Source organism: Centroberyx affinis, unplaced genomic scaffold (assembly GCF_046629955.1).
Source record: "Centroberyx affinis isolate AG114_WGS23_722 - 3 ecotype Tasmania unplaced genomic scaffold, CSIRO-AGI_Caff_v1 ptg000548l_1, whole genome shotgun sequence".
Taxonomy (NCBI): Eukaryota; Metazoa; Chordata; class Actinopteri; order Beryciformes; family Berycidae; genus Centroberyx; species Centroberyx affinis.
The window spans coordinates 1-122,594 of record NW_027279193.1 but is presented as its reverse complement, the minus strand read 5'-3'; the positions used below and the strand labels follow the sequence as shown (position 1 = coordinate 122,594).

The 122,594-nt window shown below is 42.5% G+C and overlaps 7 protein-coding genes across 11 annotated transcripts; 5 read left to right on the top strand and 2 right to left on the bottom strand.

Moving 5' to 3' along the window:
* Positions 1 to 4,102: 4,102 nt before the first annotated feature.
* LOC139642939 (syndetin-like) lies at positions 4,103 to 14,422 on the bottom strand (the record flags this gene model as incomplete). The annotated part of the gene is made up of 4 exons (XM_071518002.1): positions 14,285 to 14,422; positions 13,624 to 13,692; positions 5,431 to 5,553; positions 4,103 to 4,174 (listed from the first exon to the last, which is right to left on the bottom strand). Coding segments are annotated over exons 1-4 (297 nt in total), but the record flags the coding sequence as incomplete, so codon positions are not given.
* A 2,387-nt stretch (positions 14,423 to 16,809) lies between these two features.
* Positions 16,810 to 26,155, bottom strand: hepacam2 (HEPACAM family member 2). Its single transcript, XM_071518003.1, has 9 exons — positions 26,003 to 26,155; positions 22,283 to 22,642; positions 21,807 to 22,094; positions 20,013 to 20,312; positions 18,955 to 19,080; positions 18,560 to 18,581; positions 18,417 to 18,451; positions 17,902 to 17,975; positions 16,810 to 17,790 (listed from the first exon to the last, which is right to left on the bottom strand). The coding sequence occupies exons 1-9, from the start codon at positions 26,058 to 26,060 to the stop codon at positions 17,680 to 17,682; spliced, it is 1,374 nt and encodes a 457-aa protein (XP_071374104.1). The 5' UTR covers positions 26,061 to 26,155; the 3' UTR covers positions 16,810 to 17,679.
* A 14,640-nt stretch (positions 26,156 to 40,795) lies between these two features.
* On the top strand, positions 40,796 to 74,439 carry cdk6 (cyclin dependent kinase 6). Its single transcript, XM_071517996.1, has 8 exons — positions 40,796 to 41,253; positions 42,101 to 42,448; positions 46,700 to 46,835; positions 51,834 to 52,001; positions 63,893 to 64,002; positions 70,969 to 71,019; positions 71,381 to 71,516; positions 71,760 to 74,439. The coding sequence occupies exons 2-8, from the start codon at positions 42,225 to 42,227 to the stop codon at positions 71,910 to 71,912; spliced, it is 978 nt and encodes a 325-aa protein (XP_071374097.1). The 5' UTR covers positions 40,796 to 41,253; positions 42,101 to 42,224; the 3' UTR covers positions 71,913 to 74,439.
* Positions 74,440 to 75,497: 1,058 nt separating this feature from the next.
* fam133b (family with sequence similarity 133 member B) lies at positions 75,498 to 83,371 on the top strand. Of its 3 annotated transcripts, none has more exons than XM_071518001.1 (11): positions 75,498 to 75,634; positions 76,328 to 76,425; positions 78,080 to 78,158; positions 78,466 to 78,612; positions 78,700 to 78,729; positions 78,915 to 78,986; positions 79,219 to 79,317; positions 79,501 to 79,542; positions 79,731 to 79,823; positions 81,770 to 81,820; positions 82,244 to 83,371. In XM_071518001.1, exons 1-11 carry the CDS (start codon positions 75,611 to 75,613, stop codon positions 82,337 to 82,339), a joined length of 831 nt encoding a protein of 276 aa, XP_071374102.1. In that variant the 5' UTR covers positions 75,498 to 75,610; the 3' UTR covers positions 82,340 to 83,371. The 3 variants fall into 3 exon arrangements, with proteins under 3 accessions (XP_071374102.1, XP_071374100.1, XP_071374101.1); XM_071517999.1 differs by having other exon boundaries at positions 78,697 to 78,729; XM_071518000.1 differs by having other exon boundaries at positions 78,697 to 78,729; positions 79,504 to 79,542; positions 82,244 to 83,370.
* A 3,660-nt stretch (positions 83,372 to 87,031) lies between these two features.
* LOC139642941 (progranulin-like) lies at positions 87,032 to 89,738 on the top strand. 2 transcript variants are annotated; one of them, XM_071518005.1, is made up of 7 exons: positions 87,046 to 87,106; positions 87,222 to 87,312; positions 87,467 to 87,616; positions 87,758 to 88,069; positions 88,457 to 88,630; positions 89,020 to 89,163; positions 89,504 to 89,738. In XM_071518005.1, exons 3-7 carry the CDS (start codon positions 87,467 to 87,469, stop codon positions 89,630 to 89,632), a joined length of 909 nt encoding a protein of 302 aa, XP_071374106.1. In that variant the 5' UTR covers positions 87,046 to 87,106; positions 87,222 to 87,312; the 3' UTR covers positions 89,633 to 89,738. The 2 variants fall into 2 exon arrangements, with proteins under 2 accessions (XP_071374107.1, XP_071374106.1); XM_071518006.1 differs by lacking the exon at positions 87,222 to 87,312 and having other exon boundaries at positions 87,032 to 87,106.
* An 8,911-nt stretch (positions 89,739 to 98,649) lies between these two features.
* LOC139642935 (saxitoxin and tetrodotoxin-binding protein 1-like) lies at positions 98,650 to 102,349 on the top strand. Its single transcript, XM_071517994.1, has 6 exons — positions 98,650 to 98,769; positions 99,855 to 100,000; positions 100,540 to 100,625; positions 101,112 to 101,249; positions 101,993 to 102,112; positions 102,303 to 102,349. Exons 1-6 carry the CDS (start codon positions 98,650 to 98,652, stop codon positions 102,347 to 102,349), a joined length of 657 nt encoding a protein of 218 aa, XP_071374095.1.
* A 4,175-nt stretch (positions 102,350 to 106,524) lies between these two features.
* On the top strand, positions 106,525 to 122,160 carry LOC139642937 (serine/threonine-protein phosphatase 6 regulatory ankyrin repeat subunit A-like). Of its 2 annotated transcripts, none has more exons than XM_071517998.1 (14): positions 106,525 to 106,663; positions 114,810 to 114,893; positions 116,646 to 116,724; positions 118,385 to 118,455; positions 118,746 to 118,946; positions 119,065 to 119,152; positions 119,284 to 119,426; positions 119,840 to 119,947; positions 120,039 to 120,143; positions 120,941 to 121,019; positions 121,154 to 121,268; positions 121,614 to 121,696; positions 121,781 to 121,844; positions 122,088 to 122,160. In XM_071517998.1, the coding sequence occupies exons 1-14, from the start codon at positions 106,637 to 106,639 to the stop codon at positions 122,158 to 122,160; spliced, it is 1,320 nt and encodes a 439-aa protein (XP_071374099.1). In that variant the 5' UTR covers positions 106,525 to 106,636. The 2 variants fall into 2 exon arrangements, with proteins under 2 accessions (XP_071374099.1, XP_071374098.1); XM_071517997.1 differs by lacking the exon at positions 106,525 to 106,663 and adding an exon at positions 112,154 to 112,309.
* Positions 122,161 to 122,594: the final 434 nt, after the last annotated feature.

Genomic DNA, 122,594 nt, shown 5'->3' with positions numbered 1-122,594 from the left:
GTTGGTCTACAGTAAGCTATATGGCTGTACTGAGCACCACCGTGCCTCCAATGCGCTTGTTGCCTTGATATGTTCCGGAACCTTTTCCCTCCACACCGACTCACAGGAACACCGACCACTTGGTGTTCCGGGACCTCATCATTTACAAATTAAGCACTGGGTATTAGTCAAAGGTTGCATAAGCATTACAGGAACTGAGGGAAGGGGGAAGAATCATTACCGCTGCAGGAAGTATAGCCATCTTTAGCTTTCAAGTTGTATTAAAAATTGATTATGTTCACCCTAGTTATTAACACTGCCTCCTCCAACATCTCCGGAGCCTACATTCTGGTGAAAAGTCGCTTTCAAATGCATGGGAACCGTGATGCCAAATGTTGAGATACTGTTAGCGGGTTCTCCCTAATGATGGCTCCACAGCTGTCAAACTCCAGTGTGTGTGTATGTGTTTTTGTATTTCTATACTTATGAGGACTACTTAAGAAAATCCTCGAAAGTGAGGATATTTTGGCTATTTTGGATTAAGCGTTAAAATTAGAATTAGGATTATGTTTAGGTTAGGGTTCAGATTAGGCATGGAGGGTTATGGTTGGGGTTAAGGGTTAGGGAATGATTGTAGTCAATGAAGGTTCTCAATATATTAATACAAGCATGCATATATGTGTGTGTATGTTAATTAGGGATTCCATGCATGCATGTGTATGCACAGGCATTGACACACACAACTAAACTCACAATCATGCACTAAAAATTCACATACACACACACACACACACACACGCACACACACACACACAAACCACGCCCCTGACATCTTTCGTATGGGTCACGGTCTCGTAGCAAGACAAGGCAATTAGCCGTGAGATGAGCCTGTGTCAGGCATGTGTCAGCGATGCCAATTAGGCTAGAACACTGTGGCAGGAGAGCGGAGCAGTCACTCTCTACTCCGATACCACAGCGAGTCTATGCTACCCCACAGTAGATGACTCAGGAAGGGGAAGGTGAGAAAAAGAAGGGGGGGGGGGTTATGCCATCAGACCAATTCACACACACACCTCTCGCTGCAGGAATAGTGAAGGAGAGTGAAAAACAGAAGTGTGAAAAACAGAAGAGTGAAAAACAGAGATACAAGCACATACCAAATGTCTCTCTCTCTTACACACATTCACAACCACAGAGCTACAGTTAGTTTCTTTCCCTCGCACCTTACACACGCATGTACCTGCGCATACAGGCGCACACATCTACATCAAGCTGCGTTAACAAATGGCGTCACAGATAAAGAGTGTGGGGATTCTTCACATCATTTGACAGAAGGAAAGACATTTACTACAGGACAGGACCCATGGTGAGAATATGAAAGCACTATTATCGCTTCCTCACAGAGGGCTATGCTCTATTTCACACACTGACAGCTGTGTGTTTGAGTGGCCAAGCGTGTGTGTACAGTATGTGTGCACACATAGGCTGCCCACCTGTTAAGATGGTGTTTCCATCAGTGGCAATGGGAGATCGGCGCTAGTTTGGTGACACACGTCACATACACGACCATCAACGTATATGATTTCACCATAAAACAAAAGGTATTCCAGATGAATTTCCATTACCTCACTGTGAGCCAGTATCACTCCTTTTAAGATTGTCCTGTGGAGGATTTTTCTCTCAGCACATTATTGTCAAATGAAATGTGATTAAAAAAACAAAAAAAACACTGATAATACATTCAATGGGCCCTGTAAACTGCCCTCTATTATTAGCATATTTCAATATTTCTCCTCCATCTCACTTTTGATGCATAATGTAACATGGATTCCACAATCCAGCCTCAGAACTCCCCATATTGAACCAGATCAAAGCATGAAACCAATCACAGGGGCTCATCTCTGTAATGGCGACAGTCTTGCTTTGTTGCTAGCATTCAAAGTGTGTAACCACATACAAAAACAACTTCCAACTCATGCGGCAGTAATTTTCCTGGAAAAACCTGCCATTTTTTTTTAATCACTCCCAAACTTACAGTGATCTATGTGATGGTAGGACTTTTATTCTGAGAGAAGTCTTCTCTATACAGAGAAGTTTCTGAGAGAAAGTGGATAAAATGGATAACTCATACATCTCAGTAAGGTTTTGTTTTTGTTTTTGTGGTCTCTCTTTCAAATGTATATATGTATGTATAGGTGCACGTGTGTGTGTGTGTTTATCAATGTGTATCTGTATGCAAGTCTATTATATATATTTATATTTTTCCTGAATTTATTGATGTACTTATTATACTTTGTCATTTCTTTAAACATTTTTATATCTTTTGAGTTTTATGTTGAATTATTAATTTACTTATTTGCTTATTTACTCATTTATTCTGGATGCATGCCATTGTATTTCACCTCTCTTTTGTACATGGACCTGTGGAATTTCAATTCAGCAGTAAGAGATTTTACAAATTTAGATACAAGATTTTGGCTAGCAACTTTGTCCGTCAGTTGTTCTTTGTGTTGGAAAAATAGGAAAATTGTATAGAAAAAAATCAATATAAACAAATCAAAGTACGCACATATATATATATATATATATATTCTATTTTTTTTTTAAGTGTCACAAGCCTCAGGGTACTGAGTTGGGTGAACAGGTAGGGGGGTAGGAGTTTGCTCATATACGATAAAGCGCACTGGACCAATTACCCTCGCTTTACCCACTAGGAGCCCCCAAGCTCAAAGCTAGCTAGAGAGAGAGAGAGAGAGAGAGAGAGAGAGAGAGAGAGAGAGAGAGAGAGAGAGAGAGAGAGAGAGAGAGAGAGAGAGAGAGAGAGAGAGAGAGACAGAGAGAGAGAGAGAGAGAGAGGAGGAAGAGAGAGTGTGCTCTTAGGCTTTACAAACCTGTAGGTCTCACCCTGCCACAGGCAACAGAGTCTAGACCATCCTCTCAACTAAACAGACAGTTGTGTGGGCGACTGCCAAAAATGTCAACAGGAGGGAGGTGGAGGAGGAGGGTGGGTGTATGAAAAACAAAGGATAAGAGGAGGAGGTATGGAGGTAAAAAAAAAAAAAGAAAGAAATGCTGAGAGAGCAAGAGAGAGAGGCAAGAGAGAGTAAAAAGCCAGTGAGAGGACGAGTGAGAGAAGGAAACTGAATGTCAAGAAAGACGGTAAGGGGGAGAAATCTGCGATGGACAGAGGGAATACAGCGGGCAGAGGGGACAAGAGCTGTTGTCTCCCACATGTGTCCATAAATAGCACCTGTTGACAGGCCAGCTCTCAGGTCTGGAACCTGCTAGCACCTGACTGCCCTCAGTATGACGCCCACTATGGAAATGTCCCTCCTCTAGCTCCGGGAGCCAAACAGAGGAGAGGTCATTGACGTCACTGGGGCCTGCCATCAGGGTTTCAGGCACCAAAAAAAAACACTGGCCTGGTTGTCACATATTCTCACGTTGCATGCCTGACCCCACCTTCCCTTCTCCTCCGAGCTTCATCTCTCTCTCCACTGGCCCTGCAGTTCACAATGACCGGAGCTTTTCACATCTGGCAATCTGGGTCTTTTAGTTATAAAATGCAGTACCCAAAGAAGAAGCACAAACAAAATTCCCATAATAGTTAACTCAACCTCACGATACAAATGTATAGTGGCTGGGAAAGTGGGTCCTCAGGGCCACAGGAGTCCCTGAGCATTCTCAGCAAAAAATAGAAAAGCTAGACAACTATTCGATTGGGATTAATGATATGAAAATATTCTTGACTACATTCTTGTTTTACAGACAGCCACTTGCGCCACATAGTTCCTGAACTGGCGCTCAAAGCCGGAGGAAGAGTTTCATCCAGTCAAAACGATAAAATTCCCAGTCATGCAAGAGTAATTTGCAGTAATGCTGAAAGTGCTCTTGTACAGTATATCATTACAGATGCTGTGTTCGCAGCACAGATGGATGCACGCAGCAATCGTAGGTATCAATTAGGCATGGCATGGGGTCGCCGGCATTTGTGGGGGCGTGTGTGTGTGTGTGTGTGTGTGTGTGTGTGTGTGTGTGACTGTGTGTCTGTGAGAGAGAGAGAGAGAGAGAGAGAGAGAGAGAGAGAGAGAGAGAGAGAGAGAGAGAGAGAGACTTAACTTACTGCTGCCTGTTGTCTCTTCAGCTTGTCTCTGTACTCCTCTAACTCCTGCAGGTTCAGCTCAGGTGGGAGTTTCTATAAACACACATACACACACGGAAACAGGACATACAAACTTATCACATGTATTATGAAACAATACATCCTCCTACACACATGACAGCATCTGAGGCTTGTCTAGAAACATCCACAAACAAAGCCTGTAAGCTCATCTTACTTCTACAGTATATACACACGTTACACTTCCAAGAACTCAGAACACAGAATAAAAGTTCCTGGTAGACATGTATGCCTGTGAGAAAACCAATCAAAGCAGAATTATGGTAGAAACCTTGCTCTAAAACTGTTGCTCAAAGCCATACGAGGGGTTTCTTTTGTCTCTAGGGAGCTAATCTTCACTCCTGCACATCTTTGGTCTCACAAATATCTCACTAGCCATTCCAAAGAGCTTAAGCTTGTTTAGCTGGCGACAGAAGATGGCTAGCTTCATTAAAAAAAAAAAAAAAAATAGAAGAATTAGCTCAATAAACACACTTCACCGCACCATAAGTCAAATTAGTAAACGAGGTGGAGGATGTTATCTAGTAAACAACAAACAAACTCTGCCAGGAAAAAAGAAGATATTACGAATCTGAGGCCCAAAGGATGATAGGTAATTACTTTCCCCTTGACTGAGAGTCTCATTTCAGATGGTGTAGCGATACCAAGCTAAATCTAATGAGATTTCACACCCTTCTTCTGTTGAGTGGATGCAATCCATCAATCCGGAAGTCGATGGTATGTGTGCGGTTCGGCAGAAGCGTGCGAGACCGCCGCTCAGGTGAGAGGGGGCTTTAACTATGCCAGTCAGACCGTGTTAAAATCACATCAACCATATTTATTCACATTAGAAATGCAATATTGTTGTTATCGGAATCGCTCAAACGTGGTGAGAATGTGGTGCAATTATTAGTTTACTTGGGGGGGGGGGGCACTTTGGAGTGAGTCTGTTGTAATAATTTTACAGGTGAGTGGTGCTCATTCAGTGATTTCATACATGCACTCGCTCACTCATTACCTCCGCCAAGGAGGTTATGTTTTCGGTGCCGTTTGTATGTTTGTTTGTTTGTCTGTCAGCAGGATTACGGAAAAACTACTGGCCCGATTTTCATGAAACTTTGTGGAAGGGTGTAGCATGGACCAAGGAAAAACCCATTCAATTTTGGAGCGGATCCGGATCAGACTCACGAACAAGCCTCACGAACAAGCAATCGGCCTTGGCGGATGTCTGCGCTCTCCGAGTGCCCTTCTAGTTAATTTATTTATTCATTCATTCATACAGAGCATCTGACCTCCAGTTCGTGCTGCACCATGTCAAAGGAGTCGTTGGAGAAGTAGAGATCCTCGATGCTGTTGATGATCTCCTGCTCTGCCTGGGGGTCAATGGGCTGCTCCCTTAGTTCCCGCAACTCCTCCTGAAAGAGGGAGACAGAGACCGAGAGAGAGAGAGAGAGAGAGAGAGAGAGAGAGAGAGAGAGAGAGAGAGAGAGAGAGAGAGAGAGAGAGAGAGAGAAAAAGAGAAAAAGACTGAGAATTTAAAAATGCCCTTGAACAAAGCACTTCAGAAAGATCCAGACTCATTGAGATGCATAGAGAAAACATCCAAAAGACAGAATTACATAATTTCCCTAACAACGAAAACAGCAAACAAAAACTTTTACAAAAACATTACGAAAAGTACATCAAAAGAACGAGAGAGAGAGAGAGAGAGAGAGAGAGAGAGAGAGAGAGAGAGAGAGAGAGAGGGAGGGAGGATGATAGTGGCAAGGAACGATACAGTGGGGGAAAAGAATAAAGAGTATCTAGAAACTTGCTTGTGTTGTATGCAAATCTCATGTGTAAGTCGCTTTGGATAAAAGCGTCTGCCAAATGTGAAATTGTAAATTGTAAATTGTAAAAAGGAGAAGAGATAGGAGTAAGGGGAAAAGAGGTGCAGCTAGGAGTTGAAGGAGAAGGGCAAGGGTGAAGGACAAGGTGCGGAGGGAGGAGAGAATAAGAATGAGGCAGAGAACAAGGGGCAAGGAGAGGGAAAGGGGAGGTGTGGAGTGGGAAAAAGTGGAAGAGAAAACACAAGGGGTTTAGCGGAAAATTGCAGCTTGTTTCGTTGGACGGCTGTCACGGGTAGAAGCAGGCAGCCTTGGGAGCAAAGGAGGGAATGAATGAGCCAAAAAAGAAAAAAACAACAACGGAGAAACCTGTCCAGCACATCTCTGGGAAACATCAGAGCCGTATTGATTAGTGCGCTGTGCATCCGTTGAGGCTTATTGCTGCGGTGAGTCCTTTAGATGAAGAGTTTTAAACCCACTTCCCCGGAAATCCCCTCGACTGCCTTAATGAGCAGAAATATAGGCACAAGTCAATAACTCTGATGTTGCACTATACAAAGGGGAAGGTTGATAAACAACAGATCAGAGTGGAAGTATCAGAAAAATACCTGTGCTGACGAAAAGGCCTGTGAAAATGTCACACTACAAAATAATCTTAATAAAAGGTATTATCTTGAGAATTATTAATAAGATGAAAACCTTAGGAGGAGGATTTGACCAGGATGGTGACGCTGATTTATCACTGTCAGCCATGACTGTTATATGTTTAACACACACACTTCCTCTGTAACGGCGTTCGCTTCCCAATGAGAGGGCTTCCCTTCTGGGGAAAATAAAACATCAATGATGACAGAGAGAGAGAGAGAGACCTGGGGCTGTTTGTTGTTCAGCCTCCCAACACATTGCCAGTTATCGCAGTGGTCACGGTAATAACAATTATGGGTGGTCATCATCATTATTGTTTTACCGCGATAGGCCTATATAGTAATAACAGGTATTGTCCCATCCATCCCTAGAGGCAAGAGCCATATCTCATGTTGTGTGTCGTTAATTTGCAGGCTTCCTGGTCAGAGATCCTTCATTTAAAGTGTTTGTCCTGAATTTAGCGGAGTCTAGCCATTCGCTCAAGTCTGGGATCAATACATCAAGGCATCAGCACATTAAGGCATAATATCGCAAAAAATAGAGCAAAAGCTTTAGAAGGAGGTGAGCTAGGATGGAGGCGGAATTATATTGGATAAATCCTATCCATACGTCCCTCATCCGTCCATATTCCATTAGATAAAATCTGGGCGCCTATGGAGGCTTGATCTCTCATAGAGATCTCCACGCATCACATATCAACCCATATTGACTTCACAAGATAGCCGACACTGATCATGAAAACCTTGTTACACACCTGTCTAGTCACAAATAGTTTCCCAGGCACCATCTGTAAGAGCCGTGCACCAAGGCAATGAAGCGTGCCACCCATGTAACTGACTCTGTGCACGCGCATTTGTGTGTGTGTGTGTGTGTGTGTCTGTGTGTGTGTTGCTAAGTGACTACTACGTGTGGCTATGTCCTTGTGAGCAATTTTAATTGACGTGGGCAGATAAATTATTTAATTATGTGTGTATGTGGCGTAATACAATTTAATTTAATTCGCTTCAGTTCAATTCAATAAACTTTATCCCTTTGTATAAACTTTATACAAGGTAATTGGAAGGATGTAAATAAAGCATTACAATTTGTTTGTGTATGTGTGTGTGTATGTGTGTGTGTGTGTGTGTGTGTGTTCGTTCAGGCAGGCGTGTGTTTGAGGCAGGTAAAGGAGCGAGCAGCAGCCCCTGGGGAATGTGTGGGTGAGTGTGTGAGAATGAGAAGGAGGAGTGGAGGTAGAAGATCATGCTCCCCCATGAGAGGGGTGGGTGGGAAATGAGCACGAGAAAGAGAGAGAGAGAGAGAGAGAGAGGGAGGGAGGGAGAGAGGGAGGGAGGGAGAGAGGGAGGGAGGGAGAGAGGGAGGGAAAGGGGGGAGAGAGATGAGGTGGATGACTCACTCGCAGAGAAAGTTACAGCAGAAAGAAAAAAGGCAGAGGAAGGAGCGGAACAAAAGAGAACGATGCGTCTCTCCCGTGAAGCCGCTCCATTATTGTTCAATTCACCTCTGCGTCTGTATCGGTCTCTCTTCCCTCTGCCTGCCTCAGCCACCCACCGCCATGACGTGCAAACACTTCTTTAAAAACGCTAACCATCTCTGAGTGAATGACTCATCCAAGTGTTACCTGAGGTTAAATAATTCCCTGCCGCTGCACAGGCACAAAACAAAATAACGCCCCTCTGCCTGTGAGAGCCCCACATGTGAAACCCAACATCAACCAGCACGAGGCTTTGATCAAAATTCACTTTGAAGGACAAGGGACAAACAAACCGCCCTCCCCTCCCCAAATAAATGAAAGTCTCATCTCGTAGCGGAAATTAGAAATCTATTTGCATCCAAAGTGTGGGGCGTTTAACAAGCCTTATCAAAGAATCAAAGTGGGTATTCAGCTCAAGTGCTGATTGAAGGTGGAAAATGAAGCACGGGACAAAAAGGTGCTCGACAACGCTGGGCCCTGATAAACAATAGTGACTGGATAAACAATGGGAGGTGACTGGAAAACCCAGGGAGACGCATGGAGAGAAAGGCAGTGGGGTGAAGAGACGGAGATGAGGGCCAATTATTTCCAATATGGAATCATTCATTAGTTCAACAGTACAAATCAAAGCCTCCTCATTGTAATCGGTGATGAATATTTATGGAGGCCTAACTGGGCATATATTCTCATCAGCTCCTAAACAAGGGTTTAACACAGTTGTCTTCTGGGATATTAGGACACAATCACAGCAACAGCAATATCACATCCAGGCTACAATACTGTTGTAGGCTGCTGTGTTAAAGGGTAATACCACTGAATTTCAGCTTTGAAATGTTATTCATAGTATTCTGTTCCATCACCACACGCCAGTGACACGGCCAGCCAATGAGCTGTGTATATGATAAAGCACCATATTGGTAGGAAATGCATGTGACATCATGGGGATACTATGAATAGAGGAAAATGATGATTTTCTGTTGGTATGGTTACATTTTCTGGCTTGGAACTGACCCACAGTAATATCAAGCTACTTTTAAAATGAAAAAATGGAAAAGTTGTATGCATTGTATCCTGTTCATTGTTAACAGAAGAGCTCCAGGCTGTACATTTGTATGGCATCACAGATTAGACTCTTGGATGTGTACTTTTTAGCTTTTGCCATAGGCCATTAACATATGTGAACTGTGAAAGTGAGCCGAGTTTCCCCCTCAAGATAGCCTGTGAACTGATCTGCTATATATGAAACTGCCCTAGTCTTCGCTTTAGGCTTTGCCCTTATCTTAAGAAAATGCGTATTTTAGACTGGGGTATTTGGTTAGTCACATTAGGCTCAACTCATGAGGTAATATCAACCAGCCTGTGCAGCCACCCGCTGCAAATGAATGCCTGTTGTATGATCAGAGTAATCATCCACCGACACAACAATGCAGACAAGAGAGGCGTGTGTGTGATGGGTAAAGTGAGGGTGACCCCTATTGGTGGAAGAGGGTAACTGCATGGGCTGCCAGTATTGACAGCAGGGCTAGACAAGACACATATCAAGTATCCAAGGCTCAAAGGAACTGAAGCCTCCAGGAGTCCTGCTGCTTACCTTAAGGGAGATATCGCCTACAAAGAAAGCCCTTAAAACCAACTGTCAAAGAGGGAAAAACAGTTTTGAACAGATGGGACTGGGAGGAAAAAAGGGTATCAAAGATATCAAAAGGTAATCTGTTTTTCTTTTTTTTTTTTTCCTTACTGTGAACCCTACAAAGCACCACATACTGTCTCAGGAACCCAGAGAGATTAACAAAGGGAACAAAATATCAAAGTTATCTGCAATAGCTTGTGGCATCAATTAAATAAAAAAAGGATTAAAAATTCTACCAAAGTTGTGAGTTATGAAAAAGTCTTGGTATCAAAATTAGCAGTTCATTTTGATTTTATTATATACTTCTGTGTGACATACCAAAGGATAAAACTAATTTCTATCATGGCCCAAGGTTTGAATGCTATAGATCTGTCTTTTTAATCACATTATTTGAAATTATCTCACAATGAAATCTTGGATAAAGGTTTATGTCCTGTCAGAAATGCGTCAATAGTGTATCACTATGGGGTTACCACTGCACTTCATGTCATACCGTTTAAAAGCCAACGGGGTTTCAATATGAACAGCCACAGGGCATCAGGTACAAGGAAGCAATTGAATGTGGGAGATGAGATTTTCTTCACAAGAATGGTTTCAGGTGGGGGTTAACAGCTGCTATAGCCAAGAGCTTGGCCTCTATAACATGCACACATACCCAGCACTGAGATATGTGAATGGGCCCAAGTCAAATGTTTCACTTCAGCAGCTATACTGAATGACACTAGATAAAAGAGAATTACGCATCAGCAATCTGCAATTCATTCAGTCTTGGACCCAACCAAACAGGGCAAGCAGGTAGACCTACGAGAGATTTAGGCTGCCTCTGTCACTTGTTTAGCCCTTGGTCTGCCAAAGATATGATAAATACAGCTCAAATTAGATGACTTAAAAGATGCACAGCCTCATCTATAAATGAAGGAAAGTTGCAGAAAATATCAGAGTGGCAACTTCCTTGGGATGACTGAGGAAAAACAAATATAAATATAGCATATAAATATAGCTAGCTAGCTAGCATAATGCATTGCATTATGGTCTACTGAGGCTACTATTGGTGGAGAAATTGGCTCTGCCTCTTCTACGATGGATTTCTCCCAGTATGATTGTTGAACCTCTGTGCAAAATAGTGAATCTAGAAAAATGTGACATTTATTGTTTGGGATCATATGTTTTAGATAGACCAAAATTTGAATACGCTCAAACTCTATTGTAGCTGCATCTGAAATATCTCAGTGTGACATCACATTATCTATGTTTGACCCAGCTGACCCAAAAATACACCAGAAATGCAAGGTGTTTTAGTGTGGATTTTTCCTTTAAAGACACACTGTACCTCCTCATTCTTGCTTTTTTCCCTCTGTCTTCTCTCCCACACACTCACAAACACTCACACACACCACTCTACTACACCAGGCTGACTGATTCATCTTTATCCTTCCCTGCTAATTATTCAAACACTGTCAAAACCCCTCAAGCCATACCAAATGTTTACCAGGGTTAGCATCATTTGTCAATCATCCCCGCAGCAGTTCCCCCCCCCTACAGTGAGCCAGATGTTAGTTTCAACTCCTGGGGGATGATAAATGGTTCGAGCCACAGCTAAAACAGTTGGAAACACATGGACGGTGTGATACATTATATTCAACACCCTTGCATATGTAATATCATCATGCATGCACACACACACAACCACCTTGGTTTGACCCTCTCACCCTGTCAAGTCGTGCAGTGCTCCTTAAAAAAAGGAGTGGCCATGGTATATAGAAAGGATTATTCCCCTTTTTTAATCAAGAGGGACCATAGCCTTCTTTATGGGTGTTTATAAAGCTAGACCTGTGGGTCCCATTTCATTTTCCTCAATACTGCACAGCCCAGCAACAAAGTAAATAAAGTCCACGTATAACATCATCAGATAATAAGCTCCATGTTTTGGTTGAACACACAATGGCAGGTGTTTGCAGTCCACACGCATTCATGGGTCTCTACTCGTGACAGTGAGGGTTTGAGTCCATTTGTCAAACTACGACATGTCACACCTTCATGACTGATTTACAGTAGATCTTGGGGCCATGATTCCAGCAAGCAGGAAGTTGAGCTTTACAGGCCTAAAACCAGGGTGTGTGATTACTGCACATCCAGTTTGGCCACATCAACTGATACTGATCAGAAAGATATCCCTCCTATGAAAGAGACTGATCTTTCTGGAGACACTCCCGTTGGCTTTCATACAGGCTCCTATTACAACTGGAGAATGACTGCTCTTATCTTATCTAGGCTAAGTCTGTGTCAATGGTTGGGGGTTTTCTGCAATAAGAGCATGGTCTGGCAATAGCCTTGAAATATCTTCTACAAAACATTAGGCCTAGGCTATATGATACTGAAATAAGTAGGTTATTATAAAATATCATTGTTGTCCCTCATAAACTCATACTTGCACCGCACTGTTTTCTGGGACAGTAACACCTAGCACCAGCCCTACTTCTGACAAAAAAAATAATTGTTACGCATGAGACTTTCACAAGAGCCAGCCTACATTCTGTGTTCACAAAGAGCTGCTCTCTTTTGATTATGTTTTTTCTTGTGACAACAGGGCTTTTGGAATAAATGGCAGATGGTCTGAAAAGATGAAATGACATACAAGCAGTTCCTCTAGGCTAATTATTTGCAGCCCAGGTTGAAATTATGTTTCAGCCTGGGCAGCACACACTCAAGTGACAAATCAGTCAAGTAAGCCTGCTTACCAAAATGAAAAAGAGAAACATGTAAGTGTTCAGACCAAACAGGTGACAGGGGTGACAACCCAAACAATGTCAGCCACAAAGGACCATTTACTTTCCCTGTGACCAGCACGTTTCAAGTGTAAACCACAACACATTGGAAACATAATGTGCGGCCATCAAATGCCAAGACTTTAGGAGGGGAGAAATTAAATGTCTAGTTGAATTGACCTGGCTGGGATCACTTTCCTGGCTGGGGTTGGTCACTTTCCAAATTCTATTTAGACGCATTAATAGAAGGTCATTCGTACAAGGCAAAGTCAAAGCAAAGCTAGCAACTGGCAATGTGCAGAGTGCCAAGTAAGTGACTTTGTACATTATATAGAGCTATTGCTGCTTCTTACTCTGAGCGCTCTTGATAAATTGAACCTGTACAACTGGCTAATGACAAATGCTTCTTGTGACTAACCAAGACTGATTGCATTTTCCAAAATGTTGAAATATCATTGCAGCACACAGCACACCATATTTCATGCTGATGGGGGTGGGACTGATGTAAAGCATGTCGTTTGCTGATAAAAATTAGTCACCTCAGTCTTTTTCCACTACTTTCTAGGAACAAAGGTGGAAGTATGATGTAATCTACTACAGAGCAGTATAAAATGTACAATAATGAATAGTGGGTACACCACTGACACATTAATAACATCCTGACTCATCCAACCTTACTATCTACCCTTTTGATAGAATTTTGATAGAATTGCTTTTGGACCTAAATAAATAGTTAAGTCAACAAAATAGTTACTTTATATAGAGCAAAAGTGGAGTGGATAACATGGCATGTCAAAAGTGTGTTTACAAAATATGCAGGTGCCATGTTGACTTACACTGTGTCTTTAATAGAAGAATAGCAGAAAAGTTGTCTTCTCTGTTTACCTGTCTTTCTCTCTCCACATCATACCTGACAGCAAAACTATTACATAGCTAGCATTTCACTATTCAGACCTGTCTACTTAATGAAAATGGTTAAGTATAGGATACATATATCAATTTTAACATTAGAGCTGGTCTATTCTATTCAAGCTCTATCATGGTGAAACAGATTGTTTCATAGAACATACAGCCCAGACCAATGCTTCATTCATTATTTAACACAGCAAGAGCGACAGCCGTTGCAGCCTTTTCATGAAGCTTACCTTGCTTGGGATCCTCAGATTCTCCACAGGACTGAGGTCTGCCATGCTCTCTTGGGGGCTTTTCAGGCCCTGTCAAAATAAAACCAACTTTTAGACTTTATAGCCTTCACAACAAAGATTTCACTTACGAATGAAAAAGCCCAGCGAGTGCCAAACAGACTTAGTGAAAGATGTCAGGTAAGGTTTTTCACTTGAAGTTTACTCCCAATGTCACACAGCTTACCATGTAACATCACACTACTGTGCTGCAGCGCACAAATACAGCAAAAACAGGAAAGATTTCTGAAAGCGATAGCCCGTTATTTGTAACAGGTTCGCCAAGCTGTCTAGCATTACTGCTTTGCAAGTTGAGCAGAACTTCCCTCACCGCCCACATTTTCTATTGTTGTGCCCTGTTGTTGTGGCTAATGATGATCTCTTACAAGAGAGACGTGCATGTAACGGGCCGTGCATATATCTTATTTTAATGTAGAGCAAAAGGGCTGTAAATAAACTGCAGCTGTTGAAGTATTATTGCTGTTAAACCTGTTGTTTGTGTCCTCTAATCTGTCAGAGAATGAGCTGTCAAACTAGCCAGTTAGCTTAGCTAGCTGGTATGCTAGCTGCAGCTGTCAGAGCCAACCGTTACACAGGTCAAACCCCGGAGACTCGCTTCACTCACCTGCCGGGCCATCAGCGACTTGATCTTCTGCATTGTAAATCCAAATCTGGTCCAGTGGCCGAATAACTGAATGAACACAGTTTTGTTTAAATGTCAACGGTTCGGCCCCTGCACTACGAGAGGGAAGCCATGGTTGCCCGTCACGTGATAGGCACAGGACCCGGAACAAATACAAAGCATCCTGGGAAATGTAGTTCATTGTATTGCGGCGTATGTGCGATTTATTAACCATTATCTTAATCTTATTATTTTTGAAAGCTGTGGAAAAAGGTTTGTTTAAATTAGAAATAGTTGGCCACGTTGCTCCGTCTACACAGAAAAAAAAAAAAAGGTGTAAACACTGCCAAAGCAGTATATTTGTGACATGTACTGCTATCACACACCACTGGATGGTAGTAATTTGCCCTAATAGAATAGAATACAATACAATACAATACAATACAATACAATACAATACAATACAATACAATACAATACAATACAATACAATAGAATAGATACTTGGGAAGGAACTTGGGTTATTTGACTTCACTGTTCTAAGTCTAGCAAATGTCACTTCCCAGTGTTAACTGCCTTGCTCATGGGCAGCAAATACAGCAGGTGGTATAATGAGTAACCCAACCCACTTCCCTTCAGATTAGATTGCAATTACCTAATGGATTCCCATTTCAAGAATTACATTTAAGTTGTATTTGTCTCTATCATATGGCAGCTTTTTGTTGCATGTTATGTTATTATACACATATTATCTCTCTACATATAAGACTTTGTACTTAATTATTTTAAGGTAGCACTACACAATTTACCAAGCCACTTTTCCTTCTGAGAACATGAGTGATCTCATCATCTCACGGCATGCATGCCACAGTGCCACATATAGCATCATCCCTACCAAGCAGTTTGAACTGGCTCCTCAATGGAAACTGTTCCAAATAATTATGAAAAGGTGCGTGCAAACCCATTGAGCCTGCTTTGTAATTGCCCCCTTGGGTGTTGTTTTGAGCAGCGCTTGGTTAAAAGCAGGCAGCATGCAGCAGACAGCAGGCACCATGAGCTCTAGTTCCTGCTTAATGATGCCTCAGGCTATTTCCCAGTCAAATGAAGGTGAGGTAGCTCTCCTTAGGTGAATTTACTCCACTGTTGTTTGTTATGCAGTCATCCACAGTGTGGAGCCTCCCTTAAAGCATACACTGAGACGGAACAGATGGCAAGCCCTACCAGGAGACAACACTGCAAAGACACAGCACACTCAATTGGTCAGTACATACAGCTATAATTAGAGCTAGATTCAATAAACTGCTTGGATGTGATTCAGAGGAGCATCATGTTGCACAATAATTTACTGCTCAGAATGAGGATCATTATTGCACATAACCTGGACCACACTGCACAATATAAATGCCTGTCTCAACAAATCATTGAGTCTAGTATTGATTCTTAAAACTTATTTCTTATTACAAAAGAGAGAAAAAAAATTCCAATGCAGTGGGGTAATTTCACTTTTTGGCAATGTATTTGAAAGCCTTGAAACACATTGATTTGCTTTGGAAACAAGTGGCATTATCTCACCTCAGTGGCTGTGTTTCAATTAAAATAAGATATTAAGACTCAATACTACAGTTAAGTTGGACATTGTTTGTGGTGTGGCGTTTGACATGACTTTCAATGGAAGTGCTCAGAATAGGGGTGACATATTGGGGACAATACAGTGCTTTTGGTAACAAGTCAGCAGAAAGCAGGTTGCTGCTTTTAAGTGATAGGTTGCTCAGAGTCTATATATGCTTAAACAAAACATCTTTGTGTCTGTGTCTCTCCCTGTCTGTCTCTGTTTCTTTCTCTCTCTCTCTCTCTCTCTCTCTCTCTCTCTCTCTCTCTCTCACACACACACACACACACACACACACAAAGAAACAAGCACACACGTTTACATCTATTCGTGACAAGGTGTCAGCAGGAGCAGGTGGAGGGCACTCTGCCACATGCTGAACCGTCCGTCTGTCGCTGCCTCTCTCCACACCATGCCAGGTACACAACACAGAACAGACCAGTACAACAAGACCGCATTCACTGGGAGAAACAAGGACTTTTACAACAGTCTTCAGACTACAAATACAATTCCTAGACTTGTGGTTAGATGGTCAGATGAATTGCCACCAGGGTATGAAACAAACTTTCTGTGGCTGGTGGATGCTGAATTTCACTATAGGCAATTTCATATCTTGTTTGCCAAAGTAGACAGATCAAATTCAGGTTGGCTGCCTTTTAAAGCAGCAATAGAACTGACATCCTTGCTATCCTCAATCAAAACCTATCCGCATTTGGCCGGTGGATCGTGTTCATTTCAAGCCTGATTGCTATTGGCATTCTATGAAAATGAGTTAAAATAATTCTAATACAGACGAGCATTACCAGCCAAATGCAGAATAATTGGCCTTTTCTGGTTGGAAGTGACAAACAACTAAAAATGACTCAGAATGGTAAACTGTTATAAATCTTTAATAAAATACAAAAAGAACATGTGTGAATGGAAACTGTACAATAATTTAAGAAATATTATTAATTTTCCTGATTTCAATATTTAATTATTCACGTTGAGTGGAGAAAAAAAATGCTACATTTCCGGAAAGAGAGTAAATTGTTTCTATAGAAATAAATAGCAAAAGGTTCAACCAAAACATAGAAATAGAACAATGCAATATGTATAAAGAATCTGCAGTATAAATCCTTGTACAATATTTACATTTGGGTATGATGTTCATCAATACCTTAACTTTATCTCATGCAATAAAAATGCATTCATAACACTAGTCTTCTTGCAAAATAGGCTATCTGTTGGGGAAGGCTCAAATTAGAGCGTGGAATACAAAATATTATTCAAATCCAACAGTATTGAGAGGACAAACAAAAGCTTAGTATTTTAAATTAAACACATATTTGAAATGGTAATTAGAGTACAGGACCTGTGCCACCTCGTAGGCAGCGTGTCAGACAACATGATAGGAGTAATATCTACTATCCATCTTCAACATGACGTCTAAACACCTGTTCACCTGCTTATTTCATGTCATTTTTGAATGGAACACCAGGATTTTACATTGCTTTTACCTTCAATATACTTAAAATATGTTCAAGCCATACAACAAAAGCATTCACCTCACAATGGTGTCAACAAAATACATTTTAACATTTGTCCAAACCTCTGGACGATAACAGTGCATGACCAGTTTGTATACTCACATAAGACTCCATCATCCCTTGTGCAAAAAAAACAAACAAAACAGTCCACCAAAACAAGTGCTTCAGGCTTTGGTAACAGACAATGCAGCAGGGTAAAGCTACATAGGAGTCTTAATGTGGAATAATTATGGGTTATATCTCAACTCTCTGACTGGAGGTCAGTTGAGCAAACTGTGGCTGGGGGTTTCAGGAACATGTCTGATTACATCATAGATGGTGGTGTGCATGTCCTGGACTGACTCTAGGCGAGCAAGAGATCTGCATGACGCCTGCAAGACAATATCACACGAAAAATGAAAACCACACCCAAACTATTTGACAGGACAAAAGCAATGTTGCTGCTGAATTTATGAAAAATGTGCATGGGACGTGAAAATTACCTGTGTGGATTCCATTTTCCCAGGTATGGAGACAAACTCGTAGATACCAAAGTCTTCTGTTGCATCCTCATGACCTGCTGATACAAAGGTTTTTATATTAACTATCATGTACTACAACCAAGTTACTCTTAACACTCAGGTTAGCACATTAGTATCTATTCTCTGTAAAACTCTACAACAACATCATGTATGTAATGAGGCCAAAACCAAGACCTTCTTTTCAGTTGGTATAAATGAGACATCCTTGTTTGCTTCCTGCTTTAGGTTCCTCCTATTCAAAGCCTATTTGATTAGGAATTACTTTCGGTTTCAGGAGAACCAAAGCCGCATTCAGCCAGCAAGTATTGCCTTAACACAATGACGCCTTACAAAATATGCTGTAGTCAAATTAAAACACACAAACAGACTAACACACAGTATAGAGATACTCTGTCATGAGGGGTATTGGAAAAGTCATTGATGACAGACTGGAGTGTATTCATGGTATGAGCAGCACCGGTAAACAGGTTAGTTACCTGAACGATGTGGTCGTTTCTGTTCTGTTAGCGGTCTGCAGAAGAGAGGCACATAAAGCAGTTAATTAAACCTTTTGTGTACTTAAAGTATCACAATTCATGTCTGTATTCATTGCATGGTCAGGTCTCAGTTGATATCTTACCTATTGTAGATGCTCATGAGCACTGTTGATAACAGAGAGAGAAAGATAGAGATTATTGTTCCCTGATATAAACATGTTGAAATTGCTTAATACTTTATGCATTTCAGTGTGACTTACTCAAAAACTAGACTGACTCAAAAAAGCTTTTTTGCTCTGGTTACCTTCAGTTTGACATTTGCAAGTGATTTACATTTATGATTAACTTCAACATCTAAGGCTGTAGTGGAGTCAGCCGTTAGTGTTATCCTAGGGCAATTATGATCTCTGTCACAGCCCTGATAGCCTCAAACAAAGGACATGTTAAACAAGCTTCAGAACTCACAGTGGCCTAGACTGGGCCATCTGATCTGCGGCTTGGCAAACCATGCCTCAAACACTGCTATGAAAGCACTAACCTCTCTTAGGATGGCAGGTTCTCCTGAGGAAGACCAGCAGCATACAGCCGATGATGAATAAAGAGCAGACGGTGATGGCTGCCAGCGGTGATACAGAGCTGCCCTCCTGAGTGTGCTTCTCTTTGCCTGCAAACACAGAGAGCAGAGAAACTGATATTTACACTCACACTACACTCACACATATTTTTAAGGTTAGCTACTGGAGGAGCCTTGGGTGGAGTTCAAAAGCAATTTTGATGTCAAGGGATGCTGCCTTGACCTTTTGATATATATTTTATTTTCATTTTTCAACAGTGTATGAACAAAGTTCCCCAAAATAAAAAATACATTAAATAAAAGTAAATAAATAAAAAAAAAAATGTTAAAAGTGGTGGCAGAGACATATTACTTTAGAGAGACAGTGCAGAATAGAGACATAACATTATGGACTAGTTTTTGTGTCATAGCTTAATGCCGTCTTGACTTTTGTTGACTTTTCTGTCTTCCAAATACTGGATTGACAGTATTTTACATTACAGCCAGTATCAACGGTAGCCATCAATGTGCCTTTCTCAATATCACCAAGACAACATATCAATGTCCCATTCGGCACACAGAAACTCCACATGCTATAAAACTTAGTCAACAAATAGAACAGCTGTCACCCACTGTTTACTTTCCCATAGAGCCGCTGGACTTTAACACAGACCACAGGCACTGGTACCTAGCAACTGAGTGAAAATGCAAGTTTCATATTAGCCGTGTTTATCTCATGTTGTATCCATAAGCTGATCCCACTTCTCGCCCTACAGTTTGAATTCCCAAGTGAACCTGTGTATGCCAAACAGTAAGGTGTATCCTCCACCCTGTGGTGCACAGACCGGCCCACCCACACTATTCTCACCTATCCATCTATCCAACTGTTCCCCAGCTGGCCAGTATTAATCACTGTCAAACTATTTCTCTCATACCTCATCAACCTCTTCTGCTTTTGGCGTTACAATATGTTTACCTCATATAGGATTCCCAAAATCTACCCACGCTCTCCTCCCTCTCGTCATGTTCCACCCTCCACCCACCTGTCCCCAAGCTGGCCACCACCAGGGTGAATTGGGCCTCGTCCTGCTTCTGGGTGACGTTGTTGAAGGCCCGGCACAGGTAGTCCTCGGCCTGGGCCAGCCGGTAGGAGCGCACCTCTAGCCGTGGGCCCTCGGTGATGACCTGGGTGGAGTTGCGGCTCTTGGAGATCCAGACGTAGCTGTTGGGCGGGTTGGAATCAGCCTGGCAGTCGAAGAAGACCAGCTCACCGGGGTTGATGGTGAACACCTCTCCTGTCCGCAGGCCCTGGCCCGAGTTCACCGCCAGGTTGTAGGGACCATCTGCAGAGGCCAGCAGTGGGTTAGGGTAACCATCATGACTGGCTGCTGATTTGGTGGTGTACCATACATGGTGACTTTCCTATGAATTATCTTAACAAGGGAATTCATATTCTCTGGTGGAAAATCAAAATGTGTGACTTCATTTATTACGAAATGAAAAAAATGAACACTACTTTTTCAGTACAAATTAGCCAAATGGTAATAATATTTTTGAAATATTCTATTTTGGTAATGATTCCTGTTTTCATAATTATTCTAGCAACAATCATTTGATCACCTCTGTCTCCCTACTGCAAAAGCAGGTGGTTAAATAAGGCCTCTGGGTTTTTACTCTCAAACTGTTAGGAGATACTTTATCGGAAGTGGCAACATAAACAATGCAGCTCTTATAAAATGTGCTGTTTCTAAACCCTCTGGGTGGCATCATCCAGTTCTTACATGTAGGTTCAGATAGGAGATATGAGAATAGGAACATGAAAAAGTGCCAGATTATTGTCAGTCACATGTTTACATTAATAAAGTTTCCTGCCAGCAAGTTAAAAGGTTGAGGTGGTGAGTTGAAGATGTTATTCTCACTTTGCAGTGGCTGGAAATGAGTGTCATGGCTCCAAATTTACTAATGATCCAGTTTGCAGTGCCAAGTTACTCACACACCCAATGTTTGAATGCTTTGAGTCAAGAGATGGTAATGAAAAAAGTTATGATGTCTAACCAGGAAGTTGTAAACTATACAGGCATCTTAATGTTCTACAAACTTTATGCCCCACAATTTGACAATGTGTGATTTATGAATGTCAGGAAACATTACAATGAATTAATGGCAAGATTAATTGTATGCACTGGGTGCAACCTGAAACGTACAAAACCAGGCTAAGTTATCAACCTATCATGGCGGTCTAGCTACAACCTTAACCGTAGAACAGAGGAACTCTGTCAGATATGCCTGCTCCCATGCAAATACTATCCCACACCAGCCACGTGTTTTCAGTTCTCAGTGAGTGTCTCATCTCACATGGATTTACATATAGCCAGGAGTCCAAGGATGAGTGCAAGAGGAGAAAATACAAAAATGGAAAATACAAAGATGGAACTTGACATTTTACCCAAGCTCTGGGAATCCAATGAATTTTTCAGATATATCCAATGTATTACATGATTGATACAGGGTTTTTTTGACAAATGAGATGTTACAAAAATGTATACAATAGTTAAATTTAGTTTGAAGAAAAAATAGAGTGATTGTGATTATCTGGTGATACCTAAGTTTGAATGGCACTGTTCTCACCTGGCCAAACAAACCGGACTAAAGGGGGAAACACTCCAGATTCCAAATAAACTGCTCCAAATTTGGTATGAACATGCCCTAAGTCCACATACTTCATATAGTTCTCGTAATTCAGCAAACTCCCTATCCCATCCTGTAAATGGGAGGAGGAGAATAGAAGAAGAGGAAGGCAGAGGAGGAGAAGAGGAAGACAGAACAAGTCGACTCACAGTAGACAGTGAGGTCCATGGCCTTGCTGTGTTGGCCCTGGCTGACCGGGTTTCTGGCCACACAGCGGTATGCTCCCATGTCCTCTTTCTTGACCGGACTGATGAACAATGTAGCGTTGTCTTTGGAGAAGCTGTATCTGTCACTGGGCGCCAGTCGCACATTGTTCCTCAGCCACTGGAACCCAACTCTGGTTCCTCTCTCAACAGAACAAGTCCAGGTGACGTTCCCTTTGTCCTCGACAACTGTGTACGACGGGCTCTTCTCAATGACCGGAGTGGACACAGGCACTGAGGAAAAAGCAATACATGTTGGTGAATTGAGGGTTTGACAGATGTGACAGGACATATGGTGTCCTGTCAGTAAACAACAGATCTGATAGAAGTGGATAGGTAGGGCATCTAACACAGGATCACCATGATGAAATTACCCTAATCTTGCATATACATGTCTAATGGCATTAGGTTCATCCACTCACCATCTACTGTAATGTGCACCGTCCTCCCCTCCTTGATAACAACACCTGTCTTACTATGAAATTCTATGTTGAGGTCCAGGTGGTAATCCCCCTCATCGGTCTGGTTTAATTTCTGGATTAGCAAAGACACATTGGGTTCTCTGAAGAGGAGGTGCTTGCGGTACATCATGTCGGTGATAGCAGCCTCTTTGGTAAAAGTCACCAGCGTGGTTCTGGTGCCACTCGGCCTGGTGTGAGACCAAGTCCCCTGCATCTCAGCCTCGTCCAGCTGGAAGTGAGTCTCCACGCTGAGGAGGAGGGACTGCCCTTCAACGCCATGGTGGACCAATGAAGGGATGTGGATGAACTCAGAGTGGACTTCTGATGTGGAGGGAGAGAGAGAGGGAGAGAGAGAGAGAGAGAGAGAGAGAGAGAGAGTTAATGCATAATCTCAGTAGGGGAACTTGTTGGATCTCCCAGGTAACAAATGAGGCTTGGTACACATTGCTCCTGATTAACAGCTTGTTTCGCAAAGTGGGTATATTCCTTTAGGACCAGATTCATTAGATCATATTAGGGGTAAACACTCAAGGTGCTAGGTGTCCAGACAGTGTCATTCAGTTGCTTTCCTAAGCGTCCAATGTTTCCCACTAAGGTTTGAAAGGATACAGGTTTTTGAAGGCTGATACCAAGACCAGTGTTTGTAGATTGATGTCACTGATATTCTGTGCTGATATTCAATCTGATAAATTTGACAATATTCCTGGCAAAAAATGACAAGTATTCAGTGTTTCCCCAGGAATTTAATTCTTATTTAACTAAAATTTAATTGCAGGGTTTGCAGACTGTTTCCATGTAGCTGTGATCAGGGAGGAACCTCCATCGTATGGGAGGTGGACAACATTGACGATCTAGCCCTAGGACACTTCTTGACCTAAATTGAAGAACTACTAAGACTTAGGTGCTATCAGCCGTCTGTGCATACAATAACAACCATAAATTATCAATGCTGCATAATGGCAGTATTAATACAAATAGGTGGGGTGGAGGGTGGGGGTACTCTGGTCTATTTTTGCTGTGTGATCTTGTAATCTATATCCTATTCCTTAAATTGTCCAGGTCCTGAAGCTGGAGTGAGTTAATATTGACTGAGCTCCCTACAGTGTGTCATTGTTGTCAGACAAGGACAAGGCACGTCTTTTTCATCCCAACTGGTCGCAAAACAAACACTTGGGCTGTCTGAAGTAACTAGATAACTGTCGATGTATTGTGCCTAGCTCTCTGTTCAAGCGCTGGCGGGCTGCCAGGACAGTTTGTGCGCTGATAACTGGTTGAAAGCTGACAACTTGGAATAGAAACACAAAGAATGGGAGGAGCTATCATTGTAGCTTTGGTGATTTCAGTTGAAGTGTTAATCTGATCATGTGGAGATGCTGTAAATTCATATGTATTCACAGTTTCAATCATCTTTTTTCTCAGTGTTCTAATTGTTGTAATTATCCAACATGTTATGTTTTATACCCTCAATTTACTCCATTTTTATTCTTTGTTCTTGCCAGCCGCAACTACCCAGTTTCCCCACGGGAATCATAATAATTCATCTGATTAACTCTGATGCCGAAGTGTCATTTGGCAGCCATTTTTAACAACTTTAATGGTATTCCATTTTGAGACAATGGAGGTGTCATTTTCCAGGTATTTTTGACAGCCTGAGGTCAGAGAAGGAGGTGGGTGAGTCGGGGTGGAGGGGGGAATCTGTTTGGTTGGCAGGTCGATTTAAGCAGCAGCAGGTGAGTAGGCACCGCTGCTGTGAAACAAACTCACTCATTCCTTTCACTTTTTATGCACAGCAATCTCTTAACTTCCCCTTTCTCTTATTCTGTATTCCCTTGTCTCATTTGCATGTCTGACTGTGCATGTTCTCTTCCTCTGTTTCAGCGTTACGTAAACAGATGCTCTGGAGGTGTAAAATACTAATGAAAGATCATACATTTATTATCTTTTTTTGGATAGCGTTATGATGCTTTTGTGAAATCACAGCGTTTCTCAAGACATTTCCAAATATCACCTCATGTCACCTCATGCACTTCAAACTCACTGTGCTGAATAAAATCTGAGTCATTTCAAGGCATTTTCACCCATTTTCACCTTAAGTTTCTTTTCTTGCCCCTGTAAGCTTATTTCCTCTCACTTTTCTCACACCATCTCTCACATCTCTCTCTACCTCCAATCTCTTTTTCTCCATTAGATCCCCCCTCTTCCTCTCTTCCCTCCACCCTGACCAGTCCTCATTTCGTCCCTGGGGACTTCCAGCCGGTGTCAGCCAGGTCCCTGGTGACTACTGCCCATGTTGTTCATCACAATAGATTTACTGTGCGTCTGCTGTTATGTCCTAAATAATACATGCTGCGCCAACACCCCCCACCCCGACACGTTCCACTCTGACAGGCCTGCAGGCCAGTTTCAGAGTGTGTGTGTGTGTGTGTTGTCAGAAGTGTGCCTGTGTTTACGCCAGCTGAGATATGGTGAATAGGCAGAATGAGGAGGAGTGTGCCGAGCCCGCTCCGCCGCTGTTGTCCCTAAACAACACAGGGATTGTTGTGGTGATAAGGAACTGGGGAGATTATTGTGACAATGGGCTTTGAGGTGAGAGGATGTCTACATTAGCACACACACACACACACATACACACACACACACACACACACACACACACACACACACACACACACACACACACACACTAGTTAACAAGTGCATGCACACATTCAAACAAGATAACTAGCCTACATGTATAGACCCACAAGCACCTGCCTCTTATCACCCTCACACACAACCAAGTTGTTTGGATGTTAAATAAAGTCAAGCAGTGCATGTCCACAGGCTGCTGGCCACCACCTTCTGTTCCCACTCCCCTTTAAGATAAGACAAATACTGTCCTTCCAGGAAGGTTGATGATACAAACATCAAAGTAGTAGCGAGTCCTTGTTTGAGGGACTTGTCTGTTAGGTTGATCTGGTCATGTGAGGGACGTTGGTAGAAGTCTGTTATCTCTGAGTCAGTGTGCTGTGGCTTGTATTCTTTCCACTGTCTCCTTCCCTATGTCCAATACTTTCAACCGACAATATTAGAAATGCTAATTCTGTAAAGTCACACTGTGATGACTATGGTAGGGAAGTGCAGTATACCAAAAATCAAATCAAATAAGACCCTAAGGACTCTATAATAACTCAACCTTAACAAACACTAAAGCTGTGGAGAGGGTAAGGAGACATTGCCATTAACTAACTAATGTATGGAAATGGCAACTTTTCCATGACGTTCGCAGACTGACAGACTGACAGACTTACACTTTCGGCCAAAAGGTCCCATTACTCAAGCATATCAAGTTCAACTTGTTAAAGAACAAAGATACAAATATTGTCTTGGAAATTTTAATTGAACAATCTACCATCACTGTTGCCATATGCCAACATTCAACCAAAACCCTTCACAAATGCCAACAAGGATAAAAAAAAATACAACTACACAGTTTGATCTCTACCTCTCTGACCCTTGAAAGTATTGTGAAACAAAAGATTTCACAAGTTTTGAGTGAACATTTTATTCCTGCGCACCACAAAAAAAACTTCCTCAATCAACCACCAACTTCCCACTGCCAACTGACCGACCCGACACCGCAACTGCTGTGACTGCTGCCCCAACACAACCCAACTGACAACCCAAGCACAACATCCTCACCTGTTAGAATGAACAGTGCAGTCCAGACGTAGAGCGCTGTTCCTCCCAAGGCCTCCATGACATCTTATCCTCTGGGGATCTGCGGCACTTCTGACAGGCAGGCAGGGAGTGAGGGATGTAGGAGGAGAGGAGTGGAAGAGAAGGAGGAGGGGAGAGAAGTGAGACTGGTTGCGGTGACAACATTTGCCAGGGAAATAAGAGGAGATAGCTTTAGCCTACATGCAGCCACCCAACACCCAGGCCCCTCCCATGTGACACCAGGAGGAAGAGGTCCACCTGGCAGAGGGAGAGAACAGTATGGTCCACACACACACACACACACCCCACACCCCCCCCCACACACACACATACACACACACTCTGTCGCCCTAGGGCTGAGGGTCACACTGAGACAGAGAGAAACTGAGACACATAAGGATATTTGAGAGCAGATGACTGTGTCTATACATTATAACACAGCAGCTGCCTTCCTCAGTCCCTTAGGCTGTGATACAGACAGACTGAAAGACTTCAATAGGTAAAGTCACATAGTTTGGTTCAGTTGCAAAACCTTCAGTGGCGTTTTACATAGCGGTTAGCTGTCACCCTAACTTATTTCTGTAATGGTTTTGTAGTAATCCCTTAAAATAACCTTCCATTTACATTTACATTCACCCCTTAATTCATGCAAGATCCCATTAAAATTAATGAAGGGAGTTCTTAATGGAGGAGACCCCATCAAAACCATCTTAAACACCCCTTAATTCTTTAGTCCTTAGTTTCTAATTTACTGTAAAATTCAGGGAGACAGGAACTTTCCATTAATAACGTATTAATAACCCTGTAAACCATGCACAAAAGGCATTAAAACAAATCCCTTAATTAGTAGTGTCTCCATGAATCAACCCATGAATAAATAAATGTAATGTAATGAGAAATTAAGGACATTTCAGGGATAAAACTAAGGGGTTTGGTAGCAATAGGAAGACATGAAGACAGAGAGATATACTGGGGCAAAACTAAGGAATGTGGTTCTGACACTGATACATGTATCAGTGGGGTTTCCCTCAAGCTAAGAGCTGGGTGGGTATAGACTCTTATCTGAGATCAGAGAGACACACATCGATGACATTTTCACATTGTTTTTCATCACTCGGGGGGACGTTTAGGAACAAAAGCGTTTCATGGCAGAAAATTGAAGAAAAAGCCAAGGCACCCGTGTAGTTAAGTCTTTATTGGCTCGTGCGTAGCCTGTAAACACCCTGAGGAAGACTTGTCTGTGCCATTATTTTTATCCTATTCTTAGGCATTAGTCTACAAAATAAACACTTTCACTATGAGAAGATTGCCTTGGATTTTTCTTGTTTTTTTTCTGCCATGTCATGCTGAAGCCAAGGCAGCATCAACCCCATTTGTTGTTGTATTTAATACTAGTAAGATTTGTGTTCAGGGAAATCAAGCAGAGTCAGGTCAAGTTCATTTACAGGACAGGTTTGTCTCTGAGTGCTTTACAGAAAACAATGGACACAAAAAGGTCACATGTTGGACGCTGACTTTTCCCCCTCAGTGACTTGTGCAGAAGGGTTTTTTCAGCCTGGTCATCTGCTGAAAGGATGTGGTGAACCTTGGGATTGAACTGCAGAGTTAATGAATTAGACCATTGTAGGCTCTATAAATGAGTGCCTGGTTTGGCGATGGCACTACTGAGATCGCACTATGTGATTATTCTGTCTGTTGTCAAGCACTCCATCATGGGATGTCCATTCATTGGGAAAACTAAAGACAACGATTATGGTTAAGACAGAGGTTTTTATATGAATTCAATGCAGTATTTGTTAGCTGGAACACAGCATGTGGCAAATTTGACAAGGAATCATCTATTTGTGTTCCGGGAAATATTATTTGGGATTTTTTTTTTCACAAATTTATGCTTGCGGAAAATTTATGCAGTCAAAAGACACTGAGTTGACTATACTTAACCAAAAACACATTTTCTGAGCTGCTTTAAGTAACTATCTTAAAATTGATAGAAATTGAAAAACTTTGCAACCATCTCTCATTCCTTCACCTCATTTTACCTGTATTTGGTGCCTCTAGATTGTCTTCATCGGGTGGAGAAGCAGGTTTTCTCTACAGAACCTGCAAGTGTCTTCTTCACCTCTAGGTGGGGCCAGTGCATCACCCACAACATCAAGCCTGCCAACAGGTTTACACTTTGCAACTTGCATTCTATGGGGAATATTTGTTATATCAGCGTGTTATAACTATGATCACTGACGTTTCTCGTGGTTGTCTGAATTGTCGGTGATTCAGGAATTTAAGATTATTCTCTCATTTAAGTCACTCCGGATAAGAGCGTCGGCTACAGTAAATCCCTTCCTAAAATCTAAATGTAAATCTCCATTGAGGGGGAAGGAACATATTGTCATGAGACAAAAAAGATATAAAAAAAAATACAAAAGGATCTTAGCTCATGGTCGGGTTATGATGGGTTTGATTACATCTTAAGTTTTTGACTGAACACTGTATGATGAGCGATGAGTTAGAAGAGTACCTGGCCTTGGCTAAGAGCTACACACTGAATAGGTCAAGATGACAACAAAACAGCCAAGATCAAAATATCAAACTTCCTTGACAGCAGTGTGGATGTTCAGTGATGAAACATCCATTAAGAAACAGCATCCTTTTTTTTTTTTTTTTTTACATTGAGACCAGAACAACAGTTGTTTATACAAAGTTGTTGAACAGAAAGAAAGCATGACGTGTGTGAAGTTAACTAATGTTCGACAGTCCTGGTCTCATGTCAGATCATGGAATGGTTTACATCTGCAAAACTTGGCTAAAGCTTGTAATCTAGCCATGGCAAAGCTCTTCCCTTGATGTTATTATGAATGAAACACTCACAGGAAGCTATCTGGTGGATTCTACATACCATCCACAACCATGAAGTAAGTCTGAAACTCAGGTTGTATGCATATAAAATCTAAGAATAGAAGTACTGATCTGGTCTGGCTTAGGCCTTCCTCCCAAAACCAGGACACCAGCCTGGTATACGCGCACACACACACACACACACACACACACACACACACAACCTCAAATGGGGGCCCTCTTGCTGTGCTGAAACATGTCACATTTTCCACTTTCAGCCTTGCAGCCTGTCTCTGTGACTGCTGCCACACTTCACCACATAACTCTACCCGTCTAGACTCCCCTCCTCCTCCTCCTCCTCCTCCTCCTCTTCCTCCTCATCCTCAGTGTATTATCTTGTCCTCCATGGTACAGACGCTAAATTGTTTTCTTAAAGTCAGGATTGATAAACTACGCCAACTGATCCTGAAGCTGCTAGCCCTCGTCCTGCTCACTCCTCCTCTCATCCCCTCTCTCCTTACTCTGTCCTCTTCACTTTTCCCTTCATCCGCCTCCTCTCTGATCTTTTCCTGCAGCGGCTCTCTGCTCCTCTCCTCTCCTCTCCTCCCCTCCCCCTATCTTCTTTCTCCTCACCTCCTCTCACTTAACCTTCCCTTTTTGATCCTTCTTCTCCTCTCCTCCTCCTCTTTCATTCCTCCTCTCTTCTCCCTCTCCTCCAGCAGCCTTGGCCTCCAGCTGCAGACACTCAGAGCAGACGCAGCACACCAGCCCACATCAAGGCCACGCTATTGGCACACGTGTGTGCATGTGTGTGTGTGTGTATGTGTGTGTCTGGAGCAGTCGTTACAGTGGGGCCGCATAGGGTGTCAGTGGCCAACTGTGATATAGGCGCCCATATTCCTCTCTCATTCCACTGAAATATGCCATGCAAAGATAACTGTAGCTGTGTCGCTGTGTGGAACCGCTGCAGACATGTGCACACATTGTAGCGGGACACTCAATCTTAAACACGCTCACACACACACACACACACACACACACAATCATCACAATATTACTTTTAGGATGTCTTTTAATGCGATTGCTGTGTGACCAAAAAGGGAAGTGAGTGCTCACACTTCATAAGAGGATGTCACAGTTTGGATGACATGCATGCCTTGACCCTACATATGTAGCTTGAGAAATGTCAACCCTATAGCTGAGAGATAGAGAGAGAGAGAGAGAGAGAGAGAGAGATAGAGAGAGAGAGAGAGTGAGAGAGAGAGGAAGTAGGACAGCGAAGCAGCACTTGGTTGTTTCTAGTGAAGAAAAAGGGGCGGGGATGTCTGCACGGCCTATGAGTGATTTGATTGGACAACAAACTTTCATTCACACACAAGTGATTTATAACAGTGGGAAACAGTAGAATGTTGGACAGAGGGCTGCGCACTGCGTGTGTGCATGTGTGTGGGTGTGTGGGTGTGCATGTTTTTCCCTTATGCTCGCATGTGAATGACACTTTTTACTGCTGCACCGTTGAACCCTTCTATCGCTCCCTGGATCTGACTGTTCTTGCCTAAGTGCCTAAGTGGCACCTTGACTTCATAAGCCGAATGTCTAAACCGTAGCGCGTGGGTCGAGTGAATGTTTGCAACTTCTTCAAAGAATGCCTCAGCATTCTCCACCCAGAACTGGCAGTGTCAGTCAAAACAGAGAGGGGGGGGGGGGGGGGGGGGGGGGGGGGGAGAGAGAGCATATGTGTCAGCGTGCGTGTGCGGTCCTCTGCACGCCTGACATCTGTCTATATGTGTGTGTCCACATGCAAACATGTACGTATGTTTCTACAAGTGTGTGTGGGTATATTTGTACGTGCCATTAGTACAGAGTGCAGCCAGCTGCAGCAGCAGTGCTGTGTTGTGTGTGTGTGTGTGTGCTTGTCTGTGTGTGAATGTGTTTGTGTGTCTGGGTTGGTGGCAAGAGCCTCACCCCTTTAACGCATTCCACTATCTCGCCCACGCACTCGCCATGTGACCCACAGTCAATGACAGGAAATAAGCCGATGTCAAATCCTGCTGCCTGCAACCCAGATCCTCTTCTGCTTCCAGTCAAACACTCAGCTTTGTGTGCTCGAAATGTAACACACCCAGAACACACAGTTAAATGTACATGTATATGAATGACAGTTGCATTTGCACATGTCCATATGTTTGCATGGAGCTGCGTTACTTCTTTGTACTGTGGAAGTCTCGGCCATGCCTCTCTTGAAAAACAGCTTTTTGACCTAAACAGGAATACCATGTAAATATGATGAGTAAATACATACTTAAATACTTAATAACATACTTTCAGTGCGGCACATGTGACATGGTATTTCTCAATGGCAGGTGTAACACTGATAAAAACTCTGCTCAACAGTTGTGTTGACATAGTTGACACCCACACACACAGACAGATTATCTGGTTTCCTGTTCTGCAGTCTAGAAGTTACTATGATAGATTGACAATCAAAGATTCTTACTCGGAACCCATGCTTCTCCATGTTGCCTTTTTAAGTAGACTGTCAAGATAGGGCACGATGAAAAATAGATGCATGGACTTTACTTGAAAAATGACTATGAAAAGGGTTTCTGCTCCAGACATGACTAAGTAAAATGTCCCCGCAAAGAGTGTGAAAGGTGTATATTTACTAGAGCAGAGAAATGAATGTGAACGTTTATTCCATTGCAGCGAATGACTGTTTAATTAATTTCCCAGCAGACCGAAAAATGCAAAACGTGCTTCGTCCAACACACACACACCTATGAAAAATACCTGTTTACATCGCACACGCCACAGAATGACTGGTGTGTGTGTGTTTTTGTGTGTGTTTGTGTGTGTGTGTGTGCGTGTGTGTGTGTGTGTGTGTGTGTGTGCGGGTGCACGTGCATGCATGCAGAGTTGAGTGGACAGAGCCACCTCTATGTTCCCTCCACTAGTAAACTGTTGGCTGTTGAGACAGACCGCGATCCCAGGCTGAAAGTCAGTACTCCCCTCGCTCGGGTCTGTGCCTGTTCACTTTGCTTGATGGATTCATAAAGCACAGGATAAGACACCAATCCAAGGTATGGGTATATATTAACCTTATTTGACCAGCCACATTGGCTAAGAGCTCGCCACCACCTCACCGAGACGAGAGGAAAAGGTGACATACTGCGACATAATGTCAGACACAAGCACCCTCTCTATTTTTCGTCTCCTAAAAATGGATTACCTTGAGTTTGGTTCATTTGGAACTGCTATGGGAAGCACTCTCCGTTAAGGAGTCAAAACACCCCCCCCACCTCGACCCCCTCCTCCTGTCACGGAAGGTGCTAATGTTTATCGTCACTCGACACCCCTCGGCCCATGCGAACGAGCGAGTGGCTGCTCATGTGTGTTAGTGTACGGGACCCCACCATTTATCAAAATACTCCACGTAATGGTTTCTGCTCCGCACCCCCACCGAGCTGCCCAACATCTGGTGGTCTCTCCCTCCCCCGAGGTGTCACGGTGAAAAGTTTCCCACCGGCACAAAGCTGAGGTATGAGATTACATAGTTCCTGTCAAAAGAGAGATGTATGGATAGGGGTAGTTGAACAGCTGCTCAGGGCCTATCTCACCCTGCTATCTTCAATCATAGAGGCATTCCATTGTTTTAAGGTATCTAACTTAGGTACCATAACCACCCACTGTGGTGATGTAATCAGCAAGAGGTGTGAAGCAAAACAAGCCATGTCAACAGAGTGCCAGTTGGTTGGTTTTCTTAGCTAAATGTGTTGTAATTAGTTATCAGTACAGCTATGCTGGAGTAGAGAGAGTATGCGATGTAGTGTACACCTGTGTCCACAGTGTAAGAGAAGAAGGTATAGACACACTGATGGAGACAAGTGAGCTCACAGGCATACACACACACACACACACTCACACACATACACAACTTGAACGCCAACGCACAAACAAACGCAGGCACGCAGCCACACACCTCCCTCTCACACACACACTCAAACAAACAGATTTTATCCCCCACCCAAACACATCACCACCCTCCACACCAAACCACCGCCCCTCTAAAACCATGGAAGTATTATATTGTCTAAAACACCCTCAGGTCCCTCTTACACACACACACACCCGTCAGTTTCCTCTTCAGACGTAACCCTGAACTAACAACAGAGTGTGGGTTGTTTTGAAACCAACACGGGGGTCCCAAGCCAGCTACTCCCACCAATGATGTCATGATGAGGAAAGTTTCCCAACTATGCAGAGGACAGAGAGGTTGGAGCACTTAACTCTGCCATTTACACTGGTTTTAAGGAAAGCCCTTACCAAGAAATATAATTTTGGTAGTACAAAAGAACATAATTTGTCTTTGAGCATATCTTGGGCCAGCTACAAACTTTGTCTGTTTAGACTACAAAAATGATGTACCGCTTCGGCTACAGCTCTCTTCTAAGTCAGAAAAACACATTTTTACTTGTCTAGATGTAACTCCTCTGTCACTAAGGTGTTGAGGAGGAGAAAAACATACATGGAAATATGATCGGATGTGTATGTCCAGGAACACACATACTAGAATGTAAAGTATGTGTTTGCTTGTACACAAACAGTTACTAAGACAGAAAGAGGTACTGTATGCGAGACACTCTAATTGAAAGCAATGTGGAAAACAACCATGTTACTTGTAATTAGATCCCACTTGTCTGCAGCGCTGTAGTGTTGGTGCAAACAGGACAGTGAGAGCATATGCCCCCGTAGACTACAGACAGAGTCTAGCCCAGCGCCTACAGCAGATACACATATCTGTGACCACTCAACTGATTACAGATGCGATGGCATAATCGCTCCCAGGTGAAACAATAACAAATCTTGTCAATATAAGAACCGCAGATGCCGGCGAAACACCAGCGGCTCCTTTCAAGGGTCAATTAAAGTCTGTCTCCCGGAAAGATGAAACAACCTTCATTTCTTTATCACAGATGCTATAAAACAATATGCCACCATTAAGGGATGATAAAAAAGATGGCTTGTTGATATGATTGTTCCCTTTTCAAAGGTTTCAGCGGATGATGACAAACCATCTGACACCACAGAAGGGTTTACAATCGAGACCTGACAACAAGCAGAAAGTCATAACAGCAACAGGTTGCCCTGGAGCATGTGCATCTCTTGCACTGTTGTATTTTGAGAAAGAAATGTCCTTTGATTTTCTTGTCAAATCAATTGCAAGTGCTTCTTGTCTATGATATAATGCAGTGGAGCACAGGTTGCTGCATTCAGTCTTGCTAATAATTTCTGATTAGACTCACTTACTTGTTCATCTTGAAATGCTAACATCGCCTGACTGTTAAAGAAATTCCATCTTAAGTTGGACATATATATGGCATTCCAAGAAAATTACAAATAATCAAGGGTGTGATCATTTTTAAAAGAATGCTGCTGGGCCCATTTGCCAAACATCCCTTGAATTACTAAGTGCCAACACAGCAACCATGAAGCTACTGTACGTATATCCCCATCTTCCGCTCCTGTAACTATTACCGCACAGGCTTGAAATAATCCTTCCGATCCACCCTTTAATCACCAATCCATCCTTTTAAAAAAAAACAAAAAGAAATCTGTCAAATATTATTCATTTGCTCTCAGCTTGTTTTTCCGGCGTCTGCAGTTAATTTTCTGCGGAATGTGAGGAGCAGCTGTCACTTTAGCACATGAATGGAGCCAGTTTAGTGGCCCAGAGGCATCGGAGTGGATCAACGGCGGAGGAGGGACAGCTGGGCCCGAGGGGACAATAGCACTCTCAGTTAATCATTAATACTCTTAATGAACAGCAGCCAGGCACCAGAGGTTCACTAGCCAGTCTCTCCAGAACATTCTGCCTGCAACAGGAGGACACAGGCGGCCTGGGCTTGCCGGCTGACCCCACACTGACACTTGTTGATTGGGGCCTTTAAAGGGGCTGTGGGAGCTTTAAAGTGCTGTCAGTTTGATGAGGTGGCGCCCGTTGGTTTTGAAAAATATGACAACCGAACGACACTGGCTCGATTCATCATAATGCGGAAACAAAGGATCTGGGCAAAACTGTGTCTTCTTGTCAAACTACATTGGGCATTGTGTTTCGTCGTCAAACTGACATGTGTTGTTGTCCAAAATGTTAATAAAATCATGTTGAAAATGTGCCTTTGTTGACTTAGACTATGGTCAATAATCAGGAGAGCAGATATAGTAGATCAATATGGCATTGGGATGGTGCCTATGTGGTTTAAAGCAACACTTCAAAAGGGAGACAGTGAATCACAAATAAAAAGAAATGGTATTTCATGTAACTTGAGCTCATCACACAGATTAGTTGTTAATACTGTCTAAGCAGATGGCATTCTGGCTTTGCTGTTTGTTACCTCACTTTCAGGTAATTGAACACATTAGGACGCCAATAACTTCTACGCTTAAGACTATTTTCCCTGTAATCAGGGAGTGTCTCAAGTGTAGGTGAGGTTAACTACATATTAATAAGCAATAATCATTCACATAAGGCTGTTACAACACAGTTGATGTTGCATGGATTAGTTGGATCAGCAGTGCAGGTAAACATGATAGTCCTTGAGGATTACAAGCAAAGCTTGAAATGTCATTACTTATGAAAAGTAATCTGTTTGGTGTAAAAAAAACAAAAACAAAACATTAACATACTAAAACTGGAATTAGAAATTAAAATAATGAACCATTTGTGCCTCAGTCTGAAAGCATAACTCCTATCAACAATGGATTCTTTATTTCCATAAAGTGCTTTCTGTCGATTGTGCCTGTACATCATGTGGAGAAAGCCACCAAACAACCAGAGATGTTATTGGAAGATAAATGAGTTTCTAAAGGGGAGCAGATGTTAGCTAGGGGTCTCATTTGAATGTTACACTGATCCTCTGTTTATGTGTGTGTGTGTGTGTGTGTGTGTGTGTGTGTTTGTGTGTGTGTGTGTGTGTGTGTGTGTGTGTGTGTGTGTGTGTGTGTGTGTGTGTGTGTGTGTGTGTGTGTGTGTCAGAGAAAGAGAGAGAGAGAGGGTGTGTATGTCCATGCATGCACATGTGTTTCTGTTTGTGCGGTTGTGTGTGAGCGTCTGTGTGTGTGTGTGTGTGTGACTGCATGAATCTGTATGTGAGTGTGTGCCTGCACGTGGCTGCGTGTCCAGCCCGGCCCTCCCCATCGGCGGAGGTGGCAGGTGTTCCTGTGTCCCTAAAAGAGCAGGTTTTTATGTCGCCTCCTCAAGTTAGTGGCTTGGTTGCCATGGCGATGGCCCAACAGAAAGAGGCTTGTGTCTGGGGGCCGGTGCTGGGGAGGAGAGGAGGACAAGGGAAGAGAAGAGAAGGGGCTTAAATTCAACACACACTCTGGACTTCACTCTGGCTTGACAAGAGAGAAGAAGAGAGGAAATCAAGTCAGCGACACAAAACAGGCCTGAACTGTCTTCTGGCATCCAGTCAGGCTCCTGTAATGATGAAAAATCCAGATTTGAGGGTTTTCACAGTACACAACATCACAACACAGTATAATGTACATTACACGCTCAAAATGTCGCTCAAACTGTAAGCTGTTGATGGGTGGATGAGATTCGATTCACCTGAAACACTGGGACTAAGTGATGGTTGTAAATCTTGACAATGGGATCAGGCACATAAATAGGAATCCAGTATCACACATCCTATCAGATTCCTTCCCAGGTGTGACAGCTGTCTGCCTGTCGACTCCAGCTTCTTATCACTGTACCTCATGGCTGGTGGCATGGACATCCCCTTCTCACACAATCAATCTGTGTCTGTGTGTGTGTGTGTGTGTGTGTGCGCGCGTGTGTGTGTGTGTATATGTGTGTGTGTGTGGGGGGGGGGGGGGGGGGGGGAGTGTAAGGGGATCTGGGAGTGACTGGGAGTCACCTGTCCCTTGTTGGCCTCTCTTGTCTCCCATGGGAGTGCTGTAATTCTCCCTTGGCAAGGCTGATCAGCAGCTGCCACACACACACACACACACACACACACACACACAAACATGCACACACACAAATACACACACATATAGTACATACACATAAACACAATGCAGTTTCATTCCCAACTGAGTCGAACTGAATCATTCACATGCCTTTTTTGAAATGAAATGTTTGAAACTTGCACATTATGAGTCAAGTGACTGGTGTTAGTAAACAATAGTCACAATGTGGTGCCATGAGTGTATTCATCTAAAATGAAGAGCATGTGACTGATTAATGCTAGGGGGTAAGAAAACCATGAAAGTGAGCAGAATTGTCCCTAGAATTATGCTGTTTGGTTTTCCCTCCATTCCCAGCTATTTGATTCCTTATCTGGTTTCACTTAATCCTTTCTTAGCACTTAGTTCAGCTTCAAACAGCTTGTATTGTCTTACTCACAGCAATATTCAAGCATGCACAAAGGGCTGCCAAGTCAGCTTATTACGTGACTTCTCCATAACTGACAAACTGTCTTGACAACCAACATCTGATAACACCGCCAGTGCAGTGACAATGTGTTGACTGAGAAAACAGTCGAATCACCGTTTTCAGTATCACTTCATGGTAAAATCAGAAGTGGCGCCTCTGTCAAGCAGCATTCCAACATGCGATGTGGTGGATCCCCAGGAACACCGAGCTGAAATGCCAGTTGAGGGCATTCGGCTTCGCTGCAACTTGTGTTGTGTTTCTCAACTGTCATGTGGGAGCGTTTAAATTTTTGATAAGGGGTGGCCACAAAACATGCTTTCATCTTCACTGGCTTGGAGCTAGATTCAGGGACTACAGTCACCTGCAATTTGTATATTTTAACAAACGAGTTAACACATTGTGTACCTGTAATAAAAAACAATTCTATTCTATTCTAAATTCTACTCCATTATTGGTGGCAGGAGTAGGCTATAAATAATACCCTGATGGAATAGTATTGTGGTAAATGTAAGTCACTGGCAGTTTCTGGCTGGCAGTATTGAAGCATTTGCGATCAAAGGCAAAAGTGCATATTCAAATAATGTCCTTTTATTACCTCCGCCAAGGAGGTTATGTTTTCAGTGCCGTTTGTCTGTTTGTCTGTCTGTTAGCAGGATTACGGAAAAACTACTGGCCCGATTTTCATGAAACTTCGTGGAAGGGTGTAGGGCCAAGGAAGAACCCATTAAATTTTTGGAGCAGATCCGGATCCGACTCACGAACAAGCAATAATAGCGCGAACCTTGGCGGAGGTCTGTGCTCTCCAAGTGCCCTTCTAGTTTGAGTCTTGTTTTGATGAAGGTTAAGCTAAAAGGGTTGGTGGTCCAGTCCTGTTCACTCTCACTGCTTCTCCTCAAAGTTGCCTCTCTCAAAGTCAAAACTGAATAATTTTTATGAACTGATTGCACCACTGATAAATAACAACAACAAGTGAGAAACAAGTAGGATATTTGCTACTTAAAGAAAAGAAAGTAAAGGACAAGTGTGAAGTCCACTAAAATGGTGCCAGTCAACTAAAGCACAAGAATATCAGGATTGTTACTTTCACTTCCTGTCCATGACTGCATGGCATTGGTCAGCACAAGAGCACAAACGTTCAAAATGCAACCACCACCAAAAAAGCAGACTCAAGAAAAGTATAAAGCATAAAATAACAATCCCATTCTGTTCCTGTAACATGTCCAGCATCTACAATATATGGGCTTCTGCTGCATAATCTCTATCAAGTACAACATAAATACAATAAAAGAACAAACACAGGTTATTAATTAATTAAGGATTGTTGCAGGAGATTATATGAGACAGTTACATTGTTTCAAAATGAGTGTGTGTGTGTGTGTGTGTGTGTGTGGGTGTGTGTGTGTGTGTGTGTGTGTTTGTGTTTGAGCAGGTATGTCTCTCTCTCTCATCTCTGTACCGCACACAACGGATCTAATTGGTTTGTTCTCCAGCCAAATAAGGAGTATGCATGCTAATGTATTCAATCTGGGCGATGGCTCTCAGCGCTCATTTCACATGAACAATGATGATGGAAAAATGTAAATGCCCAAGTTTACAGTAATTGGTCTGGGATACATTGTCTGCATTGTGTGTTTTGTGATGCAAATGATTGAAATTTGAAGTTGCCTATAGGGTTGGGCAGGGCAGATTGCCATACATACTTCCATGTCATTATCCCCCCAGCTTTACTTTTCCAATGGAAATCAGTGTATTCTACAAGCAGCATGCAGACAAGTTTGTATGTAAATCGTAGCACCGGGGGAATGCTCTTCCTCTGATCTTCTGTGCGTCTCTAATACACGCCTTCAAATAAAGTTATGATAATGGAGCTTGGTTACACGCCTGTAATTGGCCTTTCACTGGGATAATCTGACATCAAGTCTCGTCATGTCTCAACCGTGTCCACAATGAAAGGGAAAACTCTGTGAAATACAAAGTTTTTGAGTCAGAGTTTGAAGGACTTCAGACAGAAGAAATTGTTTTAAATATCTACACCTGATACAGTGTGTAACTTACAGTGGCAATAATCTTACATTTAAAAATATGGACCTATTAAGGTAAGATAAGATAAGATATCACTTTATCAATCCCCCTTGGGGAAATCCGGGTCCCACAGCAGCAACTGGGAGAACAGTTGATAAAAAAGATAAGAGGTAATAAGATAAAAAATAAAGGTAATGTACATAATATAAAACTATAGAGACAGTGCAGAAATGCAAATAAAGGCAAACAATAATAATAAATGCATAACCATATAATAAAATAATAAAATAGACAAAACAAAACTGAAATTAGAAAAAATATATATATTAAACAGAAAATAAATTGATTAAAGCCTAGAATTAAAGAAGATATTTACATTTAATTTCTCTAGGCTAGAAGATGTCATGAAGAAGTGTCATGTATTAATTTTATAAATTGGCACTGACCATTCATTAAATATTAGACAGTTATTGATAATTAATTAATATTCAACATATCAACCATTAGGCAATAAGATGTTTGTGCTTAGCAGTATAATCTGAGCCTCCATTGTAAATAAATTACATCATTTATAGTAATTTGTTAATGATTGTCTTATCAAACATATTTCACATTTTGAAAATGTTAAACAGTTGACATTCCTCATTCACTTTGCCACTCTGTTTTGTTATGTGCTCTATAAACAAAGGTTTTTTTTTTATTATGATGACAATTATTATCATTATTACTATTATTATTATTAGTAGTAGTAAGCCTAGTAATAGTACTACTTGTACTATTACTAGGCCTACTAATAATAATAATCTGTTAGCCTATTAGCATGTTTTGTGGATTGACTGCAGATTTCCCATATTTTGCTGTGTAATTTGTTTTCAAATGTGTAGCCTATAGCCTGTTAGGATGATGATGAGGAGGAGGAGGAGGAGGATGATGATTATTATTATTATAGAGAAAGCTGAATTTCCCATATTTTAAAGCTGAATCGGTGTATCATGTAGTGGAGCCCATAGCCTTAATGCCTGGTTGGTCATGGACCACCGGAGAAGCGGCAGCCGGCTCGCAGGAGAGGAATCCTCCCCGACACAGATCGAGCCACCGGGCCTTGAACCTGACCTCACGGACCATCTAGGCGAGCTTGTCACATTGCATCCCCGCTGCTGCATTGTGAACGCAGGAGTTTCTCAATGGTGTGGGGAGAGATAGATAGTGTGGCCGTCCATCCAATAGACCTCCCCTCTCCCCTCCCCACCCCTGCGGTGCTCCCGGTTTTGACACAAGAGACAAAACCCGCGGAGAGGACTATGAATGGTAAAGCACCGAGGAGGCAGAGGGAGAGCAAAAAGGAGGCGGTGAGCCTTTGTAGTCGGGGAGGAATGCGGAAATGTCCCCGCTCCGTGTCAAACCTCTCTGAAGGGGGTCAGGCCACATTCAGCCGGCGTGGGAAAGCCAGGCAGAGACGGAGCTCACACAGGCGAGCGGGCTGCAGTTGCATAGGCCTATCCGGGGATATATGGAAAAAAAGAGAAGAAGAAAGAAAGAAGAAAACCCAAAGAAGAGCGTGGTTTTGGAGGGGTATATCACGCGTTTGCCTTTGTCCTATGACCCCCTCTTCCATCTCCACCCCCAACAACCCCCCCTCAAAAAAAAGTTGCAGTGAGAGAGAGAGAGAGTGTGTGTCTGTGTGTGTGTGTGTGAGAGAGAGAAGTTTTTGTACGCCCCCCTGTTTGAGTGTCTCTGCCCGGGCTGGTGCAGTCTGAGGGATGGGGGGTTAGAGCCTGCACCGTCCAACTACCTGTGTGGCCCCCGCATGGAGGACAGTGGACAGGGATGTGTTTGATGCAGGAGTTTATTTTAACATTTTACCCAAGACACCAATGCCTCCTCAGCATTTTATCGGACATGCCGACGTTACGACATTTTATTGACAACATAAAACAAGGTAAACACTAAAAACGGGGGGATATTTTATGCTGAATTTGATAGTAAAAATGTTTTTACGATGCTAGCATGAATAGCTTAGCGTTGTTTTACAATTCCATTGCATCCTAAATAGTGAAATTAGCAATTCCCAGACTAGTTAGATTTTTTTATTATCATTTGAGTGCACGCACAATTAAATTAGAAAAAATTAAGGGAGGTTAACTAAACTCAAGAAAACGTCTTTATAACATTGCTACTGCATTGTTTTACACGTTATAGTGGTTTCAGGGTTGAAAAGTGAGCGTTAAAGTGGTTTAAATGGACTGTTGCTGTAGGAAGTTCAGACAATGCAATCAGTAGACAGCCACGTGCTCGGCAAGTTTGTGTCGCCTCAAACAGAAACTTTGATAAAAGAGGACAGAGAAAGTAGTTCTGCCATTTCATTTTGCTTACTGAAACAAAGTTGGAGTGAGTTTGTGTTCTGTTTTTGTATGTTCTCCTTAAATTCTCTTGTATAATTTCCTCAACTTTAGGGTAGGATAAGCCCGCATGAACATAAGTTGAATAACATTGTATGTGGAATGAATTCATGAATGCAGAGGACAATTTATGCACTGCAATGCTATCTTAAAAAGAGGTTAAATAGGATTATTTTGATTTATTTTGCATTATTGTGTGTTAGAGGTAGGAGGACGAGTTTCTATGCGTAATAGGAGGAGGAGTGGAAGTTGGGACGCAACGGGGCTCTTGTGTTGATAGTCGGAATAAAACATGATGACAGTCCTGTTATTGCATACCTGGAGCTCAGTTTGACCAAAACTGACAAAGATGGTGACTTCCTCCATCTCTGTCTCCCTGTTATCTAGGCATTGCATGTGCCAACTCTTTTCTGTGAATATGCCTTTGTGAGAAACTCTGGTTCGTCACCCTCGCCGGGATTCCCCGTAATATTTTCAACAAGAGAGGAAAAAAAACAACACATCTGCAAAAATGGACAAAGAAAGTATTGGTACTCAGTATGAACCTGTGGCCGAGATTGGAGAAGGCGCTTACGGGAAAGTGTACAAGGCGAGAGATTTGAACAACGGGGGACGCTTTGTAGCCCTAAAAAGAGTTCGGGTCCAGACGGAGGAAGAGGGGATGCCTCTCTCCACCATCCGGGAGGTGGCGGTACTGAGGCAGCTGGAAGCCTTCGAGCACCCCAATGTTGTCAGGTAAGTGAGGGGGAGAGGTGGGCAGCCTATTGTGTGTGTGTGTGTCTGTGTAAGGTTGTGTATTGTGTGTACGTTTGTGTATTATCTCTCTCTCTCTCTCTCTCATACACACACGCTGTAGGCTATTTTATGGCCTATTTCATTTTTGATGGCTTATGGTGGCCCACATGTTGCCTCATGTGACCTTTAGGGTGCGCTCATACTATTCCACTTTTTTTGTAGGTAAAGCCTGCTTCAACTGTCTTTTCTGCTGATAATTTGAAAAAGCGTGTCATGCATAACGACCATCTGCAGTAGTTGCCACTATATGTCCAGTACTACTAAGGTACAACCATGTGCACTTTACAGAAACTCCCACAACACAGCCAAACAGATCAGTGTCCAGCTCGAATCAGCTCAGCTCATTCCCGCAAAGTCTGCCAGAAACTTGGGTGTCATGATTGATGACCAACAGGAGCATGTGGCTTCTGTTGCTCGGTCATGCCGATTTGCCCTGTACAACATCAGGAAGATCAGACCCTACCTGTCTGAGCATGCAGCACAACTCTTAGTACAGGCGCTTATAATATCACGCCTTGACTACTGCAACTCCTTACTGGCAGGGCTCCCCGCATGAACGCTTAAACCTCTGCAGATGATCCAGAACGCGACGGCGCGTCTGGTCTTCAACCAGCCCAATAGAGCACATGTCACTCCGCTGTTCATATCCCTCCACTGGCTCCCAGTTGCTGCCCGCATCAAGTTCAAGTCCTTGATGCTCGCCTACAAAGCAGCAACCAAAATGGCTCCGACCTACCTGAACTCCCCCATTCAGGTGTACGCTCCCTCCCGCCCACTATGCTCTGCCAAGGAACGGCACCTGGTGCTGCCACCACAACAAGGCCCTAAGTCTCTAGCCAGACTTCTCTTCTGTGGTTCCTCTGTGGTGGAACGAGTTACCAAACTCCATTCAATCCGCAGAGTCCCTCTCAATCTTTAAGAAAAGGCTAAAGACAACCTCTTTATCTGCCTCTATGCACTCTATGCATTGCCTCTATGCACTGCGCTTTGGATAAAAACGTCTGCCAAATGGGAAATTGTAATTGCAATGTGCTCCATATTGACGCTTTATAATCAGAGTAACAACTACTACCAACCTTTACCTTTACTGGTACTTTATCCATTTTCATTCTGTCTGTTGCCGTAAATTGTAAGCTGCCCGTGTAAGGTGAAACCCCGCCTCTTCTTTACGATATTTACGATGCAGACTTATGTTTTACATTTTAGGCATTTAGCCGACTCTTATCCAGAACAACGTAGAATGAGTGAGCAGGCGGTCAGTGTCTTGCTCGGCTTTGACAGGACATATGACTATTGATGGAAACACATTGGCTGGGAATACATCAAACCTGTGACCTTTCTGTTAAAAGACTGTCTCTAATGATTAGGCCACCATGCTGCAAGATCTCTACATCTACATTAGTTTATCAATGGAATAATCATTATCATTTTGATATTGTGTTGACCATAGCTGTGCTCACCATGGACAACCAGCTTCAGAAATGTCCTGATGGAAAATTTTTGAAATTCACTATATACATATAGCCATTCTAAGTTTGTATAGTTGACCTCTCCCTGCAGAAATAATGAATACACACCCACATTCATGTGCGTGCGTGTGCGTGCACATGCGCACACACACACACACACACACACACACATACAGAGGGCATTTTCTTTCAGTTTTAGAATGAATTGTTCACTTTAAGAGGTCAGTTTAGTTGTCAGATACTGCGTCATGTCGGCACTACTCAAGGTCTGACCTTGGTACTTGTTTTATTATGGAATATTGAGTGCTTTGGGATTAAAGGGGAAGTTCTAAATGGATGTTTCAAAAGCATGGCTGGTGCCCTTGTGCCTCTAACAATAATTCCCCAATGTATCAATGAATAATAGAGGATAATGGTTATGGTTTTCTCTTAATGGGATCACAATGGTTTTTGTTCCCGTTGGAAGATGGAATATGTGAGCAGGCTTTCAAGTTGAAATAAGCTCATTTGGTGAATAAATACACTTTGTACACCACTGTGAAAACACTAGTTTAGGGTAGAATGCAGTAGCATTTATAGCAATGAAATTGTTTCATGAGCACAAACCATCAACCATCCTTACAACCTTACAACCATCACAGCAACCCCGCTACTCTCCAGTTAAGCCAAACGGCATGGCCAAGCAGCTCAGGCCAGGAAGGGTGCATTGTGGGCCTTCTGTGTTACTCCAGGCAACCCCTGGATGTTTGTAATGAGGCCCATTATTCATTCCATATGTTCAGTGTCTGCTGAGAGCCCCCATTGTAGCCCAACAATCAGGCCGTGAGGAGCGTTTAACCCCAGCGCTTCAAGAGGAGGGCGCCGTCTATTCTCTGACATCATACGCAGTAATAATACCTTGAAAGAATCTCCTCTCACTCGCTGCACTGACTCCAGGATTTCCAAGTCCACTGATTACAAGGGTGTTGGCGCTGATGCATGATGCTTCGTTGGAGAGGAATCAAATCGTTTCCTGAGGGATTAAGTCGTTTCTTTCCATGCTTTAATTTATAACAGTTTATGTAGATTAGCTAGTTTTGTTTGAGTTACAATGGCACATATGTATGCATTGAAAGTTGTTTCAAATGTTGATTTGGCATTGAGTACCATGCGCCATCAATAAAATATTTATAGCATTTATCATAAATTTAGCATCTTAGGTTTCATATCTCTTCTCAATCAATCTAAGCTTTGGAGGCTGAATTTACCAATGACAAGACATGGTGCCCTCCATCAATCTTGACTCATTAAAGCTCTGTAGGAAACGGACCTCATTGGCTCTCATTGTGCCACTGGAGCACGCCACAGTCATGTCTTTGATGGAAATCTATCCCGGCTCCTTTCGTATGCTCGGTTGCCGTGATGAGAGATGCTGCCTCTGCACCAGCGACAGACGAGCCCTGCTCTGGTTACCATGGAGCATCAGGAGTTGTCATGGTGCTGGTGGAGGAATGCTGGTTGTGGTCCCCAGCTCTTTGAAGGGGACATACTGGATAGCTTTTTTTTCAGCTTTTCACCAAAGCCTGCCTTGGCAGGTCTGCCGACATAATCTGGATTCCTGGCCTTAGTTTGTTGCCTAGTGAAACACAACCGTAAACGTTGGTGTTTGGGGCTTGATGGTCTTAAATCTGCAAGAGCTTTGCATGGAAGTAATGGAGTTTTTCTAACCAGTGTTATCAGGTTGTACTGCACATATGACAATTCTGGCCACCAAACATGTACAGTATCTTACAGTAAGCCTTCTGTAACATGAAAATACTGAGAGTCCAGACTCAAGTTCGAGTTCAGGTCCCATAATAATAAGGATAATCAGTTTCCAACCACCCATAAAGCAGAGGTGTTCAACTCTCAACTGTTTGGGTTTTGCGGGAGGATTCATTCCACTTATTTTTAACAGAGCTGATAGGCAACAGGAATATGGAGACTGTGTGTTGCCAAAATCTTGATCAGTCACAAACATGAAACATGAAAGCCCTTGTATTGAACCAAGAGAGCTCCACTACCCAAGGCATGGCAAACTGTCAGAAAACAGTTATCTGACACTGTGAATTCCTCTTCCCTAACTGAATCTAGATCCTTCTAAATAGATTAGGTAGGAAATGCAGGAGTTTCTGTTAACATAGTGGCCTTAAGACCTGGGTTAAGTTGTTTTTGCAAACACTTCTTGGCGTTTGTTTTAATCTGCTTGAAGTACCACATGCAGTAGATGGAGTTTGCCACATGCAACAATACAATGAGTGCCAGAAGGTTTAGATAATCACAGGAACATATTTGAAAATCAATTTAGAATAATTGTCTGGCCCTGTCTGAATTATCCTGATACTGTAAATCCCACCCACTGGGTACTCCATGCAGTTAAAACAAATACATTGAAATATTTGCAAGTCCTGTTTGACCCAGATCTGGTGGCTTCATGTAGTCTGGATATCTTGAAAGTCACACTCCACCCAAACTGTTTTTGTTTCTATTTTTGTACATAATGTAAATTATTAATCATTAATCAGCAATTAATATAATGTAGTCACTGTGAACCTAATTACTTTCTAGAGGTTGATAGTTGACTAGTTGGTTATCTAACTGATCACACTGTGCTCTAAGGGGCTGTGCTGAAGCTGTCTCATCATTTTGCCCATGGAATCAAACATATTGATCCCCTCTATATCCCCTATTCTTCTCATTCCAGGTTGTTCGATGTGTGTACAGTGTCTCGGACTGACCGTGAGACCAAACTCACCCTGGTCTTTGAGCACGTGGACCAGGACCTGACCACCTACCTGGAGAAGGCCCCTGACCCCGGAGTACCACCTGAAACCATCAAGGTAACTACTGTTGTTGTCCTCCGTGATGAAATCGGGGCAGGGACTATGGATCGGCCCGGTCCGGTCCGTCCGTCACGCATAATATCGACTACACCACTGATAAGGTTTTGGCCAAACTTGGGAGAATGACGCATCTCATTGCTCCATTCTGTTTTGGTTTTTTTATTGCACTGATCGACCCAAAGGGGGAGTTCATCATTCATGCGGGGTGACATCTTTACTGTTGCCTTGTTATCTAGAAGTGTTGGAGATGGAAAAGCACTTTCTGTTGTGAATGGGAGCCTTCAATAGTCAGTGCGAGTGGCTATGCCAGAGTTAGTGCTAGCTGCCAACTCTTTATACTGCAGATGTGTGTCTTGTTTACTTCACTTGTAGAGCATAAAGGAGCAGTATTCCAGTCCTTGACAAATTTCGACACATATCAGAGGTTAATTTGTAATATTACTTTTGAAATATGAAGAACGCTATTGGCTAGTCCTGTATGGATTGAATATTGTGTGACCAGGACCTTGTCCTATAGTACTGAGGGAGTATTCTTGGCCAGAGACAGAGGATGGAGTGCAGTTCCCTCCAACATCAGAGGTGCCGGGGCGTTTTTAAGGGCAGCACATGTGGCAGATGGGCTCCAAATTAGAGGCTCCCTGCCTTCTCTATTTTCACTCTGCCCTCTCTCTCCCAGTTTACACTGTATTGCTGATGAGAGACAGAGAAAGCATGTGTGTGTGCACATATGCTTGTGTGTGTGAAATTTTGAAACTACATTTTAAAAATCACTGGAGGATTTAAAAGCAAAAATATTTAATGGGATTGTAATTATTTGTACTTAGCAAGTGTATAGCAAATTGATAGAAGACATCCTTTCCACGCACCATTCTTTTTCTGTAATCTTGAATGTCCTTAAGGGTACAACACATTCAAAGTCCGCATAGTTCATCACCACTATCAATTTCTCCAATGCATTAAGCAAATCCAGCTTCGGGTTTCCACTTACACATTGCCTAAAAGGTCGGAAATTGACATGTCACCTGCTCCTTTCCTCTGTCACTCATTCTCTTTTTATTTCAATTTTTCCCACACACACCTCTGTTACAAATCTCTTTTATCATATTTCACCCCAGGGTCTGTGGATGTATCATGTCAAATATTACAGAAGTATATCTCTATTTTTGGAGGCGGGGCCCAGAGTTTAAAGTGTCAAATTGGAAACAGAGAAGTTATAGAAGCTAGTGTCACTGTTGTTTCTCACCTCAGGGCCGAGTTTATGTGTGAAAGTTTTGGTAGAGCTCTAATGTTGGTGGGATGCTGTGCAAGCATAGACGAGTCAGGTAGATCCCACCTGAGGCTTTCCCAGGGTTTAGTTTTTTTGCTGAGGCTGATAAGTAGTAATGTATAGTTTCTGTGGGTATCTCTATGCTGTGATGATTGTGTTATGTCATTGTCTGGCTTCAATAAGTGATTTATCCATTATTTCTTCTTAGACCACTGAAAATTGATACATAGCCATTAAGTAGCTGTTAGTTGTTTTCTCCATTTACAAGTACACTTGTTCATAAACCACTCAAATTTCAGCTCATTCATATTTCATTGATGCTCCATCCATTCCAACACAAGATCCCTAAAGAGTCCCCCACTTGTTGAGTTGGTGTAAGTCTCTGCACTCCTCCCTCCCTTGCTCTCTCCTATCATCCATACGGCTGGAGCCATGTGGGGACAAAGGGATAACGATGGGCCGACAAGATGACACAGGCACCATCCCCTTTTATTTCCAGGACAGTGGACACTGCACAGTAACCCACAAAGTGCCCCCTTGTAACCCCTTCTTGCCCCCACCCCCGCTCCAACAACTTCATTTACACTCGCCTAGACCAGATGACACCAGATTGTGGATCCCCACCCGGCCATCTACCCTTTAACCCCCCGAGCCCCACCCAACTACACCCCAACACAGTCCAGCCATTCCAAAATTAACACACCCATACCCACCTGATAAAACCCTTCCCCATGTGTCACCCTTTAATATGTGAAACTGTGTTTACCACAAACCAGGCCAAAACATTCAACCCCAGCCAAGCGGCCCCACCTTGCTCCAATCAAGCCCAGACCTACCACTCCCCAAACCCACCCCCCCAGACACCCCACCCTGAGCCAGCCTGTCCACTTCAGTCCCCCACCCGCCACCACCCACTCAGCCTTACTCAGACTCAAGACCCACCACATGGTCATTGATGAAAGAGGCCCTCCTCCAGGAATCAAATGAGCTGGAAGGACATCAAGCGGCTGGGCTGCCCCAGCCTCAGCGCTCCTCAGCCGGGCCAGCGCTTGGGTCTCACCCACCCTCCTCCACCGCCATCCTCCAAGCTTCCACAACTCCATTCTCTGGGCCCATAAAGGGGGAGGTTAATGAAGCATGGGGAGGGAATTACACTAACGCTAACCGGCAGATGTCCCACATTGTGCCTAGCTACAATAAACAATATGGCCGCCTCTGGTACATTTGCATTAGAAAAGGAGGCGCACTCGGAAAGCCATGTTTTGACTGCGTCTTGCAGTGGGCTGACTACTTTTTTCCCGGTCGTCCTGCTTTTTTGGGGTCAGATCAGTTGCTTTTTTGTGTGATTTTGTTTCCTCCCAGCCAAGTCGTTTCTGGGGTTTTTGGTTGAAGTGATGCCAGCTGAAGACAGTTGCGCGTTGAGCAACTCTTTTGGCTCTCGTTGTGCTGGTATCAAGTTTGTGTCAGACTCTTGCACTCTGTGCCACATGTGGTCTTGAATGCCATGTGGCAGTATTAGGTTGGCCATTTTCATTTCTCCATCTACGGTTCCCCTATAAAATGGATCATTGTGGAAATGGGCCAAGTTATGTTCTTTAACACAGTTGAAATATCCATCATTAGTCAGTCAGTTGTGAGGGTAATTGATACAGCAGAGAAGATTGTGCTCAGGCCAAGGGGGGCAAGATTGTTTGTGTGTTTGTCCAAGAGTCACACTTCTGAGATAATTAGTGTTTAGTAGGAAATGCTGCTGAAAGGAAGCACAGTGAAATGGCTATTTAAAGCAGAGAGGAACTGATGGGGGAGATGCTATTGTGTCAGCCCCCCCCAACCCCCCCCCCCCCCCTCCACACACACACACACACACACACACACACACAATAACCAACTGCCTGCTTCTCTCCTATCGCCCTGTCTGTCTGCTGGCCTGCTAGCTAGGTCATGGCTGGATGGAGATGTAGAAAGGAAGGTCTGTTTACGCACCCTGCCTGCCCTTGGTCGGAGGGCACACATACACACACACACACACACACACACAATCACACTAACACATTGACACAGCCATACACATGCTGAGGTGCGTCCACACAAATATTGATGTAGATACACACATATTGACATGAACATAGACCCAGGGGAACACAATGCACTCAATGCGTGGACACACACACACACACACACACACACACACACACACACCACTCCCCACCTCTGCAGTATTCTGCGGGGGCGCCCTGTCTCCTCCCCTATGGCCAGCACAGCGGCCAGGCCCGCGCCGTTTGCTAATGTTTTCTGCTTGAGTGTGCAGACCCCTTGTTTCAGCTCTTTGAATCACTCACCAGCTGGTAGGCCAGTGAATGGAGCTGCGGGCTCAGGTCCATGTCACTTGTGAGGTCTTGGCGGAGGGTTTTGGGGTGTGTGTAGGGGGGGAGTGTGTGTGTGTGTGTGTGTGTAGGGGGTATATGGGCTAGGATGCACCACACCACCCCAGCATCAGGGCAATTTATGTCTCAACTGTGAGGGTGCTCTATGTCTCTTTCAGTGTTTGTATGTCTTTCTCCCGAGTTTTCTCTCTTTGTGTGTCTCTGCCGCTCCCCAGCACACACACACACACACACACACACACACACACACACCCTTCCTCCCATGCTCTGTCTTCCCGGTCTCTCCTCTAATCTGTCCACATCTCTCTCCCTATCTCCATGTTGCCCCCACTACCACTATCACCACTGCCACCAGTTGAGTTCTTGGGTGGTTTTCTAACAGAGGAAATGATCGTTGAGACTTTCATTTAAGCGCACCCACCCCAACTCTCTATTTCTTTATCTCATCCATCGCAAGGCCTTAAGGTGAACTCGCTCTACCCTTTTATTCTTGTGCCAAGCCGAGTTGTCCTGAATCCCTTACAACGACTCGCTATTTGTTTACAGGTGCTGGACCTGCTTGAGAGTTAGTGAGTTTGAAAAGAACAAGTCTGAGCTGGGCTGGCATAGTTCATTCCAGTTCACTCCAGTTTACTATGGCTAGTGTGTCATGGATACAATGCCTATGCCCATTTCTGAGGTCAGCTCTTGGGCATAGAAAGAGTGGGAGCTCCAATTAGCTATAGCAAGACAGCTGCTGAGAAACAGAGAGCCATGCTTCTACAGAATGGGGCCTCTCTCCCCCTCTATCATTTCTCTCTCTGTCTGTCTCTCTCTCTCTCTCTCTCTCTCTCTCTCTCTCCGTCAGTTATCAAACATCTGCCACAGTCGACTAGAAAAGACACAGGCCTCCTCTAGTTAACTCCCTCCGTACCACAATGCCATTTCACTTCACTTTTCACTCCAGGGACTTGTCATTCAGCTTTCCGTTCGGGCCTGTTGTGGCTTGGTTTGACAGAGGAATGAATGCAAATGTTACTGTAGAGGTGGGAGGTCATGAAGCCTATCTGTATTTGAATATTTTACAAGGGCAACCTGTTTAATCATTTAGGAAACAAACACATTCAGTTCCACATAAAGCCTATCTGTATTTGAATATTTTACAAGGGCAACCTGTTTAACCATTTAGGAAACAAACACATTCAGTTCCACATATTAAAAATTAAATTTTTGGTTTAAAACTTGGTTTATATTCCTTTCCGTTTCATTGTGTTAATGTCACGTCCTTGATGTGTTTTTGAGCATCCACCTCTGTGTCTCTTACTGACACTAAGCTGCTGCCGCTGGCATTGTGTTTCCCTACAGGATATGATGTACCAGCTGCTCCAGGGGCTGGACTTCCTGCACTCGCACCGCGTGGTTCACCGTGACCTGAAGCCCCAGAATATCCTGGTCACCAGCGGAGGACAGATCAAACTGGCCGACTTCGGTCTGGCCCGCATCTACAGCTTCCAGATGGCGCTCACCTCTGTGGTGAGTAGCTGTTCACATTACTGAGCCCAGTAGGACTGATCCAAGGCCAGCTCACTGTAGAGAGACTGACTCAAAACGAGTGCTTCTCAACTGATGGGTGGGGACCCAAAAGTGGGTCACAAGACATTTTAACTGGGTTGTAGACAAAGATTGTCTTGGATAGGGGAATATCACATTATCTAATATATTGGTCTACCTTGATGAACATCAAGTGTGCCTTCTGCGTCCCTGTCACACTGTTGAAACATAATATTCCAAACCTGGCACCATGCCAGCATACTTCTGGCCTGGAAAGCCACTTCTTCAGATTTGGCTAAACAATGAAGTTCTATTCTATTCTGTTCTACTCTAACTTAGTCTGACTGCTCCTTTATACTAGCCATAGACACTAGCAGCAAATAGTGTAGCGATGTACTGAGGTTCTTCTTCAATGTAAAGAATCTTTTTATATGGCCTTATCACCCCTCAGTCTCCTCCAAATACAATAAATCCTTTCAGCAGGGACAAAAGGCTCGCTCCAGGCGCTTCCTCCACAATCCTGATCTCATCCTTTCGTTTTCTCTTGCTCTCTCTCTAGACCACACTTTCATTTTCAACTCCACTATCGATTGATGGTCTCTTGTTTCACACAAGTATGTATAACTGACCTAGAATGCGTACTCAGTAATGGATCCTGGGTAAAAGATCGCCAGATGAAGCAGTGTGCGTGACTGTGAGTGTGTATGTGTCTGTGTATGTACTTGCATGTGCATTTGCTTTGTGCGAGTGTATGCTTGTGAGCTAGTCCGGCTCGCACTCCGTCATTCTCATCAAGGGTTTGTGATGGACACACACACACAGACACGCCGCCCCACACCACCCTCCCGTCTCCAGAGACACAGATGAAAAGCTGCTAATGTGATGTAGCAGGCACTTACAGGGCAGCAGCGGGTAGCCTGGCAGCGCCGGGCCAAACGATAGGGCTTCTCTGTGTAAAGTGAGAGCCAAGGGCCCCCGTGGCCAGTCTCAGGAATCCCTCAGTGGCTGTCGCAGAAATGGACAGAAAGAGACAGACACCCCTCCCTTCCCGCTGTCGGCCCTTTGATGTCCAACTGTTGAGCTCTGGGCTCTGATGACCAGATAAAATAGAGAGAGAGAGACTGAAAGGAGTCTTTGGAAGAGCCTGAATTAGGGAGAGATGAGACTTTTAAGATTAAGGTAGCCAGCAACAGTAGCTCAGTACAAGCGTATGCATAGTAAAAAGGAGCACTGCCGACAGGTTTTAAAAAAAAAAACCCTTTATTTATCCAGAGAAAGTCGTCTGATCTGCTTCACATTGACACAGTTACACTCATTCATCCCTGGGAGCAGCTCAGTACAACAGTCTCCTACTGTTGGCCAATGAGCAGCTCCTCTGAAGCAGTTGGGGCATTACGTGCCTTGCTCAAAGGCAGCTCATGGTAGTTGCTGAGTGAGGGGAGAGCTCATCCACATTCCCTACCCACATGTCCCTTGTTGTTCCAGGAATTCAAACCAGCGAAGCCTGCTCATCTAACCTCTAGACTCTCGCTGGTCCAAACAGTTTTGACAATGTTTTGTATATATATCATAGGTTCTCAAATGTTTTCATGACAGTGACCCACAGATACATTATGCATTTGACTGGGGATCCCCATTTAGCATCGACTGGGCCTCGGGACCACTATATGAGACAGGACCCCAAGCAGCTGACATTTTGAATTTGATTTATTACAGATACTACGCTACTATTTAGAGCTATGGAGACATGTGATGTGAATGTTCTCCCGATACATTTTTCCCCATTTAGTGAATTCAGTGATCAAAGTGTTTTTCACTGTACCTGGGGTTTCCTGGGATCCTTATCAAGGACCTCTGGGGTTCCTGGACCAAACAGATGTATGACAGCTTCACTACATACTGTATACTACAAACAGCATCTCTGTATGCAGTTTTTGATTGGTACCCTAGACCCTAAACTTCCAATTCTCTCTACACCTGTTAAGAATGTCTTTTACGACTCAAATAAGTCAATATTTCAAAGTTTCCTTCTCATTTAATTTGTATATTTTATGATTATGATCGGCGATTACACAAAGAGTTAGCTAACTCTTAAGAGGAAGAGGTACCTAACCCATCCAATTTACATGGTGTTACACAATATTCAGTGTATATGTGTGTGTGTGTGTGTGTGTGTGTGGTTTCTTTGGAGTTGTTGTCTTAGAGTAAACAATGTTTCACTTCTTATATAACGAGGAGGGGACACTTCTTCTAGGAGACAGACTTCTTACCTGGGAATTCACCTTTAGGTCTGAGTGAGAGATATTGAATCCCCCTAACACACGCACATGCACACACACACACACATGCACACACACACATACAGGCACACACATGCACATGTTTGCACATACACACTCATTTCCTTCCTTGGTTATACTGATTGGGCCACAAGAAGAAGAGGTGTGTGTGCGTATGTGTGTCTGTGTGTGTGTGTGTGTGTGTGTGTGTGTGTGTGTGTGTGTGTGTGTGTGTTGGAGCGGAGTGCTGCAATGTGAGCACGAGATCTTCGGTTCCAGATGAATGTTCCTGTGTCTGGAATCCCCCTATCAGTCCCTCCAACACACACACAAACACACACACACACACACACACACTCCATTCATCCATTCAGTATTTCCTCTTGCTAATAAAAGCAAATATTCTCTTATATACTGTCTGCAACACACACACACACATGCACACCATTTGAGAGGATCTTCCCCTTTGCCCAACAGACCAGTAGTTACTTATTTAGTCACCTAGTGTCACCGTTACTGGCAGACAGATGGGCTTTAGAGAACTGCTGTTGCTTAAGCGAACAAGACACTTCTCTCTCACTTTCAATGTGATTCATTTAGCGCTTCTAGAATGACAAGATGGATGAGGAGAGCATTTGCATAAGTTGCCAAAAGAGTCCCCAGCTCCTCTCCTTTTTCAGTTTCACTAACTGAAACTAGTAGGCTTGTACATTCCGTTGATAATTTACCAGTATGGCGTGAACTTCTCTTTTTGTGATGAATTTGCTTTCTCACCTAGCAACATATTGGGTGGCTGTTAATATGTCATCCGCGGAAAATGTGTTCTGTGTGTGTATAAACATGTGTGAGTGAGTCCGGGTGCACGTGCACATGCATGCTCGCGTGTGACTGATGGCCCCATCGACAGCCCCACCACCCACCTACTATGTCCCGCATATTTCACCCTCCCTCCACCCCATCGCTGCATCGCCCCGCCTGCCCCCAGTGAAAGGACAAGGGGGGGAGAGAGAGAGAGAGACCACCCATTGGGCTGGTACAGGGGTCCAGATTAGGCTGCCCCTGGCGGTCCCTGGGGGTCCGTTGCTTTGTTGATGGTTTTATAATGACCCCAGTCTGGCTACAGCCTCATTGTACTGCCTTGAGTGACAGGCAGATGGGTAAAGCTGATGGGTTAAGCTGACATGCTAGAAAAGAGTGCAGAGAGGGAAGTCTTTTTTTCCTGTCCATCACATTGAAATCCCATTGCTGCTGAAGCACTTTTTGGAACGTTAATTCTTTTGATGTTGTTTGAAATTGGAATGAACGCTACAGAAACTTCTCTAAACAAAATCCTACCCTAGAGGGCCCAGTTTTGAAGAAATAATTTTGTGTAATGCAATATTTAATCACAAGTTATCCACATCTAATCATTGGAACAAATTCAGGTCACATAAATCTATGTTACTACACTGTTTGTAGTCTTGACAAGACTACAAACAGTTAACTCCAATCTCAGATCAGCAAAAGTCAGAAGAGGTTAGCCCAGATGTTGTTTTTGGGCTTGTTTTCCTATGGTAACCTCCAGTGACCTGACCATGGTGGTCTTTTCATCTTTTTCCATCCACACATTGGCAACCATTGTAATACAAGACTGACTGGATTGTCCCATGAAACCCATTAGGTTCCTTTCCCAAGCATGTCATGCGCATGTCGTTGCCTATCAAATTGGATTTAGAAACTTATGGAGAACGCCACTGGACTTTTATTTGAACGATTGTTGCTGAACGCTTGTGTTTTTCCAGTTTGAAACCAAATTAAACTGAGTGGTTGCTATAATCTACGGGAGATGGCAAGATAAACTTATTAGTGGCAGGTATATTTTTTGTCTTGCATCTGAGCTTATCTTAAGTGGGCCTGTTATTGAGTTATGGGTGAGCTGACTGGGATTTTATTACTTTTCAAGCCTCATCCTTTTATTTGACCCCTAAAGCGGAATGTATGGGAGTAAATGGCTTCTAAATTTGCTTTTATATGATCATACTGAACCAGTGACCCCCAAACTAGAACAATCAAGTCATAAAAGCCATGTGCAGCTGAGTATTAGATCAGGCACTAATGTTTATGATATAAAAAGCCTTAAGAGGGACACTGCAGTACAGTCTATAGTGCTGCGGTACAAAGCACATTGAATATGTTGATACACTTTCAAATGTTGATACATTTGCACTGTGTACATATCACAGACTTACATGTGAATGTAGCGGTATTAGAGCGCACAGCTGGTCCATGTGTCACAGATACTTCCTCCCTGCTAAACTGGTGTTTCCTGCTCTGATTGGTCATAAGCACAGGTTGCCATGGGAGTCCACTGGGTCCTTTCCCGTCCTTCCCCCTTGCACTCTCCAGCCCATGGAATGAATTCCTCACATTGGCAACGCCTAACAACCGAAGGACCATCTCTCTCATCAACCCCCATGATGATGACGTCTGCTGAACGGCTGAATGCCCCTAAACAGAAAATATCAGTTGAAGAATACTTATACACTACCAGTCTTAAGTTTGGACACACCACATTTTTCTTTATTTTTTTTATTTTCCACATTTTATAATAATAGTAAAGACATCAAAACTATGAAATAACACAAATGGAATTATGCAGTGACCAAAAAAGTGTTAAACAAATCAAAACTGTCCTATATTTTAGATTTTTTAAAGTAGCCGCCCTTTGCCTTGATGGAAAAACAAAGGCTTTGGAAAGAAATTCATACATAGGCATCAACTTCACTATTTATATTTGTCTAAGAAAGAAATTGCAAGCATTTACGCAAAAGCCTTTAGATCAAAATGGCTTTAAGATAATCCAAAACATCAGGTGTGTCCAAACGTGACTGGTAGTGTACGTGGAGTCGTGCAATTCTCTCATGACAGATAATTACTGTAAAATCACCTCCACTGGTCTATTCTCCTGTAACATTATTGAATGGGTTTTACCTTGTGAGACAGCGGTAGGACAGTAATTCTCATGTTCTGCATAGTTTCCTGTAAGCTCTTTGAGGTGGGTGACATGCAGAGGAGTGTAATTGTTACCTGATCAAAGGTATTTTCCCGTTTCTTCCCCCTGGTTCCCTCTGCTCACAGCCCTCCCACTATGCTTACCAGAACAAGACACCCATATCTCAGACAACATTAAACAAATTGAAACCAGATTTCCTGCCCGTGCTCAAACAGCGGACAGACTTTTACAATACAATGCTTTCAAGAGCAGTCAGACTCTATTCAGTCTGGATTTGTATATTCAGTCTGGAGTTGTGTTTCCCATTCTGGGCCCTTGTATCACTATGAATACGAGTTGAAATCTGTGGGTGTGGGTGTGGGTGGGGGGGAAGCGTAACTAGGTGTGCACTCATCCCTGGCTTGTTATGATAATCTTACAAGATAATGATGGCAATGCAGATGCTTTCTTCAAGAAGGGAAACCACATGCTCTCTAAGCTTTGTTTTCCCCTCTTTGGTGGCACTTGATATTTCTTAATTATTCTATGAGCACAGTTTCTAGACAATGAGGTCATCTCCATATTTAACCCTAATTAACATAACATGTGGTCTCAGTCAGCTTTGACTCCCACAACCTACAAACTTTACATGCTAGCATCAGCACCACATCATCACTAGTTGTGTGACGGAATTCGGCAATAGAGGGACCTTTGAAAATGAATTTCTCAGCGATGGCCAAGGATGAACTTGACTGCCGCGTTGCTGAATCTATCCTTTTGTGCCATGCCAGACAATGTGCTTCTACTCTGGAAGCATAGACAGACAGAGACAGAAAGGCAGGCAGGCAGCGGCAGGGAGAGGGAGGGGGAAAAACCCCTGTGCGGCACGCAGGAGAGCACGTGCAGCGCACTCTGGGAATGTTTAGATATCTCCTCAAACGGCTCCGCATGGGAAAAAAAAGGAAAAGTCCATCCTCTATGCTTTGACTGCAGCCGGCTGGAGAAAGGGGGCTGGCCCCAATTTGACATAAGCAAACACACATACAGTACAGTACAGACATACACACACACAGCTGCCTGCACACACACACACACACACACACACACGAATAGGGCATACACATGCAGACATTCAAACACACATCGACACACACACATGCATGTTCACACACACACACACATACAGATACAAACACTCACACACAATGCACAGTGCAGGTCTTATTTGGTATTTCCTGTGCAACCTCTACCACCGCCAGTGCGCCCGGCAGAGCGGAGCAGCCCCCCAACACACACACACACACACACAGCCCCCCCCACCTCCCCACCCCTTAACTCCAGCTCTGAACACCACTCACTTCACTGGTCCTCAGTCTGTATTAATTGTTGACGGCCTCTTGGCAACCCTCCAGGTGGGGAAAAGGGGGACTGATTGGTGTGTATGTATATGCGTATACGTGTGTGTGTATGGTGCGTGCGTGCACACACACACACACACACACACACACACACACACACACACACACAACGGCATCTGGATATTAAAGCCTTGTCTGTACCAGCAACGGCAAGAGGAAGAGGAGAAAAAAAGAGAAAAAATTACAGCATATATCAGGAATTTTCCAGCTAATGATGTGCGGATGTGGTAGCGCTGGGGAGAGAGAGCCACTGACTGTGCTGTCTTTGTTTCGCTCGCCGAGGGCCCCACGCTGCATTCCTGTACGCTGTGCATACTTTGGCAACAGTTGTGGTGCCCCTTTTTTCTCTTTTACTGTATACAGTTTGTGTGCTGCTCTTGCACTTTTCTCGCTAGCCCTGTCGCTAGCAGCTTCTCTCCCTCTCGCTCTCACTCTCTCTCTCTCTCTTTCTCTCTCTTTCTCTCTCTCTGTCTTACTCTGCTCCCCCCCCCCCCCCCCCCCTTCTCTCTCTTAAATCTTCTCTCTCCTTCCTTTCTTCCTTTCTTGGCCCGGCGCAGCAGTATTGTTTGGGACTGTAAATTGTCCTTTTTGGAAAAACAAGAGAAAGAAAGAAGGGAAAGTGAGGGAGGAGTGAAATAATGGTGTTTACAACATGGCTGACTGCTGGAGCTTCGAATGGGGCCTCTCTGGAGACACAACATCACGGCCTCGACTTGACTCTCCGAGTGCATAGTTTCGCACAAATTACTCCTAACATCCGCTATCTCTCCCATACGTCGCCTGCCTACACGCTCAGAAGCCATTTTCTGTTTTCCTTGGAGATTCACTTAGGAAGACTTTAATTTGTAGTGGAATTAGGTCCTCAGGAATGTAATCAAATTCTGGCTAAAGCCTCAGAAAGCATGGGACAGTCCGCCTGTGGCCATTTAAAATGCGGCCTTTGGAAAGAACTAACTGCACTGCGATTCCACTTAAAGATACATTAATTGCTGATTTAGCAAAAACTGGCAATGATACCGTCATTGATTCAGTTACGATAGCAGTTGGGTCAGGAGCAGTCCCTATTTTGTCAGACGAGGGGTCTCTCCTGCATCCCAAGTGCTCGTGGGTGTGCACGTGTATATATGTGTGTGTGTGTGTGCAGTGGGGCTCTTTCATCCTGGGCTTCCTCAGAGAGAGGGAATGTAAACACGGGCCCCCGGCCAAAGCTCCATCAGCCGCAGAGCCTCCGGCGCTGCAGCCCCTCAGCCTCGGCCTCAGTCATCCTCATCTCACCGGGTCGCTCTGAAGGTCCAACGTTGGAAATCCACGCAGAGAGAGGGACAGAGAAACGCCTCTGGCTTGGTGCTGGTGGTGGTTCGGTGGGGGGGAGTCAGGGAGGATAGGGGTGAGGGTCACATACATACACATATGAGGTGGGGTTGGAAAATGTGGTGCTCGACAACTGCGTAATTTAGCCATAATTTGACCATCAAGCATGTGCTGCAGATACTCACATGCACACACACAACACATTTACACAAGCACTTGGCACAGAAACAAACTGGTACAGGCAAAGACAGGTGCTTTATCAGTCACGTGCAGCCACACAGACACACACACACACACACACACATATATGCATGCACTCTATTGTCATACTCTGGTGGCATGGGTCCGGATGTTGCAGGTCAGACAGGCCTGGAGGTCCGGCCCAGGAGGTCTGGAGGTCCTCTGGGGCAGCAGCAGCCATTTCCTCCCTGGGCCCTGGTGAAGCGGAGCGGGGAGGAGAGCGCAGCGGAGAGGGCCGGAGGTGGAGGAGGAGGGTGGGGGGGTGGGGGGGAGATGCTCTCAGCAGAAAGGAATGCCCAGAATGTTGTCCTTTAATCTGGAGTCAGCCTCTCACTCGTTCTCTCTCTGTCTCTCTCTCTCTCTCTCTCTCTCTCTCTCTCTCTGCTTTATCGGAGTGACCTCCTCCTCCTGCTTCTCTGTTGCCAGGCGGAAGGGAAGAAGGGCGACAGACAGGCAGAGAGACAGATAGGGAGGCAGGCTTACTGACCTAAGAGCAATGCACAGACTTGCTGGTGTAGAGCTGGCTCACTTTCTGTCCGTCTGTCTGTCTGACTGTCCTATATTATGTGTTTGTGTTTCTGTCTGTCGCTCTGCTCAGCCTGTATAGACGAGGGAGAGCAGGAAAGGGGAAGGAGGGAGGGATAATGTGAAGCAGAACAGAGAACGAGAAGGGTGAGAAAGAGCGACTAAGGAAGAAGGAATGCGAACGTGGTCGGAAGAAGAGGAAGGGAAAGGAGAGAAAAAAGCGAATAGAGCAACATTTCAAATGGGGAATGTCCTTTTCTGTTTACAATAGTCCATGTGTTATTGTTGCAAACATCTGAGTCAATAGGGTTATTAAGTTGTGTGTTTAGGGCATGACTGTGTTCTTTTCTTGAGGTAACAGTGTTGGGATATTTAGTTTCACAGCCTTACTTATACAGAGACATTTGGAGTGTTTTATGGAGAGTGTGAAATGTGTGTGAGTGTGTGTGATGGAGACACAGCAATGGACAACACAGACTCTCTAACCGAGATGTGTAGGCTTTACTGCAACGCAGACGTGTGTTTTACAGGCCTGGGCTTACAGAAGGACGGACAGAGAAAGAGGGGTATTTTATAGAGAAGGAGCGAGAGATGGAAGGAGAGAGGGAGGAAGTAGATGGTCTGGGAAAGGTAGAGGAGGATTGCCGAGTGGAAAGCGACGCTGACAGTAGCCTGTTTGTGCCGGAATGAAAATAAGCATGCTGAAGCGCTGCATGAATGAGTGAAGTTTGGGATGAGCCATTTAACGAACATTCACCCACACTGTTTGACGATTTAAGAAAATCGTGCTTATTTAGGAAAATAAAGGATAGTATAGAAGTAGTAGAAGTAGAAGTAGAAGTAGTAGAAGTATATAGAAGTAGTCTGGGGGGGGGGATTTTTTGATGGCAGCAAGTATTAATGCATCTCTGTTTCCGGTGTGGGTATGCGTGTATGTGTGTGCGTGCATGCATGATGTATGTGCCTGTGTCTGCAGGCCAGGTTTTCGAATAACAGTGTATTGCACCGAGGCGGATATACCCTCAGCTGTAGGTCTGTGGTTCTTCCTAGAAGGCTGTGTGTGTGCATGCATACAAACCCAGAGCTTGGAGTCTGCAGGGCTGCAAGCTCCATGCAGCAGACTGGAGTCACATGCAGTTGGGCCCGCAGCCGCAAGACTGAGAATTACAGGAAGGGGTTTGATTGGGCCGTAGCTCACACATGCATTCATCCAACTTTTGAGGTTGAATCCTTTTCTATTCTGAATTGTTAGCTCTTTATGGGTAATAAAAATGAAAGCTTGCTTTAACCCAAATTTGAGCTGAGAAAATGAAGATATTGGCAGAGAAGATGAAGAGAATATCAACTTGTCACAAGGGAAATAAAATGAGAAAAAGAAAAAAAAGACAACACAATCTTTGAGTTTCCAACATGGAAAAAAAATCAATGACAGTATGTCACCCGGCTGAATGCGCACTGTGCAACGTTCATTCATGCTTTTTTTTTTTGAGGTCACCCACACTCCGACAGTTTCACTGCTCTAAAACTCTTCAATGGCCCACACAGTCTGCCTGTTCGTTTTCAGTACATGTCATGTGCGTCTCATTTCTGGTCACATGACTCGACCGACAACTCTCAGCCAATTAGCCGTAACTTCCTCCCTATTTCCACTAAAGCAGGAAGCGGGAGATGAGAAAGTATCACACATCTGCAAAATGCAGCCCCCAGACCTAAAAATAGTCTCATTCAGTTCAGAAGAAGAAATGTGACTGAACTTTTTATTCTCCTTATCATACTCTCTTGTTAACTGCCTCACTTAAGAATTTCAGCTCGGGGGAGGGAGGGGGGGCGTAGTATGATGGCTGGTCAGATAATGAGTCTGCCTCAGCTATGCAGGATTTCCCCTCTTGCTACAGTTCAAATAAGTCTATTAACCATAAAGAATTTGATTAAGCTGGTTGACTGTTGACCCGCAGAGCAAATTCCCAGGCAAAACAGTAGCATTTTAGCAAGGACTAACATTCACTGTTTCATAGTTAACAGTTTTCCTTTCCCTTGGATTCATGTCTCTCTTACCATCCATACCTGCATGTGAGGCACGTTGTAGGCAACATCCCAAAAGTTCAGGGTATCGTCTTTCCGCGCGCTCCAGCAAACACTCCAAACCGGCTAATAAAGATATTTAAGTGACACCGCTGTCTGTTTGCTTACAAACATTTGCCTCAGACTCTCAGGATGCCGATAAGCAGTCAGCAGCGCCTGAGGGGGGGACTGCGGCCAAAAGCTGTTGGAAAAATCTGGAGTTTAGGAAAGCACCTGGAACCATTCCACTCTCTTACTAGGGGTCACTGAGTTTTGTCTGGAGGCTTTCCCTACTGTAGCTGTTAACAATGCTGCTGCTTTCCTGCAGGCTAGAAGGCTACACACACACACGCACACACACACACACACAAAGCTCCCAATAGAGTTACAGGGACAAATTTGGAAACTGAGAACATGGTTAGTGTGAACTGGCACAAAATGGCTGCTGTTGTACCTCAGGTGGGTGCTGGGTTACTTGACGCGAGTCAGGAAGTGTGGTTGTTGTTTTTTTGTTGGTGGTTAATATCATTGAAAGTCAACCCATTATCACTTGTTTAGGGCTTTACATACACAAGACGTCTGCCAGGCTTAATCCAGAGTAAAACAGATATTCATTGTAATGGGTACCTGCGTGTGTGCTCACACACACACACACACACACACACACACAGTACTGTACGTCCCTGGTGGCTTGCTATGGAAAGACTGTGTGATGTGGCTATACCAAAACGGGAGCAGAGAGACCTGCCCTGCCAGATATGATTTCATGTCTTATGTAACCCCAAGATGGGGGCAGAGAAGCATTAGCCCAGTGTGCGTGTGTGTGAGTGTGTGTGAGTGTGTGAGTGAGCCAGAGCCCCCCCCCCAGATATAGGGCTGACTTTTTCATAGTGCTGCTCTCAGGTGAAACTCGTGTATAATGGGGTGTAATTAGGAATGTGATATCAGGTGACAGGTGTGTGTGTCTTTATATGTAAGCTTCTCTCCTTATTGCCGTATTGTTTATATGTTTGGTTCTTGTGTGTGTGTGTGTGTGTGTGTGTGTGTGTGTGTGTGTGCGTGTTGTAGGTGGTGACGCTGTGGTACCGAGCCCCAGAGGTCCTGCTCCAGTCCAGTTACGCCACACCGGTGGACCTGTGGAGCGTCGGCTGCATCTTCGCTGAGATGTTCAGGAGAAGGTGAGAGCCGGAGAGGAGATTTACTTCTGACTCCTTTGAAAGTTGGAGCTGGAGCGAGGAGCGATAACAGGGCAACAGGAGGGAAGAATTGCTTTAGGGAAGCGTAATTTCAGAGGAGAGAGGCCTTGCAAGGGACTCAAACCAGAAACCACCCGCATACTGGCACCAAGCCCTCACATCAGGGCCTCTAGCTGCATTTTGTCCAGCCACATACGTAACTCTCATCCTACAGCGCCGCCATTCACACGTCATTATGAGAATCCAAAATGCTTCCCTCCCTCACTTCCATTCTATCCTCACACTGTACTGCTTTCACACTAAAATCACACCAAACACTCGCACCTCAACAACTGCCAACTGACTCGTTAAAAAAACGTTCAATATTTTCTCAGTGTGTGTACCATGGTAATGCAGAAACAGTCACACAGTCGCCGACATGCATCAGCACAATGGGAGATACAAGTTGGCTCTGTACGCGCCATAATGGTCTTCCTCTCCTGGTCTGCACGATGTGTAGCTCGTTCTCATGTGTACATTAAAATGTTTTTGTTTTTCATCTCAGTATTAATGCGGAACAGTTAGACCTGGTATGAACCGACTTTGCTTCGTCACGCCGACCAAACTTAATTGAGGCCAAGGCCGTTAAAACCTAACCTAACTAAACCTAAACTCATTTTACCTACCTTTTTATTTTCAGAATAGAGCTTACCCACTTTTTCAGGCTGGTAGGATGTAAATTTGTAGTGTATATATAACAGTAAGTAGTATCAAATTGATGCGTTTTTGGTTATGTTTGAGTTATATAGGGTCTCTTAAGGAAATAAACATAAATGTTTTTCTGAAATTATTATTGCTTTTTGTTTATATTGATGGTTGTTTGCCTTATGATTGATCACCAACTGGAGGTCCTAGTTTACCCACCTTTTAACTTACCACCACATCACTGGTTAGTCTAGTATGGACTACAGTAGTGCTGTCTGAGGCCATGCAGTGGAAAACCACTTCTTATAAAAGAAAAAAAGATTGATTCATTTCAGACCTTGTGACTTGGTCTCCATGAGGAGCCACAGTATATTATTGAAAGTCAGCTGCCAGTGTTTCTTTCCCATGAAGTGCACATTTATTGTTTGCATGAATGTGCATGCAAAGTATTTGAACATGGAAAGGTATATGCTAGATCTGTGTAGAGAAAGTCTGGTGCAACTTCTTGGCCTGGTCTTTCTTCCTAATTTTGTCCACATATTCTCTGTGTCACATGGTCCAAGACTGGTAGAATTGTACTTTAATGTTAGAGTTAAAACCACAGCGGTGGAACAATCTCGATGTGAAAACTTTATCATTGACACCCCAGTGAATTTTGCAGAAAAGATAATATTTCCTCTGCTGCAAGTTAAAATACTGAAATGCCATGATGTGCACAGTATTTTCACTTGTGGTTAATTTCTGAGTTACATTCAACACAAAAATCAACTGCCATTGCTAAAGAATCAGTTATTAGGGTGTTTCTCAAACTTGTCATCTTTGCCTTAGATGACGCCTGCCAGATGCATTGTGAGCAAAGAACAATCGCATTTCGGTTGGCTTATCAAACTATTACAGTGATGACACGCTGCCTGCTGTGGTTGCAGCGCGCAAGTCAGGATTCGGCTTCTTGGTATAGGTGTTTGTCAGTTTGTGGTCTAACGAACTTCGCACACTGGAGAGCCGAGCTAATGACGGACCATTTTTCTGAAAACGTTGAAGTGCATGCGCATTGGGAACAAAATTAGATTATTCTAAGGGCGTCAAAACAAACCATCACAGTATTACCGATCCAAGTCAACTTGTTATGTGGCATTGTATGTGCAGCATTGTGTTTTGTCATCAGCAGTGAATGGGGGTCTAGCTAGCCTGCGGTGGTGTGCTCCAGACTAGATAAGCGCAGTCATTCTGAGGTAGGGCTGGGTGCCAATAGGAGCAGCCTGCCAGTAATTTATGTTTCCTTCCCCAACCGTCCCCGCTCCCCAGCATGCACACAGCCACACTGTGTAACGGCCCTTGCACCACAGGTGGGACTCAGTGGTAATGTATGTATGGGCTTTATGGTAGTGGTGAGGGGTGAGGAAGGGAGAGGGGATTGTGTGTTTGTATATAGTATTCATGTTATATTATTAATGTGTTTTGTGTGCATGTGTAGTGAGTTCCCTGGTCTACTGAACTCGACAATACAACCTTGTTTATCCAAACCCTTAAGAACGGAGGTTCTTTAGGACTAGTTCTATCTGTCAGTGACTCCGGTTCAGGAAGATGAAATGTTCAAAACACTATAATGTATTCAAATTGATGCCCAACGCATATTTTGTGCACGCTAATGTCTAATTTAGCAAACAGTTGAAAGGCTTTAAAATTTGAGTCAGTAAGGAAATTCTGTGGATACTGTGTCCCTTAAACTGTGTTCATGCCTGCATGTATGCTCCAGGTTATGCGTTTCAAATTGTGACGCATGACAATTCCTCATTGTGCTGGAGAGGATATGTTCATGTTTTCACATACATTAGGATGGCGTAAAAGAGGAGAGGGCGAAGGACAGCGGTTGTCTTTAGATTCTGGGTTTCCTGCTTTTAGAACAGGACCTTGAGGAATATTGCAAGACAGGATCCCGTTCAGTGTAGAGATCTATTAATGTAATGCATTGCTTAGTTATATAAAGAAAACGCTTCAACTGTCATTTTACCACATGGTATATCTCACATTAACCTCATGTAACCTCTGTCATAGATCAACCAGCATTTGATAACAAGGAAGTGATCATGATTTTTTTTCTTTCAATATAAACAGGCTATAGGCCGCAGTTCATCTAATCGAGTGTGTCGAGGATTAGTTTTGCGTGTTACCTTGACTATATTTAGCTTATCTGTCTCTTTCCAGTTCTTCAGTGAGCAGCTTCTCTCACACACTCTTTCTCTCTACTTCCTTTTTATTTATTTTCTTTCTGCATGTTTCAATGGAAAGAGATGTGATCATTGCCAGGATTGAGTTTGCCAGTGCTGCTCTAACAGCAAAGTGCAAACACCCCCTTCCTAACCTGACAAAATCTTCTGGTTCCAGATTTTGGTCCAAAGGCTTGTGAACGGATCACAAAAAGATATATGATCCATATTATGAACTAGAAATTTTTTTTTATTCAGATTGGCCGTTGTGAGTACAGCCCTCACGTAGATAAAATCTGGAGTCGGGCAGCATTTTGCTGTTTGTTTTCTGTTTGAACGATGGCAATGGAGTGCAGGTGATGTTTGGGAGCTAGTTTTAGAGTTGATGTATTCACAGTCAGGGTTGCGCATAATACCTCAGTCAACGCTTCGGTTCATTGGGTCGAATTGCAGTTGGATGCAATTTCAGAGCCGTACTTCTGGTGAGGTCAAGGCTGAAATTCTTAATGCCATACAGACCGCATACACTACTGTTGAGACATCATGAGCAGCACAAAGTTACTTTCTTAAAAAATATATATGTTTTCATAGGAGAACATGCACCAAAAGAAATTGTGGCAATTTTACATGCAGGTTACTATAAGCATGTTACAGCCAAATAACCAAGGAGCAACATTAGGCAACACTAAGATTCACACATATAATAATCTGCGCAGGAGGTCCTATCCCTGTTCCATATAGTATTCCTGTAAGCACCTTAGTTCAATCTGAAGTGAACAATCCTACCTTGTCTGGTAGCATCCTGGTGCGAGCGGTCTGTGTGTGTGTGTGTGTGTATGGTCTAGGTTGGGGTACCTCTTCTCTCACCCTGACACAATAAGCTGTAAAAAGCCTGAGTGTGTATGTGTGTGTGTGTTTTCACAACCTGGCGCCTGTCCAACTTCGCCTGGAGGCGGAAGGCAAGGCAGGACCCTTTGATGGCCATGAACAGAACCTCTCTCTCTCTCTTCCTCACCCTTTCTCTCTCTGTCTCTCTCTCCTCTGCAGGTGATTAAGATGGCTTTTTAAAAGGCCACCTGTTAGAGATTAAAGGGCACCTGGGAGAAGCAGTGGGAGAAAGCAAAAGAGAGTGATTGAAGGAGCAGTAGAGAACAAGAGAAGGGCAGAGAAAGCTGTTTAATGCTTTGAACCAAACTGCAAAACAATAAAGGTTTTAATCGGTCTTTGACAGCCAAACAAGACATCCCCACTCGTGGTTTAACTCTCTGGTAACAAATGGATTTACCCATATTTACATCAGCTTAGAAATCTCTTCTGCACACTATTAGTCATTGTGTCAGAGCCCCTCCGTGCAGCGACAGCCCCTATTCACCCGATGTCACCTTACTCTGCAGGTCAGAAAATTCCAACCATGGCCCCAAAACCATTTATCTCATGACTCATGAACACATCAAAGGTTTTCGCCTCAGAACACCTTCCTCTCAGCTCACCACTTTCATTACGAAACATGCCATTGTGAAAATCCTCCTCCTTTGACTATTTTCAATGACTGTCTACTGTAGCGAGTATGGCTGGGTACTTGTCGTCAAAGGAATTTGAACAAATATCATGCAAGTCTGCATCTGTATGGCTGGGATGGAGGCGAGATGAGTCACGGTTTGAGTGAATGAGGGAGCGAGCGCTTGTTGACATTCCTCCAATCGAAAAGGTCGAACGTGTTGTGTTAATGCTGCAGGAGAGGCCCCACATCCGTGTTGACTTTCTCACAGTATGGAGCTCAATTGATAAAGCCTCAAAGACACAACCTCACATGCACGTGTGCATGTACTTCACACAAACTCACACATACATACAAACTTAGTACACACATACTGTACATGATACATACACAATACTGTATGTATCATGTCCACTTGGCACACACAGACACAGGCTTAAACACATGGGCACACCACACACACACACACACACAGTTTCTTTCCCACCCACCCACAGACAGATAGACTGACACACTCATGTGCAAACACACACACACACATTCCAGAGGTTGTCTCAGTGGAATGTGGGACAGAGCGGTGTTGGCACTAAAGAAGCGTGACTCAGCTGCCTGTCCCAACCCAGTCTCAGTCCTCCCTTCACTGCCACCTCTGTGTGTGTTTGTGTGTGCATGTGCACGTGCACATACGTGCACGTGTAAATCTCTGGGTGGGAAACAAACCCTGTGTGCGCGTGCGTGTTTGCAGGCTGGTATGTGTACACTGTGTGTGTGTGTGTGTGTGTGTGTGTGTGTGTGTGTGTGTGCATATGTACGTTCGCGCTCGGCTGTTGACTGTGTGTGCATGCCAGTGGCCAGCCCTATGTGAATCCAGTTATCCTCTCCAACAAACCGACAAACCACTCCAGGTTTAAAAATGGACCTCTTGGAATTATCAGCCCTACTTGTTTTGGCACGATGACTTTGCTGTAGGTGAATTTTTTTCTTCCCTTGCGAGACTCAGAACTGGTTTGGTCTGATCTTAAAGGGCTTTAAAACCTCAGCTCAGTATTTCACCCTGAAAGACCTGTACATGTGGTCCTCTTTCACAGTCGAATGTATTAAGAAAAGATGCAACAGTCAAAGAAAAGGAAACATGTCCACTGGTTAAGGATGCCAGTTACGCCGAACTGATACAAACGGTCTATCTCAATTCTGAGTATACAGAGGCTTTTCTGGGAACTTCAGAACTGTAGCATGTGACAAAGTATTTGCTGTCACTGTAAAAATGTGCAAAATACCCCTGTGTGACTAATCTCCCAGTGTCTGAATCTGTAGGAAAGTGTGGGTGTTCAGCTATGCAAAGCTTCCAGCAAGTGGGAAAATGCACGGAGCACATGGGGCTAGCCAGTCTCTCTGTTGACTTCAGTTAAGTGGGGTGCACTTGAACTGTAAGTCTATCAGGCATGGATACAGAATGCATAAACTCAAGCACACATACACCGACATATCCTGCATTACATTGACATCTGCTGGCGATTGATCATCTTCAACAAGCAAAACATAACAGAAAAAGAAAGCGTACAACATCTCTGGCTGCGCCTCACCTCTTAACCTTGTGCGATACCATATTGTAATTCTATCATACAAAGTAACTCTTAACACACATAAAGTTTGAAGTTACGACATTGGAAAACTGAATTCAGGTAGAATTCTTACTAAGGCAGTAAAGCACTTTGTTAAGTAATCTTTTATAGACCGAAAGTCATGGCACTGTTTGTGCTTGAAGAAAGTCTCTTTGACAACACATCCTTATTTCCTGTCAGAGGAACTTCAACAGGAAGGTTTTAGTTTCCATACCTCTTTCTCTCTGTTAGAATAATCCAACTGTTCTTTCACATGCCTCTCCCTCCCACTTTCCTACACACACACACACACACACACACACACATACAGAGAGAGAGAGAGCGAAAGCAGACACATGAGGGATAAATAGGCTTTTTCTGCCCAGCACGGCGACCGGCAGGCTTGCTGATGATGACTGTTGGAATTTGTGCGGGTGCCAGTGGAAGCATGGCCGCCCACGGGCGTCCAAAGACGGCCCAAAGCCACAGGAACCACCAGCAGCCCTACTGCTGCTGCTGCTGCTGCTGCTCTCCTCCCTCCTTTCATCCCTCCCCCCCTCGCTCCCTCCCTCCCCTCCTCAGTGGTACTACCACCCCTGCTGCACAGTCCTGACTGCAAGTGCCTAGTTTCACACATTCACAGCAGAATAGCACATTCTTCTTTGCCTTAGAGCCAACAGCTCTTAAGGCTAGTCGTCCATACTGTCCTGTGGGATAGTGAACGTGAGGGCTCATAACTTATTCTATAGCATGTCTTTGAGTACAGCATCAATGCTCTACACTTAATGCTATTTGTTTTTATAGTCCTTAAACCAAAAGGCCTTACTAACCCTTATTGTTACACCCTAAAACAACATTGTTTCTGTGTTTAGTGCGGCACAATACATCATCAACTTGGCTTGTGCACGTGTTAAAGCAGCACCAGTTCAGCACTGAACTATGTCCATTTTCTCCCCAGACCTCTGTTTCGAGGAAGCTCAGATGTTGATCAGCTGGGAAAGATATTTGAGTGAGTATCATATATACTGTGTTTCCTGTTGCAGCCTCTCAGCTCCTATAGACTGTATTTCATTTTAGAAATCATGCTCAGCCTCCCAGCTTACACTATATTAGTCTGCTAAGGGTTGATATCACTCACACCATTTTGCATCCCTGGAATGCTTACCGAGAGGCAAAACTCCTGCTGTAAATGGTTTCAGGTTGGAGCTGTGACCTCAAGTGCAAAAAAGGATTGTTTCTATTTATAATTTGAACAGGTGTGCCAGTTAAAATCATGAATGCAACTATGATGATTATAGTGAAACAGCAATAACAGATGATGAGGACCATTTCTGATAGTGACAGCACTGATGACCGTCATTATCTTACAGTGTTGTTGGAGTACCTTCAGCAGAAGATTGGCCCCAGGAGGTGGCCCTACCACAGAGTGCCTTCACCCCCCGGCCCCCTAAGCCAATAGAAGACCTGGTTCCAGACATGGACGAGCAAGGAAAGTCCCTCCTATTGGTGGGTATTTTGAGCCTTTGTCCACCCTAATCCAAGCCCGTCACAGTAAATTCAGAACCTCTTTACAGAGTTTTAAATTTTTTTCAAAGCATAGCCAGGTATTACCATACACCCTTTTCTATCCTGCTTTGATCTTGATGTCATTGTATTGGTTTTTGAGTTTCTTTGGTTATTCTTACATCCATCGATCCATCCTCCTATCTATTTATCCATTCATGAATCCATTCTCCTCTCTCCCTACAGCAATTCCTAGCCTTCAACCCCTCCAGGAGGATATCGGCCTTTGCTGCGCTGAGCCACCCTTACTTCCACAGCGTGGACAGCCACAGTCGAAGTGTGTACGCAGCCCAGCCCATCCCCAGCAACAAGCCCACTATGGAGGAGAGGGCTGCCTGAGAGTCCCCCTCAACCCTTATCGCCCCATGCAAAGGTCTAGGAAAGGACTAAGAGAGAGAGGGTGAAAGAAAAAAGTGATTGAGATACCCCCGCCCCCCTCCAAAAAAAAAAATGCACAAAAGCTATCTTCCTTCCATGAACTAATGGATTGTAATTGCTGCTTTTAGGTTGTTAAATGTTGACAATTGATTGACTATGTAAACAATGCAAAGAGACACAGATCTCAGATTGACAGGTAGTGGTGGGTGGCTGGACTCTAAAGGCCATGGAGCAGAGGCCTCTTTGTGAGCAGTGTTTAGTCCAGCAAGAGCCTCCTTGATGGGGCAGGACCAGCCAGGAGCACTGGGTGGACTGCGTGGATCTCACCTGCATTTATGCTTACTGTGGGTGCGTGCACAAATACATGCGTGCACATATACAGTACAAGCACGAACACAGATATGTACACAACATTTAGTGCATGCACTAACATAAGCATACTCATCTCTACACACACACACACCTACCTATTGAAACAGCTTAAGGCATCACAAGCCAGCCACACACTGCCATGTCATGACTTATCATTCCAGCTCTACCCATATTATATTACTGCCACCCTCAGGATGTCCTGAGTAACTGCAGACCAGTAGCGGGATTCTAATGGTTCTGCAGCCCTGAAGACTTTGAACGGAGTCGAGCTCTCTACAAGAAAAGACTGCTTCATAATGGGCTGGCATCAGTGTTGAGACAATGATGAAAGATAACGGGCCTCATAGAATAGTTTTTATCACTCACTCGGTGCTTATCACTTGCTTTTAAGCGGCCATCATGTGCGTTTATCATGATAATATACAAATATTATTTAGTATTCTGATGATACAGTAATGCACAGGCTTGAGAGGTGGAGGAACAAGTCTCACCAGCACTATTCAACACGAGTACATTCGGCACAGAACTGTGTAGCCAATATTCTGTATTTAATTTTAAATTTTATTGACAGGTCTTATATGCTTGTTTTCATCAAGGTGTTACTTGATTTTAAAGATGCTGGGGCAAAAAATATTTTTACACCAATTACACCAAGTCTTTGGATGATTATAGAATCTGTGTAAGGGAAGTTTGACAGTGTAAGGAATGTACAAAGGATAGGCATTGGTACTATAACGTAAAAAAGTATATAGTGCAAGTACAAGAAGCTGTAATGATAGATAGCTTGGAGTTTGGTTCGTACATCGTCAGCTCATAGATATGTTGTAGTAACGGATAGAAAGTAGAGTAGTGATGGTCAGTGGAATGTTGTATGGGGAGAGGTATTGAGCATCGAATTTGCTTTATTTTGGATTGAGAATGACTCGGAAATTTACTGTGGTTTTGATAATGAAATGCACAAATATTGTGTGTATAGTGTTTTTTTTTTTGTTTTTTTTGTTTTTTTTACACTGACGTCCCTCGTATAGCCCATTCAAGTTTAATTTTGTCAGCAAGAAAAAAGCAAGCTAAGGGGAGTTGTATTTTTGTATGTAGTATTTCTTGCAGAACAGTAACATACTTAACACTGGTTTACTTTTTCTTAACAGGTAGTGCTGCTAGCACACACAAACACACACTCTCTCACTTTCTCAGGTTCTTGGTATGGATGTCCGAGACTTTCGGACACAGTTTGCACATCCATGGGTTACTAACTGACCACATCACAACTCCTTCAGGTTTTCTTTCAAGCTGTTCCACGGTCATGTCATTGATCATAGTCTACTGTCATAGCCTATTTATCAAATAAATGTTACTGAGAAGTCATTACTGTCTGAACATAACTGCCTGTATAATCTGTCTTTGCCATGTAAGCAACTTGTTGTCATTGCTAGGTGGCAAATACATCGTATATCCACATATGATTATCAGCTCGACTAAGCACTGTGTGAATTTTCTCTCTATTTGAAGGCAACTCGTATCTGTTGTCAATGGTGCATACAATGCAATGGAATCTCAAAGTACCATAGATGGGCTTAAGAGTTTGTACTGGGGAAAGAGGTTTATAGTCATAATCATGAACAGACTATTTTAGTCTCAATAGACTTGAAACAATCACTGTACACCAAGGTATGCTCTTCTTTTCATTACTTAACCAGTTTGTAATTTCATACATTTCAATCTCAGTACAAGAAATTAAAGTCCACTGTAGAGCTTTTAGACGTTTTACCTTTTTGAAACCAGCTAAGCTTGATCCACCATATATAATTCAAATTAAACATATGCTCCTGTGTCACATTTGTTTTTAGCCTAAATGTAGACGCAGTCTAGGAACAATACTGAAAACTAAACTGTACCTACCTTCTATAGTATATTTTGCATACTTTACACAAAGGATGAAAGTAAAGGCAATACACAAGAAGAAGAATCCATTCATTGATCTGCTGATGCAGGTTTTGTATTAGATGTCCACAATTTGTCTTGTGATTCAGTAATTTTATACACAATCATGGCATTATGCTTACGTATGAATGCAGGCATTGGTGGCTTGTTTTTGTGTTGCACCAGTTGAATAAAAAGCAGCTTTGTATGTGAGTGTTGTTTTGGATTCATTTAAAAGTTGGATTGACAAATGAATGAATTTTGCTTGTGAAAGTGTTGGTATTCATTTGTGGAATGAGTGAACATTGGATGCAGCACACTGATTGCGGTTTTAAGTTGTAATAATACTTAGAAAATAATACTAAGAAAATAGCAAAAGAGGATCATATAAACATACACAACTGACAATTTCAACACTAGAACATGTTAAGTAGAATGTTAAGTAGAATGATCACAGAATTAGGAGGGTGTGCAAAATAGAAATAGTAGGCTAGCAGTAGAACTGATTGAGATAAAGAAAAAATATAAAGAAAAAAATGAATGACAAACATTTACTATATGAGAACATGCCAAAAAATATAAAATGTGTGCACTATGAAATAAGTTCTAAAAATATCAATTTGTATGCAATATAACAAATAAGTGGAAAACTGAGACTATACAGTATAAAGAAAAACTGTATGAAAAAAGTGGTGTGGATGTGTGCATGTAGGAAACATATGCACCGAGAAGTGACAATGGGCAAGGCACGTGCATTATTGTCTGCTGTCATTATCACTTTCACAATGAGAACATATTCATGGAAGGAGGTAGCTATCTACAGATGATGTCTCCAGAGATGTGTATCGATTCATATGAATGTAGAGACATGTCCAGATCAGAAACTCTGCAAGTAAATGTCATATAGGTTACTCCAGAGCATAGCAATGAGAATAGTCCAGGATAGTTTGTATGGGCAATGCAGGCAATGCTTCTTTCTAGTTGGCTGAGACTGGGGCCATTTAGGAAGCGTTGTACTGCTGATGGCTGTCGGCACCAACGCATGTCTGAAGCACAGTCTGTTTACTGCCGGTTGGTGTTTTCTGCGTTAATGACCCCCTTTCATCTTGACTGTGGCAAACACGTTGTAAAACCTCCTTGGTTGTAGGCCTCTACCTCAACATGTTGACTGGTGCCTGCGGCTTGCAGGACGGACCGCTAGGTGGCAGTCGGGGACAGCTGTGTCTGCCTGCAGAAAGCGCTCTGGTGGCGGCGGAAGGCATGATGTACACAAACTGATGTGGCTAGGTTTATGTTAGCAAGGTAACACTAATGGTAAAAAGCTGTTTCTGGTGGGACGTTTTTCCCATTACGCCAAATAATTCGACATGGGGAAGAGAGACAATCGAGTGGTGAGTGGCATATATTTGTAAAAGTGAAAACTATTCACGAAATGTTACAGTTGGTAAAATAGCTAAGATAGTGTATAGTCTGTAACGCTACGCCGTGCAGCGTTTAGCTAGCCTAACGCAGCTATTAGCTTGCTAATGTTAGCAGTCCTAGGCCTTGATACCAGTTATGATCAATTTAGACACATGTTGACAAACTATATCTTTCGAATAGACAAAATTAACTGATTCTCAGTTGATGTGAATGTGTTCACGTTATAATGTGCTTGGTGCAACGTTTTATAGGCGAGGCGTTGGAGCTTAAAATCAAACGGCGCGGGTGTTGAACCAGCACCAGCAGGAGCTGCGCAGTGTTAAACCAGCAGAGCTAACGTGTTTTCTGTGTACATACTATACTGCAATGCTGTGCAGTGCTTTTCGTTGCTGCTCATGACTATTTATAGCCGATTAACGTTAGTGAATTGACAAACAAATGCAAAGGTTGTCAGTAATTGTCACTTTGTTTGGCATAGCCAGGTGTTTTGGGTAGCTGTTATTGAGCTATCCTTTTGGCTAACGCTAAACCATCGTCTATCTTTCTTTCTGTCTGTCTTCAGCCAGTTGACGTGGCCCATACTTACTGTAGACTTACTCATATTTGGTAATCTCTATAGAGATGTTCTAGATGCCTAAACATGCCTTCGTTTGGTGTTTCAGGCGTATGTCAACCCCATAGCTGCTGCTAGAGCCAGGGGGCCCGTGCAGAACGCTGGACCAACCATCCAGGATTATCTGAGCAGACCTCGACCAACATGGTGGGTACAGCACAAATTAACAAACTGGGCACCAGTGACATTTACATCCTAATAACAGAACATGTCTTGTCCTCACTTTACCCATCTTCCCTATTATTTCCTGCTTTTTAGTGTGACCTGGTTTCATACATGTCTTTCTACATCACATCTAGATGGAATAAACAGTATTAACTAGATGCAGCTCCTTGGTTTGAGTTGTACCTAAAAATCTCCTCAGTAAAAGGCAACAGAATAGCCTGCAAATTGCAGTGTGGGCTGTGTAGTGGTGGAGGTGTTTTGTTTTTGTTTTTTTAGGCTTTTTTTTTTTACAAACCTAAAATCTAACATAGTGTAGTCTGAGCTGAAGAAACTCAGTGCAAAATAGGTAGCAAGTCTCCAAAATGGCATGAGAAGCCAGAAACCCTGCACTGTTGCTTTGGTCTGCTTTACTGGAGCTTTGCAGCATCCCTGTTGTCTACAACAATGATGGGAGTTGTGGATAATGTGCTAACTGCGCAGGTATTGCAGTGTTTCTACAGTGTGTGTTATCCTTGTATTTAATGTAAATTCTGAAGAATGGGGTCTCACTCAGGAGCAAGGATATTTTTTAAGACAGACAGACAGAATGTTTTTGGTACCCCGGCCTTCATCAGTGTCTGTGGATTGGGAGTATACGTCTGCCTTATATGGAGTGTTTATAGGTCAGAGGTGAAACAAGTCAGTTCAGTCATAATATATTAATGCCAAGCGGGTTCACTTTGCATATGAGAAATTATGAATTCATTCAGTGTCTTCACCCACTTATTCCTATTCAGGGTTATGGGGGGCTGGGACAGTCTTAGCATGCATTGGGTGGAAGGCAGGGAAACACTCTGGACAGGTCACCACTCACAGGGCCATTCACACTCACATTCGTACCTATGGCCATTTTAGAGTCTTCAATCCACATAACTTACATGTCTTTGAAATGTGGGAGGAAACCCAGGCAAACGTGAGAAGAACATGCAGACTCTACACAGAAACAGTCTGTCTTGACCCATGAGAAATCATTCAAGTAAAAATAAAAATCACATCTTAAAAGACACCAAAGATCAATAAATTATGACTGACATGTTTACTGTAAGCCCCGGGTGATGAGCCGTGCATAAAACAGCAAAGTAGTCCAAATTTTTATTGTGGTCATACTTCAAAATGTAAACTAGTTTGCACCAGCTGTGAGTGTGCCTTTTTGTTTTTGTGTTTTCTGGGGTACCAAGCTGTGGGCCCCAAAACTGTGAAGGAATATACTTAGACTGGCACATTTTTCACTGAATGATAATTAATTAATTCAAATCTTGTGACAGAACTGAAGTTTAATGATGGGATTTTTTTCACCAATATGTACAGCATTGTGGTGGTGAATGAGAGGTTGTTGCTTTAGCTCTTATCTTAGAAGATGGCATTGGAAAAGCAGTTTAACTACAGTTAGGCACCATATTTAGTTGGCATCATGGGTTGGTAACATAATACTTTGAATCACTTTTGATCTGAAGCCTACATTTCAGTTTGAGTTCACCATGAGTGTGTAAATTCTGACTAGTTTCTCATAATTGTTTTATTGGAACTCAATTTCTGAAAAATGTGATAGCCTTAGATTACTGTATTGCAGATGATTTATTGTGTGTCTCCTTATCAGGGAAGAGGTGAAAGAGCAGTTGGAGAAGAAGAAGAAGGGCTCCAGAGCCCTTGCTGACTTTGAAGACAAAATGAATGAGGTATGTTTCCATCATTTGTGGACTGTTGACATTTTGACCCTTAATGATCACCAGCAATTTCTTCCCATCTCATTCACCAGCAGTTTCTTCCCATCTCATTCTATCCCAATTGAAAGTGTCAAGAGAGATGTGGCTGGGGATGATTATGTATAAGAGTCATACTGAACATGTTGTAACTGTCTTTTATCGTCACCCAAAACTCTGCTGCACATCTGGATGAAGGTGTAGTTGCAGACAATAAAGAATTGGGAATAAATTATGCTTGATGAGTACTTAAGCTTAACACATATTTACTGTTGTTTTTCAGAAATGGAAGAAAGAACTGGCAAAAAACAGAGAAAAGTTGTTAGGCGACAAGGAGAGGGAGAGAGAGAAAGAGAAAAAGATGACGGATAAAGACAAAAAGATAACCGAAAAGGAAAAAGACAAGGAGGAGAAGAAAGAGAAAAAAGAGGTATATCCCGCTTATCAAATATTTGAAATGCTTAACTTGTAAACCCGTCCTCTGTTCTCACTTTGGTTTTGTGTTTGTGTTCAGAAGAAGAGGAAAGAGAAGAAGAAATCCAATAGGGTGAGGAAAGCTCTCCAGTATTTTGATGGCCAGCTGCCATACACTGTCATAGCACTGCCTAATACACACTGCCTCCTCCTCTGAGTCGGTCTCATGTGGAATCCCATTGATATGTTATTACATTATTTCCAATCAGTGAATGACCTCAAGTCTAATGAGCTCTGCTTTCATTGTGTTTGGTCAAGCATTCTTCATCTTCCTCCTCTTCATCGAGTTCTGATTCCTCCAGCAGCTCCTCCTCAGATTCTGAAGACGAGGTAAGTCGTGCAGAAGTTGAAGGTGTGACACTACAGCATGGTGCACAACGCCAAAAACAATGCCTTTGTTGCACAGTTTGATGGGGAATTTAGTCAGCATTGAAGTGCTTTGGTCACTGTGTGAAGAAATTCACATGAGAAAAGTAATATAGCATGAACTAAAATGCATCACACTCTTAATGCTGCACTACATTACGTTTGACTTTGATTGCATCTGTGTTTGTGTTTACAGGATGAAAAGAAGAGTGTGAAAAAGAAGCGGAAAAGAAAGAAGTCGTCGGCCAGGAAAGCATCAGACGGCTCAGCAGCAGAATCAGACGCTGACAGCAAGGTTTGTTCATGTTTTTTAAAGAACCACAACTAACTTCCCTTGTTTCTGTACACCTCAATAGGAGGTAGCTCTGATAGTAGTCAAAACTCAGGGATTTGTGCCCATGCAGTTCTGTTCTGAGATGACTTCCAAGTTCTTTGAAATGGCAGCACTGATCTAAACGCTGTTGTTTTTCCTCACAAGAAGAAAAAGAGAAGAATCAAGGAGGAAGGAGACAAAGAAAAGGTAGTTTACTCTTTCAAGAACTCATCAGCGGCAACCTTTTCATTCCTTGTTGTCATTATTGTGATCTTGTTGGCAATACTTCCACAATTCTTTCCCACTTATTTTGCCTTGCAAGTTGAATCAAACGCAGATGAAGCTCAAATATTAGAGTTAAATCATAGATTTGCTGTGAACCTTGTGTCCCTCAGGATGAAAAGAGTCGTCGAAGAAAACGGAAGGCCGAGCGAATCCATAAGGACTCGTCCTCAGAGTCCTCCGCTGACTCCGAAGGGGAGGACGGAGTAAGTATATTGTTAGATTGTTATGGATAGGGATGAACTGCTCATAGGCCACTCTTGGGAAAATATGAACTTTTTCAGCTGTTAATTGACTCATCCTAAACATAAAACCAAAGAACTCATAAAACAAAAAACTCAAATGTGCTGCTAAAATGTAATTTGTGATATAGCAGTTAAAGGAAACGAGAGGAAAAGTCTGGCATAAGTCATGTTTGCGATATTTTAGATATTTTAACAACACCTTTAATTTCAGAATTCGTTTTTTTTTTTATCTGTCACAATTCAGTCATGTTGGCGTTATTTTTAAAAACACGTCTGCCCTTAATTTCATAACCATTTTTTTGATGTCTGTTTTTCAGATAGAAAATATACTAGGGATATTCCTTGCCAGTCGCGTAGAAACAAATGAGAAAAAATAAAGGCATGAATTCCCCAAAGAAAAACCACGGCATTCCGTCTGCAGGTACAAAAATGTAAAAAGCCTTTATTATAATGGCTACATATTTAAAACAGCGACTAACGCGTATCGACCAAGAACTGGCCTTCGTCAGAGTCAAAGTGCTAAGGAGCACACAAGAAACAGCCTACATATATAGACACAAGTAAAGTAAGTTTGTGTCTATATACACTCACCGAGCACTTTATTAGGAACACCTGTACTGCTTATTCATGCAATTATCCAATCAGACAATCATGTGGCAGCAGTGCAATGCATAAGATCATGCAAATACAGGTCAGCAGCTTCAGTTCATGTTCACATCAAGAATCAGAATGGGGAAAAAATGTGATATCAGTGACTTTGACTGTGGCATGGCTGTTGGTGCCTGATGGGCTGGTTTGAGTATTTCTGAAACTCCTGATCTCCTGGGATTTTCACGCACAACAGTCTCTAGAGTTTACACAAAGAATGGTGCAAAAACAAAAAAACATCCAGTGAGCGGCAGTTCTGCGGACGGAAACGCCTTGTTGATGAGAGAGGTCAGAGGAGAATGGCCAGACTGGTTGGAGCTGACAGAAATGCTTCAGTAATTCAGATAATCTCTTTACAACTGTGGTGAGCAGAAAAGCATCCCAGAATGCAACACAGCGAACCTTGACGCGGATGTCACTTTGGGAGCCGGTTGACACAGAGCTGAAAGCTGATACCTACCCAGTATTAGTAAGGTGTTCCTAATAAAGTGCTCGGTGAGTTTATGTAGTCTATATGTAGGCTGTTTCTTGTTGTGGTTTTCCTTTGGGAATTCATGCCTTTATTTTTTCCCATTTATTTCTACGTGACTGGCAAGGAATATCCCTAGTATATTTTCTAAGGTATTGTACCCGCCAACCACTGAGCACCTGTTTTTTGCCGTGTTCTACCTCAGATCCAAGAAGCGCTCTATCCTCATTCTTTTTTCAAGCTGTTTTTCACATATTTCTATCTTGGGTAATTGCATAATGTCACTCCTGCAAAGGTATATTGTTGTAGAAACTTATTTACACACAGATCAATTTTGCCAAACATTTTATCAGAAAATGAAGTCCAGATGACTTAAGATAGTCCATATCCACGTGTTTGGCACCTTAACTGGGTTTCTTATAATCAGAGGTTAGCTCTATGCACTCTATGTATTGCCTCATAGCAATGCCTTGTAGCACTGCCTCGTAGCACCTATGTCCTGTTGGACCAGAACTTAGCTTTATAGCACTTACTCTCGTTGTTTTCTCCTATCTAGAACCTTGCTTGTGTTGTATGAAAATCTCATGTGTAAGTCGCTTTGGATAAAAGCGTCTGCCAAATGTGAAATTGTAATTGTAACTGAGTTAGCCACGTACGTGAACGTACGTTTTTGTGTAAATGCTGTCATTATGCAACAAAATGATTTGTGAAATGGTCTTTACAGTGGTGGCTCTGTGGCTCAGGCTTCCCTCTCTTGCTATGGTCTCACTTCTACTTTTCCTTCCCCTAGGGTGAAGCCAAGAAGAAAAAGAGAAGTAGTGAGGAGAGGGAGAGAATTACAGTCAGTATCATCTGAATGACCTTTTAAAGGCGTTAACACATTTTCAGTTTGGCCTTATGCAGCTGGGTGTGCTCATCAGTATCAAATGTTTAAAATGGGGAAGAAGTTTGTGTAAGACTTAAGAAAGAAAGATGTATTTGCCAGATATAGAAGGTAGTGAACGGTTTTAAAAATCAGATTTGTGTAAGTTCTAATTGACCCCATTGAACCTATTTTATTTTGGTGTGAGTTTCTGGCAATTCACTATGTGCACATGGAGAGATTCATGGCTTATGCTTAAACACAATGTTTTGTTAGCTAGTATATGCAAACATAATTTATATGTAAATCTTAGATAAATGTGTGGTGCATGCTGACTTGTTGCACTGACATGTATGCAATACAACTTCTGTTGCCGTAATTTCAAGGTGTTTTGGTTTACAGGACAAATCCAAGAAGAAGAGGAAAAAGAAGCATAAGAAGCACGGGAGGAAGAAGAAGAAGAAGGCGGCATCTCAGTCGGGCTCAGAACTCGACTAAGAACCATAGCCTTGCGGTTCCCTCGTCCCGTCTGACAGTTCACTAGTAGAGTTTTTGCCTTTGACTACCAAAAACTTCTCCCATCCAACTTTGGTCATCACACTTTGAATGAGGCCTACAGACTTCTAACGCCGAGTTCCTGTTTTGCGAAAAGAAATAGAAATGAGGAGGGGGGGGGCATCCATCCCTCTAAGTGGCAACTACACTTCTCATTTTATCATCGTGATTTCTTTTTTTTTTTTTTTAGATGATAGTTATTTTATTCAAGGTCAGTGACGGGACAGATGTGAATTCCAAATCTGCCCTCAGGCTTTGTGTGACCTATCACTCGTAGACTTCATCGACTAAAATTTGAATAGATGAGCAGAAGCAAAATGGCAGATGTTTGGACTGGGTTTGAGATTGGTTCGCGTTTTAATTCTCCTGTGTGTAAGCAGGAAGTGGCTTTAGGGCCTCAGAGCAGATTTGGCAATTCATCAGGAGTCTTTCTCATCATGGAGATTCTAGTGTTAATGGGTCCTGTTCAGCAGCACTCATTTCCACCTTCAGTGTGCTGGCCCTCTCGAAGTTACTCTGCTTTACACCCGGACATCTTGCATTTCTAGTGCTGAAGTCACTAGACGAGGCTGTTTTGCTAGTGCCTGTGTCATGCATGTATACCTGATGACCTCTCTTTGTCTCGCCAGCCTCATATTGAAGTTGGACTTGTGATAAAAAAAAAAAAAATGTGAGCTACATAGTCAACATTTATACAAGGGATAATTGTTCCATTAGAAGAGGAGTTGAGTTCCACTGCAATGTAAATGTATAAACAATGGGAATTCATTAATAAAGTATTCTTGTTTTAGCCTTGACCAATGTTATTAATTTAGTTTAAACCTTAATCCCGGGAAGGGTTTTTCTGAGCGAGCTTTCTTTTTTGTTGGCAGCACCTCATTTGATAGAGCCAGAACAAGATCAGGTTCAGTGTAATGGCACAATCTGCAGACCCTGACCTGCTGCCCATCCTACCCTGGAGGGTGTGTGTGTGTGTGTGTCCTGGGTGAGAGGTATTATTGTGCTGTACCTAACTGACTTTGAGGTCATGTATACCAAAATATAACAGGTGGTTTGGAGTTCAAATTCTTTCCTGTATTGCCTGAAACTGATCCTGAATTCACGTTGCAGGTTGCTCATATGTGCTATGAGCTGGGGTTTTCTACTGTGGCTCAACTCCTGTGTTCAATTGCCACAGCAAGACGTGAACCAAATGTAACCTTTTTTTTTTTTTTAACAATCCTGACATCGCACCACTGTATTATTTACCTTTTTATTTTTCAAGAAATACAGAAATTCAATAACAGTAGCTACACCCTAACTACTGCTCTGAAATGGAGTTTGAGACAATTGAAGAATTTAAAACATTTAATTTTAAAACAGTTGAAGATTTAATATGTATAAGTCAGGAACATAAAGGTCAGTAAGGCTATAAATCTTGTACATTTTGATATTTTGATTTTGTTGTTGGGGAAAGAGAAGTTGAGCAAAAAGAAGTCGTTAAACAGTCCATCACAAATCAATAATCAGCATATCTTCATCCCCATTCTGAGAATGTTCCTCATAGTTACACACACGCATACACCATCACTGAAACTGCTGAGTTGGTGTACGTGTCAAAATATTTCTAGTTCCAATAATAAGTATGTGTTAACAAGTAATATGTAAGGGTTTCCGCTCTGTTGGTTCATGGCGGAAATGTGTGGCATTTTAATGACAAGTCTTTCTATGACATTAGTGATATCTGCAAGAAAATAATAATATGAACTGGTTTATCTCTTAAACAGCTTTTTAAAATCACTTGAAGTTACAATACATCCACTGTTTGTGGCTGTAAGCAGATTTAACGTCTCTACAAGGAAGCCAGCAACTACCATGCAAGATGATAATTGAATATTTACACACAGTAGTTTCACTTCATAGTACTCAATATGAAACATACAACAAGAGACGTTCAAAACCGTCCAGTCCATCATACTAACCAGGTCATTGATCAGCAGTCATCATGGTATGACCTGTTACAGTCACAGTGTTAAGCTGGTGAAACATTAACTTTCCAAGGCTTGGATAGTATCTTTTCCTCTCCATCAATGTGGAAGAGTGCTGCATTGTTGCTGATAACGTCCCAAAAGTGGCAAAGACTACTAATGTGTGGTGTGACAAGAAGAGCTAAAGTATGATGGTTATTCCTGCTACCAGGTGGTGCTGCCCTCTCTCCCCTGTACGCTGGCTGATGCTTTCATATGTGGAGTGCAACCATAAGCCTCTGGTGGTATGGACACACTCTTTGCAAGAAGTCTACGCAAATAACTTCTTACAAAGATGTTGCCAATGATAAGTTGTTTGTATGAGGCTTTGACCAATACAGGTTTGTATTTTTGGATTGAAGCTGCTGATGGCCAGTAATTTGTGCCAATATTCAATATTTTCAAATTTGACCATTTTCATGCCAAGAAATTCCCCAAAAATTCAAGTATTCGGTGTTTCCCGCGGAATTACTGTATATTCTTATCAGGGTGGAAAAGCATCTGAAACAGCATTAAGACCATAGGACACTAAAACTGCTCATTACAACATATGGTAGTAATAATACCATCAACAACAACAGCAATAATGCTAATAATAATAACACACATTGATGTATACTGAAATATATTTAATATATATTTTATAGTAATATGCATACTCATTTTTAAAGGGAAGCCAACTAAAAGCAGTTTCTCTTTTGAATGGCTATTTCTGTCATCCTGGGGTGTGAAAATCATCAGTAAACTGTAAGAATCGGAAGTCATGTGTACGCAGAGGGAAGCCTGTCTGATGATTTCCTTGACCACAGCAACCGCTTTTGTGGAGCGGAATCAAATGACTGTTCATCATACAAATAATGGTGGATGAAAGGTGGTACACATGAGTGATACTAAATAAAAAGGCCAGATTTTTAATATGGGTTGTCAATCCCTTTAATAAAAAGCCAATATCAGGCTGATATATTGGTTTAGTGTGTATCTCTTATTGTCAGAGTAAGTGTGCTCTGCTGTCCTCGTGGCTATGACTGTGACCGCACATACTGTATACCTGCTGTGTGAAGCAGGACCTGAGGTGACCTTTTACCCCCAGGCTGGCCTTGGCATCCATTCCAGCCATCCAGATCTCCAAATCAGAGGACCAAGCATATGGACTGGAAGTAACTCTAACAGAATATTACACACCAATTCACTATCAATTAAAAAAAATGTGAATTTGCAAGTGGTTGTTGATTAGGATTCATCCTCAGTGACTGTATTTAAGAGGCCTGTTGTGACCAAAGTTTCTGTTTCAGATCAATAGGTGTGTCACACCTGAAATGCAGTTTAACCTGATCCTGTACCTGTTCTGAAGGACACCGTTGTGTTCAACCAGTGTGCACGCGGATATCATGGGACTGTATGTCCTATGATGCACCGTGTTACACTTGGGATCACACAAAGCAAGACTGTAAGATTTCTTTTGATTCAACACCTTTTCCAACTTATAAAGACAATATCGCAAGACTTTCTACAGTATAAAACAGTCAATTTAATTTAACCTCCAATCCAATACATTTAATACAGAATTAAATCCCAATGCATGTAATTCAGGAGTTATCATTTTGTAATTTTGGAATGAGGAAACTGAGGGAACAAATCTACACAGTTGCACCAGCGGCTTCTCTAAAACTGTAAAGACTGTGGTCAGTTGGCCGGCTGACGCTGCACCTTCAGACGACCTTGTGTTGCAATTTGTTTTGATCTTGGTTTTGATTTTGTTTTAATTTTTTTTCCTTTTGTTTCAGAATTGTGCACATTACCATTCACAGTCCTCTTGTGTAGCCTATCTCACATAAAGGTTGTTTATGTGAGAAAACATGGAGGCTCTTATATGCGACCAAAAGCAAGGCTACAGTGTGAAAGATGAGCTGTGCCAACCTTATCTGTGCGTTAGAGCTGCAGTGCAGATGACCCCTCAGATGACCCCTCCTGCCAGAATATACAACCTACAATGACAGTATCACATGTCCAATGAGTTTCCCTGCCGACTGTTAAGTGTTTATATTTGAGCTGAGGGTGACTTTGTAAAAATGAATGACATCCATTTGTATTTTTAACTACCCAAAACATTAGTACACTTCTCTTAACTAAAAAAAAAATACTGTTTGTGTTCTCTATTCTTCAATTGGTTTTAAAAAATAACATCAGCACATCAGAATATTTTTTAAAGCATTCAGCCTAGTTATTACTTTGCAAGTTATCCATTCTTGGTGTGGTACCGTGGCACTTCTGAATGATGCTTTAAAAGAAGGTCTTGTGATCAAAACAACAATGTAAGTGAGAGACAGTGGGTGAGCGAGAAATAATGGTATCAAAGGTTAATGTCACCTAGTCAAGTCTTTCATGTTTTAACTGTGAGGTGAATGATTGCTATAGCGTATGTGTACAGCCTCACACAATAATTACCAAAATGCCTTTAAAAATCCAAGTATGGCCATGGGGCGTGGGTGTGAACTAGTTCCACAAACTTCACTGTCCTAAGTTGACGTTAAGCACTCATGTATACAAATGGGCATGAGACAAAGTTTTACTTCCTGATTATGTTGAGTGGGAGGGCTCAACCTGCCATATAAAGAGCAGAGCGTTGTATCAGAGTTACCCTGTGTGATGTGGAACATATGACAGGAAGCCATTGAGTCACTCCAAAACACCAACTGGATTCAAGGTACGTGACAAAATCAGATTTCTTATCAAATATTTTCCTATCATGTTGAGTCACCAGCGATATACAATGCTTTACAAATGCAATTCATATATTATTATGGGGTTGGATTATACAGGTTGGATTGAGAGGAAAAACAAGATTTCAGTGCAAGCTCAACTGAACATTCGAAACTGCAAGTTAACAGCAACACGTCCACAGAAGTGAAAGTAAAATTTTCAGATTTCATCTGGTTACCAAATCTGACTGCAGAACTGAAAAGAATGTGCAGCTATCTAGGGCATTGTTCTTTCTAACATAATACTTTCTGTGTCAGGTTTAGCTGGATCAAATGAGTGTTTTAATAACCAACTCTCTCCCTAGATGTCGAGGATCACTATGTGGCTGTTTGTGGGGGTGGTGGGGTGGGGTGTTGTGTCCTGCACCATCACATGTCCTGATGGGAGTCTCTGCTCTGATTCCTCTACCTGCTGTAAGACTCATGATGGCTACGCCTGCTGCAAGTACCCAAACGTGAGTCACAAAACTTATCCAACGTGATTTTGATCTGGAGTTGTGAAGATGCAGAAATAGGGAGGTCTTAGAGACAGGTGCCTATATTCCTCGTGGGCCCATGCGCCCTAACTCTGTGTGTGTGTGTGTGTGTGTCCCCAGGCAATGTGCTGTGCCGACTTGACCCACTGTTGCCCGTCAGGGTATCGTTGTAACCTGGCCACCCAGACGTGTGACAAGCGGGACCAGCCGTGGATGAACGTACCCATGCTGGATAAAGTGGCTGCGGAGGAACCGAGCGCTCCTGTCCTCCCCATCTCTCCCCTCCAGGAGGCGGACAGCAGCCTGGTCCCAGACCGAGCCCAGGAGACAGACAGCTCTGTGGTCTACTGTGACAACCTCCACTACTGTCCTGATGGCACTACTTGCTGCAGGCACCCACAAGGTGTCTGGTTCTGTTGCCCCTACACACTTGTGAGTTGACCTACATACTCCAGTGTGTTGAGACTTGTGACTCCATGCTGTAATTAACCCTATTATCTACTGTACTATTGTCATTGTTAGCTCAAAGCTAATTCAAAAATTACTGCAACATTGGTTACACTGAATATACAACAGAATCTCAAATATTCAAAGTACTATATTCAAATTGACAATTTTGGCCAACTAACTAAATGGAAAAAAAGATACAATGCAAATAATATTCTATTAATCTTTCTATTGCCATTGAAACAATTCAACTGCAAAACAGACCAGTCTTTTGTAATTATGTGCATCCATGTTTCATACTTTCATACTTTCATTACTTTTTGTGAATTGCTGCTCTATACTGATTGTTACCATGCTGTCTGTGCCTTGTAGGGCAGGTGTTGTCTGGATGGCTACCACTGCTGTCCACGTGGCTATGACTGTGACCTCACTTACACGCACTGTGTGAGGAGAGGCCTGCCGTATCCTTTCAGCCCGAGACAGGCTCTACCTTCAGTCCCTGCCTCCCACATCTCCACCCTGGAGGACAAAGGCAGAGTGCAGGAGGTAAGACATACAGGTCTGAGCTTATATGGCCATCTGCAGTAGCTATATACTATATGTACCTTTAAATCAAGTGGTAAGATCACTCCACTGTAGGTGCACTGGTTTTACTTGATCATTACATTTGTTAGAAGATATTATTTCATTCTCAAATTAGCTTACTAATACTTAAATAGAGACAAACATAGGGGAGTGAATCCTGGGTTTAAAATGTATTACCTTTTTATCATTTCTAAATATTGGAGCAAAATGAACCTGCATTTTGAGTTACACTGGGGTGGGATCTGACATCTATCTACCTATCTATCTATCTATGAAAGGTTTTACCTAATATTAACAAGTAGATAATAGCCGCAGAGTATGACACTCAGCTTGTATTTATTGTTTTGCAGACACCTATGACAGCTCTAACAGAGACCAGTGGCAGCGCCCCTGAGGCTGGAAACATTCGCTGTGATGCCAAGGTCTACTGCCCACCAGGGAAGACTTGCTGCAAGAGTCCCACAGGACAGTGGGGCTGCTGTCCCTACCCACTGGTAAGATCTGGAATATATAAGCCATTATGAAATACAGGAAATTATCAATGCAGTTTGAATCTGCATAAATCGTAAATTAGGTTGACAGTATATTTTGTATTGTATTTGACATTGTACTATAGATATGAATATAATAAGACAAGGATATCTTAAAGTAGAAAATTTGGTAAAGGTAATAAGAGAAAGATAGCCATATAGAGGGGTGTATGCACATAAACATTAGGCGACATTTAACCTTATTGTGTGTCCATACAACACATATTGGTGCAGAAAAGTGACTGCAGCAATGATAAACCAGGCAATGCTTTGTTCTAACACCAAGCTCTCTATTGGTTCTCAGGGCCAGTGTTGCTCAGATGGCCTGCACTGCTGTGAGTATGGCTATACCTGTGACCCATCCTCCATGGCCTGCAGGAATTTGTACTCTCAGATCCCGTCAGGAGAAAAGGAGCCCGCCAAACAAGACTGAGGACATCTTGTTAATATTTTTGCATCTTGACTGACTTGAATATCATGATCATCATCATTTTGATTCAGAATTGTTTTCTGTATTTCAAATAAAATCTAACAAAGCATCATGGTGTCCATGGAGAAAACTGCCAAAACCAACTAAAAATTAGAAGATACTTGCCTACAACCTTATTAGAGTGTCTCTCTTATCCAATGGGCATTCCATTTTAGATGGATGGTAGATATTTGGTTTCTCACAAGGCATAGGATATCCACCTATCCAGTCTGTGTTGCAGCATTAATAGCATTTCAACTGGCAGCAAGATATCTGCACTTCACTCCTCCACTTTCTCATTTACTCTCACTCATCTACATCTGACTTGCAGAATACTGGGCCTAGCAGTGCAGTGTTGTAGTCAAGGTTTATACAGCAAGGATGCTCACACATCTGAGCTGAAGGACACTTTTGGAAACAGCCAACAGACATGAGAATCAGCTGATGAAATTGTCTGTTTTCACTGTTGACATTAAAACATTTTCACAATCTTTTGTAGTGAAATAGCAAAATAGGGCATGTAACTTGAGGAGTGAGGGGGAAAAAATGATTTAATATAAGCATACCATCATGCTTTCTTTCCACTCTCATTAATGGTAATATAGGCCATTATATTCATTACTGCAAATATACAGTATATATACAGTATATCTGCCACTAAGATTCAGCTGAACTTGTGCTTTCTAAATTTTTATTTTTAACAAAAGGGAGCCATGGAAGAAATTTCTGTGCATCAACAATTGAACATTTATAAATCTCATATAGGAGTTTCAATGTATTTTAGGACGCCAAGGAAATATGTGGAAAGTGGGCCCACTTCTTCATCTAATAATTGGTGGTGGGGTAAAGGTGTAGGTTAGCTCCCCACCTCCTCAGCAGTCTATGCCCGCCTCATGAAGACACACATCATAGTGACTCATAGTACTTTCAGACTTTCACACAGCTGAGGTGAAAAGTCAGCCGGTTTCCTCCAGTCCAGAAGGTGGCAATAGAGTATTAATTTTGTAAACGAACTTTTTTTTAGGGTAAACACGCCGACCAACAGCTAGCTTCAAAATAAAAAGGTAAAATAAGGCACTTTTGCAAAGGTACTGGGGTGCACAGAACAATAAAATCATATCAAAATACCCAATCAAATAATTACATTAAACACTGAGTGAAACTCTAGCCCTAAAACGACATATTGGGCAGTGGGTACTTTGTATGACTTGCAACATGTCAATAAGGCTTTTATTTTGAAAGTTCTGATCGGACGTCCCGTTTTTTTCTGTTCCGTCAGGCTGGTAAATGTTGGTTCCCACGTATGTCGTTCCGGTCAGTGCAACAAAACAAACGGTTGTAGTACTGACGGTGCAAAGATGTATAAAATAGAAGAACTGAAAGTGTTCGTCAACGAGCGACTACACGTCGCTGCTGCTGAAATATTAGGTGTTATTGAAAAAACCATAACAAATTACGAAGAGCAGGCTTCCCGTTTGAAGCGAGAAAGTGACCGTCAACGTACACTTCTGAACATTGTCCTGAGACCCAAGTTACCACAGAGAGAAGGTTAGTCCATCGGTAAACGACTCTTCTGCACATGATGACAGCTGTATTAGTCGAGTCAGTCTTCGAAAACATCTCTGTCCCCTGCCGTTAACAGTTTATTTCCAAAGCTAGTTATTAGGCTTGAGTTTCCTCGAAGGTCTTTGGAGAATCTTCAGTTCCCACCTATCCTGTCCAACGTTAAATGCACACACACAACAAAATATAGCTAACGTTAGTAGTCGTTTTGCTATTTACTGGCATTACTGTACCAAATATCATTACCGTGTTTTCCTTTGTAAATGAATGAACCTCACCATGTTCTCAAATATCACTGTAGTCTAATTTACTTGATTTCGCAATCCAACAATGTAAGTATTCGTGGTGCTAATTTTTGTCATTTATGGTTTTAACCATATTCTAACCACGTCGTCAATGTAGTCACTGTTTTCCTGACAACAGCTACAATGAAATTCTTCAGTAGGTGTTTGTTGTAACATCAATGTAGTGACGACACCATAATGTTTTACTGTTTTGTAAAACAGAGTTTAGATGAGAAGGAAATAGTCACAGGCTATTAGGCTGCACAAGAATTACTGTTGTTAACATTTGGGAGACTAAAATTATATTCAAGGTTTGGAGTTGCATGATTTTCCAGTGTCTAAATTAATTATAAAAGTTAATGTTTTTGGAGAAGACCTTTATACATAAGACACAAGTTCAAATATGCATGGTGATCAAAGGCATATATTGATTACCTCATAATATCTGAAATACAAATCCTCATCCCCTAACACCTCAGAACAGTGGAAAAAAAGCACTCTAATCAAGTGATACCTGCCTCCCTGTTTGTGTGCAAATGAAATTAAAACTACATTTTGGCGCAGAGAAAACTGTAGCGTGCTACAAGCCAAACAGTATGTGTTTAGACTTTTATCTAACCGTAAAATGTCAAATAAACCATCTATTTCTCTCACTTCCTCTTGGCTTCTCATTGATATCATTCAGAATTTCTGTCTTTTGTCTGTTGGTGGCATCCTTCAACATTGCATAATATTCAAAATTCCTGCTATATTGTGGGTATAGGTTATATATTTCGCTTCACTGGAGAGTTTTTCTCTTGAGACTGAACAGGCCTTTTAGTGAAGGACAGACTGTACAGATCATGGTACTAAATCCATTCAGCTAGGTAACAGTTTTCTGGTGAATAGAAAAGGTCTAGACAGAATGACACATTCTTTCAATAATGTCTCAATGTAATGTAATCTCAATCTTTCTATCCTTTGGACAGCATATTGTGTGTGTGTGTGTGTAGGCTGTTCTTTTTGACTATGTGCTGCAAATCTCTGGTTGCCATACTGCTTATCATAGATTACAAAGAGCCCACCCTTGAATGGTAAATGTTAATACAGGTAGTTTTTCTTCTGTAGAAGATATAAATCATATTATGGATTGAAATTATTTGTAATTGTATTAAAATACATTTAAAGCAGAAATGCATGGCAAAACATTCTGGAGTACAACACATAGCAGCATAGTAGCATGACTGAAAAAGGCCAATTTTTATCGGTGTGAATCCAGGTATTCTGATAAGCTCCAAACATTGTCAGTATTGTCAAAAGTGGCTCTTTCTTCTCTCAGGCACCACGTTTTTTAACTCTCAATTCTTTGCAATTGCCACTGTGATTAGCACAGTTTTGAGCAATGCTACCACAGGGGGAAAATGGCTTAAATTTTGAATAAAGCCAAGGAGGGTCTGGAAGATGACGATTACATAACATTTGATTTATGACTGTTATATAATTTGAGTGAGGCAGAATCTCACAAATGCAGGAAAAAGGGTTGTTGCATCACTAAATGCTAAGGCTATGACATTACACCAATCTCCATCACTTCTATTATGCAGTTATCCTTATAATCAAGTATTTCTGTTGCTTATTCCTTTCTATCCTTCTTACCTGTTTTGTTCTTTGCTTCCCTCTGCAGCTGGTCCCACCATCACCACCAACACTAACCCCAACACCGCTGCTGCTGCCCCAGTTCCTTCAGGTTCAAGCCTTATCCGCAGGGCCAGTGGAAGCCCCTGCCATCCCAATGGTAAGGCTTTTGTCTCGGATTTGATCCCTCTTCTGTTTTTCCTCTAGGGCTAATTCCCTGACAGCTATATTGCTACCTCTGGTAAGTTAGCATTAACCACACTAGGTCAGATCCCCCATAGACATTACAACTAGGAGAGCTCTGCTTCAATACGAATCAAACCACATTGGCTGTCTTTGTTTAAAAATTTTGTAATTGTTTTGCAAAAAAGCACCATAGTTTAGAATGAGAGGTTCTCACAATTATTAAACATGCCATTTTCTGAAGTCACTAAATTCGACCTTTTTTTTTCAGAGTTGCAGTGTGTATTCACCTCACGTACAAACTTTCTGAAGTTTGCAGCTAATGGCAACTGTCCCTACTGCTTCAAGGGAACTGTGGCCACTGAGACGCATTTGATCAAAAAGCATTATTTATTTGCCATTCATTGTACTGAGAATGGCATTGGTAAGTTTCATTAGCATGCAAATCATCATGTGAACTGGGACTTGTAGGCGCTATTTGTGATTAAAATGCAGTAGCATAATAGTGTATTTTCAGCCACTTTCTCCTGTCTGATTTTACTATGGGAAGGTAATAATTAATGCTGTCGTTTGTTGCAATATAATTGTCTCGTACCATTTTGGATACTGTATTCTACTTTAAACAGCAGAACAACTTAAGCTCCCAGTCATGTGAAGTTTTTGCTACTATTTCAGGCTACTTTTTCCCTTTTCAGGAAAATTTATTGTACCATGTACATGCAAAGATAGGATCAAGGGCAGAAGTCATTGGCACTGCCCAAACTGCAGCAAGACAATTTATCGAAAAAGCAACTTTGAGGTGCACCTTTCTAAGCAACATGGTAGGTGTAACATCTTGGCACTCACATGACTTTGCTATTATTTGACCATTATTTTCCAATTTTTTAGGTCCTTTTTAATATATTTCATTATTCCTTGTTTTTTTTTTCAATTCTGCTTTTAGATGAATGCTATATACATATAAATTATTTACATTGATCATGAACTCGTTTGTCTTTTTCTTTATAGGTTATCTAATACAGCAGCAAAGCCAAGACACAGGTTAGTTTATGTCTTAACAAATCCATCCTTAGACTGGATTCTGGATTGAAAAGGATAAATAAATAGCTTTACATGGAATATAGCCTACAGTATATAACTTTATTTATAAAGCATGTCAGCAATCTCCTTTTTCTCCAACCCCAAATTTATTTGGCAGTTTCTCTATACCTGTCTACTCAGATACATAACTTTGCTCTTCCCTTTAGAATTCCATCAGCCCTCTGTGTGTGAGCAGGAGGCTCCCCATGAGCTGTGGTATAAGGAGGAGTTCAGCAGTATGGACCAGGAGGAGCAGCAGACCTCACCGCCGCTTCCCATTAAAGAAGAACAGGAAGAACTGTGGATTAACCAGGAGGAAAAGCGTTCTCCAGGTCTGGTGGAGGAGCATGTTTTCCAAGACTTCAATGTCACTGCAAACTGTCAATGAAACCCATGTGAAAAGTTGTCATGCAACCAGTTCTATATTTTCTCTATCCTCAGTGATGCATCCTGAGTGGCAGTACCCAGAGCACCTGCAGGTCAAAGACGAGCAGAAAGAGGCTTGTAACGGTCAGTTGGGAGAGCAGCTTCAAGGTCTGGAAGAGGACCATGCCGAAAACTCTATATTCACCATTGCCTGTGTGGAAAGTCTTATTCAAGATTCAATTCTGCAAAGGCATCTCAGCCACATGAACAGCTTGGAAAGCAGTGAGCGACTTCCTCTTCCTACCTCTTCAACTGAACCCATGGAAGCTCAGCCTGATAGAGGGGTGTGTCGAGTATGGGAGCCAGCCGCTGAATCTTGGCATCCTACTGAAGACTGTGCTGCAGCTGAGAATGGAAACAGCAGCAGGAATGAGGACTGGAAGACGAGCGGTGGACCTGGGTCAAGTTTAAAGACACTAAAATCAAAGAAGGCAAAGCCTGTGAAAAGACCTCGCTCCCACATCAGTATAAAAAGGAAGAAATCTGCGCAGTTGTCTGCCAGTCGACGTCCCACTGGTCCTCATTGTTGTAAAGCATGCGGAAAGGCTTTTCACTATATGTACACACTAAGGACACACGCTCAAACACACACAGTGGATAAATCCTGCATTTGTGGGGTGTGTGGAAAACATTTAGAGTCTACAGAGAGTTTAGTCCAACACCTACAAACTCACATAGAGAGGAACAAATGTCATATTTGTGGCAAATGCTTCTCTAGTAATTCTTTCCTGAAACTGCATAGGAGATTTCATAGCCCAAAGAATGTAGGCGTCATGTCATCGGGTCGTAAGAAGAGATTTTAATAACCACAGATGGGAGAAACCCTGCAGTTGTCATGAACGCTTCAAAGCCTGTTGTCAGTATTGAAACCTGGTCAACCACATCAGAATCCTTTCGGAAGAGAAACCAGTCCAGTGCAGTACTTATGGGAGGAATTACTCAGTCTAATAATATAAAAAGACATAAGACGACTACTGTGCCTGTATTGGGTAAGGCTGAAATTACACTGGGGGAACTATACAGGTGCAGTGCTTAAAAACATACATTCACTATGTTTTTAAGTAAACGTGAAGACTCATTAGAATCCATTAGTTAAGAGTTGTTCAGACAAACCGTTAAATAGCCAAACACTTAAATAGCCAAGTCTTGAAATCCATGCCGGCTGGTGCAATATGTAGAATTTGCATAGGCAGCTTCTAAGCTCTGCAGAGCAACCAATAAACAGCTGGCATGACATTTATAAACTGTGACTGTGTAAAACCAAATCTGTTCAATGTTGCAGTAAAAATAGGCCGACTCATATGCATCCGTTCTTATCATTACTCTAACTCAGGTTTATGACTAGGAGTTGCAAAGTGAAGCACATAGAAAAATATTATTTTCACTGGTGAGATGAATATGTGAGAAGCCTGTCTGAGCTGATTCTTTGTGAATACAATTTTTATTTTATCAGTACTGATAACAAACTTAAACCTGGTAAAATAAAACCAATACAAAATCTTTTTAGGCTATTAACATTCTACTACCTAATTATGTAATTAATGACCATGGCAGCTATCACTGTGTGCCACTGTGCTGCTTTTTTTTTTTTTTCTTCTTCTTTCTTCATTAGGTCCACAACAAATAGGCAAGTGGGCTGACCTCATGGGGGGAAAAAAGTTCTGGTGGTTAGGTATACTCTGCCCAAGTTAGCTTGTGACCTGTGAACATGTGGGAAGTAATTTTAGGCTATTGACTTACCCAAACTTCTTGTTTATTTGGATATTACAGTTGATAATTGCTGTCTATTAAGGCGCCCAGTATGCAGACTGCTGTTGTTAAATCATTAAAGATGGGATTGAAAAGAAATAAATTCATCATGCCGCCTCCAAAGTGTCCACCTGGTTTTCAGAAGAGGTTTCAGTGTTCCAGAATCAGTGTTTCCGAATTCCAGAACCAGGTTACAATGCTTCAGAACCAGGGTCCACTGTCCCAGAGTTCCAGAGCCAGGTTTCAGAGTTCTCAAACCAGGTTCCAGTGTTCCAGAACCAGGTTATAGTGTTTCAGAACCAGGTCTCACTGTCCCTGAGTTCCAGAACCAGGTTCCAATGTTCCTTAACCAGGTGCTGGTGTTCCAGAGTTCCAGAGCCAGTGTTTCAGAGTTCCAGAACCAGGTTCCAGTGTTCTAGAATCGGTGTTGAGAGTTCCAGAACCAGGTTATAGTGTTTCAGAAACAAGTTCCACTGTCCCAGAGTTCCAAAACCAGGTTCCAGTGTGCCAGACTTCCAGTGCCAGGTTCCAGTGTTCCAGAATGTGTGTTTTGTTGGGAGTGGTCCTGGTGGTCCTGCTGGAGCTGGAACGGAGCTCTGCACCAAGCCGCGACCTGCCAGAGAAGATACTGAAAGAGGAGCTGCACAAGGTGGCTACACACACACACACGCACACACAGTTCTATTCTAAAATGCTATATCTCTATTTTGGGGAATGGATGGATGGAACGGGGCCAATCCATAGTCCCTCCCTGGATTGCACTGTGGGGGACAAAGAATGTGTGACAAAAAACATACTGGTGATGTTACATGTATTGCTTTTGATTTTTACAGTTTAGATGAAATAATGTACTGTAGTTTATAGATGAGGCCTGCTGATCAGAGGTGTTATGTGAAGCCCGTCTGACTCTGTCTGAACTCTGGGAGTTCATGTTAGTTTGTTTGGCCAGTCGACCGCACAGAGGTCAACGACTTTTGTTTTGAGTAGTGGAAATAACAAAAATTAAATGATAGAAATGGATGTGATGAAAAAACGACAAATTCTGGTGATAAATGATCAAAATAGCTATTTTAACCAAATCGTCTTTGAACTTATCAAATCACTTGGTAATTTATCACTCAATTTTGTAATTCACAAGCATTTTCATCACATCTATTTTTATCATTTCATTTTTGTTACTTCCGCTCCTTATATCCTGTTTCCAGCTGGAATATTTAAATGATGTATTGTTTTCCCTTTTATTTAGGAGAACGTTTTTCAATGTCTTTGTCCCTGTAACATCTTCCTTTCTTTTATTTTATTTGTATTTTTTTCTGGTTTTTTTTTGTTTTTGTTTCAGTTTCTTCAGCTTATTTCCTGTCCTTTCCTTCTTTCCTTTTTTTTTTTCTTTTTTGTGTTTTGCTTTTGGTGTTGTGCTACCATATGATGTATTGTGTTTGCAGTTTTGGTATTCTATTTGCTATTTGCTGTTTTAGTACTGTACTAGTGCAGTGCAGAGTGCTGTTCGCTTTTTTATTCAAAGTTTATTAATATTGAACGTGTCGCGTGTCCGAATTGCACCAAATCCGACACTGCACTTCCTTGGGTCCCCAGCAATACACCCGCCAAATGTGAAGTCGATCGGACGAACGGTTCTCGAAATATATAGGCTACGACAGACAGACAGACAGACAGACAGACAGACAGACAGAGATTCCTTGCTTTATAGTATGATGATGATGATATCCTTTAATGTACCAAGGTATGTTTTCAGTATTGTAGGCTGTAGCCTATACTTTGCATTGTTATGTGGTCAAATTTGCTGTGCACTTTCAACACACCGAAACCCAATGGAAGCATCTCTGTTCTCTCTTCTTTGAACCGTTTCTTATATACAAATAAAGGAAAGCTGAGCTGCCCCCTCAAATTGTCAATCAGAGTTCAGTCACACACGGAGCAAACATACACTTTGGACTTTGAACAGACACAGCGGCCTGTCCGGGATTCAGGCCAATATAAGATGACCAGGTTCACACTGGCCACTTCCATCCTCTGGGTCCCACTGCCTGGAACCGAACAGGTCTGCGGTTCTAGAGTTCCAGGATGTGTGTTCTGTACAGAGCGGTTCTGCTGGCTCTGCTGGTGCTGGGCTCCAACGCAGAACTGGCAGCTGAAGAATGTGAAAATCTGACCACGACCCTTCAGCCAAGTGATCTGGACAAGGTTGGTCTGTCTTCAGGGTGCTGTGAACTCTGACTCCTGACCTCCTTTACTTTTGGTGGTGGTTTACTTTAGTTTTGGTGCCATGCTCATTCCTGCTTTAATTCCCGCTGCTCTGCTGCAGGTTACAATGCTGAAACTGCTCTTATTGTAACAGTGAATCACAATCAAAGTTTTAATTCTTGACATTGTTTTGGTGGAAAATCAAGGTTTTATATTTCAAATGTTCTCTAGTGGTGGCATCTTATTTTATCCCAGTACTGGTGAATGATAAAACAGTTTAAAGTATAGTTTATTGCCATGAATTTTAATTGTACTCAAGCAACATTTGCACAACCTTACTGTACTCCAATGTTTCCACTTTATGGCACTTTAAGCCTCAGAAATTATTCCCATGCTCTCATAATGCTTGTGACTGATTTCATGCATCTCATCCTGCATGAGTAACTTGCTGGATTCTACAGCAGCCATAGTACATGCCAAGATGCCTAAATGCTTATAATAGTAGAATGGTGAATATATATTTGTAGACTGATATGTGTAATCTTCTGTTAGACTGATATATCAGTTTGCTGATATTGGATTTTCAATAAAAATCTGTCAATTTTGCATAACGCTGATATGATGGAGGTGAGGATTTGATTTTACTTGTCGTCTGTAAAACCTGCAATGACAGAATGTAATTATCCTGAGTTTTAGTGGAGAGTTTTAGTGTCCCATGATGGTCTAAATGCTGTTTCACAGGCTTTTCCACTCTGACAGGAATAAACGTCTGGGGGAAACACTGAGTCCTTTTTTTTGGAAATTCTTTGGCATGAATATGGTCAAACTTGATAATTTTTGTAAACTTCAAAATATCAGGTATCAACAGCTTTTGTCGAACCCTGCTGTCTATATGTTGAGTGATATGTATAGTCCATATTGTGTCTTTAACTGTCCTCTTGCATTATATCTGAGGTCCTGTCCTGTTCTATATGTGGCAGTAGTGTACTACTATACTAGTTGTCAATAAGACTCTGCACCAGTGTCACCAAGACAAACTCCTGGACGCTTACTGAATCTGACTGCGATGTGTTTTCCCCCTGCAGATCTTTGGGAACTGGGTTCTGGTCGGGGCAGTTGCTACTTTTCCTTCTGGCAATGAACTGGTGATGAACGTCTCCAGCTCCCACGTTGAGCTGCAGCTCAACCCAGACAACAAAACCGTCATCTACAACGAGAGGAACATGTATCTGTGAGCAAGATTCTTCTGTTCAGTTCTTCATCATACTGACTGAGGAAGTGAATTATTTTCCAAATCGAAACAGCAAAGAGCCTTTGGCAGGAACGGGTTGTCATTCAAAGAACAAAAAACTGAGAATCAACATGCTATCTTGAGCAAATCAATTTAGTCTTTTAGATAGGTCTTAGAAAGCTTTATTAGAAGTCTTATAGATAGTCCTAGTAGCCTTGTAAGTAGGACTAGTAGCCTTGCAAATAGGTCAAGTAGCCTACTTGGATAAGTTTACTCTTGTACATAGGTTTAATAGACTTATAGATAGGTTTAGTAGACTTGTAGATAGGTTTAGTAGACTTGTAGATAGGTTTAGTAAACTTATAGATTGATTTAGAAGACTTATAGATAGGTTTAGTAGACTTGTAGATAGGTTTAGTAAACTTATAGATTGATTTAGAAGACTTATAGATAGGTTTAGTAGACCTGTAGATAGGTTTAGTAGTCTTATAGATTTGCCTGTAGGCACATGTATCTAACAGGTTTGTGTTGTTTTGCAGTGATAAGTCGTGTGTTACGTACTACAGCAACAACACTGTGGTGGATTCAGCCGGCTCCAGCCTCAGGCTGCTAATAGACTCCTTCTGTAAGTCCAGTCTGACACACTCACACACACACATTTAGATTTTGCTTGTGCATGTTGTTGTTGTGGTGGTGCTTTTTTCTGTAACTTTTATGTCTGTCATTGATTCTTCCTTGGCGAGGGCTCTCTCCACAAAAAGACAATTTTAGCCACTTTGAGACCACTTTTATTAAAATAAATATACTCAGTCTTTTTAACCAGTCTTCTACTGTCGGCCAGTGAGCAGCTCCACTGGATGCCTTGCTCAGTAGCCGTTGAGGGAAGATACAGCATTTCTCATTTTCTTAGCTGGTCCAGGGATTTGAGCTTGCAGCCTTCTCATTACAAGATCACTTCTCCAACCACCACCATCTTCTTCTCCTCCTCCTCCTTCCTCTTTTGCTTTAGTAGTAATAGCAGTAGGAAGAGTAGTAATAGTAATGGCAGTAGTAGAATTGGTGTTGTCGTCGTCATCATCATCATTATTCATTACTGTAATGTTGTTTGTAGTCAAGGAGAAGGACGGAGCAGTGAGTGTGTACAACGACTCCGGCAGAGTGGAATTCTATCAGACCTGTCCCGACTGCCTGCTCATGGTCTACAGTGGAGATTATGAAGGAACACCAGGCAGATACCTGCTCACCTACAGTCAGTACTAAGCACACACACACACACACACACACACACAAACTTTCTCTCTACACAACCTCCATCCATGCCCAGGTTGGTCTCATCAACATTCTGCCCATCAACCCTCTACTGTTTTGTAAAGGTCAGTGAAAATAATTGTCATCATCAATAAAGGACCAATTGTGCCACATTGTTGTAAACCTACAATATTCATACTTCTACATTCTCTAACTGGATTAACTGGTAGTGAATTAAATTATAGTGAAATAAAACTATTCCCAACCTTGCTTTGGACCCCCTGGAAATCCCTCAAGGATCCTCAGGTGTCCTCAGACCCCACTTTGGGAACCATGGCTCTGACCAATATTTTGTGACAAATGTTTTTTTTTTTTACATTAATAAAGCTTGTTTAACATGGCAATCCTCTCAGTATTTGAATTTTGTAGAAGTAATCTAAATCCTGAGTTGAGTGAGAATTGAAAGCAGCCTTCAGATCAGATCAGATTAGATTAGATCAGATTAGATTAGAAAAATCAGATGATTAGATGATGTCCTCAATGAGGCAATATAATGTGGGGCATCAAAAACAATTACACAATTACATTCAACAGTCAAGACAACCTGTCGACTCTCATTTTGGCAATCAGTCCACAATTCTTATGATACAGATTCTACTTAATAAGATACAGTGCCATTGTATAATATCAGTAAAGTGTCTATTTGTGTGTAATGTGTCTTTATTTTGCCTGTCTCTGTACCAGAGAGGGAGGGGAAGCATCAGGATGCTGAGGAGCTGAAAGTCGCTCTCGGCACCCATAAGAAACATGCAGAGTGTCTCAAATTTGCAGGCGATGGACACTTCAACTATGACGGTGTTGCAGGTCAGTCGTTTTTCCACCAATAGAGGCTTTTCACTTATGTCACAAATCTCCTAGCAACCATCATGGAGTAATACTGGAGAATTGTCTGTTTAGTTAATAATATCTAAATATACAACAACCAGGCTAGAAAAAGAGAGCTAGCTGAAAAAACGTGTTGTGGTGTGGAGGACACACAATCAGCTGTTCACAGAGCTGAGGACCTCCAATATGGACGCCAGAGAGGAGGACATCACCTGAAAACCTTCTATATTTGACCATGACAAGGTTGCCTGTCTCTATGTGCTATACTCCACTGTAGCCTACAGACACAAAGACACATTCATATCTGCAGCAGTAGTTTTAGGCTGGGGACACATGAGAAGACAAAATGTGTGTTTACAATCGGTTAGGATTTTAAAAGGCTGAGCGAAATCCATTTCCAAAAACATTTCCCATCAAATTTCCAAATGATTGATTTTAGCATATAGACTCATCTGTGTGTAGCATCTACCGTCTTCTTTTCCATTTTTATTCCATATTTCATTTATGAATGTTGTTGGGTAGAAACCTTGTATCTCCAAAATGTCAACTTTTTCAGGAACTTGTTTTTAGCTTGGTTTTAAAAAGGTTTTATCAGCCCAAGGGTTGTAGGATTTTTTCAACGCATAGAGGAGCATGGAATCATTCAAATAAAAGAAAAAAGAAAAATAAAACTTGGGGGTTCAAGGTTATCACCCAATAGTGATGATATGGATTTAGGCTGTATGTAATCAATCACCTTATTTTCCCTTTCCTCCTTCTCTTCTCCTCTCCTCCTCCTCCTCTCCTCTCCTCTCCTCTCCTCTCTTCTTTCCTCTCCTCTTCCTGCAGAGTTCTGTCCTAAGAAAAGCTTTATTTAACGATTTGTCCTCGCCTCGCGTCTCCTCCTCGACTCCTCGGTGAAAGGTCACGGGGGAAACGAGGAGAAGAAGCGAGAAATTGAGGCTGCAAGGACGGAGGAGAAGACGCCTTTTGGCCAAATGGAATGCGTCCCTGAGCAATCCTGAGGAAGGAGGTTGGGGAAAAAACTACATCCTGTATTCTGGACTGCAGAAATCACATGACCCCATTCATAAAATAAAATAAAATGAATACCAAACATTGAATATGTGTTTAATTTATGATTATGCTGCGTTCATGTCAAGTCAGATTTACCGTAAATACAAGCTGCCGACTGGGAAAAAAAAGTTAGGACATGTGGACACAATTAGGACATGTGGGATTTTATTTGTCACTTCCGATATCGGTGTCACAAGTTACGGAAGTGTGTCTACTCAAGAGCCAAATATGGCAAATGCATGGAAATCCAGAAATCAAAATGATCAGTATTATTCTCACTAATACGATCAATTCTACTTGTGAGAAGCGAGCAATATCTGTTGTAGTTTATGGTTATGTTTATGGTTGATAATAATAATAATAATAATGATAGAAACATATAATACCAATTCACAAATAATTTCAGAAACTTTTGTGGCCACAATCTGATGAGCCTGGAGACGTTGCATTTATAGGAGGCATGGTGTTTGTTTGCTGACGAAAGCTGGCACCACCGATCAGCCAATAGCAAATTGCAATTGCATTAGCAGGACTTCGATTAGAGGGCAGTCGCCATACATATTTATAATACAATGTGTAGGATACAAAAACTTTGCACTAAAATGTCAAGATTTGGATCTGAATCCATCAATAACACTACTAAACACAACACTACTATCAAATGCATCGGTTTTCAGCAGAAAAAAGGGTTTTGGGGGTTTAGTTACTCTTTAAGCATTTGTTCACTATTTGGAGAAAATGTATGTAGAGAGAAAGGCTACACTAGTGTTTCTATTGTTGGCAACTTCATAACAAAAAAGTCATGAACCCACAAGTGAGCCATTCACTTGCAGCTACTACTGTTATTTTTGCTTCTAGCTTCTAATTTAGATCAGGGGTTGGATGTTACATTAGTCAAAATGACTCTTCACTAAGCAGAGGATTGGTAGTCTGAAAGCATCGAAGCAGGAGCTTGAAAATCACTTAGAAAATGGCATAGAGAGGTCACAACACCAAATGGGTTCTAGCTCACCAGTGGAGTCATCAGCTCCAGGGGTTAATGTACTGTATTTGGTGTACAAAAGTGCACCAGACGATTTTTATGGAAGTTCATGAAAGCAGCATGTTAGAAGCAAATAATATGCATCTAACCCAAGTGTAATAAGTCGTATTCAATACTGTGAATTGGAACAGGTCCTTAAACTTTAACTTCCCTTCATTGTTTGAGTACCAGTGTTGAGGTTTAAAAGAAGACTCTGACACTCAAATGAAGATTTTAAATTTATTGGAAAAGATTCTTATCAATAAGTCAAGTCAAGTCAAGTCAAATTTATTTATACAGCACATTTCATACACAGGGCAACACAATGTGCTTTACATAAAAAGACAATACAGTATGCATATGCAATATGCATCAACAAGTGTTAGTGCGAGGGACGGTTAAAAGACCACTGCCTGTGGACCTGAGAGTTCTTGCTGGTTTGTATCTAATTAGCATGTCTATTGACATCATATACTGAGGTGCAAGGCCATTTAGAGCTTTGTAAACAAGTAGTAGAATTTTAAAATTGATTCTAGTTTTGACAGGGAGCCAATGCAGGGATCTAAGAACCGGTGTAATGTGTTCAGATTTTTTAGTTCCGGTGAGAACGCGTGCAGCTGCATTTTGAATTAACTGTAGTCGCTGCACAGCTGATTTTGAGAGGCCTGTGAAAAGACCATTATAGTAGTCTAGTCTACTTGTTATAAATGCATGAATTAATTTCTCAGAGTCTGATTTTGATAGAAAGCCCCTCAGTTTTGAAATGTTTTTTAGATGGTAGAAGGCTGATCTTCTCAATAAAGTTACGATAAACCAATTTGTAAATTCCTTTTTCTGTGTCAGTACTAAATTGTTGTGCAATATATTGTTTGTTTCATCATTCAGTTCTTTACCTATAACAGACTGAATTAATAACTTAGAGATTGAAGAAGGTGGCCAAGTGTTTGCTTTCAACTTTAAATTCTGGAATAAAGCTGCCCATGGAAATTCATAGACTGTATAATTATCTTTTTTTTTTCATCTTATTCTCCTTTTTCTTCCTCTCATAGAGTATATTCCTAACTTTGTTATGGAATGTCAGTGCTATAACAAAGTCATTATTAGGGTCCAATATGCAAAGCTTTATGAACCCTATTGTGTTTGTTCAGTTTGTGGATTTGTTTGTTTATTTTTCCATGCTAAAAGTGTTCACAGCTCAGAAACCGTAAGTCCCAGAACAACCAAACTTGGCAGGTGGGTTCCTGTGGTGACCCACTCAGGCAAGGCCAGTCACCCATGTTGGCCAGATGGTGGTGCTATATTAAACATCAAACATTTTCAGCTTTAAAAGGACATCATTTCCACACTGGAGGTGATTATCAAATCCAAGAATTCCAAGTCGATACTTATGTTCTTGTGGAGAGTGTTCTGCCTGGGAGAGAACAAACTGAACAGTGTGAGCACAGAAGCAGCCTTACACTTTGAGATAGGCTGTGTGCTTGATGTTGCACAATCTGATTATTCTCAACCTGGACCTTATTTTCCTAGTGTTGTTTTCCCATCATGCCGATTGATTCTGATAATTAGCTATGTATTAGTTAGAAGGGTGACTTGATTATAGGTTTCACTGCCTCCACTGTTGTCATCACCCCACCTATAATAATAACAGTTATACAATTCTATACTAATTATAGCTGGAAATCTTCTGAGATGGGGACAAAATCTTATCTAACGTTTACCTTCCACTGAAGTAATCCTATAATAAATATTTTATAGGACACCATACAGCAAAATAGTAACTCCTGTAAAGTCCCCATAACAACTTTATGAAAACTGTAGGAATATTATAGAAATATGAAAGTGATAACATAGAATTTAATTGTATAACTGTCTACTCTGTATGCAGGGAGATAATCGTGGTGAGAGTGAAATTTATTATTAGAATAGTAGTTCTTACACATCCTCTAATTGAGATAACTTTAAGTGAATTAACTATTCTTCATGGTGCTGGGGACCCCCTGCAACCCCCTCAAGAGCCCCTGGACCGCACTTTGAGAATCTCTGCCATAGGGGTAAAAGAAATATCATAAAGTACCACAGACACACCATAAGCCCCCATTGGAGTATGTGTGTTTTCCAGGCGCATCTATTTGGGGATGTTTGACATGAAAAAGTTTAGGAACCCCTGGTCATGGTGATGATGATGATGATGATGATGATGATGATGACGATGATGTGTGCATTTTGTTGACTGCCGTGTTTGGGCCCAACAAGTCTGCTTTGTCACTTCTGTCCCATGTTATGGTGGGTTTGTTCATGGCAGGAAGGAAAAGGGGGAAGTTGCACCGTTTGACTTCGCTCCGGTCAGTAGAGCCTTTGCTCATTCAGTGATCCCCGTCATTTACAGTAACTCATAGGCGAGTTGCTGCCTCCGGTACACGGGGAATATGATGGTTTTGAAGATACAGGACCAGGTAACGTTATCTAAAATTTAACTTTATAGTTAACGGTCAGTGTTAGCTAAGCTGACTAGCTAACAGTTCGTAGCTAGAGTATTTTTGTAATCAACACCGAGTAACGTTAACCGTTTAGTTTAGCGATAAGTTGACTTCAGCTAAGTTGAAGCATGGTGACCTAATTAAACTATCTTATCAGTTTGCCAAATGAAAAGTTAAAAACGGTACAGCTTAACCGATAGCTACTTGTTAGCTTCGTACCGTTAACTAATGACATCTGATATGGCAGCTAACAGTTAACAGAAAACGAGATAAAGAACTCTGTTTGAGCTTGCTAACGTTAAGTTGCATCACCTGTTAACTACACTAACATTATCGTTTCCAGGTAAGGTTAAGGCACTTCAGTTGTCAATTTTCTTTGACATGTTTAGCTACTGTTGTTTGTTGTTGTTGCTGCTGCTGCTGGTGATGGACTGGTGACCACAGCTGGATTGCTAGCTAGCTAACTCGCTTGCTCTGGTTAACTCTAGCATTTCCACTCCATTAGTTAGCTATAACTTCGACTCTTGTGTGACAAGCAGACGTGACTTTATTATCTACCACCGCTTTGTAATGTCACTAACATAAAGTTAGTTAAACATGTCGGCTATAACTTGAATTGCATCGTGGGTTTCTGAATTAGTTAGCTAACTGAGTGCTGGCTAATTTTTTACCCGGAGAGTTTTGCTTCGCCAGCTGTCTATTTTAGCTCGCTGCACATTTTCTCAGTTGGAACTTTGACCAGTCACCTGTTGCTGAAGAGAAGGAAGCCTGTCAGACTAAAATAACAGGTGCTACTGGTGCCAAAGTCTCCAGCTGAGTTGAGTTCATGTATTAGCTAGCCACTATCCATGTGCTCAAATCAGCTGCTGTTAATACTAACAACTACAGGCAGTGATACACAGGGCATCTTGGTAGGCAGCTGACTGGCATCAGTACCTACACAGTGGGTTCAGCATTGTTGTTTTAATCACATAGGCCATTTTGTGTCCTGGGGAACCATTTGAAAATATTTTCCATTCTGTGGCTCCCTTTTCCCCCTTTTCCACTGGTATATCACCACTCTAATGGCAAGGCTTTGTGTCATTTTGTTTGTTCTTCATAATGTTCTTGGCATTTTCAAGGATCAACATTTCCTGGGCAACTGAGATATTTTTTATAGCTAGGTGGATTGATTGTGTGTGTTTGTGTGCAAATTTGAGAGAGAGAGAGAGAGAGAGAGAGAGAGGAAAGAATGAAGATTGCTTAGACCTTTTTGAAAATGTTTAGAACTGGCCTAAATGGGGACAGTGAGACACTGTCGCGAAGCTCTGTGGCTTCAATCAAACTGGGTCAGTGATGGTGCAGGGCTGTGGCCTGTCCTGCTCTGACCACTCTTCCGGGCAGCCGGCAGGCACGCAGCAAGCGGAAGAGTGTTTGTGATTAGATCCCCCTCTCCATTTTCTATTGTTCTCTATTGCTTGCTGACAGAGAACTAGACAAAGAGACCAAAATAGCTGGACACTGATGCAGCCTGAGAGAGCCAGAGAGGGCAGGACTAGAGAGACAGGACAGAATATCACTGCTGGCAAATGATCCTAGGACAGCCGCCTGTCTGTCCTCTAGAGGGCGTCCTGTCAGTGTCCTGGCTGAGGAGAGAGAGGGTTGGGGCATTTGAGAGAGAGAGACACACACACACACACACACACACACGCACACGCATACGCATACGCACATGCACACACACACTACGACAATGCCCTGTCTTGTGTGCTTGTCTGACCTTCTGCTTACCTTTGTGTGTGCGTGTGTGTGTGTGTGTCAGGGGTTTGCAGATACAGTATATCCATAATGCAACATCAGCAATACCAGAGGTGTCAAGTGGCTGAAAGCCAGAGTGCCTCAGGGTGCCATGTAACATCTTGTGTGTGTTTGTGTGGGAATGAGACTTGTGTTGCCTCCGACCCAAACATCCAGGGTGCCTATATACCTCTCCTACAGATGACCTTCATGAGGAGCACAAGGTAGGGCTGGGCGATATGGTTGAAATCAATATCATGATAATCATAAGGATTTTTCTCGATATCAATATATATCACGATATGGTTCATGTACGCAAAATCACGTTAAATAATCAAATTAATGTTCATCTCATTGAACCGAATGGTAATGTTAGGTGTGATGTCAAACAAAACAGAAATATTCAAATAATATTCCTACCATACCTCATTTTATGAGAGTTTTTAAGTAAAATTTGCTTGTCATCATCAATTTAGACAGCAGAAATGTGTGTCAGGATATCAAAATATCTTCATATCATCATGATATGATTCCACTGAAAGACGATAAATGATAATATTGAATTATTGCCCAGCTCTAGCACAAGGTAAAAACAATGAGCTTCATAATACAGAATAATACAGAACCTTTTGGTCCCCTAAAACTGAATACAATGTCAAACCTGACAGTAAACACACATTTCTCTTGGCACACACCTTCCTGGACCCATTTCTTATTGGCTCAGCCCATATAAAATTGTCAGCATGTTGCCCATCAGCTGAATCATCCACCAAAGTTGACAGTTTCAGTTTGCAAGGTCAGGATACATTGCCAGGAAGGAAATGAAGGATTGCTTACTTGTGTTACTAGTCTTTTGTGGTGGTTGTGTGGCATGACTATTCCGCCAATCCCATATTAGCGGGTATTTTTCTCAATTTAAGTTTTACTTAACAAAGAATGAATTCAAATTTACACACAGTATTAACTGCTTATATGCAGTTTGCCATTCTGTTGGAGCAGTCGATGGATAGCATGTCTTGGTGATCCACTGTGCTGAGGTGCACGCCAGACATATAATGTCTTGGGTGCAAACCTTTGCTGCAGGTCAACCACTCTTGAATCTTTCTTTTTACCCGCTATAGGCCAATTCTATGTAATGAAGCAGAAATTTCATAAAAGCAACCTCAACCTTTAAACTCTTTATTCGTGCTGTTCATGCCTGTGTGTGTGTGTGTGTGTGTTTGCGTGCACACGTGTGAAGGCGTGTTTGTTTCTAGACGAGGATTGTATTGCACACAGTATATCCTGTGCACAGGGTCGGAGCAAAGGTCAGAGCAAGCCTGCATACTTTCACTCACACACACGCACACTGTCACACTATTCCTTCCTCATGCATTTAGGCCCATCTTGTTTTGGAATTTTGTGTGTGTGTGTGTGTGAGGGGGAGAGAGAGGGAAAGGGTGAAAGAAAGAGAGAGCACTGTTCACATATCCCCTTGATTTGATGGAAGCCATGCTGAGGTGTGGTGAAGCTGTTTTTCTCAGAGAAAAGCACCGCCTCAGCAACACAGGAGGTATTTTAAACTCTGTCTGCCTCATGAAAACACACATACATGCATGTCACTAATAGTAGTTTTCAGGTTCTGCATATTTCCCATTTTATTCTTTTTTAGTATCCTGATTACTTCTTTAAACACACAGTGCACAGAAATGCTCATTCCTATTTGGGTAACGTCAACAAATCTGCTCTACAAATTTCTTTGGGCTATGTTCCAGAGTTTATCCTCAGTGCTAGAAGCTCTCAATGGGATAGACACATAGGCTGTTTGTTTACGTGCTTTGCTTCACAAACATTATTCTGAATTTGTACTTATGAAGCAAGTCTATATTGTCAGGTCAGTTGCCGAAAGGGCAGGAAGGTTGTCGGCTGTCTTTCATATTAAGTTTATGAATGGTAAGCCCATTAGACTCCGAATTTAGGCCTGCAGACAGTCTCCATCCAACAGCATCTCTCTCTCATGCTCTCTCCCTTGCTCTGTCCCTCCCTCTGAGTTAATGGGGTTGTGTGGCTTGGCAAGATTGCTCTTTTTAGGATCTGTCTTGAATATGAAGGGGGACTGACACACATACACACACATTTACACACACACACACACACACACACACACACGCACACTGGTCTTGTTAGCTAGCCTCGCATTCTCTGGCAAAGCCAGTTTGTTCCAGTTTTATAATGAGGAGATGGGGACGTTTTGAAGCTATGCCACCAATACACCAAAGGGGATACTAGCACACACACAGACACAGATCTGGCATCCATTTCCTTTTCTTCTCATGCGTTTTGAGAGGAGTAAACACCTCCTCTATTTCAGCACCAACTTTATGTTGCAGACCGCGAAAATCTTTTTTTACTAATTCTAAATGTATCATAACAGAGTAGTACACATGGTTTGGTTTGTGTCAAGCTCTGCGGGTTACAGCATTTTAGATTGTCTCAGGTTTGGCCAGTGTCTACAGGCCTTCGAGGCTTTAAAAAAAAACAACTCAAATCGCACACCATTACATTAATGCAGAGCAACAAAGCTCAGGCATCTCAGAGCTTGACTTCCCAGAGTGGATTAGCATTGGGGCAATACAACAAGGATCGGTAAATGAGAACACATGCATGCACATTCCATTCAGACCACTATACAGGATCTCACGCTCTCCCATTCTGACACATGGCATTGTGGTAGCAGAAGGTAGGCGCTACTCGGCAAGCGACCTTCTGATCTCAGAGGACGGCTAGGAACAGCAGAGCCCACTGTCTCCTTCAGCCCTCCTTTCCACGCCTCCCTGTCTTTCCCTTTCCGTTTCTGTTTCTGTCTGAAGTTGGACATTCTCACTCAGCTTTTTGGAGTCATCTTGTGTTTCAGTCAACTTTCCCAAATCAGCTTGCTCCCATTGCTGTCATCTGCCCCCTCTTTCACCTTTTCTCCATTCATCTTCAGGTTTCTATTTCTTTCCTGTGGAGGGGGCTGATTTGTGTGTTGCAGAGCTCTAGGTACCTACCTGCAATTATTCTCTCTTTTTCTTCTTTTCACTCTATCCCCTGTTCCCCTCCCTTCTCCTTTCACTCTCTCTCTCTCTCCCCTCCCCCTCCTATCCTCTCCCTCTCTCCCTCTGAAAGAGCTGGTTTCAGCAGTCTGTCTGAAAAGAGCGACACACACCCACACAGACATGGGGTGCTACAGCTCCCAGTATTGTCCACACTAATCACAGGGCCTCTGTGTGTGTTAGCATCTGATGTGTGTGCGCATGTGTGTGTGTGCCTGGCTGCAGCGCGGCAGTGAGGATATGTAGCTTCCTGTGTGGTGCTAGGCAGCCCGGCTCGTTCTGCCGCATGCCGCTTACCGCCACCATTACGCAAAGGAATTCCCTGCTGTCTCCGCTACTGCTGCTCAGAGTGAGTGAGCGTGTGTTAGAGAGAGGAGAGAAGAGACAGAGGAGACATGCAGCCCAGCAACACTGAAGGATAGAGGACAGAGCTGGTTTTCACATCGGATTTTACCTGAAGACGTGCAGTATGTGTTTGCGAGGAAAACACTGTGTTTGTGGGATTTACTGCTGACGCTTGTGCTCCAGATTTGCGCACGTATGTGAGAGGGAACAGTGTGTGTGTGTGAGTGTGTGAGTGATTGCCTTGGTGTGTGTGTGTGTGTGTTTGTTCCTGATGCGGTCGGAGCGGGCGAGCCGTGTGTGTATCGTGGTGCTGGAGGAGGTGGAGGAGGATGAGCCCTCATCTTCATCCCCACCTCCTCGCCCCAAATCCTCCCCAGACCGCAGATCCCATCATGCCTCTCGAAGGGCTGGCGCTCAGGAGGACAAGGTGAGAGGGGCCCGTCTGTTTGGTTCATTCCATTGATTTGAATTAGAGTTTGCTAAATTTTAGACTAGGCATTTTTAGCTACAACCCATTCATTTGGCTTGTTTTGGCAATAGTTAGACAGAAATATAGTCTGAGTTTTTTGTGATAGCTGAGGTTTTACCAGGCATTAGGTTTATGTGGTTGATTATGTGGGTGATGGCATTCAGCCAGGGTTTGGAGACAGAGCATTGCATTGGTAATACAGCTACTGAAGTACATAGTTACACAGCCTGCTGCATAAAAATACAAAGCTGTGCCAACACATGACAAACGGTTCTGAATATAGCACCATATGAGATGACCTCTGGGTTTGTATAGATTTTCACCAAAGCCTAGGCCTTTGCAGCCTCCAGTGTTGTCTAAGGCTAAGCCTACCATAGAAACATGATAATAAGCCTTTTCATCCTGTGAAAACTGCTGTTTGAAGTGTACACTAAGGAGGGGGAAGTCCAATAATAGAGAGAAGATGTGCCGGCTCTGATGACAGGATTAGTGTTGTTAGTTCATGTCTACCTTCTCCGCTCTCGGCCATAGTTCCAACAGTCATTAATGTAATAGGCAGGAGACAGATACTGACATGCCTGACAGCCCTACTTATTTTTAGGAGGGAAGAGAAATGAGAGAGGGATGGGAAAAAGAGAGAGAGGCTAAGAGGTAGGTGGAGGTCTACATATTACTTGCGTAGTAGTGAATGGCATAACTTCAGTCTCACTTTACCCTGGCAGCCCTCGCTGGGTGAAAGTGTGTATGACAAGAAGAGTGTGTACAGTGCTTCCACGGATATTAAGTGCTTGATAGCAAATGAGTGAAATGCAATAAAACTTGAACAGAATGGGTGAAGGGCTTTGAAGTTGCTTGAACATATAGGAAAGTATTGCACTTAAAATCATAACTACGCACGCAGTTGAGCTGTCCAGATTGTAGCAAAAAGTGCTTACTTGTGTTTCACATTAACGCAATGTTTCTGCTATCAGCTATATTGTTGGGCTACACAATTATGTATTATCATTATTATTATCCACTGTTAATAATCCTAGACTATTGGTAATATTTAAACATTTCACTCCATTTAGAATAGCCTATTCATTGTAGTTCACATTAATCAACAAGATGCTAAAGGTGAAGTAAAATAATTTCTCCCTCAAATCATCAAAAGCAATAATTGTGATTAATGAGTGTGATCACCATAACTAGCCTAATAATCATGAGTATTATTTTAGCCATTATAGTGCAGCCTCACTATGTTGTCAGTCATAATCATCAGAATTTCATGCTAAAATAGCAAAGTAGTACTCATCTATTCAATGGCATGGATGAAAGAAGAAACACATAACTTAGGCCAATATTGTTCTATTACAGACAAATTTGTGTTAATTTTACTTTAATTTGTAATATCATGAAAGTGATAGTGAGGCATGAAAGTGCCTGTCATCATCTTGCCAGGGCAGAAAAGAAACACGATGGGCCAGGATAAGTCCAGGACTTTTTTGTGCTATCCTTGAGCATTTCTTCATATGTTTTTTATAAATGTAACTCAATTGTTGAATAAACTAAAGTATGGTATTTTGGGCCTAGTATCACAAAGTGAATTGTTTTGTGAGCTGAGCATATTGTTACTCCCTTTAAGCAGTTGTGTTCAGTATTAGAGTGAATGATTGAGGCTCATGCAGAACAAAATGTTCTGACAACGAAGACAGACACACAGAAAATCAATTCTGTGAATGTGATGTATAAGCAAGAATAGGAGTTCTGGTTATTGCGTTGCCCACCCTAAACTCCTGAAGATAGGCTATATGTATGCGTGTTGTTCAGCACATGCAGTCAGTATCAGGCGGCACCATGCTCTCATGCTCACACCAGTTGTTTACATTCACACACGCGAACACAGAGGAAATGAGGTGAGAGAAGAGCGCTGAGGATGATTTTATTTCTCTCATTCATTAGCACCTTCCTTCCAGGCAAATTCATCAACTCTCCCCAAGACCCTTCACTTTTATCTTCTTTGTCCTTTCTTCCTTTGCCCTCACTCTGGTACCCGATGAAAGGTTTTGGAGCAGAGGAGATATTTTAGTATGGATACATAGGTAGCCTAGTCATTGTGTCCACATACCTCTTGTCTTTTACAACGCTATTTACATTCTTACCAGCTGGTCTCACACCAGGTGGCAACAGAGCGCACAGCTTTAACCCCTCACAGACTCAGACATTTGTGTGTGTTTCTGTGTGTGTGTGTGTGTGTGTGTGTGTGTGTGTGTGTGTAAGTGTGTGTGCATGCTGCAGCTGCTACGCTGTCATAAACAAACTGGCGGTACACAGCCATTTGCGGCCTATGGCCATGTCCCCAGCCTTGGATTATGGTGGCTGTGTGAGAGTATTTCAATGCAGATAATTGCTGCATTGCAAATCTAGGAAGTTAAACACATACATCAGCACTAAGTTGTGTTTTTGTTTGTTTCTGCAGCCGTCTCTGTTGAGAGCCATCTTCAACGTCGACCCCGATGAAGTTCGCTCCCTCATATTCAAGAAAGAGGATGTCAACGTGCAGGTACAATCTCACTTGTTTTATTTAGCTTGTATCAGGTTGGAGATTTTTCAGGCCTTTTACAAGAATTCAGTTATGTTGGATACACACCAGAATTTTCCCCTGCTTTTCTTCCATTATCTTCCACTATTTTGTGTTGTCCTGATCACACCCCTGTGTATTTGTGTCTGATATCTTCACACACGCTCACTGCCAAATAAACAACGGCAAGGAGAGAAGCAGTCAGCCGGCAGGCTACTATTGATTTGGGCTCCTATCGACTGATTGACTGAATGAGAGTGCCTTTTGGCAGCTTCCTACCTTCCCCCTCTCATATAACTGTCAACTAGGGCAGCAAGCATGGACTGTTAATAATGTTCAACCACATCCTAAGGTTTAAGGGCACAACCTTCTCCCCCTGTTTTTGTATACTCGTACATCCCTAGTCTTTTTCTCAATTTTACTGCACATGTTTCTGTCTTAGTCTGACTCTCTCTCTCTCTTTCTGAGCGTCTGTAATGCTGGGGTCATCACACTTGAGTCTTCCTAGAGTCAGCAACACTGGCTCAAGCCTATTGGGGTCACGTGACATTGTTTATAGCCCCACTCTGCTGATTGCCCTCTGCTGCACCGGAAGAGAGAAGGAGAGGGAGGGACGGAGGGTAGACAAAGGATGGATGGATAAAGGGATAGATGCAGAGGGAGAAAGGGATGGACTGCTCTCTCCGGTCCGACGGAGGCAATTGCATGGTTGGTTAGTCACACAGACAGGAAGAGACAGATGAGACGGTGAAAAATGAATAGAAAGTCAACCAAGAAACTCTTTAGCCCGCTGTAGAGACGGCAATTGTAAAACACTGACAATAAAATGATAGAAGAGACTGAAAGTGGGATGGGAGGGAGGACAGCAGGGCGGATTGGAGTGATGGAGGGAATTAAGGAATAAGAGTGAAAAGATGACAGAAGGTTGTCCCCTAGTTGCTCTGGTCTCATGTTTCTTTTGGTCTCCCACGGTGTGCGGCCTATTGATCGTGTGGTTGGATATGTGATGTATGCTTCACACAGCCATGATTTGTGTATGTGTGTGTGCATGCATGTGTAGCAGGGCCTAGGTTTGCGTGAGAAAGAGGGAGAACTAATGTCCAATTTTGTGTGTGTGTGTGTGATAGGTATGGGACGATATGAAAATTTCATGTCACGATTATCCTGGCCAAAATAATTGCAATTTACGATATCCCGTTAATCATCAAAATATGCTTAAAACTCTTAAAATGGCACTAAAACATACTAGAATCACTTAACCTTACATTTTGTTGAGAAAAAAATATTTTTATTACGTCATAGGACACATATCTTTTTAGTGAAAAACAAACAAGGACAGATTCAGACTCTCGCCGACACCCAGCAGGTAATCACAATGAGAGAAAAACATCCATTAATAAAAAGAATCTACCTATCAACCTGATATCCATGAATAACTGTATGAATGAATACCTGTTATAAATGAATAACTTGTTTTGTTTTCAGATCACACAGACAGAGGTACAGCAAGGACAGAATAACAAAATAAATCAGGAAATCAACAGGACTGTACGTTAGTGAGCTAGACAGCTTTTTCAAGTCACTCGTGAGGATATTCACGCTCGTGAGGATATTCATGATTATCCCGATAATGGAAATTCACCAAGATAAAATTATCTTGAGTGTTTTTATCGCGATAAAAGATAAAATCTTATATCCTCCCATCCCTAGTGTGTAATATGTATCCCCTATCAGGACAATGAGAAGCGGACGCCCCTGCATGCTGCAGCCTACCTGGGAGATGCTGAGATCATTGAGCTGCTCATCCTCTCAGGTAAAACTATATCCATCTGTCTATTCGATCTGTTTCGCCTAATATCCATCCACCTACCAGTTCTATTGGGAAGCTTACTCATCCATCCAGCCATCCATCCACACTGGCTATTAGCAACCATTCCTCTATGCACCTATGTAGCCTTTCTCTTCATCAATATATCCATCCTGTCTCTCCTAACCTTGCTCGTTTTATTCAATCCATTACATAGCTTAGTCATCAATCTATGCATGTTATTCACACTGCAAAATGTATTCTAATATTAAGATAAGATAATACTTTATTGTCCGTTCTCACAGAAATTTGTCTTGCCTGACATGCTCCAACATTCATCAAGAGTACATGATACAACATTGGAAAAACAACATCAAACACACAAACAAAAAAGAAACACCTCACCAAAAGGACATCACCACGACATGACACAGCATTGAGCAAACACCCCATCAGAATGACACAACACAATAGAGAAAAAAGAAACAACAAGAAGAAGAAACAACAGTCCTGCACCTACAAGCATCAACATGCCATAGTCCATACCCAACCCAACAGTCTATGTGGAGGTCGTATGCACAGTTGTAAGTGTGTGCCTGCGGGTGGGTGAGAGGGGGGTAGTCCTAAAATCGTACTTTTCTTAAAACAAGTGAAAAATCTGCCATTGGGGGGTGAGATAATTTCAATTGTTTCTATTGAAGTTTCACCCGTTTTGAGAGTTTTCTCTCAAAACAAGTGGCAATATCTTAAAATATGTTTACACTTGTTTCCAATGCAAATCAGCTTGTTTCAAGAATTTATTTGAATGAAATGACTTTATCTTGATACCAGTAGATTGATTTGCTTTATTTCAAGATATTGTCACTTTTGAGAAAACGAGTGAAACTGCATTTTAAACTGAGTTATCTCTCCCTATTGGTAGTTTTTTTTCACTTGTTTTAAGGAATACAAGATTTTAAAACTCAATACTAGGCTTAAATGAATTGTTAAGGTGGACATATTTTTGCAGTGCAGTTTGTTGAGCTAGTCATTTGATATGTTACCCTCTCCAGCCTATCTTGTCTCCTATCAGTTTACCTTGTAATCCCCTGTCCGTCCAGCCCTCTGCTTTCCCTAAACTCTTCGAAGCCCCTCCATGTGTGTTCTGCTCACTGCTATGTGGCTGTCCGTCTTCTCTTGGTGACATCGCTCATGATTTATCATTCATCTGATCGGATCTACGGCTTGGCTTTCTGTGAAGTCAGCTGAGCAGGTCACGAGGTGGGGCCAACATTGACGTAAAACACTCGAGAGCAGGGGGGAAAGTGTGTGTGTGTGTGTGTTGACTGTTGTTCAGTGACGTGAAGGGGCAGCAACAGGTGCAATTTCTGGGCTATTTTAACCCCCCTTCCCCAACAGTCCCAAAAAGGGTCATGGGAGTTTTTACACCCTCCAGGCACCAGTGGCTCATAGGATCCCCCCTCCCACAAGACATTTAACCTTTACTTTAAGCTTTCTTCTCTCGCACGTGCTCTCTGTTTTCAATGATCAGATGTTTTTCAGGCTTTCAACATGTTTCCCTTCACTCTGTCTGTCATTGTTGACATTTCTCTGACATTTCTCTGTTCTCTCTCTCTCTCTCTTTCTCTCTCTCTAATGCTTTCACTCTCTCCTGCCCTCCCCCAAGGAGCCAGAGTTAATGCCAAAGATAACAAGTGGTTGACTCCTCTTCACCGAGCTGTCGCCTCTTGCAGTGAGGTAACGCATTACACATTACACACATACACACACACTAACACACGCCATGTGTACTCCTGTGACTCTACTGCAGGTTTTCCTTTGTCACAAGTAATGAAATACACTGAATCTCATCAACTCAGTTATTAAATCTGTAAAGACTTGTCCTACCTTGGTCAAGCTCCAGTTTGATAGGACCAATTCACACCAACCGTACTGAGAATAGCAAGCACACATACTAACACACACACCTGCACACACTGGCATGTGCCTTATTATAACACTGAACTATATTGGCTCTCTCTGTCCAGGACGCAGTGTCGGTGTTGTTGAAGCACAGTGCTGATGTTAACGCCCGGGACAAGAACTGGCAGACACCGCTCCATGTTGCAGCTAGCAACAAGGCGGTGCGCTGTGCTGAGGCCCTGGTCCCGCTGCTTAGCAACGTCAACGTGTCTGACCGGGCAGGGCGCACTGCTCTGCACCATGCTGCCTTCAGCGGACATGTAGAGGTTGGTCTCACACACACACACACACACACACACACACACACACACACACACACACACGCAGACACACACACATAAACATGTCGGCACCTATTAAAGTTTATGTGTGTGTGTGTGTCAGATGGTGAAGCTGCTGCTGTCCAGAGGAGCCAACATTAATGCATTTGATAAGAAGGACAGGAGAGCCATCCACTGGGCAGCCTACATGGGTAAGACTGTTGTTGTGCAAATGGACCCCCCCCCCCCCTCCCACACACACACACACACACACACACACACTAATCTAATTTTGGTTAAAGTTCCACCCAGCTCTTTCTCTCCCGCACCCCCTCTGTTTCAGGTCATCTGGAGGTGGTGAGGCTCCTGGTGGCCAGTGGAGCCGAGGTTGACTGTAAGGACAAGAAGGCCTACACCCCGCTCCACGCAGCCGCCTCCAGCGGCATGAGCAGCACAGTGCACTACCTGCTGGGTCTGGGGGTCCAGGTCAGAATACACACACACACACACACACAGACCCGGATGCACACAGAGCGATGTTGTTATGCTCTCAGTATCTTCAGTGCTAATCATAGAGACACTATATTCACACATACAGTACATATTATCAGTAGACCACAAAATTGAAAATTGAAAAAAAAACACTGACATTAACTGACAAACAACTGACATTAACCTCAACATGCATAATGTGCCATGACCCTTGGACCAAGCCAAAGTATTAACTGTAAAAAATACATGCTATTTGAATGGTATTTATGGTATTCTTTATTCAATAAAAATGCAAAAATTAACCTCTTTTTCTCAGTGCCTGAAAGGTCAGACTGTCTCTGACAATAGGTTATATAAGTATGCACAGCAAGACATACATTCATACTCTTCTCTGGCTGCCTGTGTAGATCAACGAAGTAAACGCCTATGGCAACACCCCGCTCCATGTTGCCTGTTATAACGGACAGGATGTGGTGGTGAATGAGCTCATCGAGGCAGGGGCCAACGTCAACCAGGTATGTGTGTGTCTCCATGTGACATAGTGTGAGCCTGCAGTCTGACGATGGCTGTGTGTGTTTAATTGTGTTATTTACCATCCTATCTCAGGTGAATGAGAGGGGTTTCTCTGCCCTCCATTTTGCCTCTTCCTCCCGCCAGGGGGCGCTGTGCCAGGAGCTGCTGCTGGCCCACGGTGCTCATGTCAACATGAGGGTGAGTACTCAGTGTGTCCATACATACACATGCACATTCAAGCACACACAGATACATCTCAGCATATAGTGTTTCCTTTACATTAAGAGCCATGCTTAAATTGCAGCACCTGCTATAACGGATCCTGTAATGGACCCAGATGTGAACCTGTGTTTCAGAATAAAAATACTCCTAACCCCACCATCTATTGCAAACACTGCTCAGCAGAAAGCTCTTAACAAGTGTTAAGGAATGATTGCTGCTCAGTAGCTACTAGAAAGAAACGACCAAAGAAATTACAGTGTTGTAAACACTTTGTTAGCACTGATGGAAACTGATATTGGCTCCACACAGCCTCAAGATGCAAGGCCATATGGAAGATGGGGGGAGCTGACTCCCTCAGGCTGCAAGCTGCTCAAAGAATGTGTGTGTGTGTGTGTGTGTGTGTGTGTGTGTGTGTGTGTGTGTGTGTGTGTGTGTGTGTGTGTGTGTGTGTGTGTGTGTGTGTGTGTGTGTGTGTGTGTGTGTGTGTGTGTGTGTGTGTGTGTGTGTGTGTGTGTGTGTGTGTGTGTGTGTGTGTGTGTGTGTGTGTGTGTGTGTGTGTGCGCGCGCGCACAAGTCGGTGTAAGATAGCTTCCATTCTTTCTAAGCTCTTAAACCCCAGGCTGGTTACCTCACTAAGAGTTCACAGTGCAGTCAACTGCCCACACTCACATGATATCTCTTGATGTACTGTAGTACTGATATGTCGTCTTCCTATAGACAATGTAATAACAGGATCCTCTTTTCTCCCAATCGCTGTCTCTCTCTCCATCTAGAGTAAGGATGGTAAGACTCCCCTCCACATGGCAGCTGCCCATGGCAGGTTCTCTCGCTCTCAGGCCCTCATTCAAAATGGTGAGAGCCCCCCCATAGTGTGCTGTCTTGCCATGTGGCATGACTTCACAAATTATCTGCATACATCTTTTTTGTGGATGTCCTTATGTTGTATTAATGGGAATGCATAAATGTGTGTCTATAAATGTGTGCAGGAGCGGAGATTGACTGCGAGGACAAGAGCAAAAACTCTGCCCTTCACATCGCTGCTCGCTATGGCCACGAGCTCATCATCACCGCACTCATCAACCACGGGGCCGACACCGCCAAGTTAGTCACAACGCACATTAAACACACTCTGTCTCTGTCTCTCTCTATCTTTCTACTGAATGCAGTGTCTAGTTCATTTGTAAGAAGCGCTGGGTCCATACAATGTTAACTATAGAACAGTAACATTCAAATAAAAACAGATTAGCAATCCACAATGTTATTCTTCATTCATTATTGTTGCTAATTTCCTTTAATGTGTGAACATTTTGAGGACCGGTGAGATTGTTAAAATCTGGGTATATCGTTCTCTCTCTCTCATCAAGAATGCACACATGCTCACACGCCATGACCTCTATGTCCTGTGAAGGCTTGTAACTGTGTCTCGTGTGCCTTTTATCTTTGCAGGAGAGGTATTCATGGGATGTTCCCCCTCCACCTGGCAGCTCTCAGCGGCTTCTCAGATTGCTGCAGGAAGCTGCTGTCCTCAGGTACACTCACCATGCTGGCACCATTTTTGCCACTGGCATCACCTAGTTGACATCTAAATTGATGCTGATTGCATATTTACTCAGGCTTCGACATCGACACCCCTGACGACTTTGGAAGGACCTGTCTACATGCTGCTGCAGCTGGAGGGTGAGTCAGTGTTTCTACTCAATGTTCCATCATTGTTTCTTCTCTGGCACTCTTTCCACGATCCTCTCATTTTCCCTCTCCTCTTCATTCTTAATCTCCTTTTTACCTTTCTCTTTCTGTGTTAAATTACACATATTTAATTGAATTTGAAGTATTTTGGTATAAAGAGCAGAGACAACACTTGGCCCTGCAGTCTCTTGGATTTGTATGTCAATGAAATGGTGACTCTTTCTCTCCAACCAGGAACCTGGAGTGTCTGAACTTGCTGTTAAATACAGGAGCTGACTTTAACCGGAAAGACAACTTTGGAAGGTGAGCTCTTTGTCTATTCTGACTGTGAGATTTAATTGGACTTGTCGTTGCTATAATAGTTATATTATTTTTTAAATTTATGTCACAGCTGCTTTCTACAGCTATTTTGCGGAGGCTGTTTTGCATATCTCCTAGTAAGAATGTGGTTTAATTCATTTGAGAATGCCAAATGGCCCTGAGAGAAAGCGATCCATGAAAAAGAGTAAATTCTAACAATTCCACCTTGGAAGTAGCTACTCTTAATGGCGAGGGCACTGAGCTGCCCAGTCTGATGTAGTCCAGCATTTACAGTCTCATTTACATTTTAGGCATCTAGCTGATAGAAGAGTAGCCAAGCGCACTTGCATAGGGACTAACTAAATTGTTAGTGGGTACAGAGCTACTTACAATTAGCACAACAATTGTAATAAGCTTAAATTCCTTGATCACCAAACGCAC

Excerpts from the sequence above, each read along its gene's own strand:
- LOC139642935 (XM_071517994.1), top strand. The coding sequence starts at position 98,650 with ATGTGTGTTCTGTACAGAGCGGTTCTGCTGGCTCTGCTGGTGCTGGGC. Across the intron at positions 100,001-100,539 it reads AACGAGAGGAACATGTATCT|TGATAAGTCGTGTGTTACGT; the intron begins GTGAGCAAGATT and ends GTTGTTTTGCAG. Across the intron at positions 100,626-101,111 it reads GCTGCTAATAGACTCCTTCT|TCAAGGAGAAGGACGGAGCA; the intron begins GTAAGTCCAGTC and ends TGTTGTTTGTAG.
- LOC139642937 (XM_071517997.1), top strand. The coding sequence starts at position 112,154 with ATGCGGTCGGAGCGGGCGAGCCGTGTGTGTATCGTGGTGCTGGAGGAG. Across the intron at positions 119,948-120,038 it reads CAGGGGCCAACGTCAACCAG|GTGAATGAGAGGGGTTTCTC; the intron begins GTATGTGTGTGT and ends ATCCTATCTCAG. Across the intron at positions 121,845-122,087 it reads CATGCTGCTGCAGCTGGAGG|GAACCTGGAGTGTCTGAACT; the intron begins GTGAGTCAGTGT and ends CTCTCCAACCAG.
- fam133b (XM_071517999.1), top strand. The coding sequence starts at position 75,611 with ATGGGGAAGAGAGACAATCGAGTG. Across the intron at positions 78,159-78,465 it reads TTGAAGACAAAATGAATGAG|AAATGGAAGAAAGAACTGGC; the intron begins GTATGTTTCCAT and ends GTTGTTTTTCAG. Across the intron at positions 79,824-81,769 it reads ACTCCGAAGGGGAGGACGGA|GGTGAAGCCAAGAAGAAAAA; the intron begins GTAAGTATATTG and ends TCCTTCCCCTAG.
- LOC139642941 (XM_071518006.1), top strand. The coding sequence starts at position 87,467 with ATGTCGAGGATCACTATGTGGCTGTTTGTGGGGGTGGTGGGGTGGGGT. Across the intron at positions 87,617-87,757 it reads CCTGCTGCAAGTACCCAAAC|GCAATGTGCTGTGCCGACTT; the intron begins GTGAGTCACAAA and ends GTGTGTCCCCAG. Across the intron at positions 89,164-89,503 it reads GCTGCTGTCCCTACCCACTG|GGCCAGTGTTGCTCAGATGG; the intron begins GTAAGATCTGGA and ends ATTGGTTCTCAG.
- hepacam2 (XM_071518003.1), bottom strand. The coding sequence starts at position 26,060 with ATGGAGGCCTTGGGAGGAACAGCGCTCTACGTCTGGACTGCACTGTTC. Across the intron at positions 18,582-18,954 it reads AACCTGCCATCCTAAGAGAG|TGCTCATGAGCATCTACAAT; the intron begins GTTAGTGCTTTC and ends TGTTATCAACAG. Across the intron at positions 17,976-18,416 it reads GAAACGACCACATCGTTCAG|GTCATGAGGATGCAACAGAA; the intron begins GTAACTAACCTG and ends TTGTATCAGCAG.
- cdk6 (XM_071517996.1), top strand. The coding sequence starts at position 42,225 with ATGGACAAAGAAAGTATTGGTACTCAGTATGAACCTGTGGCCGAGATT. Across the intron at positions 71,020-71,380 it reads CAGCTGGGAAAGATATTTGA|TGTTGTTGGAGTACCTTCAG; the intron begins GTGAGTATCATA and ends ATTATCTTACAG. Across the intron at positions 71,517-71,759 it reads AAGGAAAGTCCCTCCTATTG|CAATTCCTAGCCTTCAACCC; the intron begins GTGGGTATTTTG and ends CTCTCCCTACAG.